Source organism: Sciurus carolinensis, chromosome 1 (genome assembly GCF_902686445.1).
Source record: "Sciurus carolinensis chromosome 1, mSciCar1.2, whole genome shotgun sequence".
Lineage (NCBI taxonomy): Eukaryota > Metazoa > Chordata > Mammalia > Rodentia > Sciuridae > Sciurus > Sciurus carolinensis.
The window spans coordinates 206,728,337-206,851,470 of NC_062213.1; the positions used below are offsets into that span (position 1 = coordinate 206,728,337).

At 57.4% G+C, this 123,134-nt stretch overlaps 6 protein-coding genes across 20 annotated transcripts; 3 read left to right on the top strand and 3 right to left on the bottom strand.

Moving 5' to 3' along the window:
* Positions 1-25,433: 25,433 nt before the first annotated feature.
* Positions 25,434-32,265, top strand: C1H1orf174 (chromosome 1 C1orf174 homolog). Of its 2 annotated transcripts, none has more exons than XM_047549724.1 (4): positions 25,434-25,568; positions 28,108-28,221; positions 29,007-29,492; positions 29,903-32,259. In XM_047549724.1, the coding sequence occupies exons 1-4, from the start codon at positions 25,554-25,556 to the stop codon at positions 30,011-30,013; spliced, it is 726 nt and encodes a 241-aa protein (XP_047405680.1). In that variant the 5' UTR covers positions 25,434-25,553; the 3' UTR covers positions 30,014-32,259. The 2 variants fall into 2 exon arrangements, with proteins under 2 accessions (XP_047405680.1, XP_047405684.1); XM_047549728.1 differs by lacking the exon at positions 25,434-25,568 and adding an exon at positions 25,610-26,411 and having other exon boundaries at positions 29,903-32,265.
* A 178-nt stretch (positions 32,266-32,443) lies between these two features.
* Dffb (DNA fragmentation factor subunit beta) lies at positions 32,444-49,742 on the bottom strand. Of its 9 annotated transcripts, XM_047549716.1 has the most exons (9): positions 49,540-49,742; positions 48,720-48,890; positions 48,301-48,316; positions 45,239-45,256; positions 42,824-43,033; positions 40,435-40,514; positions 39,066-39,236; positions 37,456-37,556; positions 32,444-33,598 (listed from the first exon to the last, which is right to left on the bottom strand). In XM_047549716.1, exons 1-9 carry the CDS (start codon positions 49,660-49,662, stop codon positions 33,364-33,366), a joined length of 1,125 nt encoding a protein of 374 aa, XP_047405672.1. In that variant the 5' UTR covers positions 49,663-49,742; the 3' UTR covers positions 32,444-33,363. The 9 variants fall into 9 exon arrangements, 6 of the variants coding, with proteins under 6 accessions (XP_047405672.1, XP_047405658.1, XP_047405656.1 ...); XM_047549702.1 differs by lacking the exons at positions 45,239-45,256; positions 48,301-48,316 and having other exon boundaries at positions 42,824-43,012; positions 48,764-48,890; XR_007108334.1 differs by lacking the exons at positions 45,239-45,256; positions 48,301-48,316; positions 49,540-49,742 and adding an exon at positions 33,865-34,095 and having other exon boundaries at positions 33,462-33,598; positions 42,824-43,012; positions 48,764-49,529.
* Positions 49,743-49,881: 139 nt separating this feature from the next.
* Cep104 (centrosomal protein 104) lies at positions 49,882-81,901 on the top strand. Of its 2 annotated transcripts, XM_047544231.1 has the most exons (22): positions 50,020-50,153; positions 53,015-53,141; positions 57,489-57,662; positions 57,986-58,124; positions 59,408-59,470; positions 59,760-59,836; positions 61,050-61,218; positions 62,063-62,221; positions 63,076-63,303; positions 64,936-65,133; positions 65,593-65,760; positions 66,347-66,520; positions 68,004-68,180; positions 70,926-71,132; positions 71,505-71,612; positions 72,696-72,732; positions 72,917-72,974; positions 73,431-73,539; positions 75,884-76,022; positions 76,164-76,231; positions 78,583-78,673; positions 79,865-81,900. In XM_047544231.1, the coding sequence occupies exons 2-22, from the start codon at positions 53,029-53,031 to the stop codon at positions 79,978-79,980; spliced, it is 2,772 nt and encodes a 923-aa protein (XP_047400187.1). In that variant the 5' UTR covers positions 50,020-50,153; positions 53,015-53,028; the 3' UTR covers positions 79,981-81,900. The 2 variants fall into 2 exon arrangements, with proteins under 2 accessions (XP_047400178.1, XP_047400187.1); XM_047544222.1 differs by lacking the exon at positions 53,015-53,141 and having other exon boundaries at positions 49,882-50,153; positions 79,865-81,901.
* A 1,805-nt stretch (positions 81,902-83,706) lies between these two features.
* On the top strand, positions 83,707-92,203 carry Lrrc47 (leucine rich repeat containing 47). Of its 2 annotated transcripts, none has more exons than XM_047544240.1 (7): positions 83,707-84,354; positions 88,210-88,680; positions 89,348-89,464; positions 90,169-90,284; positions 91,028-91,130; positions 91,304-91,393; positions 91,497-92,203. In XM_047544240.1, the coding sequence occupies exons 1-7, from the start codon at positions 83,740-83,742 to the stop codon at positions 91,743-91,745; spliced, it is 1,761 nt and encodes a 586-aa protein (XP_047400196.1). In that variant the 5' UTR covers positions 83,707-83,739; the 3' UTR covers positions 91,746-92,203. The 2 variants fall into 2 exon arrangements, with proteins under 2 accessions (XP_047400196.1, XP_047400205.1); XM_047544249.1 differs by having other exon boundaries at positions 91,480-91,652.
* A 3,247-nt stretch (positions 92,204-95,450) lies between these two features.
* Positions 95,451-98,577, bottom strand: Smim1 (small integral membrane protein 1 (Vel blood group)). Of its 4 annotated transcripts, none has more exons than XM_047516106.1 (4): positions 97,987-98,577; positions 97,622-97,722; positions 95,810-96,062; positions 95,451-95,591 (listed from the first exon to the last, which is right to left on the bottom strand). In XM_047516106.1, exons 3-4 carry the CDS (start codon positions 95,917-95,919, stop codon positions 95,465-95,467), a joined length of 237 nt encoding a protein of 78 aa, XP_047372062.1. In that variant the 5' UTR covers positions 95,920-96,062; positions 97,622-97,722; positions 97,987-98,577; the 3' UTR covers positions 95,451-95,464. The 4 variants fall into 4 exon arrangements, with proteins under 4 accessions (XP_047372062.1, XP_047372055.1, XP_047372070.1 ...); XM_047516099.1 differs by having other exon boundaries at positions 95,810-95,936; positions 97,987-98,575; XM_047516114.1 differs by having other exon boundaries at positions 95,810-95,936; positions 97,848-97,987.
* Positions 98,578-98,859: 282 nt separating this feature from the next.
* Ccdc27 (coiled-coil domain containing 27) lies at positions 98,860-113,724 on the bottom strand. The gene is made up of 14 exons (XM_047530189.1): positions 113,634-113,724; positions 112,382-113,533; positions 110,002-110,264; positions 109,652-109,778; positions 108,735-108,845; positions 107,866-108,023; positions 105,354-105,533; positions 104,648-104,737; positions 104,001-104,376; positions 103,710-103,840; positions 102,572-102,649; positions 102,141-102,353; positions 100,293-100,397; positions 98,860-98,989 (listed from the first exon to the last, which is right to left on the bottom strand). The coding sequence occupies exons 1-14, from the start codon at positions 113,722-113,724 to the stop codon at positions 98,870-98,872; spliced, it is 3,195 nt and encodes a 1,064-aa protein (XP_047386145.1). The 3' UTR covers positions 98,860-98,869.
* Positions 113,725-123,134: the final 9,410 nt, after the last annotated feature.

Below are 123,134 nucleotides of genomic sequence, written 5' to 3' on the forward strand. Positions count from 1 at the left end.
ATGATGGCCTTCTTGCTGGCAGAGTCCGAAAGAGGCAGAGGGCATCAGGTGGCAAGAGACAGGAAGCATGTGTATATGTGTCCATTCTGGTCTCTCTCTCTTCTTATAATCAATTGGGTCTCCAATTCAATGACCTTATCTCATCCTAATCATCTCCATTAGGGTTCCACTCTCTTAATACCTCACAATGGGGATAAAAGACAATGCATGGAGCCTCAGGGGAACAGATTCAAACCACACCCAAAACACGGCAGCCAGCTCTTACAAAAATGCTCCAACAAGTAACCACTAACACTCTTGAAACGAAAAGGAAAGTAAGACCTTGGCAAAGTCCAATATATAAAGAAAACCCAAATGGAAAATGTAGAATGAAAGGTACAGTAACTGAAAAAAATTCAAAGACTCATCTGATGGGCCCAAAGTAAATCATAAATGATAAATGATTGTCAGTGAACTTGAAGCTAGATCAATAAAAACCATTAAATCTTAACAGAATAATTATTGAAAAATGGGTTTGGAAGCCTCTGGGATAATAAAGAAAATAGAAAAGACTGACATTTATGCCACTGGAGCTCCAGAAGAAGAGGAGAGATCAGAGCTGAGGCGAACCCTGAGCAGCCTGCTGAGTTTGGTGGAAGACATACACCTACAGATCAAATAATCCAGAAACCAGTAGGGCAAACCCAGAGACGTGCATCTCTCAAGGGCTGGACACGGGGCTCAGTGTAGAGTGCTTGCCCAGCATGCGCAAGGCCCCGTGTTCAATCCCCCGTACAGACAGAGAGTAAAAGAGAGAGGGGCACATTCTCCTCAAAATTGGCAGTAGAATAAATTTTAAAAGGAAATGAGAGATTGCTCCAAAGAAACGCGTCTCTCTTCTGCTGTGGCCACCCCTCTGGCACTTATGAGATGGAAGACTGTGCCCTGAACATACCTGCTTTCCTACAGCGCTTTCAGACCCAGAAGCGGCAGACCAGGTGACTTCCAGCTGGGATGGGAGAGGAGGCAGAGGCTGGGTGGGCAGATGGGCAGGAGGACGCCGCAACCTGCTCAGGGTCCTCCCGCCTAGGGACAGCCTCGCTCAGGGTGAGGCACCGTGGCTTCACCCACCCTTGGAGCCAGCGTCCCGTCCTCCACAGGACCATGCAGGATGGCCACTCCCATCCTGGATGAGTATGTGCTGCATCTGGTTTCTCTTTGGTGACAGAATCACCTGACCCCACGCCTAACCTTCAAAGCAGCGAGGGCAGGTGGGGATCAGCTAACCAGGCACAGAGGAAGCATCCACCCCATCGTGGGGCACACTGACCCTAGGTCCAGCAGTCTGGAGCTGCCCACGGCTTGGCCATGGATGTCTTTGGTTCCCTGGAAGACTCCCCACTTTGGAAACCGCTTGACCCTGTCCCTCCTGAAGGGAACAGCGACAGACTGCTGAGTTTCCAGCCCCACCCCACCAGGTCCTCAGTCACCACGGGTGTGACGGGGCAGAGCAGCCGCTGTGGCTGAGAGCAACGACCCTCCACGCAGGTCACTGTGCCCACCGGGCAACCACAATCAGGATGAGGCCAGGCCTCTCGGCCTCTGCTTTGTCTGCCTCCCTTACGACCTTAAACTCTGCACAGGTCCGTGCTCAGCTCTGTCCGTAGGCACGCTGACCATTTGGAGAGTGCACCCCAACAATGGCGATGTGAAGTTTATAAGCCCTAAATTTACCTACCCTGTCTCATTCCCCTTCAAGACTGAGGCAAGATTTGCCGCACCTGTTTCGGACCCCCGGAGCGGTACACAAGTCCTTATCCTGCCCCTTCCAGGAACGGGAGAGGCAGGAACATCACCCCTCAATGACACCCAGCAGGAGCCATCAGCCCGAGAACTGGAACGCCCTCTCCCAGGACCGCAGGCCTGATAAACACCTGACCCACACCTGAAACCCGCCCCTCGAGTGGCAAAGGCTTCTCTGGAGAAGACAGCTCCCAGAACCAGAGCCGAACTCGTGACCTCGCTGTGACCACGGCCTCTTGATTATACAGACCTCCACGCTGCCCGGCTCCTTCCTCTACCTAAACCTGCAGCTCCTGTCTGAAGACCGGCTGGGTCCGCGTCCCCTGTGCCTGCCCCACACAGACATGCTGATCAGAGTCCCCTTCCTGTGTCCCACCATGACCTTCTGGGGCTGGCTTTGGGGGAGAGTGATCAGACCCGGTTGGTTGGGGCCCCTGGAATCAGGCGTCCAGCCTAGGACCTTGGAAACAGGGCTGGGGGCTTTCCTCCTGCCACTCGGGAGAGAGCAAAACCAGGCGTGTCCTCTAGCCTCTGGCCCCGACCCGTTTGCCAGGACCCAGCCTGCATCCCCCTCCCTGGCCTCCCCACCGGTTGTCAACACAGCGGAGGACACGTACCCACCGACACAGCGGCTGACACACCTGCTACCAATCCCCCTGGAATTGCTCCACATGCATTGACCAGCCCCGGGGACCCTGGATCCCCCCCAGTACAACACATGGCCAAGCAAGCCCCTCATGGTGGGAAGTGCCGAGTCTGCGCTGCCACCCCGCTCGAAAACCACAGGTGCAGCTGCTGCTGTTCCCACACGCCTAAACCACAGGTGCAGCTGCTGCTGTTCCCACACGCCTTCACACACGAAAACGCAGGGCTCCTGGCTGGACAAACAGGACACTGACCACTCGTGCAGAAATTGCCCCAGCCCGCCTGTTGCCACCAGCTCCCAGCCCGACGTGGCTTGAGCAAGCAGGTGCCCGCACGCGCAGAGGGCTGTACCACAGGGGGGCCCAGATTAGGAAACCCGGCCCTTCCGCGGGCTGCGGTGCACATTCTCACTGTCCCTTCCTGCTACACCTTCTCTTGACTCCCGAATGCCGACAGATCCTCCCCAGCCACGGAGGCCGGTCGGCTGGGTTGATCGTCCTGCAACGCTGACACCTGCCTCTGGAGGACGGGCAGGCTTGCTCTGTCAGCTCCTGGGGCCCTGCCCAGGAGGCCAGGCTGACCTGCAGAACCCAAACGCTCTGCAGAGTTGCCGTCGGCTGGCTGAAAAGCTTCCTCGTGGAAGGATTTGTCTCTCGCTGTCAGAAGTGGAAGGAGCCCAGGATGGAGTCTCACTCCTGCAGAAGCAGAGGACTTGGAGCCAGTCACGTGACCACACCATGGACAGGCGGAGACCACTGCGGGCACCTTAGACGGATGGAAGGGCTGCGGGACGGACAGGACTCTCAGGCCACCGCAGCCACTTCCCTGCAGGGAAGAACTAGCGCCTGCTCGGACACCCAGTGCAGCCTCCCTCCAGGGGCACCAGCAGCTCCTGTCCCCAGGGCTGCCCCGGAGCGGCGTGCCCTGGACCACTCTCTGGGCGAGCAGGGCCAGGGAGCCTGGGGACCATCTAGACCACTTGCCCAGCAAGTCGCCTCTGTTCCCAGAGCCATTCCCCACCCTTCCCTACAAGAGCAGGGCCCCAGAGAGGGACAGTCTGGGTGAGGATCCCAGCTCTGCTGCTGGCCACTGTGGGCAAAGGCAGCATCCCCACCAGGTTGTCTGAGCCGGCACTTCAACAGCACTGGGCACCTGAGAATGCTCGGTGCTGCTCCAGCAGCTGGCCCGGCCTCGGCTTCCGGCCCCCAGAGGTGCTGCTCGGATCCGCATGGCCCTCCACCCACCACGGTCTCCCCCTCCCCGGAAGGAGCAAAGTTAGCTCTGCAGTTAGCCGAGCTGTCACAACAGGGCACATGGCTAAGCAGCAGAAACTGACTCTGGAGGCCGCAAGTCCAAGGTGAAGACGCCGCGGCTGGACCCTGAGGCTCAGGTCTCCCGGCTCCTCCTGGTTTGCGCCATCTTCGCTGATGCTGGGCTCACAGAGGCCTCGCCCCACCCAGCCCCGACTCCACAGGGCATCCTGTGTGTGTTGGCGGGGGGCAGGCGTGTCTGTCTCCAAGCTCTCTTCCTCTAAGGACCCGGTCATTCTGGGTTAGGGCTCACCCTCAGGACCTCAGCCTAACTAACTGCCTCTGCAGGGTCTCCATTGCCCAGCATGGTCACATGCTGCAGTACTGGGCAATGGGACTCCAGCCTATGGTCTAGGGGAGACACGGGGCACCCCGGCCCACCCCTCAGGTTAGCAGGTGCAAATGCCCGTTCCCACCTGTGGGCCTGTGCAGGGACCCTCATGTCCCCACGCAGCACAAAGAGTAGAGCCTCAGGGGCAAGATGCCCTCAAGAGGCCAAGGGCCCAGGCACAAGGCCATGGCATGTCCATCGTTGGCTCCCTGTGAGGGTCAGTCCTCCATACGTGTGTTGGGACAGATGGCTCTTCCTAGTTGCAGCTTTGGGGGAGAATGTGAGGCGGAGAAGGGAGCCCGGAGAGCCAGCCACGGACGTCCCATCGCAGACACTGCCCCCAGTAGATCCAGACACACGGCAAGGGGCCCGGGCAGCTTCCCAGATGCCACACCCCACCTGGGCGCCATGGCCTCACCCACCTTGGCAGCCCTGCAGAGAGGAGCAGGGCTGGAGAGAGTGCCCAGAGTCCCTCCTCACTTCCCTGCCCGGCGGAGCTAACCATCAGGCCACACCTCCTCGTCATGACGCGGCTGGCTGTTTCCTCTGGTCCCTGGAGTCACCCACTGAGCTGGACACCGCTGGAGGTGACCAGGCTGGGCCCTAGCATGATCCCAGGAACCCGCAGGTCGGGCAGTGGGTGGTCGCAGCCCAGACCGCAGAGACGCTCAGAGGTCCGTGCCACCAGATGTACTGCTGGAGGAACTTCATAAATGGCAGCATGAAATATTTACCCTCTTACACTAGCTTAAGTAATTTAAGTTTGCTGGAAATCGACATCATGTTTTCATCTTTAATGAGCCTCTGTAAAGCAGCAGCTTCTGTCACTGGCAGGTGTTGGGGGCAGGAGCTTCCGCAGCCAGATGGGACTTTAATCTCCCTGTATGAGCCGTGCCCAATAATGCAGGGTGTTGGCAAAGCTTCGCCCCCCGGCTGCAGGGCAGGGGGGCTCTCGGCCAGGCCGATCTGCACTGCGGGGGTTCAGAGCCCGGGGTTCCCTCCCTGCTTCCCTGTTCTCTCTGAACCCTGAAGGACACTGGACATGTCTTAGGCAGAGCTCCCAGGGCCCTGGTCAGCCCAACAGTGGCCTCTAGAGACCTGCGAGTCTTAGCCACCAGAACCTGTGAATACCACAGTTGACCTGGCAAAAGGGATTTTGCAGACATGATAAGGACATTGAGATGGACAGCGTGAGGGCTTATCTCACGTGTCAACGTGACTGGACCATGGAAGGCCCAGGCAGCTGGCACGACCGTATTTTGAGGTGTTCCAGAGCAGTGTTTCTGGAAGAGAGGAGCATCCGAGTCAGTAGACAGGAGAATCTCACCCATGCAGCTGGGCATTGTCCAGTGTGCTGGTCCTCCTCCAGCAGGGGCACCAATGCAGAGTGGGTGGGCATCATCCAGGCCGTCAAGGCCCCAAAGAAAACAAGAAGTGGGGGAAGGGCCGCTATGGGCCCTCCTGCAGCAGGGCCACCTACCTGCTGCCCTGGACCTGGGGCTCCTGGCCTTGGGCCTCTGGACTCTGGGATGTACACTAGAGGCCATTGTTCTCAGGCCTTCGACCCCAACAGGAGGACACCACCGGCTCTTACAGACAGCCGTCTGTGGGACTACTTGTCTCTGCAACCGCGTGAGCCAGTCCCCATTAAACCTCCTCATTGACAGACACGCATGCACACCGTTTCAGTCAGCTTTCCTGGTGCTGCCATCAAAAGACCTCAGGAGAACAATTTTAGGGCAGAAAAGTTTATTTCAGAGGCCTCAGTCCGTAGAAGGCCAGCTCCATTCCTCAGGGCCTGAGATGAGCAGAGCATCATGGGCAAAGGTGCGGCGGAGGAAAGCGGCTGGGAGCATGGCAGCAGGAAGCAGAGAGGGGCTCCACTCACCAGGGACAAAATGCCCACTCCAAGGGCACGTCCCCAGCAACCCGCCTCCGCCAGTCACCCGCCCCCGCCTGCCGGCACCACCCAGTTAGTCCCTACCAGAGGGTTAATTCACTGGTTAGGTTACGGCTCTCACAACCCCGACGTTTCACCTCTAGACCTTTTTGCATTGCCTCACACATGAGCTTCTGGGGACACCACCTGTCTAAACCATAACACGTACAAACAGAAAGTTCTCTACATAGCCGTACACGACCCTCCATGTCCGTGGATTCTGCATGCATGGATTCAGCCAACCTCAGACCAAACACATCCGGAAAAATTGCATCTGCTCATAAGTACAATATTAAAAAGTTGATCTCATGGAAAATGAGAGTAGAATAGAAGTTAGAGACCAGGGAGAAGAGGGAGGCTGTGGCAGAGGCGGGTGGGCAGGCACTACGTCACTGAGGGTGTTACTGTCTAGGGGTGCTGGGTTCCCTGTCTCCGCTCGGCAACTTTTAGACCAGGACAGAGATAGCAGGCAAGCAGCAGGTCTGTTGCAAAAGCGACAGTAACAGAGTTCTCCTGAGAGAAGGGCCCGGAGCCAGGAGAGCGGTGGAGTTTGGGCCTGTCTCTGGAGTTTCCTCCTCTCCTCTCCTCCCTGTCCCCGAGCTCCTCAGTATTGCTGACTGGCGCCCCCTCTGTCCACGCGACCGTTTTAGTTTTTCTATTGGATCCCCACTTAGGAGCAGGAGTACAGAAGTGTCTGTCCCACTGGGTCCCTGCTGTGTCCAGGAGCGCTTTTGTCCAGCAGGAAGCCGACCTCGTCAGAAGACCGTGTCCACGCTCCTTTGTTCCGGCCCTGCCTGACCTCCTCCCTCGACATCTCGCCCTGGCGGCCTAGGCCCGCCTGCTCTCCCTCAGGGGAGAAGAAGGAAAAGTCCCGTTAGCAGCACAGCAGTGTGGGAGCGATCGGCACAGGGCAGTGCATACCTAAACCCGCTCAAGGGACCAGCGTGAACACGCTCGCCCTCGAGAAAGGACCAATGTGTGGTGATGGGTGTGTGAATTCTCCAAGTCGGTGGCTACCCAGTGTCGATGTGAATCAAAGCATCACATCGTGCTCCATAGATATGTACAAAGATCATGTGTCAATCAAAAAACAAAGAGAAGGAAACTGCGTGTCGACGAGAGACGGACTTCCTCTCCCGCCACCGTTCCTGTACAACATGGCGCAACAGCAATCGCCATCGCGTTGACATGGACCGAGTGGTACAGGTGATCTGGAGATGCTTTAAGGTCTCAAGGGAGGGCGGGGTGGAGCCCAGGCGCAGGGCCCTTGCCTGGGCCCCATTTCCAGCGCTGCAAAAAATACGTACAGGCGGTGGGGGAGTGTGCAGGCACACAGCACGGAATTTCACATGAGGAACTTGAGCATCCAGGAGCTTGGATCCATCTGGGGGGCCTGGAACCAATCCCCATGGATACCAAGGGAAGACAATGGTGGGGGGCGGTGGGGAGAGAGAGAATGACTGACACATACATCCACATCGTATTGCTTAGACTTCCTCCGGAAAACCCTAACACAGACGATCATCCTGAATTATCTGGGGAGGGGATGGCAGGACAGAATGTGAGAAAAGATTGTATGTGGCTACCTTTGAAGATGGAGAAGGGGGCCCCAGGGCTGGGGGCAGCCTCTGGGAGCTGGGAAAGGCAGGAGGACGGGGTCCTCTCAGAACCTCCAGAAGGAGCCAGCCCTGTGCACCCCTCCTGCTCTCCCGCTGTAAGAGAGCAAGCTTGGGTTGGTTTAAGCCTCTAATTCGGTGACCCCAGGACCCTGACCTCCTTTTAGCTTCTGACAACCAGCTGGCCAACACAGCTGCACAGGGTCCTGCAAGGCCTGACTTCAAACCTCCTCCCACCACATCCTGGCTCTGTGACCTTGGGCAGAAGGCTTGACCTCTCTGGGCCTGAGCATCCTCTTAAGGACAACAGTGGGCCCTGGGACCACTCAGCATTGTCTGCGAGCGGTGCCCGGGAGCTGCTGCCGTCCACCTCCCAGGCTGCTGAGAATGCAGAGCTCTGTGCATCGTGCAGGGAAGGCTGGCCAAGTGCCTGCCCGGCGGGAGTCCTGTAAAGAGGAAACGTCGCCCCATTAGTACTACCATATGTCTAAGGAAAGATGAGACAGAGACAGCAGCCCCCACCGCCCAGCTAGGAACAATTAACGCTGAGATAACGGATGTGGCACGGCGCAAAGGCAGGTTCGGCTGGCAAAGTCACATTGGGCTCACGCGATGCGCTGGCCTTGGAGGGGCAGAGGCAGGTGGCAGCGCCTCCCGCCCCCCCAACCCAGCTCCCTGAACGTTCCGATCCCTGCGTTCAGCAGGCTTGGCCCTGGCTGAGTGCCAGCCTCGGCCCCTGCTCTGGATGGAGGAAGGAGCCCCGCAGGCCAGCACGGTCACCTGCAGAGCCAGCGCTCCGGCAGCAGGCCCAGCAGGAGGGAGGGGTGCCGCGCGTGCATTAGGCTCCTTCTAGGTACACAGCACCTGGTCACAAACTGCGGGGACTTAGGAAGGGACTCCAGATGGCCCCAGCTAGCAAGGCATCTATCACCTGGTTGCAGAGAGGTGAACGTGAGTTACTGTGACTCAAGACACTGAGGACTACCAGGGAGGCGCAGGGGCAGGCTCAGGCTCAGTGCCCTGAGGACAGTTGGGACAGTGTTAGGTGAAGGCTGGGAAGCCTCGGACTTGGTTGGGGGCTGCAAACTTGAGGTCCAGGCAGAACCTCTGCCCGGAGGCTCAGGCAGGTGCAGTGTGGTGCTCGCCCAGAAGAGAACCAAAGCGACAAACCAGACAGGCTGCAGCCTCAGCCCTGCTCGGAACAAGGGGACCACATGCCCCCCACCAGCTGGGAAGTGTGTCCTCCCTCCCCGGTCCCTTGCTCTCCCTCCAGGTGCTGACAGCCAGGGGAATCACCTGTCACTCTCTTGCCCACACTGGCAGGGCCACCTCAGGCATGGAGTCGCTGCTGAGGGAACACCGGGGCATCTGGGGGGTGCCCCCTGCAGGAGGGAGTGGGCGAGGGAAGACCAGCTCCGGTGAGGAGGGCGGGCCTCAGGGCAGGAGGCGGGGCTTCCTCCAGGCTGCCCCTCACAGCGCGGAGCCCTTGGGAGGGCGACTTCAGGGGCCTTGCTGGAAGCCCTTCTGTGGCTCAGCCAGCAGCCGTCAGAGCATCTGTAATGACTTCAAACTTTTCCTAATCCTTCCAACTCTGCAAGTGTCTTACATAATCCGTCCATCCATCACCAGGGAATTGTGGCGTACAATGAGCAGGACTGTCCCCAAGTGACCCCAGGCCACGTGCCAGCTGAGACAGGGGCTCTCCTTTCTCCCAGTGAACAGGCTGCTTCCCGCAGACTCCACCCAGGCAGGAGGCTGAGGGCCCCACAAGGCAGGGTCTTGACAGGAGCAACTGTCATTTCCAGGCGTTGTCTGGTGCCAAAACACCAACAGACCTCCTTCCTCCCAAGTGCCCAATGCAAAGCTGGGATGGGAAGAGGCACTCTCCCTCCCCTGGGACAGGACAGGCCCCGCACAGCCCCCTTGGGGCTCAACCCCAGGCCTGGTCTGACTCTCAATCTTCCCGACAAGACTACCAGCCGACCCACGTGTCTCAGAATCCAGGAATGTGGCCCAGACCCTGGCATGTCACTGCGCCCCAGATAGAGCCATCTGGTGTGATACTCCCACCCCAGGAGTACGAGCCTGAGAGTGTGCAGGACAGCGTGTCATCGAGGGCGTGGATGCTGGAGCCCAAGGGCTGTGGCCTTGAACACGTGCTGAGCCCTCAGTATCCAATTTCCTTATCCACCCTGGGGACAGCAAGGGCTGACCCTTTGTGAGCAGCCACCATGAGCCAGATACCATCCTGGACTTCCTGGGCATTTCCTCATTTTCTCCTTGCGAGACCTGAGGGTGTGGGTATTAATGCCACCCTGGTCTTACTGACAAGGAAGCAAGTCCATGCTCCTCCCAGGCTCCCAGCTAGGCAGTGGCAGAAATGGAGTCAAGACATCTGGCTGCAGCTGTGACTCTGAACCCGGCTCAGAAGGGCAGCGGCTGCTCCGCAGGGTTCCTGAAACGCTGGAGTTAGACGGGGTGCAGGCTCAGCCCTGGGGCTGCGCAGAGCCAGCTCTTGTTAAAACTTGGCTGCGACTGTGTCCTGTGGGCAGGACACAGGAAGAGGGCAGTGTCTCCAGAGGTGACCACCCAGCTCGAGGGCAGATGGGAGTCACGGGTAATGAAAGCGAGGGGCAGACTGCGAGTCACCGTTCCCAGCCCTGGACCAGCCAAGGGGTCTGGGCTGCCATCTTGGTTCTCTGGGGCTGATGCAATTAGCTGGGGGCTCAAAACATCAGAAATCTCTTCTCTCACAGTTCTGGGGGCCAAGAGTGAAAGTCCAGGGTGTCGGCAGGGTCGGTTCCTTCTGGAGGCCCTGAGGGAGAATCGGCTCCTGCGCCTCTCCACCTCTGGGGTCCAGCAGCCCCACCGGGCCTCCCAGACTTGCAGATGCCTCGGTCTACCTCAGCCTCGTCTTCAGGCCAAGGCCTCCCGGCTTGCGTGTCTGTCTCCACAGGAGTTCTCCTTTCTTTGTGTCTGCATCCAAATTTCCCTCTGAGGTGACACCAGTCACTGGGTCAGGGGCCACCCAGGGAAACACCAATCCAGCTTAACCTGATTCTACCCACAAAGCCTCTGTCTTCAAACAAGGCCATCGTCACAGGGCCTGAGGGTTTGGGTTTGAACTTACCTTTTCAGGGGACACGATTATGCCCACTACAGCTGCTAACAGCAGCGAAGCGTGAGACCCCATGTTACCTGCCTCCTGGTGAAAGAACCGGCACCACTTGCAGGCTTAGCAAAAGAACCAACCAGTCTGACCGAACTCCAGCTTCAGCTGCTCCCTGCCAGGAAACGCCCAGGACAGGGGAACACAGTAAATGGCACCATGAGGATGCAATCAGCCACGTCGAGTCAGGGCCCCGCGAGAGTCAGAGAGCCCGTCGGGAGCAGAAAGAGACGGAAAGGGCTAGATGGGCAACCCGTCCACTAAAAGAGACATCAAAGATAAATAGTTTTTCCCTTTCTTGATGTGGGCGGTGGTTTTAGGGGTGTTTGCCTTATAATAACCCTTTAAGCTAAAGGGGCATTTGGTACAATTTTCTGTTATGTGTGGGTTTTGGTATCATAGAAAGGTTTCAAAAGTTAACTACTCTAATTACCATTAAAATCATCTGCATAGCTGCACATTGAATATGTCCCAAAAATTCAAGTGCTGGGAACTTAGTCTGAAAATTCAGGTGCTGATCTTATTTGGAGGCAGGACCTTTGGGAGGTGGTCAGGGCTAGAGAGGTCATGGTCTCAGCATGACCCCTGACAGGATCAGCAGCCATGGAGGAGGAGCAGGGACGGAGCCAGCGCACACACGTCTTCTCTCTGCCACCTGATGCTCTGACACTCGCACGCAGATAAGGCTCTCCCCTGATAAGGCCCCTCCACCTGACTTCCCCATCTTCAGAACTGCAAGAAATAAATGTCTTTTCTTTATGAATTATCAGTCCATGGAATTGTGTAAAGTGACACAAAAGGAATGAAGACAATCATCTTAACCATCATCCTGATATCATTTCACAAATACTTATGAAGAATTCCATGAGCCAGACATGGTGGCACATGACTGTAATCTCAGTGACTCAGGAGGCTGAGACAGGAGGATCACAAGTTCGAGGTCAGCCTCAGCAACTGAGGCCCTAAGCACCTTAGCAAGACCCTGTCTCAAAATAAAAAATACAAAGGGCTAGAATGTGGCTCATTGGCACCCCTGGGTTCAATCCCCAGTACAAAAAAAAAAAAAAAAAAAAAAAAAATTCCGTGGATCTAGCTCTGTGCTATATGCTAAGAATTCAGTAAGAAAAACAGACCGGATCCCTGTGCCCTGAAACCTACCACCTGGGGAGGTGGCTGGCGAACAGGTAATGCCACACGAATGCCCACGGCATTCCAGCATGAGCGCGCCAGGACAGAGAGGACTCTGAGGCCGAGGGTGGCCCTGGGGCCGGCTGTGGAGTGGGCGCGAGCTGTCCCCAGAAGCTCCTGCAGGAATGTTTGGAAGTGGAAGTTCTGGACGGAGAGCTGGGCCTGAGCAGAGGCCGACTCCGCCAGGTGGACTCGTGGTGGGAACGCTCTAACTGGGCGGACCCTGCCGGCCGGGGCTAGAGGAGTGAGTCCCTGGGCGCGGCCCGGAGGGTCGGGTCTCGTGCCCCAGCTGCCCCCTCTCTCGGCTTCCTGGCTCTCATGGGGTGAGTGGCTTTCCTCCCCCTGCCCCTTCTCCGAGCTCCAACTTGCTCGGGCCAGGAGCCAAGGAGCCAGCGGACTGTGGACTCAACTCTGAGCTCAAAATAGGCTTTTCCTCCTCTAAGTTGTCCTTATTGGGTGTTGTAGTCATGGCAACAAAAAGCTGCCCGACTCAGGCCTTTGGGAGTGATGGACACTGAGACGGTCTCCATTCCCAGTGAGAGGGTGGGTTTTGGTTCTGTGGGCAGGTGCGGGTTGAACAGCGGGAATCCTAACAAGGAGTAACCACACCAGTCGTGAGCGTCCACAGCCCCGTAGTGTGCCAGGTCCTCTCCTAGGAGCTCAGGAGGAGTTCAAATCCCATAGCAATCCCCATTTTAAACATGGAGAGAAGAGAAAAAGATCTACCAGTTGGTGTGAAGCTGCTCAGGTTGGTGTCTGATTTACACACCAAGAATGCACAGTTCTGAAGTGCTCCTGGAAATGAGTTTTAGCAGCTGCACACACCCATGCACAAACCACTCACAGAAGCAGCATAGCTGGCTTCCATCTCTAGAAACGTGCCAGGCCAGCCCCCCGCTGCTCAGAGGCCGTGGCTCCGACGCTGAGAAACTCCATCAAGGCAGTTTTAAGAGAACTCGTTGGCTGCAGCTTTCCCTAAAGGAGGGTCGGGTGGTTGCCATCTCCAAGGCCCTCGGAGCACCACTGCATGGGGTCACCCCAAATCTGCACAATGAAGCAGGGGACGTGCCAGCCAGCTGTCACCTGGAGGCAAGGCCCAGGGGCATGACGCACAGGGGGTATGACACACAGGCCTCTCTCACCTCAGACCTGAAGGTCACCCAGCCCAACCGCGTTCAGGGGTGAGGACCCAGAAACCAAGGCAGCCCAGCAGCAGGTTGGGAAGAGACCTCAAGCAATTTCTGGACAAGGAGGGACAAGGGAGCCACTTCCAAATGGCTAAAAGTGCCCCCGAGCTGGACAGTCTGGAGCCTTTTTCTCTCTCCCTGGGCTGACGGCGGCCCTTTCCAGTGTGTGGAGGGAAGCTCTGTTGGGACCTTCTTCCACTAGTGCCTTCTGTTGGTGAAACCATCCCTGGAATGTGAGCGGACACAGTCCCCGACAGCCACTTATCCTTGCTCCCGGGGTCCCAGCAGGCCACCTTGCCCACATTTGTCTTGTGCAACAGGTAAAGAGGTCAAGGAGGGTGTGGGGTCTCCACGTAAGCCCAGCTCCCTCACCCCACTACCCGACAATGCCCGCCCACAAGCAAGGAAGTGTCGCCATCCACCACCACGGCTCCTGAGAAAGGGAGGGTGGGGATGCAGATGGCTTCGAGTGACTGTTTGGGAAGGAAAAGTGCCCTGCAAGGGCAGCTGGTGCCGTGGGCTGAGATTAAGTGGCAGGAGTCGGCCTCTGCTGCTGGCCTTCCTCTGACCTGAGCAGGAGACCCACGTGAGCCGTGAAGCCACAAATAGCACCAGGGAGAGCGAGCCCTTTGTAGCTGGTGGACCGCTGGACGGGGTGCCGAGTGGGAGGGAGGCAATCACTGCTGGAGGACAAGGAGCCCTCAGGTGCCCTGACCTCCACGCGCACCGCTCAGAGCAGCCCTCTGCCTCCGCTTTGGCAAGCGGCAGGTGAAGACCCTGGGAATAAATCCCCAAGCCTTCTGACTGCCCTTTGGAGGGCTCTTCATCTCTCTGTCTGGCCACGACCTACGGTCACTCCACATCCTCTCTGAAGCAGGTGTTTTGGGATGACAATTCAGCCTGGAATTAGCTCAAGGGTTTCCTAGGAAATCTGCCACATGAACGTCAGCAATTGCCTGAGAGGTGGTTCTTCACCCACCATGAGCAGAAATGCATGGGCTTATCCTGAAAGAGGAGGTTCAGCGCCGACCCTGCACCCGGGCAGATGGGAAACGGCGTGCTCCAGACGTGACCCCTGTGCCCTGCCTGTGGCAGTTCTGTCAAAGGAAGGCTGCCTTAGAAGCCGCCTGAGTCTCTCTCTGGGCACAAGAGGCTCCGTGCTACTTCCATGGAGGCCCTGGGAGCCCCAGCACACGGCTTCGCCTTTGCAGCCTCTGACCTGACCTGGTTAACCCCCCACAGAGGGCGACCCTGAATGGGAAGAAGGAGGAGTCAGCCCACTGAGCCCCGCTACAGGCCACTCCCCGTGCCAAGGGCGGCACGTGCCTGCTCTGCGCAGAGCCTGCACCGGTCCCGGGACCACCCGTCTTCCACCAGCAGTGGGGCATCTCTGGGAAGGGGCAGACTCCACCTGGCTTCCTGTCAGAACCGACCAATCAGCTCCTGTGGCGCTGGTGATTGGCTCAGTGCAGTGTCCAGGACCCAGTCAGAGCACACAGATGGCAGGGGCGCTCCGGGCTGGAACTGAGGATGCGCCCTGCGCTCCTAGGGATCCTGCTCCCACCTGGGCCTGGAGACGGAAGGCCGCCCTGAGCGGACAGAACCGAAGACCCAGGCAGGCCTGGAATTGTCGGGCCTGCAATCCTTTCTTTGGCTTCAGCCAGACTGGCTTGTTTTCTCCTTTTCACCCGCAATCCAGAGCCACATCAGATATCATCTCCACCGTCAGATAAGGAAGCGGAAGCGCAGGGATCAAGCCATGCAGCCAAAGTCAGACGGCTGTTAAGTCACAGAGGTGAACTTGAAATTTCAACTCAGATCTGTCTGAACCTGTCAGAATAAATCACACATTTCATCAAGTCTAAGGCAAACCATTACGTGACAGACCACTAAGAGGGAATTTTAAACGCCACCAATTAAATCAATGCTTTCCTATCACCTGTAATTTTATTTTAGAATCCTTGAACAAAAAACTTTATGTATCATATTTCCCTTGTACACACATAGAAAAAGGAACGTGTAAGTGAAATGAATGAGTCTCTGGATCTCTGCGCCTCCTGACCCTCAGAGCCCGCCTCCTGGGCACCGCCTGAACCCACGTGGATGCCTGGTCCACAGTGTGGCCAGCGGGCTGGGCCAGGAGAGCCGGGAGGAGGCTCCCCTCCAGGAGGCCCCACGCCGCCACAGACTCGGCTTCCAAATGCTGCTGCTCATCATGTCTGGATGCTGATGGTTTCTAAAAGGAGCCAGAGGAGGGCCTTTATCCCCGCCAGGACTCCTGTCCTTCCTCAGTGGTCTTTTGTGGCTTGTAGACTGAAATGTGAAGGCAGCAGTGTCCGTGCAGCATCTGGAACAGCCACCAAGCTCACAGGTAAGCAGACTCGGCCGCCCAGCTGCCAAACTCACAGTCAGGTGCGTGCAATTCAGAGATGCGGGGCTGGAAAGAGCAGCCCGAGAGCCGGCGGCCAGCTCAGGACGCACACGGCACTCCCGAGTTCGCAGAACACTTGCCCGTGCGCCAGTTTCCCGTTAGATCGTGAAAACATCATTAAAACCCTGCTTGTCTGCACAGGGACCCGGGGATGCAGGAGTCGGTGTCCCCAGGCCACAGGGCAGGCACGAGGCAGCTCCGGATTCTAACTCAAGCTTGCCGCCTCCAGAGCCAGTGCTGTGTCTGAACAAGGGGCGCAGCCAGGTCGGGGAGAGCTGTGATCCTTTAAGGCACTGTTTTAAATAGCTCTGTCCTGCAGGGTCTTTGAGGAAACCCAAATAACACCACCCTTCTTCCCACCCAAGTTCTGCACCAAATAAGAAACGAGACAAACGAGTCAGTGAGAGTGAACCAGAGTCTCATTTGGGGGTGCAGCTTTGTTGGGGAACCAGATGGGCTTCCCACCCAAGCAGACCTGGCAAAGGCCTCCTGATGGGAGCAAAGGACCATCCAAGGCAGCGGGGAGCAAAGACTTGGTCCCTTCAGCTCACGCAGCCCAGGTTTGTCTACATCCCCGCTGCTGTGGGGAGGAGCAAGGACCCAGGGCAAGAGGCATTTCTCGCGAAGGGGCATTTCTCTCTGGAAGGACACACCAGGCGTGGGCAGCAAACACCTGACACCCGCCCTGGTCCCCTTTACTCTGGGGGCGTCTGAAGGCCTCGTCTTGGGAGAACTGCTCTCCTGTCCGTGAAGACCCCACCCATGGTCCTTAGGAGCTTGCTGCAAAGCGGGTGAGGCTGAAGCCAGGACTGCAGCATCTGTGCCAGGCAGTGCCACCTTCTCGGGGCACAGATGCGCCTGCGGAGAGACTGACCCACACGCCAGCTCAGTCCTGTCAAGAAAACAGTGACCACGGGAATTTCAGGAAAGAGGGTTCCAGGTGGGAACTACAAAAGCAGTAGGCTGAGCTGGGAAGGTCCAGGAGGGTGGGGGAGATCGCTCACCCTCCGCCAGAAGCAGGAAGTGAGGCAGAGCAGTGCTCAGTGAGCCAGGCCTGCCAGTGACCACCAGGGCCCTCCCAGGTCGCCACGGGCTGCACGGCCGGACCCTAACCACTGGGCGGCACAGTACACTATCCATGGCCACTCACAGCATGTTCTGGTCAGGATGCATGAGCACTCTGCTTTGGCCTGGGAGAGGAGGCTGCAACCAGAGCCTGGCTGGGGGAACTTCGATCCCCAGGCCAGGACCATAGGGCCCGTGGGTCAGCCTGACCCAGGCTGGGCTCCATCATGTGTCACTTCCAGGGCACTGGGCTTTGCCAGCTCAGCACCATGCCCAGCAGCCCGGCACAGCAGCTGCTGTCTGGCACAGGATGACCATGCCCACATCTGTGTTTGCATTGGCAGCCAGGCTCCAGCAGGCCCCCTGACCCCACAGCCAGCAGCCGGCTCCGGGGAGCACAGGGCCCAGACAGCTGTCCCAACCTTTGCTGTTTCTGTACTGCTCACCAACAGACGCACAGCTCTCCAGCAGTTCTTGGGTGCGGACCCTCTTCTTGGGTCCCCCTGGCATGGGGACTGCTCAGAACCACACTCTCCCGTGGGCTCGGGTCTTGGAGGAAGCCCTACCGCATGGTCTTGCTGCTCCAGAAAACAGGGGCCTGAGCTACTGGGTGGAGCCAACCGTCATCCACAAGTTTAATTCCATCTGCTTCTTTGCCCTGGTTAACTGAAGACTTGGGATCAAGGTGCTGAAGTACATACCTGGAGGCTGACTGGAAACACCGGCACCAGAGCATTTGTAGGGACCCACATTAAGATGATTGGTGTCTCCAGAGAGCGCTGAGGCCCAGCCCCCAGAAGCCCTGGAAACCCATGAGCCTGTCCCAAGTCCCCGAACATGCACCACGGCAATATGAGCTGGACTGGAGACCAGGGCTTCATGCCCCGAGAAGAGCGGAGGCTAAGAAACAGGGGCACACAGGGTAGGGGACCAAAGGAAGAGAAAAGAAAGGCAGGAGAGAAAGGGGGAGGAATTCCAGTATTTGCAGCATTGAATGGGCAGAGATCTGATGCTGAGAGAAGACAGCCCTCCCTGCAAGGAAGACGCACAGCACACACGGGGTCCCGGGGCATCGATCAGGTTTTGGGTCATCCTGGACCTGTTTCCTCATCTGTACCAACAGACCCTGACTTCTGACCATGACTCACTGGTGACCTCAGAAGAGATGAAGAGTTTTCTAGCAAAGGCCAAGGGAGTGGGGGTCAGGAGAGGACAGGAAGCGGAGGAGGCCAGGGAGCTCTGAGTCCCTGCTGTCCCCTGGGTCCCAGGGTGGAAGCCGCTGCAGTTGGAGCCACAGCATGGTCATCCACGGGAGGGACGGGCCCCTGAACACAGGAGGGGTGCCCCTGTGAGGAGAAGACCAGCCAGCCCTGGACGCGCCACCCAGGAGGCGCCTGAGCCCCAGGGAAGAGCAGCGGCAGCCCAGCCGGGCACCTTGGAAACCCACAGCACGCACCGGCCCAGAACCTGCAGGGACGGGAAGGGACTGGCCCTGCTCCAGAGCAGAGGGTGGGGGCCTGCTGGGGACTCACAGGGCGGCGTGAGCCCCTCCCGCCAGCACTGGAAGCAGCTGCCGCCCTCGCTAACCCATTCTTAATGTGCCACTTTGACTCCCTGGCACTCGCCAAGGTGTTGGGAGCCTGAGAAGCCAAAAGCTCAAGCTTTCCACAGGAAACGTTTCTGCTCACTCTGACCCAGACCTGCACAGAAGACTCTAGAGGTCACTGGAAGAGGAGCCCCTTTCTGTGTCCCTCGCCTGCCCACCACAGCCACGTCCTCCCCGAGGGCATCCTTAGATGCTGAATCCAAGACCCATAAACTGCGACCAGGAAAAGGCCAGGAAGCTGTGCAGCCCGTGACTGCAGCTGCGTGTTCTGCTGTCTCGTCCTGCCCCCTGGTGTCGGGGACCGGAGACACCCAGGTCCACGGGCCAGCCCAGGGGATGGCTTCTCTGGATGCTTAGTGCTCAGCCCTCCCCAGAACACAGCCCCATATGGAGAGGTGGGGGGGAGTCTAGGTCCAAATGCTGGCCCTAGCACCTCCTTGCTGTGTGATTTTGGGAGAGTTTCACCCCCTCTCTGTGCCTCAGTTTCCCCGGGTGTAAATGAAGGCAACAAGAGAACGTGTCTGTCCTGGGTTGTTGGGAGAATCACATGAAGTGAGCCACAGAAGAGGCTTCCCACGGTGCAGGCACAAAAGGAGGCACTCTCAAAACAGGGGGTCTTGTTATTCCACCCACGTGGAATCCAGCGGGGTTCATACCAGCAGGCATCTTCAACATCGGCCATGGTCACTAGAACTGTGGTCACTCCTGTCCCAAATGACCCCGTGCCAGCCACCCATGCAGGCGGACACCTGCTCTCTGCAAAGGTTAAGTCTCGTGAGGTCAGAAGTGGGGGCTGAGCCTGTAAAGGTGGGGCACCCTCCGCTTCTGAAGCCACCACATGCTGCTTCCCCGGCCATTCTGAGAACGCCGTGGGACCCGGCAGCCGGGCCTTGGTTCGGCACCACCAGCCGCGATCTGCAGTGTGGCCCTGCACCCTGAGCCCCTCATCAAAGCGTCCTCAGCATAAAGGTCCGGGCAGAAGGCCTGGGAGTGACTGTAGAGTCCAGTCCAGGCCAGCAGCTCTGCTCTTCGGGCTCTGGGGGCCCCAGTGCTAGGCAGTACAGCAGCAGAACTTCAAAATCATGGCTAGAAAAATCCCCCGAGAACCTCAGGGTGAAAGTACCACCATTTGGGTGCAGTGCCCGACCTGTGCGTGCCAGCGAGAACCACAGGCTTGGGGCTGGGCGTGCAGAACCCACAAGCTCCGCTGACTGCAGACGCCTGACTTTCTAAGACCCCAGGCAGAAATGAATAACCAGACGTCCACAACATCTTGGTGGGGTAGGTAACACATTTAGCCCCGTCTCTTGCTTGGACAAGTGGCCGGGGTCAGGCTGGGGCTGGTTGGGAGCGGAGCCCCAGCTGGAGGGAGGAGGGAAGGCGAGCGTCTTCAGCCAACCCCGCAGCGAGGCGCCCCTGGGCTTCCCCGGCCGGCTCGGGCGCCACGCGCTCACAAAGACACATTATCTGCAAGCCCCTCTGCGGGAAGTGACATCCCCTCAGCAACAGAGTCAGAAAACTTTTAGTAAATTAAAAAATTATTCAGAGGAACATTTCTCTCTGACTGAGAGGAAGGCAGGGTGCCTCTTTCTTCCTTAGAGGAAAATGTTTCTATAAAACCTTGCTCTTTGTCATCAGGTACGGGCAGCAGGCATTAAGTTCCAGAGAATTTCAACAGAAATCAGGGAAAAGGAGATAAGAATGTTCCAACCAACCGACGGAAAGGGGAGCCAGAGACCCCCCGGGCAACGCCTGACTTCATTTCCTCCTGGGTGTAGGAGCGGCTTCTGGGAGTGACCTCCCAGGTGTCCTGCCTGGCGGGGGTGTCACAGTTTCCCTGGGGCCATCCTGGCTAGTCCAGTGGTGTGGCAGGGTGGGCACAGCCTCACCAGATGACATTAGGGTGGGGCTGACCAAGCCAAAAGCTGAGCTGCACAACTTGGGGTGGGAGCTTTGGGTCAGGTAGAACAGTCAGCTGGGAGCCTAGCCATGTGGGCAACCCACCCGTCAGTTCCACCAAGGCGAAGGAACCCAGGTGACAAGAACTCTGGACAGGGAGGCTCCAGGGAGCTCGCTGGGTTGGTGCAGGTGGTCACACAGGGGTGCCAGGACAGTAACTCAGGAGTGGCAAGACTCTGCTCTGGACTTGGCCACTCGCCCCTTCCTCTGCTGGTCTTACCTGTGCCCTTTCCTGATGAGGGGCCACCTCTTGAGCATAGTAGCTGCTGGTGAGTTCCGCAAGTCCCTCTAGTGAATCACCGAAACTGAAGGTGGTCTTGGGGACCCTGAACTTGTGATCGGCTTCAGAAATGAGGTCTTGGGGGGCTAAGAACCTTTCCCTTGGCAGGTGGCCTGACCTGCACCTGTCTGTGAGCCAGAGGGACAGGCTCAGAGAGACAGAGACAGAGACAGACAGAATCATTCCCCAGTTTCCAGACCTGGTAAAACTCTCCCTTCTGGAACTGAAGAATCCAACAGAAAGATTTTCCCCACCTTTTCACCTCTAAATTCAACCCAATGAGTCAGCTTGAAAATGCCCAAGAATTCCAGATGGTGCCGGCAGAAAACGGAGAGGAGGCATGTACCTGTTCGCTACGGCCTGTGCGTGAGCCGACACCCAGGAACCCCGAGGGTGTGGAGACTGGTCAGGAGTCAGGCCGTGCCTTCTGCTTTCTGCCCGACTCTGAAGAGGAGGGGCAGGGCAGGAGCGGAGCTGATGCCTGAGCAACAGAAGGTGAAATGTGTCCTTGGACAGCAGCGGGGGCCGGCCAGCAGAGGCAGACCCGAGCGGCAAGGCCGCGCCACAGGGCGAGTTCACAGCTGCGAGGTGCCACCAGGGCACGGTGCCACGTGTGCATCCTTTGGTTTCCGTGAAGCCCGCTGGCTGAGCCTACTCCAGGTTCTTACAGAACAACAGGACAGGGCACCAGCCACGGGGACCTTAGCGGCCAAATGTCCTACAAGGAAATTGTGGATTCCAGCGCACAGAGGAGCGAGCCAGAGTGAGCAGAGACTGGCTGTGGCCACCCTGCTCCTGGGCCACTGGGCAGGGCTGACCCACCCTGACTAGTGAGGAGCACTGGGCCCCTCTGGCCTCCCCTGGGACCCCAGTCTACTCGGCGCTGCCTTCATGTCCACCTGCAGACTTGCCTCAGACCTGCTTCCGAGAACGCAGCGTCTCCCTCCGGAACTCCTTCCCCTCCACTGAGGCCAGCCACGTGCCGTGGGGCCAGGGGCGGCTTCCTCCTTACCAAGCTTCGAACCTGAAGCCGACGGCACTGGTGCTGAATCTCTCCAGTCGCCAGGTCAGCAAGATGACTTCTGCTGACGCTCACCGTTCAAGTGAAGGACGGCCTTAGGCCCTGCCCACTCCCCGGGTGGTACTTCTGCCTTCCTGCACCAGCTGCTGGGCTGCCTCAGAGGCCCTCATCCCCTCCGAGGACAGCAGGGGAGGACTTGGGCACCTTATCTCCGTGGCACGTCTGATTTGAAGGCCCGTGACGTTTAGCTCTGGGAGGCCGCACATGGGAATGGACCTTGAGGTTGACTGGAGGTCCATGTCCAGTACCCCGGGTCCATTCTGCCAAAGGGACCTCAGCAAGAATGGGCAGACCCCCCGCGTGCCCCCTGAGGGACATCTCCCAGCGGGGAGGGTGGGTGTCCATGCTTGTGCATCCTGAGCAGCGGTGCCTCTAGGACGGACAGTTGCCCCAGAACGTGTTCCTCCTGCACAGGACCAGCGTGCCCTTACAGAGGGGAACCACCCATCAACGGTCACATTTACAGGCAAGAGTCGCCTCCTTGACAGCTGTCCCTAACATGTCACTAATGTTTAGCCAAAGAGGCCAAAGGGCAGGGTACAGGGGGGCACCTGTGAGTGGGAGGCAGCACTGACCTACTGCAGGGGGCCAGGCCCCTCCTCCTGCTCTGCAGTTGGAGCCTCGCCTCACGTTCCAGCCATGACAAGCTGGTTCCCACCACCCCCAGGGGCCAAGGCAGCTGTCGAAACAGGATTTTCATCTTTGTGTGCTTCTTCCCGCCTGCCCAAAGGTTCTCGAAAAGTGGTATTTTTCATTGAACTGGAAATTTAGCCTTTTCCAGGCCCTGTCCTTTCATCAAGGACACTACCACTGTGATCCGCCACAGGGCTGGCAGAGAGCAGTGAGGCTGCAAGGAGGCCCAGCTTCGGTGCCTGGACGGCATCAGAGTGCATGATGTGCAGTGTCATTACACCCCGCAGGGTGTTCTCGGCATTGTCTGCAGACAGTTCCTGGTTTACCAGGTGCATTTCCTCGGGGGCTGTGTTGGTGGAATGTAGGGACCTGTGAGGCTCTTCCTTCCTCTGTACTTATTTATGCCCAGAAGATTCACCAAAATGATTTTGAGTTGCCATCAATAAGAAGAGAAGCACAAGTAGGTTTTTCAAACACACACGATGAATCGAAGATAAAAGACAGAAGCCAAGAATGAAAAGACAAGGGAACGAGAATAAGGAATGTTCCAAGTTCCTGCCAACGAACCAAGAAGAGACTGGAATGGGCTGTGAACTTGGGGAGAGCGTCACATGGGCCCACCGAGTCAGGCCACCACCCTCTGCCACACCAGGCTTGCTAGACAAGGAGCAGGTATGATCAACCCTCAGCTGCACCCTGATCCCAGGAGGCTGTGGGATATTTGAAGCAGAAAATGGTCTCTTGTACTCAAACATCTTAATGTCACAGACTATTGATCAGTCTACAAAATAAGCTGCAAAAACTCCCTGAATGTTTAGCCCAGCGAGAGCCCTGCAAGGCACGGGGGTGCCCGCTGCCGTGTCCAGGACCCCCGTTCTCCCTGCCCCGCTTCCATCTCTGCAGGAACTGTCCGCCCACAGGGAGCGTGTAGAGCAGCCTGGGCCTCCAGACACTCCTCTTGACCAACCTGACCGCAGACTGTCTCCTGCTCGACACGACGGCTCAGGAGCCCACCAGGTCCCATCCCACACATCCTCCTCCCACCTCCTCACATTTGGTGAACGTGTGGGATCCCCTTGGGAGGGACGAAGGCTTTCCCACAGCAGACAGCACCCTCCTGCCAGTTAGTATCGCCAGCAAAGCCAGGAGGAAGGGCAAAGTGGCTACCAGAAACTTCATCAGAGAACATTCTAAAGCAGGTTGAGAGCTTTTCTCTTTTCTCATTTTCTCCTCTTTAACATGGTTCTTTAACATACAAAGGGTCAGATGCAAGAGAGGATCCTTTCTCATCACAGAGACCACCACCTCTAGCAGTAATGACTGTGCGCTGGCCGGGTGGCCTTGGCTAATGGGTCTCCTGACTGCTAATCAGTTGAAAACCCTCTTCCACTTCTCGTCAGCTGCATGGTGTTTGCTGAAGGCAAACAGAGCTGTGGCGGCCATGGTGAGGAAGCAGGGAGCCCGTGGCGTGGACAGCACACGACTCCCTGGGAACCTGCAGTCCTAGATCCCACCCAGTGCAGCCAATCCACAGACGTCAGCGGGAGCCCCCCAGCAGGCTGGCACTATGCTGGGCCCATGTCTTCAGGGTGTACAGTCCATGTGGAGACCCACCCCACACAAGCACCTCACGAACATCCCGTCCCCTGCTGCTACTAAGACAATGTCCCTCACGGTGGCCCTCATCCTGGAAGGGCAGGGGCTCCAGCTGGTCAAGAACAAAGAAATGAAATGGATACGAGAAACTCAGAAGCACGTGGAAAATCTGCCTTCAGGTGGAGGGGCTTTGTGCTCCTCCCAGGACCTCCTGCAACCCAAGGTGGCAACGTAGAAGGGAGCGGGGAGGAGGGAGAGAAGGCTCTGCATACTTCAGTGCCTGTCACCGGCAGCCTGCCAGCCCAGCGCTCCCTAGACCTGTTAATAATGAAAAGCCCCACCTGTTTCTTCCTGGCAGGCCCAAAAGGGTGAAGGAGGGAAGAAGGAGGTTCTGGTCACCAAGAATCCTTATCTGCCCCACAGCAGGCCTGACTCCTCTGTCCCTGTGTGTCCTCGCCACACTGAAAATCCACCACTCTTCATGTAAATACGTCACCAACACCCATCTCCTCCACTGGGCCAAAGTTCTAAAACGACTGCTTGTGTTTGCCACCACTGTACCCAGTGCCGGGTCTGTCTGTGGCACACGATGGGCGCTCAGCGGGCATATGCTGGGTGAATGGGTGAGAACAAACGTGCCGCTCTGAAATGGGAAGAGGACACCCAACCGGCACCATGTCCTGATGCAAAAGCGAAGGAAGCTTAGGTGACAGACTTAATGTGGGGCCCGAGGGCATCTGGTCACGCCTCCCTAGCAACATGAAACTTAGCTGAGTTGAGGTGGGAAGAAGACAAGTCAGGCAAAACGGGGCAGAGAAACGTGGAAAAACCGTGGCAGCTGAGCAGGAGTTGTGTGCACAGCAAGGGCGCTGGGGCCAGGTGAGTGGAGGAGGCCAGCTGGGCAAGCTCAAGGGCCCTCCATTCAGGGCCCTCCATCCAGAGTCTACCACATACTGGGCACCAGGCTGGGCCTGAGGCAACACTCAGACTGTTGGTCTTGACCCCGGAAGCAGAAGGGGGAGCACAGAACTGCAGCAGGTTCCCACCACCAAGCCCTGAGCACCACGCCGCTGTGGTCGGTGGGGCCAGAGGAGGGAGGGCCAGCAAGGAGGCCCTGCAGTCTATAGCGGACAGGGACCTGCAGCTGACGGGCTGTGGCGAGGGAGAATGAAGTGTAAGGACAACCCTGCAGGGGCTGGAAACTCTGTGCCCGTTCTTGGCCGGGAGTGAGGACCCAACAGGGCAGAGCCGTGAAGAAGGACCAAGAGTCCTAAGTGGTGTGAACCTCGATGGCTCAGAAAGGCCAGGGCCCCCATCACACGGTACAGTGTGTTTCTGCCCCAGAAACTGGCTGCCGCCCGCCTCAAACATGGCGGCCACGGGCGCGCCGAGGAAGCGCCCGCCTCAAACATGGTGTCCACGGACGCGCAGAGGAAGTGCCCGTCTCAAACATGGCGTCCACGGACGCGCAGAGGAAGTGCCCGTCTCAAACATGGCCCGAAGGCCGCTCGACTTCCGGCTCGGCCTTCCGACCCGAGGCCCGAAACCTCCGAGCTGCGCCCCGCCCGCTTACGTACAGACACAAGTTGTTGGGTCACGTGCCTGCGGACGCCGAGCCGCGGTTGGCCAGCTCCGTGGAGACGTCAGACGCCGTCCGACGCCGGTCCAGCGCGGGGTTGGGGCTCTGCGGAGGAGCGGCTGGCGGGGCGCGGGGGCAGCGGCGCCGCTCACACTCATGAGGAGCAGGAAGGTGAGGGGCGGGCCGCGGAGGGGCGAGGGGCGGCCTCCGCCTGGCCTCGCCCCCGGGGCGGGGGCTCCCGGCCTCCTGCGTGCCCGGGAGTCCGGGGCACCTGCCGCCGAACGGGCTGGGAAACTCGGCACGTGACCGGGCGGGAGGCCGGGGACCGAGCGCCGGCGCGCTGGGCCCGCACCACTCGGCGCTCCCGGTCCGTCCGTCTCGCGCTCGCCTTGCAGGGTGGGCTTTCGGCCGCATGCCTGCTACCGACCAGCGGAGCGGGGCTGGCTGCCCCCAGCGGGACGGGTGCTGCCGCCCGCCGGCCCGGCCCTCGGCCCCGGCGCTGCGCCCCACGCCCCGCGGATTCTGCCGGGCACGCCCGGCACTGTCAGCGCCTTGCCAGCTGCAGCGTTCCCTGCCCGGTGCGGCCCCGCCCCGCCCACCTGCCGCCTGGTGATTGGTGAGCTGCGCGCTGTTGCTGCCACTTAGGGACCGTCGCCGCCTCCGGTGGCAGTTAAGACCCGAGGACTGCGCCTGGAACCCCTTCTAAGGACGTGATCGGCCCTCTCGGTTTTGTTCTGTGTGGTCCTGGGCGTTGAACCCAGGGCTGCTCTACCCCAGAGCCACATCCCCAGCCTTTTTTATTTTATAGATATTAAATACATATTTATTTTGAGGGAGGGTCTTGCTGATTTGCTGAGGCTGACCATGAACGTGTGGTCCTCTGGCCTCAGCCTCCTGAGTAACTGGGATGACAGGCATGACCTGTCACTGGGCTCCACTGATGATTTCTATCGGATTCGAATTGCTGTCTGGGGTCACGGGCGCCAACCTGAAGAACGTTCTTCAGTATTTCTTGTAAGGTGACACTGCTGGCAACAAATCTCTCAACTTTGGGTCTGGAGGAGTCTGTGCTCTGCCTTCATCTCCAAAGGGTAGCTTTGCTGGTTTAGAGTTCTTGGTGGGCAGACTCTTCTTCAAATACCTTGAGAGTGTTGGATATTCTGTGCCGTGGCCTCCATGGTTCCCTTCCCCAGGGCGCTGGTTCCCTCCAGCTGCTTTCCAGAGTTTGTACTTACCCGTGACTTTCAGGGTTTTTACATCGTCGTGCCTGGATTTACCCTGCTTACCTTGTTGGCATTTATACACTTGAAGTTCATCCAGCTCATTAACATTCCTGGAGGTGCAGGTTGTTTTTCAGTAACTATGGGAAGGTTTCAGTCCTTTCTTCTTGGAATATTTGTTTCCTTCTTTCTGTTGTCCCATCACACACGTTGGTGTACATGATGCAGTAGGCACTTTTCATTTTCTTCTCATTTTACATGATGTACCAGTCTTCAGGTTTCTTTATTCTTTCTTCTGCCAGTCCATATCTACCGCTGAGAGCCCTTCATTGTATTTCAAACTCCAGAATTTCCGTTTGGGAATTCCTCTCTCTGTCTCACTGGGCTGAGCGGCAGTTTTGTCCCTGAGAGTCACGGTGACTCTCAGCAGTGTCACATTCAGCACTGCAGGTGACACAAGCCCTGGCACCCACCCAGCAGCCCCTTCCCAGCACTGCCTGTAGCAGGGCCACCCACCCCCCTATCCAATGCACCGTCTCCAGCTAGGGCAGAGTCCTGGGCAGCAGCTACCGTAGAGTGGACGCAGCGGACTTGCTCCTCTACATGGGCTTTTCCTTTGTTTCCTCCATCTGCTGGTGGGCAGAGCGCCCTGCATCTGGCCCCTGGTGGATTTCCAGTCCTAGGGCCCCTCATGGCAATGGCTTGTGAGCTTGGGATTTCTGCCTTAATCCCTCACTTCTGTTTATTGCTTCTATTACTCACTTCTGTTCTTTTCTAATTTTAAAATGAGCTTTGAAATGTACGGTTTTCCAAGTGTAGTGTGGTATCCTGGACTGGATTCTAGAACAGAAAAAAGGAACTCATGGAAAAATGAAGTACAAATATAATCCACAGTTAACAGTATGGAATCAATGCTAAGTTTTAGTGTTGCTCTTTGTTTTTGCTACTTTTCTGAAAGCCTAAAATTTTTCTTAAATGTTATTTTAAATGTTTAGACTTCTGTTAGAAGCATTTCCTTTGCATTCAGGATAGGGTAGAAGTAGACAGTTGCCAACAGTAAGATCTGTTAGAAGCTACCTGCTTGAAGCTATAGAGTGGGACTGTCATTTATGGAAGGAGGCGTGAGGCCAGGAACTGGCTTTTGTTTTCATGGTACCTTTTGTCGAGGACTTGAGAGCCTTCTGAGGAAGGAACGTGCTGCTTTCTCTAGACACTTTGAAATGATTTTGAGTTCATTAACATACAGGTGGTCCTACAAACATACACGGTGAGGGGACAGATTGTCCCAAGCCTTCAAGATTGTGCACAGCGGACCCTCTGTCCAAACCCAGGCACAGTTGTTTGTGCACATTTGGACCAGAGCTGCCTCTATGAAGGTGATGACACGCGGGAGGCGGGGACAGCCTCGGTCTCTCCAGTTGGGAGACTACTAGCTGCATGCTGGTGTTCTTTCTGGGACTGTCCTCTGACTGAGCCTCCATCTGGTCTAGCTTACAGGCGGAGTGCGATCTTCAGCGCGCCTACGAGCCCGAAGTTGCTCTGCGGCCAGCTTGACCCCTGCCCAAGATGTCACTGGCTCCACGTCTGCCAAAACAGCATGTCTGGTGAGCTATGTGGCCATGAAGAACACCGAGGTCTTGATACAAACTTATCACTCCAAGACATTAACGTAGCTTAGATCCAGGGCCCTTCTGGAGGACAGCCTGGTGCTGCTGACTTTGCTTTCAAAGGAGGCTTGCTCTGCAGTCCAGGGTGCTTGTGTGTGTCAGAGACCTGGGCTCCAAGACCCAGGCGTTCACCTTGAAGGTGGCCTCTCCCGTGAAGAAGGGGTATGACCACACTGCCACCCCAAGGGCCACCAGAGGGGAAGGCTGAAGGGACTAGGAAGGGCCCTCTTAGGGTCTTGCAGCTGTTGTCTCCAAGGAGTCCCCGTCCTGACCCTGCACTCGTACATAAGGTGGCTCTGCTTCCTGAGCCCTGGCCAGTTGTGCACACCAGCCGCTGGTGCTGTCTCAGCTGCTTGTTAAAGTGTCGAAGTCCACTCTGCAAACTTGCTGAGCACCTGACACACCAGGCACTGTCTGGAGAATGCGAAACCCGTGCCTTCGAAAGCTTCCCTTCAGGAATGAGTGGAGGCTGGATCCTTTCATTATAACTTTATAACAAGTAAATACATACGCTTCAGAAACACACACTAGGAAAAACTGAAAGCATTGGAGCAACGTCAGGGTTTGTGTCTAGACTCGTCCTCAGCCATTCTGTCCCTTTGGTGGTAACACAGGTGACAAGAGTTATGTTGTCTCAGATGAGAAGAAACAGGAGCCTCTGGGATCAAGGCCCTTGTGTCTAGATGTGTCTGGTTTCCCCTTACATTCTTCTTTCTTGGCAGACTTCCTCATCCCACAAGGCTGCAGACAGGCGAACTTCCAAGAAGTTCAAGTGTGACAGAAGTCATCTTTTGAAGGCTGAATTACAGAAACTAGTCCCTAAAAGTGACAGTGCTTCTTTGCCAAAAGTGGCACCCAAGACCCCTTGTGAAAATGAGTTTGCAGAAGACAGGATGTTGCTCCCAGGCCGTGAGGCTGGCGTTGCTACACCGCAGGAGGCCACAGCGCCTCCCCGCAGCCCCTGCAGAGCTGCTGGTGACCCTTGCTCAGCAAAGACTGAAGATGGCCTGTCCACACCAGAGCTCAGTGCAGGGGCGGGAGCAGAGGAGTCAAATGGCGGCTCTGTGGGGCAGGACCAGTTGGCAGCGATGGAAAGAGAGGATGTGCGGAAGCCATCATTTCAGATGGACAACAGCATCTTTCTAGACGACGACAGCAACCAGCCCATGCCAGTGAGCCGGTTTTTCGGAAATGTGGAGCTCATGCAGGTAAGAGTGGCACCTCGCCCTCCGCTGCACCTGTTTCAAGCACACCTCAGCAGAGTTAAGACCCGTTAACAATCACAGTGCAGGGGAGAAAATGAGAGATCAGGTAACCAGGGCACTCCCTCAAGCTCCCACGCTGAAACTCCTGCCATCGTAAAGGCTCCGGGGGAAGGGACCTGCCCCACCCTCCAGGTGCACCAGGACCCCACACCACCGTGGTTTCCTGAACACCTTGCTGTCTCTTGCCTGAGCCAGCGTCCTCCTTACTGAGGGATGAGCGCTTGGACCTCCTCATTCCTGTGTCTAACGGGGAGGCCCACTCTGCAAGACCAGAGCTGACCAAGGTGCATTGTGGGTGCAGGCACTCATGGGGTGTCACTTGGGACTGAAGTCTGTGTTTTCTTCCCTCTAAGGACCTGCCACCGGCCTCTTCATCTTGTCCTTCAATGAGCAGACGAGAATTCAGAAAAATGCATTTCAGAGCCAAAGATGATGAGGACGACGATGACGATGCAGAAATGTAGAGAAGCACAGGATGATTTCTCAACATGTTCAGAACAGTTAACAATCTGACAGTTTAGCAGATTACGCAGTCCACGTACAGTGCGTCTCCACGAGAACATCTCCAAATCGAATCTCAAAACTCACCCATCAGTCAACTGTGCAGATACCAGGTGCCTGTGGGAGGTTTCCTTGGGACCCTGCAAGCTGCTGCTTCCGTGAGGCATCTTTTCCACATTTACATGCTCGTGGTGCTGAGTGGGTCAGCCACAGGGGCTCTGTGTTAAGTGAACCTGAGCTTGATCAGAAGACTGCCCTTGGGCTCTTGGTTTGAGGATGTGCACGTCAATTTCCGTTATCAGAATCGGTCACTTGAGATCAGCTCAGTGCCAGTGCTTACAGGCTGTCCTCGTTTCAACGTAGAGCTAGCATTTACCTTCAAAGTTTGCAAAGTACACATGGGAAAGAAATAAAGACATATTGTGAAAAATTTTAAGTACTATACCTGAAACTATTTTAAATGTTTGAGAGCCAAGGAAATAAATGAACCCTGTCCTAGGCTGGAACCACCGTTCAGGCCCATTAGCCAGCAGGAGAGGCAAGGCCTTGGGACTGGCTCCAAGAGGCAGCCCGGCCCCTACCCTGCGCCACACTCACCGACAAGCTCGCTCGCTCACCTTTGCCTCACCAGGGTTAGACAGCCTTGTTGTGTGGTGGAGGCACCGTCCAGGCTGCAGGTGTTTGCAGGCTGCCCCCAGGGCCCACACGCCTCACCCCAGCCCTGCCTGGCATCAAGATGCTCCCCAGTCCCCCCTGTATCAAGGAGTGCCTGGTGACATGTCTTCACCAGGAGACAAAGGAAAGCAGCCATGTGGGGGGCTTTCTCCTGCCTCTTCCTCTCAGCGGTGCTCTGGGGCTCAGCAGAGCACCCAGGAGGAAGCCTGGGTCCCCTGGTACGGACCCTTGGGGAGAACACAGGGCTTCGTAAGGAGGAGCTCCATGTCTGGGCTTCTGGCCAGTTCTGCCTGGGTGCAGACAGGCTGTCTTTCCGCTGCCAGCTGTCCCGGAGTGCAGGAAGTGATGACAGCAGGTCAGTCAGCAGGAGACGGGCCCCGCACGGGTCCCTCAGCTGCCCTCTCTGTAAGGAGTGCCCTGCACTGTCTTCTGCTTCTGCTGTGATTGCCATGCGTGCCCCTCACCTGCTCGGGAAGATTCTGCCATTTACTCACTGACTAAATATAATTTGAAACTTGTTTGTATGGTCATTTTCTGATGGCCAGGGAAAAATAATTTACATCTTTAGATTGCTGCATTAATGACAGTTAATAATAGCACCCTTATGAGAGGTGACAGCTGCTTCAGATTTGAGCAGTTTCTTGTTCCTGTTAAGTGAACTTTACCAAGTGGCACTGTCCTGAATCAGAGTATGCCTGCAGAAGTCATGTCCTTACAGTGCCAGCACAATGTGACTTGGGAGGCGTGACCCTTCCTGGGGCTGCCCTGTTCACTCGCCGTCTGACCTGCACTCACAGGGCTCCCAGGTGGAAGCACCCTGGTCAGCCCACACCCGTCCTGCACAGGGCCCTTTCCAACTGGCCATGCACCTTGAGCCGGCCCTGGAAGCTGAAGGTGGTGTTTCATGTGGCAACTAGAGAGGCCTCACCTCATGGCTTCTAGGGTTCAGGTGGCAGAGACGGCACACCCATGTCCCTGAAGGTCACTGTCAGTGGAAGCAGAGTTGCACAGGCATCCCATGTACAGCACATAGCACCGGGAGGCAGGCAGGGCCCCCTGGAGCAAATGGACCCAGGGCAGAGTTCCTGCCATTGTGCTCGCAGACGCAGGGCCACTGCAGGAGCATCGGAATATGCAGACTAAACCCAAGAAACAAACCTCAGAAGCCACTAGTGCACTCAGACCTCTGATGCCCTCTGCCCAGGCCGGCTGCCGGCACCTGGCACGCGGGCCTGACCAACAGTGACAGGAGGCCACGTTATTTCAAGGGGACTTCCTAGAAACCGTCTCAACACAGACATGGGGTGCAGTGCTCAGCGTGCCCAGGGGAAAGGAAGGGACCGCCTCTAAGTTCCACAGGCAGGTTGCTCCAAGACAGTGCTGGATTTCTGTGCAGATGGAGTCACCAGGGTCAGCCATCAAAAATCCTCAGCCTCTTATTTCAGCGTTACTTTCATCATTCCCAATGAGCACAAGCTGTTGACATTTTAGAGACATCTTTATTGCTTTTTCTGATGGTATGAATGTAAAAATCCAAATATTATGAAATGTATGTCTTTACAAAGTACATCATGAAATGTTATGAAACACATTTCAAAAAATTCAAGTGTTACAAAATCATGATATAAATCAGCCCTTTGTCACCCAGTCCTATCCTGTCACATCCCCAGGATCTCTGCCATGCAGCTGTTTCCTCCCAGATCATCTGTGCACATGCCTTTTTTTTTTTTTGCATCAGGGATTAAGGCAAAGGTGCTTATTAACCACTGAGACCCACCCTGCCCCCCACTTTAAAATTTTTTTATTTTGAAATCGTGCTCCCTAAGTTGCTGAGGCTGGCCTCGAACTTGCGGTTCTCCTGCCTCAGTTCCTGAGCTGCTAGGGTTACAGGCATGCACCACTGCATCCAGCTTCCTACACATATTTAAAAAACCAACAGGTCCTTCTCTACATAGCCGGCTGCCTGTACATTCAGCTGCCTCCATGTCTGCACAAGAACATTTATCTCACAAACACGTCAAGCTACTATAGTTTTGTTTGTGTACGTGTTAGGTTGAATCATGAAATTAATGATATCTGAACATTTTTTACCTAAAAAAAGCAACCTTGCATGACAACATAATGCCATGATCAGCTATCCCTGCTGAGACATCTGGAAAGTCTCCCACTTTTTGCTATTTTAAATAACACAGCAGTAAACACCCTGCAAGTTCTTCATGGAGCACAGACGTTTTACCCCAGAAACAGCACACCTCTCCCTGGGGCTTTTAGAAGGGTCAAGATGGAACTGACTGCCTTTTCCTGTGGAAATGGAGACCAGCACAAAGCTGAGGCACAGGAGCAGCCGGCCCAGCTGGCGGGGTGTGAGCGTGGAGGCTGCTACAGGGGCACGCACAGTACCAAAGCCCAGAGCTCAAGATGACTCCGTGCCAGCCAGAAGCCCACAAATGCCCACTGAGCACCCAAAGGTGTCCACCGGCAAAGGAGAGAGAGCAGAACTGCACTGAAATCAGATGGTAGGAAAAGTTCCTAGAAGTTTTTCAGAAACTGCTGTAGAGTGAGGACAAAACACAGAATCACACCCGTTACTCTTGGGCACAGTTGGGCCCTGTGGAGGGGGAAGGACTCGGCACCTGGGTCACCGGCACTTTCGGGCAGGCCGCCGCCTCTGTGTCCTCTTCTGGAACCTGTAGATCCTGCCGGGGTCGCACTCGAGCTTGTGGGTGGTCTTCTTGTGGCAGGCGATGTGCACCAGCTTCAGGTTCTCCGAGGTGAAGAGCAGGCCGTAGAAGTACTCCCAGTTCACCTCTCTCCCGCCCCGTTCCTGGACGGCCCCAGCCAGCGTGGGCACGATGGTGCGCTTCTTCTCTATTCTGCAAAGCCAGGCGAGAGGCGGTCACCCTGCTGACGGGGCGCCATGGTCCAGACCCGGTGCAGTTCCTACTCCCCTGCTGTTGCTAAACGTATGGTGCCCGGCCACTTACGGGAAGGACCAGTGTGGGATCTGATCTGTAAAGGCACCTCTAAAGGCACCACAGCTGCCACACTTGCTGAGGGTCAGCTGGGGCTGGGCCCTTCTCCCAGATGGACCTACATCCCCAAGGATGGTCCAAGAGGACAAGTCCTGACCCGTGAGCACCTGTCAGGCAATATCCGCGTCCTGTTTCAAAGGTCATGTGGTCACACCTGGACTCAGCATCAGGGGAGGGGCAGGGGCACACAGGGCAGGTGCCGGAGTGTGAACTGTACCCATCTCCCAGTCACCCAGCCTCAGGCTGTCACATGGGCACCGAGTCCAGATGAACACTCCGACGGGGCTGGGTGACGGCAGACAGGGAACAGTATGACCTTGCTCCAGGAACTGAAGACCCTGGTGTCGTGGTGAACGAGTGCACAGGCTCCAGAGGCCAACAGGCCCACGCACGGGGTGTGCCCAGGGAGGCTCCCACCAGCAGAAGCACGGGGACAAGCAGCGTCGTCCCCCACGGCTGTCTGAGCAGTCCCTGAGGGTGCGGGGCATCCTGGGACCACCCTCCAACTTGGTGATTTACTAAGACGACTCCCAGCCCCGCGGACACAGCTCTGGGACACCACGTGGCTCTGGGTCACCACGGCTGAGGCTACCACCTGGAGTCAGCAGGGAGGAGGCAGACGGGGCAGACCCGCTCCTCCAGCCGGGCGCGCCTGCAGCAGTGCCACCCGGGAACACACCCAAGCCTCAGGAGCAGTCTGCTGGGCCCTTTCACACAGCCACAGCTGACCCCAGTCCCCGGTCCCTCCAGAGGTCAGGCTGGTAACACCCCAAATCACACCATTACCCTATCTGTGGCCCATGCCCCCAGGTAAGCAAAGACAGTACCAGGCAGGACATTCCAAGGGCTCAGTGGTCACCTCCCAAGGGTCAGGTACACATGCCAGCCTTCTCTCTGAACAAGGTTGATTCTTCACCACACAACCATGAGGTAAATATGCTTGCAATGGACAGTGGGAGTGATGAAACAGAAATCATGAAAACTCTGCAGTAAAACAAGTCTATTTTTTAAAGAGTCCTAAACTTGCTTCTAAGAAGGACATGATCCACAGAGGGCAGGCAGAACAGCATGGAGCCGCAGGGCCAGACTGAAGGGCACTGCCGCAGACTGCGGGGGGTGGAGCTGACCTGCAGACTGTCCTGCCCAGCTCTAAGGGCTGGAAGCCCAAGGCCAAAGCCCCAGGTCTGGTCTTCCTGGTCAGAGGCCATTTCCTGCTGCAGACGGCCAGCTTCTCACCATGGGCAAGAGAGAGCAGGCAATCTTCTTCCTCAAAGGACACGTCCTGCTGAATGACACTCCCCACCCGTGACCCTATCTGCAGAGATGCAGGCACACGGGGACAGAGCTGCAGTGTGAACCTTCAGGGTGCTGATTCAGTCCACAGCAGGAAGCAGCCGAGCGCAGCACCGCAGGGTGGGACCGTGAAAGAGCAGTCTGCACCAGGAGGGCAAAACGAGAAGGCCCAACACTCAGCCGCTTGGTACCTAAGAAACGCACGGCAACCCCAAGACTGGAGAAGAGCCTCCTTCAGAACGAAGAACATGCGTCCCAGCCAGGGCCAAGGGGAAGACGCACACTGGACACATCATTTTTAGGAGAAAGAACTGAAACCACCAGCAAGAAGGCAGAAAGCCAGACCAGCCGAGCCAACGCCACTGAGGCAGGTGCCGGGGGACAGCAGCATCGCTCTTCAGGCACTGAAGGCGGACGCCTGTCGACAGGACTCAGTGTGTGACAGACACGTGCAAGACAGGTCCACTCCTTGCACCTTGATAGAGAAGCGTCAGGCCCACCTCCATCGGCAGGCAGCAAAGGCCAGCATGAGACACAGAGCGCAGGAGGCTGAGGAGCAGCTGGTCTCCGGGTGATGTACAGGACACTGGCCAGAACAGTGGCCCAAAGGAGAAGAGCGTGCAGAGAGCGCGGGCAGTGACGTCAACCGTGGGCGTTAAGGTACCGAGGGGCGCCACAAGAGGACAGGACTGAGCACCTGCGTGCCATGCACCCAAGGGCAGCAACGGAAAGCGCGGTGAGACCCGCAAAGCGCAGAGGGTGCGTGGGCAGGGAGCTCCGAGTAAGGCAGCTGGGACGAGCTCAAACCCACTCGTCCACGTGACAAATATTCCACAAACGCTGAGCACACAGCCACCGTGGACCAACACTGTCCTGGACTCAGGCAACGAGTGCGCCCGAGCTCGCCGTCAGCAGAGAGCGCCACTGCGGGGCCAACACAGGAGTCTCAGACTGGACAAAAACAACAGCCTCAACCTGGCTGACCTCCCAGCACGTGGGAAGGTGCAGAGGTGCCTGGGGAAGCTGGGGACCAGGGTCCAGCAAAGGCTCAGCAAGAGCGTGCCCATGAGGCATCTCGGCCAGTCACAGCAAATGGGCTGTGACGCGGGACCGTCGAGGACAGGACAAGGCTTGAAACAACCACAGAGACGTCTCTGGAAACCACAGGCTGTTGACTCATGCATCAAGAGTGACGTCGTGAAGAAAACTAAGACCTCTAGAAGCACAGATGCTCAACTCCAGGGCTGCACTACACCCATGCTAAGAAACAGCGCCTGACACCTTCCTCAGAATACGAGGTACAAAGTCGTGAACGGGGAGCCTCAGCAGGAGCTGGTGAGGGCGGGGAGGAGGGGCAGGGATGGACGCCCTGCTTCGTGGGCACCTCTGCTCCAGACCTCTGAAAAGCCCCATTCCTCTCCAACCTGCAGCGGGCCGGAGCCCGGAGAGCGTGCCTGTGGGAGGCTTGTTTCTTAGCTCTTAAACACGTATGTGTGTGCACCCGGTCCTGAGCCCCATGCATCAGGGCCGGGCATGGCTACGGTTTGGGGAGGGCAGACAGATCAGCATTCCTCCATCTTCTTAATGACCGGTCGTACATCCACACTTTTAATTAAAACGCAGCACACGTAACCGTAAGCACGTAGATTATCTCTTAACGAGAGACACTGACACTGAAACTGGAGCGGGTCCTTTGGGACCGTCACTGGCTCAAGCCAGGCCTTCTGCCACCACCATCTGCATCTGTTCTGGGCTGTGTCCCCAGAGTGGCGTTGCCACCCCAAATAGATAACCAAGAGTTCGAGAGCAGGCAGACGGCTGAGAGCCACATGTGGAAATTTGGTGTCAGAAAGAGCCCAGCAAACTGGCAGAGACGAGGAGAGTCCTGGTAACAAGCAGGGTGAGAAGGACTTCCTCCCTGAGCACACCGACAGCTGCGTCCTGCCGTGAGGAAAGAGCAGAGGACTAAAGACAAGCCGGTCACAAAGATGTCTGTCTGTAACCAGAGCAGCCACCAAGGACTCCAGGACTCGGGAAGAGCCCTTGCCAACAAGGAGCCGGAAAATGACGCTTGGTGCACCAGCTCCGGTACCGCATGTGGCACCAGGCGGAGCCCAGCACTGGGTCGCGGGGGGGGGGGGTGCAAAGGCCGCACCAGGGCCCCCACAGGTGTCAGGCACACATTCTGAAGCAGGCAGCACCTGTCTGTCCAGCAGCCTCCAGGGCACACACCAGGGCTGCTTCTCTGGAGCTGACCTGCACAGCACAGCAAGCACACACGAGGGAGCCCAAGCACCAGTGGGCCACCCACGCCCCTCGGCAGGGCAGCCCCCCAGGCTGCTCTCCTCCCCAAGCTTAGGTCTCAGCATCAGGCACTCCTGAAGGTCCCCGTGGCACAGACTCACATGTGATCCAGATTCCACGTGCTGAAGAGGACCCGGCTCTCCCGGTTGCTGTAGGGGTTGATGGAGTGCTTCGAGGCGCAACCATCCAGGTCAAAGGGGCCCTGCAGCAGCAGAACAGGCCAGGACGTGAGGCTCATCCTCCACTGCTCTCCCGCCCCTGGAGGAGCCTGCTGGTGGAGGGAGCATCTGCTGCGGGCAGAACAGTTCTGCCCTTGGAGCCACCTCCTTCCCCTCCCACTGCCCCTAACATTATCTGCTGAGTTTGCAAAGGGGTCAAGTCAGTCTTGTCAGGGCTTCCAGAGACAGCGTCTTATCCCGTGCCTCCACGTCTCCACACTGGGCAGACCCGTCTTCTCCAGCTCCTCCGTGGCACTGTGACCACACACAGCTGCCCCCACCGCCTGGGAGGAGGGGAAGGTGCTGACCTGCCAGGGTCATGGCCAGGCAGTGGTGAGCAGGAGCACACGGCCGTGGCGCTCCCTCTGCAAGGCTTCTCGGTCTTTCCCTGTGACCCCCAAGAGGCTCAGGCGCCTGGCTATAAGTACCATGACAGTAGCTCCCACCTTCCCAGGGCTGGCACTCGGGTCCTTCAGCACCGCGGGCGTCTATGGAACTCATGCTGAGCACTGGCTGTGCTGCACTCAGCCACCTCTGCCCAGCCTCTCCACACGCCTCCTACCTCCCACCTCCCACCACTCTGGGACCTGCTCGCAGGCAAGGAACAGGCACGTGGTTGCTCTGAGTCCCCAGCACGCTGCACAGTGCCTGGTACACAATGAGTTCTTGGCAAATGGTGCAGTGAGCTCCCTGGGAGTCGGCATGCTCAGCCAACTGGGAAGGAGGACATTCATACCATCGCCATCCATTGCCTACAAGGAGCTACCCAGTAGGGCACCAAGGATCTTTCCAGTGGTCAGAGGCTACCCTGGCCATCCAGCTCTGCTGACAGAATGCCAGCACCAAGGTTCCAGTGTGGGGACTCACTGGCCACACATGTACAGTTTGCAGATGGCAAGAGCAGGGCCCAGAGGTGTGTCATGCCCCAGAGGCCATTACCACTCAAGGTGCAACCATGCCTCACAGGTCCCAAGAGGGACCCCGGGACAGCAGCAGGCGGGAGGCACAGGCATGCACAGCCACGCTCACCCTCACTGCGTCACCGGCCTCCAGGCCCCTGGGAAATGATGCTTCTCAGTATGTCTGAGTGTCCAGGAGGAGGCCTGGCCAGAACCTGGGGTGTACACCTGTGCAGCCCAGAGCATTCGCAGCCGATGCCCCCACCAGGCAGGGAGGCTGACTAGGGCCTGCCAGGACCCCACCACCCAGAGAGCCGACAGCGAGGCTCCTGGCACGAACGCTGGCGCAGGCCAAGGCAGGAGCTCCTTTCTCCCACAACCGCTCCCTGCCCAGGCCCGAGGGTCTCAGACCGAGTCCTGGGGTGAGAACGTGCCTTCAGTGCTATTCACAGGCCTGCCTTCCCAGCTGAGGGTGAGGACCACACCTCCTCACAGGCTTTGCCAGGCAGGCCAAGGGTTCGACTCCTCCTCCCTCACCCTAGGAGGGCTGTGCTCAGGCCACCAGGGCTGACCCAGGAGAAGGACACCACTCACCTGGCAGGAGAACCAACCTTCCTGCGTACAAAGACGGCTCCCAGCCTCGGCTCCTCTGTCAAAGTAGCTGCCGTTGTACTGCTGGGACTTTAGCTTCTGGCACATGGAATCCAGGATCCGCAGGTACTCCTCCTGGGCCTCTGCTCCCAGCACTCGGGCACAGGAGCTCACCTGTGAGAGCCGAGGGCCTGCTGAGCCCCAGGCACCCGTCCCAAAGCCTGCATCAGGCTCCCACACCCCTCGAGGTCCTCAGAGACCTGCCCTCTGTCACACAGACCAGACCCTGCCCAAACCCAGTCCTGTGGTCAGAGGGTCTGACCACTGCTCAGTTGTCCCATGCTGGGAAAGAGCTCTGAGCCTGTGACCTGGAGGTGATGGTGATGCTGACCACCAAGCTGGATGAGAACTAAGATCACAGTGATAGCAGCACCTCCCTGTGGACAGACCAGCAGTGGTCATGATAAGGGCCAGGTCTCTCCTGCTTGGAGAGAAAGCACCAGGACCAGCCGGTGCCACTCTAGGGAAATGGGTTCCTTGGGGACACGGGGACAGTCACCAAGACCTCCGGCAGTGCAGAGCCAGGACAGGGCACACGTCAGCAACGCTGTGCCGCCCAGCAAGGCAGGCCCAGGGCACAGGGAGCCCGCCCGCCCACATGGCACGGCACTGGGGCAGGCAGGAGCCCCCACCTGTGAGTGTGAGGCAGAAGCCGCACAGACAGGAAGGCAGCTTGCAGGGCGGAGCTGGCTCCGCCTCCAGAAAGGAGGCAGGAAGGCCAGTGCTTGCAGACCAAGACTGAGCAAGGGCCAAGGGACAGACCAGGGGGTGGCCCACGCCTGTGGTCAGGCTGCTGGTCCCTCATGCCTCGACTAGACCTGTGTGCCCCCTCCACTCACAGTGGGCAAGCAATGAACTCCACTCTGGGCACCCTCTCAGCCTGCCCACCCTGGCACTAGCCCTGGCACTTCCTGGTCACCCAGGAAGAAACCCATGCTTAAGCTGGTCTACGTGAGGGTGCCCAAGGTGACTGCCCCTTTTGGGCAGGAGCAGCAGGTGGGCAGACAAGAGGATGCAGCACAGGGGCAGCGGTCTTGGAGACCCCACAGGGTCACAGCCAGACAGTTCCACACAGGCAGCACGTCCAGGTCTGCTCTTCACCAGCAGGGGACGTCCACCCAAAACCAAGGAGGAGAAGGTGGCCAACCCCAGCCATGGGCTCCATCCGGGCTCTGGCACCCTGGGCGCACAACGGCAGCCTCAGAAGTGAGGTGCAGAGACCTGGACCAGCAGAGGGGTGGCCTCCCCCAACCTGTCCACAGCCTGGGCCCAGAGCCCCTGGCACAGCTGGCCTGAACAAGGAAGCACTTGCCTCTCTCAGGTAACCCCGGATCCGGCTCTCGCAGCTGTACCGTAGGTAGCCAGACTTATTCCTAAATCGGGACTCCAAGCCTGCAAGGACAAAGAAGAGCCCCAGAGTCCAGGGCAGCCAGGGTCTCTTGGCTGTGCCCTGCTGACCTGCCTGCAGAGCAGGGCAGAACCTGGGGTCAGCTAGCCTCAGCTAGAGGACAGCTGGTGGCGGCATGCAGGGCCTCATCTGGCTTTGGCTTCCACGGCATCTCAAACACCACGAAGGGCTTCTGCTTGGGGCCCCCCGACAGCCCTCCTTTCCCAGGAGGGGAGCAGGCTCCTGAGGCCGCCTCCAGCTGGCTTCAAAGGCCAGTCCCAGAGGCAGGAGCGACCCAAGTGTGCATTAGCAGAAAGTCAAACAAATGCACCCGTGCACAACACAACACTGCTCGGCCTTAGGAAGGAACTCCTGTCACGTGCTGCCACGTGGGTGAACCCGGGACAGCGTGCTGCAGGCGGCATGCCACAGTCCCACTCACGGGAGGCCCTGGGACAGCATGCTGCAGGAGGCACGTCACTCAGTCCCACCCACAGGAGGCCCTGGGACAGCATGCTGCAGGAGGCACGCCGCACAGTCCCACTCACGGGAGGCCCTGGGACAGCATGCTGCAGGAGGCACGTCACTCAGTCCCACCCACGGGAGGCCCTGGACAGCATGCTGCAGGAGGCACGTCACTCAGTCTCACCCACGGGAGGCCCTGGACAGCATGCTGCAGGCAGCACGCCACACGATCCCACCCACAGGAGGCCCTGGGACAGCATGCTGCAGGTGGCACGCCACACGATCCCACCCACAGGAGGCCCTGGACAGCATGCTGCAGGCAGCACGCCACACGATCCCACCCACAGGAGGCCCTGGGACAGCATGCTGCAGGCAGCACGCCACACGATCCCACCCACAGGAGGCCCTGGACAGCATGCTGCAGGCAGCACGCCACACGATCCCACCCACAGGAGGCCCTGGGACAGCATGCTGCAGGAGGCACTTCACTCAGTCTCACCCACGGGAGGCCCTGGACAGCATGCTGCAGGAGGCACGTCACTCAGTCTCACCCACGGGAGGCCCTGGACAGCATGCTGCAGGAGGCACGTCACTCAGTCTCACCCACGGGAGGCCCTGGACAGCATGCTGCAGGAGGCACTTCACTCAGTCCCACCCACAGGAGGCCCTGGGACAGCATGCTGCAGGAGGCACGTCACACGATCCCACCCACAGGAGGCCTTGAGACAGCATGCTGCAGGTGACATGCCACACGGTCCCACCCACAGGAGGCCATGGGACAGCATGCTGCAGGTGACATGCCACACGGTCCCACCCACAGGAGGCCATGGGACAGCATGCTGCAGGTGGCACATCACACAGTCCCACCCACGGGAGGCCCCGGGGACAGCATGCTGCAGGTGACATGCCACACGGTCCCACCCATGGGAGGCCCTGGGGACAGCATGCTGCAGGTGACATGCCACACGGTCCCACCCACGGGAGGCCCTGGGGACAGCATGCTGCGGGCGGCACGCCACACGATCCCACCCACAGGAGGCCCTGGGGACAGCATGCTGCGGGCAGCACGCCACATGGTCCCACCCATAGGAGGCCCTGGGGACAGCATGCTGCGGGCGGCACGCCACACGATCCCACCCACAGGAGGCCCTGGGAGCCGTCAGCCAGATGCCAAGGAGGACGGAGGGTGTCAGGCTGGGGTCAGTGCTCAACAGGCACGGGATGCCAGGGCCCCAGAGCGACATGGCAGCGACCACGGAGTGAGAGCGGGGTACTCAGTGCCGCCTGACTCTGGACACCATGGCCTCCACACCTGCAGATTCGGCCAACCACAGGTCCCACGTGTTTAGAAACCACCCTGCGGGACCGTATGGACTCGTTCTCGTGGTTCTCTGACCACACCAGGGCTCTCTGCAGGGCCCGTCCCTCAGGCTCACGGCCTCGGGGAGACTGAAGAGTACGAGGCCTGGGCGGCTGAGGCACACACACCTGTCTCTGCAACAGACTTGGGCAGCCCTGGATTTGGGTCCCTTGAAGGTCCTGGAACCACACCATCCCCCACAGACACTGGGAGAGGACCATACTCACAACAGCCAAGACAGTAAACTCTACGCTACACTCAATTTCGCCTCAATTTTTTAAGGGTAATGAATTCCAAAGGCCAGCCAGAGGCTGCCCGGTCGCTGCCCGACTCTGCTGAGCCTCTGCTGGGTGCCTTCCCCGTGCACCCCAGGCTCCAGAAGAGCACACTCTGTCCCGCCTCCCTGAAGGCCACACCAACCCCGGGCAGGGGCCACTGGGGCCTAATGCAGACCCCAGTTTCTCCTGGGCCCTTCCTCAGCCCACACACCTTCAAACCAAGGTGGGTCCTGGGCCCGGGTCTCGGCTGCAATGTTCTGGCTAACGGTGTGCAGGAGGTCAACCAGCAGCTTCTGCCTCAGTGGGGCCCTCTCGTCCGAAAGCAGCTGCCGTGCAGCTTCGATGACTCTGGCATGTGGCTCGTGAAACACGCTCAGGAAGCGCCGGATGTCACTCACATCTGCCACCAGCAGGGGACAAAGAAATGCATTCAGTCCAGGGAAGGCATGTCGGGCCCTGGTCAGAGAAGAGGCTATCTGTCAGCTTTCCATCTCTGTGACAAAATACCTGAGAAAAACAACTTAAAGGAGGGAGGGTTTCTTCTGGCTCACGGTTGCAGAGGTTTCAGTGCATGGTCAGCTGGCTCCATGGCTCTGGGCCTGTGGTGAGGCAGAGCTTCGTGGTGCAGGGGGCCTGGCAGAGCAGGGCTGTCTCCTCCTCATGGCAGCCACGGAGCAGAGACCCCCAAGGACCCACTCTCTCCCACTGGTCCTGCCTCCATCAGTTCTCACCACCTCCCGGGAGCCCACTCAGTCATGAACCCAATGACCAACCCACTGAGGAGGTCAGAGCCCTCTGATCCGATCCAGAGTTCCACCTCTGGACACCACTGCACTGGGGACATTCGAACTCCAACCGTGGCAGGCTCCAGTCCCTCCGCCTGGGGACTGCTGGATTCAGACTCAAGGTGTCCCGGCCCTCCGCCCTTGGCCTGGCGGGCCGCATCCAGCAGCCACCACACACCAGCTCCCACGTGTGCCCTCCTGCCAGGACACCTGTCACAGAACGGCAGCGCCACCTGAGCACCCTGCTCTCCCTCTGGCCTCCTCTTTTCCAAACCAAACCCCTCTTCTGAGGGTCTTCCTCGGAGACCCCTCTTCAGACCTCCTGCCCTGGCATGGAAATCGCCACAACTCCCAGGGCAGTGAGCTCTCCCATAAGCTCTCAGGGTCAAGTGAAAACCGCCTACCGCGGGCCCTATCAAAACATTTCCAACAGGGTTTGGTGATTCTAAAGAGGAGCACAGCATGGCCAAGCAGGGAGCCAAGCCTAGTTCAGTACTCAAAACCAATCCACAAGACCCCTACCCACGGGAGGAAACCTGAGGCCCAGGGTTCAGTGGGGTTTCTTAGACTTAACCCCAAAGGCAGAAGCAGAGAAGCAGCAGTCATCAAATTGGACTTCATGAAAAATAAAATCTTGCTCCGCAAAAGACACAGTTCAAGAGAACAAGAAGAAAAGCTACAGAACAGAAGGAGACGTTGCAAACCAAGTGCCTGATAAAGATTCACATCCAGAATATGCCAGGGGCAACCCTCAAAACTCAGCAAGAACTCCAACCAGGAGAGGAACAGAAAACATAAACACTTCGACAAGAACCCAGAGGCAGCCGGGCACAGTGGCGCACACCTGTAATCCAGCAGCTCAGGAGGCTGAGGCAGGAGGAACACAAGTTCAATGCTAGCCTCAGCAACCGAGTGAGGCCCTAAGCAACTTAGTGAAACCTGACTCTAAAATATTTTTAAAAGGGCTGGCATGTGACTCAGTGGTAAAGCGCCCTGGGTTCAATCCCCGGGGCCCAAAAAAAAAGAACCCACAGGGAGCAAGTAAGCACATGGGGCACCTCACCTGTCAGCCAGGAAGACCGCAGTGGCCAGCAGGCCACGGAGGGAATGGTCTCTGCACGGGTGGCAAGGCACCCCACAGCCATGCCAGGGCACTGAGAGCCGCTGCACCCTTCGATAGCTTCGCTGAGATCCGATCCCCTCCTCACCACTCCCCACTTCCTAGGTACGCACCCTGGGTTCTGGAAGTGTCCAGGCTGTCCACCCAACTCCGGTCACTCTCAGAACTTTCCTCATCTCAAAAGACACCGCACGCCGTTAGCTGCCAACCTCTCTCCCTCTCACCCCCTTGGTCTTGTACCCCCAGACACCCGTTTGGGGAAGTGATGTGAAGGGAACCCTCATGTGGCCTCTGTGGCGGCTCCTTTCAGATGCCTCGTCCGAGGTCCTGCACAGGCCCCGCTGCTTACAGACCACACCTGGAGCTGCCCTTTGTGCAGAGGGAGAGCGGGGCCGTTCCCACCCTCGGCCACTGTGGGCAGTGCAGCTGAGGACTTTCACACTCGAGTTCTGAGTGGGTGTTCCTTCCTGCTGGGTCCTCCACGGGAGTGGTTTCTGAGGAGGTGCTGGGCTGCTTTCCCGGGGCTGCGCCATGCCATGGTGTGCGGGAGCTCCCGTTCCCCCCTCCCCCCAGCATCCGTCTGCAGGTCCAGGGGCACCTCGGGGCAGGTCACCGTGCGCTCCCCCGAGGATGAATGCTGCCCAGCATTTTTTCAGGGACTTCGTGACTTTTCAAGTATCTTCCTTGGAGGAATATTTTTACAGACCCACTGCCTATTGTTAAAGGAGATGTCTTTTTACTACAGTTAGCTTTTTTTAAATGTGCATTACCCCAGAGAGTTTGCAAATACCTTCTCCCACTTTGTGGGTCCCCTTTTCCCCTCTGGCTGGTGTCCTTTCAAGCACAGAAATATTTCATTTTGATGAAGTCCAATCTGATTTTCCTTTTGTGGTTCATGGTTTCGGCATCACACCTAAGAATCCTTTGCCAGATCCAAGGTCATGAAGACTTATTCCTGTTTCCTAAGAGTTTTGTGTTTTGGTTCTTACATTTAGGTTGTAAACCCATTTTGAGTTGATTTTTGCATGCACTACGTTCATTCTGCGTGAACGTCCAGATGTTCCCACACCTGTGCTGAAGAGACCTTTTCCCCCACTGACACTCTCCGTATCCCTGTCAAAATAGTGACCACATGTTTACTTCTGGGCTCTCCATTCCACGGATCTGTACATTCAGCCCGGAGTCGGTACCCTGGTCTTGGTTACACTGAGTAAGTGTGGGTCATCCTGTATTCTTCAAGATTGTTTAGGTTACTCTGGGTTCCCTGTGATTCCATATGAATTACAAATTTTTTTTTTTATTGTATACAAATGGGATACATGTTGTTTCTCTGTTTGTACATAGAGTAAGGCATACCATTTGTGTAATCATACGTTTACATAGGGCAATGATGTTTATTTTTTTTCCCTTCCCCCCCACCCCTCCCACACCTCTTTTCCCTCTATACAGTTCTTCTTTCCTTCATTCTTACCACTCTCCTTATCCCTAACCCTAAACCTAACCCTAAACCTAATGCTAACCCCTCCCACCCCCCATTATATGTCCTCATCCACTTATCAGCGAGATCATTCGTCCTTTAGTTTTTTGAGATTGGCTTATCTCACTTAGCATGATATTCTCCAGTTTCGTCCATTTGCCTACAAATGCCATAATTTTATCATTCTTCATTGCGGAGTAATATTCCATTGTATATATATATGCCAAGTTTCTTTATCCATTCATCAACTGAAGGGCATCTAGGTTGGTTCCACAATCTGGCTATGGTGAATTGAGCAGCAATGAACATTGATGTGGCTGTATCTCTGTAGTATGCTGATTTTAAGTCCTTTGGGTATAGGCCGAGGAGTGGGATAGCTGGGTCAAATGGTGTTTCCATTCCAAGCGTATCGTTCCAATTTTAGTATATGTGCTGCCGAAGCGAGCACATGAATTACAAATTAGAATCACTATGTCAACTTCTATAAAGAACCTGGCTGGAATTCTGATGGGAACTGTGCTGAATCTGAAGATCGATTTGGAAAGTACTGCCCCTTAATGATGTCAAGTTTCTCTGACCCATAAAAATATAAAATATGGGCTATTTTCCACCTACTCCGACCTCAAGTTTTTTTGTTTTTTTGGGTTTTTTTGGCGGTGCTGGGGATCGAACCCAGGGCCTTATGCTTGCAAGGCAAGCACTCTACCAACTGAGTTATCTCCCCAGCCCTCAAGTTTCTTTTGATAATGTTCTATAGTTCTCAGAGCATGCATTTCATGCTTCTTTTTTAACTTTTTTTTTTTTTTTTTTTTTTTTTAGTTGTAGATGGGTACAATTCCTGCACTTATTTTCATGTGGTGCTGAGGATTGAATCCAGTGCCTCACATGTGCTAGGCAAGTACTTCCACTGCTGAGCTACAGCTTCAGCCCCAAGTTTTATACTTCTTGTTATGTTTATCCCTAGTATTTTATTCTTTTTGATGCTACTATAAACTAGATCAATTTTGTAGTCTCATGTTCAGATCGCTCTCCATACCTGTGCAGAAACACCGTTGGTTTGGGTATCGCTCTCACACCTGCAACTTGCTGGGCCTGAGTGTTAGTCCTAGGTTTCGTAGTGGCTCCCTGAGGATCTCCGTGTACAACACTGCACATCTGCAAGCTGAGGGCTGGTGCTTCCTTTCCAATCTGAGGGCCTTTGTTCCCTCATCTGTCCTAGCGTGGCACCTCTGGCACAGTAATAAATACAAGTGGCAAAAGGGGAGAGTCCTATCTTTAAAAACAAAACACACTGACCATGTGACCTAGCACTGCACTCCTGGGCATTTTTCCCAGAGAAACGAAAATATATGTCCACACAAAAACCTGGGCATGACTACCCATAGCAGCTTTATGTCCCCCAAACAGGTGCATGGTGAAAGGGACTGTGGTAAACCAGACATGCAATGAGGCATGAGCCACGGACGCTCAACACTGAGATAATAACACCCACCCAGAAAGCCGTGCATCACATGATTCCATCCTATATTCTTGAAATGACAAACTGGAGAGACAGACCTCCAAGTGGTCACCAAGGGCAATGACTGCAATAGGTGGGGACAGGCAGGTCATAAAAGGGCAGCACCAGGGAGGACTATGACGGGTGGGAGCTACTTCCAAGTCAACAGAGTAGAACGCAAACAAGGCCCCAGCATCAGCTTCCTGGGTTAGATGCTATACTACAGTTATGCCAGATGTGACTTTGGGACAGGTGGTAAAGGGTACATGGAAGCTTCCTAGCTTTGCAACTTCCTGAGAATCATTGTTTTAAAAAAAAACTTTAACATTTCTTTACAAAAGTCTACCTAGGAAAAGGTCTTGGTGGAGGGAGGCAGATAAAGTAGAGAGAGAACAGAAAGTCAGAGACTGAGAGATGAAGACTGGGAGGTGGGTGGGCACAGAGAGTAGCCTGTTACACTCTTTGAACCAGGGAAGAAAAGATCCAGTGGTGCCCAGTGTCCGCCTCCCACAAAGGACCATCCCAAGTGGCATCACAGTGACTATCCTGATGCTTCACCCCCCATGCTGGCAGCTGAGCCCCGACCCCTGCAGCCTGGAGATATGGACAAACTCTTCAGCTTCTCTCTGCTATTCAGCAGAGGAGGTGGGACTAACTCAGCTCCTTGGAGCACCCCATCTTTCCCAGGTCACCCATCTCCTGAAGTACTGTCCCCTTTGCACAAAAGCCAGATGAACCTCCCAGAGAAATGGTACTCAACCGTGTCTTCCACTCGGGGTAAGAAACTCTCCATGCTGGGTTGTAACACAAATAGTGCAGATTCGCTGTCCACCCAGTTAAGAATCACACCCTGGGCCTTCGATACAGATACCCCTCAAGAACCACCAGTTGGAGCAAGTGTTCCAATAACACAGTCCCCAACATAAGCCCTGCAGACAATGTTTCAGCAAACACCACTAGAAAACAGGCAGGAGCAAAGGTGAGCCCCACCCTGCCCCGTAGAAAGAAGCAAGACCTGTGGCCTGCACAGCTCTCTCTCTGGCTCCACTACCCAAAAATCTGTAGCCTCCAGCCCCTGCCAGTTAGCAGTTAAAATGAAAAAATTTTTAAAATGACAACTAAACCGGGCTCCTAAGAAAGAGGACTGAGAACTTTGCATCTCAGTACCTTTGACCAAATATCCTCGCCAGGCTGATTTCCGGTTGGACTGGGCCTCGGGTTAAGCACCCAGAGTGCGGCTTCCCGCCCATCTCCAAGGTGCTTCCACTTACAGCCCTGCCATGTCTGGCCCTCGGTGAGCAGCACGAGCTCGGCGTCGTCGGGGATGCCCGGAAAGTAGTCTTCGGTCACCTCGGTGCCGTCCTCGTACAGGCACAGCCGGGAACCCTGCACGGGGAGCTGGGGGAGCAGGAGGAGCAGGACGCTTAGGGGTGCGCGCAGGCGGGGTTGCAGTTTGCTGGTCTCCCAAACCAAAGGTACAAGCTGTTCAGGACCCCAGTTCAGGACCGTCTGGGTGCACGTCCAACCTGGCATCACCGCCAGGGTGCTGAGACATGCCAACTGGGAGCTGTCTGCAGTGCGGATTCGCCGTTCTAAAACGAACTCCTCAAGGGCACGTAAAACGCGAGCCTGTTCTGAACTGGTGCCTGAGTGCGTCCCCGGAGCCGGGCACCCACTCTGCGCACAGCCTCACGCACTGCCAGTCTTCGGGACTTGGTCCCGGCACCACTCCGGCAACTTCTCTTCCGCCGCCCACGTGCACAAGGACCCGAGGTGGGTCTACACCCATCCAGGGGAAAAGCAGCATGGTGCCCCCGTGGCTGGGCTGCCTCCACGGCAGTATCCGGGGCCTTCGCTCTGCTGAAGAGGAGGCTGGAGCGGAGTGACGCGGTCGCCCCGCAGCGCCGGGCAGGACATGCCGCGCGACCCCAGGTGCAGCGGGCGGCAGGTGCGGCCTTCCTGGGCCCCATCCCCGGCTGACTAGCGCTCCCCTGGCCGCGCCTGGACCGCGCGCAGCAGCCAGCTGCCTCTGCGAGCCCCTGCTGACCTGAAAGCGCTGGCAGCCCTTGCGCAGCAGCTCCTGGCAGCTCCGGCCCGCCACGCCGAACTTCTGCGCGCTGCACAAGGCCCGCAGCCTGACGGTCTTGGGCTGGCTGAGCACAGCGCACATCCCTGTGAGGATCTCAGCAAGCCAAACACCGCTCGCTCCGCAGAGAAGCCCCGGAATTCTCGCGAGGGCTCCTGCGCAAGCGCAGGTGCGGCCCCAAAGGAGGCGCAGGCGCAGGCGCGACAGGGACCGGAGGCCAGCCCTCATGCGCAGGCGTGGGCACCGCCCAAACCGGAGGTCTGCCTCTTGCGCAGGCGCAGGAGGCTGGGGCGCAGGCGCAGGAGACAGGCGCGCAGGCGCGCGGGCGCGGCTGGCCCGGTTGTCATGAGAGCGGGGCTGCGGCCCGGGCGCTGGGCGGAGGCGGCCCGGGCTGCTCCTCGGCTGCCACCAAAGGGGCGGCGGCCTGGGGCTGGGGGCGGCCGGCGGCGGCGGCAGCGGCGCCCCCCGAGCTCCGCACGAGGGAGCTGCAGCCCGTGCAGGTCCGGAACCCGCCGGCCGTGTCCCTCCGGCCCCCGCGGCCTGGGCCGCTGCGCCGGCATCCCGCGTCTCCGCAGGTACTCGTTGGGGCTCCCGACCGCGCTGCGCTGCGCTTGCCGGCCACCGCGAGGCCGGCGGGGTCCTGCCAGGGCCTGCGGGAGCGCCGGCGCGGCGCCGCACGTGGGGCGGACGGGGGCCGGTTGCCCAGAGATGAAAGAACGTGGTTCTGGCCCTGCATAGGTTCACCTTTGGTCTTGGTGAGGGGCGGGCGCGGGAATTACTTCTTAAGTGTCAGATTTCTCTGAAACCCCTTCTGTCTTTACAGTTATTTGACCCAAAATCGTTATTTCATTGTGTGACAAAAAAGGAAACGAAAAGAAGTTGCTCAGTTGAGTTTCGGTTTAATTCATAGCTTATCCTGCCTGTTCGAGGTTAAGTATAGGGAGCAGGAGAGCAATTGGGCCCCGGGGAGAAATGTCACCTGGCACTTTGCCTGTGCTGCAGTGATCCCTCCTGCCTCTGATGAAGACCAGCGGCAGTAAGATCCAATAGAGTGTGGTTCTTTCAAAGACAGTGGTGAAACTTACAGAGCCTAGAAGCATCTCATGCACACTTGAATGTTTATGCAAAGGTCTTCAGGCTTTTCAGATGCCCGCACGGAGGCTGCAGCATTGCCTTCAAGTGGCCATGTCTTCCTCCTGCCTGCTTCTCCAGTGCCAGTGCCTTGTTTTGGATTTATTGGGGTAACACGTTATAGTGAGGCACCCTTGCATTTGGACTTAAAAGTCCAACGTGTGAGTCTTGGTGCTGCCATGGAGTGCATTGATTAAGATCAGTGACTCGGTCTGTACTGCCTAAGTACCAATGCTGTTGTCAAGTTGAATAGGGAATGGCAGGCCCTGCTCTTAAAGATGATCAAAGGATTGAGGGACCGTTCCCTTTAGTTAAGTTCAACTGGATGTTAGAATTCAAGACTACAGGTAAGAATCGTGAAAGCAAGTGAGTCGGAGCTGAGCTGGCCCTTTAATACCTATATGGGTGCCCACTGAGAGTTCTTGGGTTGGGAGATGACCACAGCCAGGTTGGTGGAATGTTTATCTGGCAGGAGCAGGAATGAACTAAAGGGGAATTGCTCCAGATGAGGAGACCAGGCAGTTTTAGCTGTCTGGAATAGGCTAGGATAGAAAAGAAAAACTCCACATTCTGTTGGGCAGGGAGTGGTAAGGGAATGTGTCATGGTCAAAGGAACCGTGAACTCCAGGCTCAGAGCTCAGTGACCTAGGATTGGTAGGTCACCCAGATCATAGAGGCGCCTCAGGCTGCACATTTCTGGCCCAGGGACCCTGGAATGCAGTAGGGTTGGCAACAGACACTGAACTGTGTGCTTTTCATTAAATAATGAAATAATGGTTAGTTTGGTTTTACTTTAATATGCTGTCTCATCCTAAAGGGAGCTTGTGTAAAGTAAAACTAGACTTTTTAATAATGGTGTGTCCTGTTTTTAATGTTTTCCCCAGAAATTCCAGCTCCGTCCTGGGAATGTCTCAGCAGTCCACTCAGTTTCCCCTCCCTGAGCCCCTCACTGTAGAGGGATAAGGAGTTCACAGACTGATGGAGGCTGGCAAAGTGCCCAGTACAGGTGGTCCCAGTAGGCAGCATCACCAGAGAAGAGTGGCCCAGGGCACTGTTCTCAACAAGGAGGTCTTCGGTTGCCATGCTGCAAAAATAGACAGCACAGTGTGCACCTTCCAGGTGGTATTGAGCCAGGGTCAAGGTCAGGCTCACTGGAAGCCATGACAGCAGTCACTGGGCTGGTGCTTTAGATGCTCTCTGAGCCAGCCAGCCAGGCATCGTGTGCACGGTGTGTCTGGGGTTCTCGCTTTCCTCCTGGTCGGGGGTTTCACATAGCAATCATTACTATGCTAGTGTTATTGAAAACTAACATCGTTCTAGTGGTTCCTAACCAAAAGAAAAGAGGAAATGTGTTCACAACCTAGCAAATAACTTCTGTTTTTTTTTTTTTTTTTTTTTTTTTTTGGCGGTGCTGGGGATTGAACCCAGGTCCTTGTGCATGCGAGGCAAGCACTCTACGAACTGAGCTATCCCCCCAGCCCATAACTTCTGTTTTTATCATGAGAACGTTTCACAAACTGGATGCCTTAAACAACAGAAATTTATTCTGGAGCTTTAGTCTAATGTTGGGGTACCTTCAGGAACATGTTCTCTGGAGACTCTGGCAGGATCTACCCTTCAGTTGCAGGGTTTCCTGCAACCCCTGGCATTCCCTGGCTGTAGACACTTACTCCCACCTCTGCCCACATCCTATCACCTGGTGTTCTTGCCGTTGTGTGTCTGTCTCTTCTCCCCTTCTGAGTGTGCCTGTGTTCTTGGTTTGTGGTGCTGGGAGTCAAACCCATGACCCCCACATGCTGGGCAAGTGCTCTACTGTTGTCTTACACTGCCAGCCCCTTCTCCCCTCTTCTAAGGACCTGTCACATTGGGACTTCATTTTAACTAGGTCACATCTATACAGACTCTATTTTCAAATAAGGTCACATTTACAGCTAGCAAAAGCAGGACTTGAACATGTCTTTGGAGAACACAGTTCAGTCCACAGTACAGGTCAAACTTTTTGAGTAAATTCAAATTTGGGGGAAGGTCAAGGCAACTTAAGTGGTACTTTAAGTAGAACCAGAAGTGTTTTTAAAAAGTGTTTGACAGGGCTGGGATGATAGCACGTTCACCTGGTATGCTTAAGGCTCTGGGTTCGATTTTCAGCACCACCCCCAAAGAAAAGCATTAGACAGAAAAACTGGACTCTTGCAAAGCAACAGAAATCTGAACGTTCTGTGAACTCTAGTGTGCACCAGCCAGGCATGAACTGACACCTCGGGTTGTGTTAGTGGATTCCTTAAAGAAGTCTTCCTGTTCTAAACAGCCCAAGCCTGCAGGATGCCCCACAAGATCGGATTTGTCGTGGTCAGCTCCTCCGGACACGAGGACGGCTTCAGTGCCCGAGAACTGATGATCCATGCACCAACCGTCAGTGGGTGGAGGTCCCCGAGGTGAGGCGGGGCTGGGCGATAGCGTGGGTTCCTCAGCAGCAGTGGATGCCTTTCAGTAACCTGGACATCATGAGCCACAAGATAGTCACATTGTACAGCAATGTGATGTATCTTGTTCTGTGATGGGATTCTTTCCTTTTTGTCTGTTTATTTGCTGGTCTGGCAGAGTACGATGCCATACACTGGTAATCCCAACAACCTGGGAGACCAGAGGAGACCATTCAAGGCCAGTCTTGGTAACTTGGTGAGACCCTGTCTTAAAATGAAATCAAAAAGGGCTGGGGGCATAACTTGGTGGTAGAGTACCCCTGGATCCAGTCCCTGGTGCCAAAGGGGAAAAAAAATATGTACTCGCCCTTTTCCTCTTTTAACATTAGCCCACACGTGGGAAGTGTGCAACTGCAAAGAGAAGGCAGAGATGCCTGTCTTGATCCAACCCCCTCCTGCCACGTGCTGGGTGATGAACCTCGGCCCTTTTTGGAGTAAGGGCTGTGTTTGCACACCTTTGGTTTTGTGGATGGGCACCTATGGTGAAAGGTTTTGCCTCTAACTAATTGCCTTTATGTGACAAGTTTCAACCAAAGTCTCTTTCAAATTTCTCTTGAACATTTGTATGTGTTTATAAAAATGTTTATTATTTTAATGTGTTTCATTGTTGTTGTGAAGCATTTGCTTGTTTGTAGATGTCTTCGTTTTCACCAGCATAGCACCAGCTGTGTGGAGCAGGCTTCATGTGCGTGCTCACCTGTATCCCTGTCTCTGTTTGAACAAACTGGAATCTAACTTAAGAACCTGTGAATATGTTGGACATTTTTAATTCAACCATATTGTTGGGCCTGCTAAAAACTGAATATAAATCACATTTAAAATTAAATTTTATTTTCCTCTTAGATTTCTTAGGGTACCCAAAAAACAGGCTCCCTTTCCCTGCCCAGGTCCTGAGGGAGTTGACATTGATCTAGAGCAAAGCAGGGAGGGATGGAACGACACCCAATTCCTGGTGGCACTGAGGGCAGAGATACAGCTGGAGGGCAGGAGAGCACCTGGCCAGCAGCCACACCCACTGCCTCCCACGGCCACCAGGGTCCCCTGGTGGGAAAGCCAGGGAGCCTCCCTTTCCCTTCCATACAGGTTCTGCTTTTGTTCAGTGATTTTATGTACTTTAAGGTTCTTAAATAAACAGGAACCCTTTGGTACTATTTTTTAACAGTAGCACTAATATGATACTTTTGTGTACTGACAGGTGTGGTTTATTTTGTTTTTTTTTTTTTGTTGGTACTGGGGATTGAACCCAGGCATGCTCTACCACTGAGCTTCATCCCCTGTCCTTTTTATTTTTTATTTTGAGACAATGTCTCCCTAAGTTGCTAAGGGTCTTGCTAGGTTACCCAGGGGCTGGCCTTGAACTTGCAATCCTCCTGTCTCAGCCTCCTGAGCTGCTAGAATTACAGGTGTGCATCACCACGCCTGCAGGCTTGTTATGCCTTTAGGGGCATGTTAGTAATGTGCTTTCAAAGGAAAGGAGACATGTTTCAAAGGAAATAACGTGTGTACCCCTGGTCATCACACAGACCCATGCGGAGCTGGCCCAGGGGTCTTCTGACTCCCCTGAGGACAAGCCTGTGGCAAGAAGGCAAAAGAAAACACCTTCCAACCAGGAGTCCTGAAGACAGGATAAGACTCCCTGTCACGGCAGCTGCAGAAAGTGTGCAGGGGCACCACTAATGGGAGATGGAGGGACGTTCCCACCTGCATTCTCTGAGGAGCAGGAAACATATACAGCTCTGTTCTCTGGGCAGCAGAATCTCTCTTGTCACTTGTGAGGACAGACCCATAGATAGAGACAGTCTATCTAAATGTGCTGTTTCTTTTTACATTTGTCGTGGACGGTTTTGTTTGGGGGTTTATTTGTTTATTTCCAGTGCTAGGGATTGAACCCAGTGGTGCTCCACCCCTCAGCTGTGTGCCCAGCCCTTTTTTATTTTGAGACGGGGTCTTGCTAAATTGCACAAACTGGCCTTGAACTTGCCATAGTTTTGCCGTAGCTTCCTGAGTTGCTGAGATCACAGGCATATGCCCAGATTCGAAGGGTATTTTTGATTCTGTAAACTGTATACTAGCTACCCTTGAGAGCAAATGATTAAGCTAAATTACAGGCCTATGTTTGAAGGATTTTTATGAGCACACAACTTCACAATTTGGTCATTTGCCTTAGTTTTCTTTAAGTTGTTTGGCGTTTTTTAACAGATCATTAGTTGTCCTGATGTTTAGAATGACATCACCATACACTACACAGGTGCCTGAATTTAATCAGTGTCTTAAATCCCCGGAGCAGTACTGGGCTAATAGGACAGACCAAACGTCTCCTTCAAAGCCAGTGTCTGAGCCGTCTCACATCCCAAAGGCATCTCTGCTACAACCTTGGCATTCTTACAAACCGATGTTAGGAAAGAGCAGCAGTCATGCCCCGCAAATCAGAGTGCCCATCCCCTTGTCCAGAGCCTGGCTTGTTTCCCCTCACTCACCCTCTTACCATGACGTTCCTCCAGCTGAAGTTTCTGTGCAGTTAGTCATAAAGATCCCCAATATGGGGCCCATTCTGACAGACAGCGTCCCTCTGCCCCTCCTGCCTTTGCACGTCACTGTCAGCCCTGAAGTGTGTGCTGCAGGCCAGGACCCTCCAGCAGTGACAAAGAGGGAGACGCTGGTAGAAGCTGTGGATGGGCCTTGGCCTCTGGGTCCAGCTGTGGGGCTGGTGGGAGCTACCACCCTCCAGACCTTTTGGATGTCTGTGGAGCTGTGGCCCTCCCACTGGCTGTGGGTCACTCACAGTGTCCAGGCAAGTCTCCCTCATGAGCAGTGCCTTTCAAAGCCGTGACTGTGAGGACCAGGGGAGGGAGCTGGGAAGTGGGAGGACCAGGAAGGGGTGCATCGGGAACACTGGGCCAAGCAGAAGGCTTGGAGCAACATGGCAACGGTGTGGCCAGGCAAGGTCACAGCCAAGGGGGAGACGTGGCCCTTGGCACTGGGAAGTACAGAGTGACCTTCATGAGGGTGACCTGTGGGTGGTGGCACAGGGAGAATGGCTCGAGAAGGCAGTGGTGGCTGCAGGCAGTGTTACATTTGAAGGAATGGGGACCCTTGGAGAGGGACGCAGTCATGGATGTGCTCTTGAGTTGGGGCTTTCTGGACTGTGTGTGTCATGTGAGTGCTGGCCAGGGGAACAGGGAGGTGGCCTCAGATGCCAGGTACTCAGAGGGCCGGCTCTGCCCGCTGCAGGGAAATGGACCTGAGGGCACACGGCAGGAAGCTGCTGCATTGGGTGGTGGAGCCTGTCTGCATGTTTCCGGGGTGAGATGTGGGGCCTCAGAGGAGGCTTCAGGGGTCGGGGCTGTGTCGATGACAGGAAGGCACACCTGCAGGACACTGGGCACTCCTGACCACCCTGTCCCTCAGCGACCTTCACTCATGGGCCTGGGGACTCCCATGGTCCTGTCTGCTGTGTGCTTGCTGGCTAATGTAGGTCCTTGCTGCCTCTAAGCATTACTTGTGGCCACGGTCCCAACCAGTCAGTGCCCTGAGAAGTCAGTGTTGGCTGATTGGCTCTCTGGTCGCTTCTCACTTACCGGCTTCGTGTGTTGTATACTTCTGAGCAAAATCAGAAGTACCGAGGCTGGGCTTCTCCCTGCATCACTGCGCACTTGTGGCAGGCCCTCAGATCCCATGACCAGGTTGATCTGTCAGCTTTCCATCACTGTGGAAAGCACCATCTCAAAGGGAGAAAGGTTTATTTTAGCTCACAATTTTGGAGGTCACTCAGCCCTATGCTTTGGGCCTGTGGTGAAGCAGGCAGAAGCGCAGGCTTCAGGAGCCTGTCCAGGTCATGGAAGCCAGGAAGCAGCAAGATGGGGCCAGGGGCTGGGCTCCAGCTTCCCCTCCAAGGGCCACACACCCAGAGACCAGCTTCCTCCACCAACTCCCTCCTGAAGTTTCCATGTCTGCACAGGTGGTGACCCAGGGGGTTTATCAAGAACTTGACTCCTGTGGAAAAGCCTTGGGCTCCACCTTGCCCACCACTGTAGCCCCTGGAGACTGGTTCGTTTGTTCCATGGTAAACCTCAGGTCCCCTTCAACCATGGGTGCAGCTGCCAGGAGTAGGGTTTCTGCCGGGCAACTGGCAGATGGACCACCCCAAGACCAGCCTTCAGCTCTGTCCCGGAAAGCTCCAAGAAGAGCCCTGTGGCCACCTGTCCACAGGGCCGTGGGTTCCCCTGCTGCGACTAGAAGCTCAGCATCTGGGGACTACGCAGTCGTGCCTCAGAAAAACAGAGGTGCGTTTGCTTTCAGATTCTGCCAGTTCCCGCAAGAGATCGTCCTTCAGATGGTGGAGAGGTGTCGAATAAGAAAGCTGCAGCTGCTTGCCCACCAGTACATGATCTCCAGCAAAATCGAGTTCTACATCAGCGAAAGCTTGCCCGAATATTTCGTACCCTATCAAGCAGAGCGGTTTCGCAGACTTGGGTAAGTATGAAATGCAAAATTTTAATGGTGACTTTTAGTCTGACCAGTTCTACCTCAGAACTCTTAAGAACTAGTGAATTTTTGGTCCCATGTAGCATTACTAACACCTGCCTGGTACTAGGTGGACAGAACTGCCGCGTGATCATGTCTACTGATGCCTGCAGCCAATTCTGCTTTGCAGGGAGAGAGCTTTTTAGAAACACTAACTAGAATCTGGGTCTTTCCTAGGCTGCTCAGCCCAAGCTTAGCTTTTTTTGAAGCCTGCCGAGCAGCAGGAGCCGGGGCAGTTTGTTTTCAAGTTAGTGCTGGGTGTTGCCTTTCAGCTATGTCTCCCTCTGCGATAACCAGAAGACTGGCTGCAAAGCCCGCGAGCTCAAGTCCGTGTACGTGGATGCAGTGGGGCAGTTTCTTAAGCTGATATTTCACCAGAACCATGTCAACAAGTACAACATCTATAACCAGGTAAGCACATGCACTGCACCTGCGGCTGTACACCCGCCTCCACACCTGCCCAGGAGTCCTGACTTGGGTGTTCAAGCCTCTCTTCTAATCTTCTAAGAAGGACCTTTATGATCATTTGACCATAGCCCTCTAGACTCAGGATGGAAAGGAATGTAAGAGAGTCCATGCAAGTTTTTACATCACTTGCATGTGGTGGGTTAATATTTTGGCAAAAATCACCCCCACCTTTCTCATTTCTTCAGTGTGCCTGCTAGAAAACAGTGGCTGTGTAGCCAGCACCGCACGCTGTCGGACAGCACTGTTCTAGATGAGCCCTCTGGACAGAGAAGAGGCAAACCCTGGTAGACACAGGGCCCACCTAGAGGCTCTCAGCCCCAGCAGCTCATTCTTAATCCTCTTCCACTGACCCTTTCTTTTGATAAATGAATTACAAATCAATTGTGTCCAAAGCAGTCTTGTTGACACAAATAATTACAACATTCCCTGCCCCCTCCAAGAATACGAGCATCCCAAGAAATCACACCTTTATACCAAGCAAGTGAGTGGAAGTGAGTTCTAGGCCACCGCGGCAGTGTGACCTGGCAGCAGACTGAGAGCGATACCTGACTGGTTGCTCCCTGTCATCTGCTGTGTTCACTGGTAACACCCTGCTTAGGCACTGAGCCCGTCATGACTTTCAGTGATGGGGATAGTGATGGGAATGTGCCTCCTCCCCCGTGGGTGAGGATCAGTGACCCAGTGACCTCAGCCAAGTTCATCTGTTTTCTTTTCATGGTCTTAATTTATCATATGGTTATGCCCTCTGAACTCAACCTTGAGTTTGATACAGGCTGTGATAACTTCAGGAGTGTTTAGCTAATAGTTTTAAACAGTTAAAATAACCACTTGATTCAGCTTTCAAATGCCAATTTACATAACTCATTTAAAAATCAATGATGTTGAGCTGCGCCTGAAACCCCAACAACTTGGGAGGCTGAGGCAGGAGGATGGATCGAAAGTTCAAAGCCAGCCTCAGCAACTTAACCCTCTTTCAAAATAAAAAATAAAAAGGCTGAGAAAGCAGCTCGGTGCTTAAGGCCCTGGGTTCAATCCCTGGTATGAATAAAACAAACAAAAAAAAAAAAAACATTCATTTTCTGTGTGATAGGGTAACCTTCACAGTTAACGCACTTTGGTATGCCTCATCTCCCCATCTGATAAGTTTTACATCAGAGTTTGTTATAAAGGATCGAGGCCCTCTCAAACATTTTATACTTATTTCTGTTGATTTAACTTTTCCTTAGGTTGCTTTGGTTGCTGTAAATATCATTGGAGACCCTGCAGATTTTGGTGATGAAAGCAATGTTGTAAGTTGGAGCTATTTAATTCCTAAGGAAGAAAATGTATTTCAAATGGGATCATTTATTTTCATCACAGAAAGTGTCATTTTTTAAATATTTATAAATAGAGTGAATCATTGTCAGATAATTATAGTGGCTGTAGTCTAATAACTTTTTTTACTTCAGAATTTTAGCTCTCTCTCCAAAAGAGTAGGATCGCCACATCTTGCTGACCTTTCTATCAAATTTTCGTGAAGTTAGAATTTCATGTTGTGCCTGTGTGCTGAGGTTCTAAGCAGATGCTTTTCTCCTGAAGACCTCTAGGGAGAAGTTGATTGACCATTATCTGGGGCACAACACGGAGGATCCAGCCCTCGAGGGGACTTACACTGGGTAAGTGCCCTGCCCACCTCTCCGCCCTGGCTCGAGGCTAGCATGATCTTCCTCTGAGTCACCGTGTCTCCTTGCTAAAGGATTCTGGGTTGGGAGGCATCTAAGTGCAGTTTAGAGCTGGACCAGCCCCTGATGTGCTCATCTTAAATACACATCAAGAGGGGTTGGGGAGATAGCTCAGTTGGTAAAGTGCTTGCCTTGCAAGCACAGGGCCTTGGGTTCAATCCCCAGCACCACAAAAAAAAAAAAAAAAAAAAAGCAAGAGCGAGGCCACTGTGTTCATTAGTGCCCTGGGCTGATGGGCACTGAAGTCAGACTGAGGTCCTGCAGTGCTCTGGGGGCCCAGCTCTGCCCTCCATCCCTTGGCATTTCACTAGCACAGGCAGATTTATAGGTGAGATTCAGAGATACTGATCGGCCCAAATTATCAAATTCAAGACTTCGTTTTGTGGCTCCTTTAAAAGCCAAAGTCAAATTCACATCAGGTACTTCTCCACAGACCCTCGCTCCCTGGTGGCTCGTTCTTCCCAGGAACGGTTGAGCACACTTCACTTCCCAGCCCCCTCTTCTTTCCCCTCACAGTGGAAGGACCTTGGTGGGTCATGGGCCGGGGATCTGAGGAGCCCCGCTGCACCTCCCGCGTCACCTGCTCTGCCCTGCTGCGTCTTGTGGGGCACAGTATTTACACAGTGTTCGTTGGAGCACAGGGCCCCATCCCAGAGGCACCCCAGTCTAAAGAAAGCAGGAGTTCAAAACAGCACCAGTTCCTCTTCTCTGGCAGCAGCTTCCCAATAAAGAAGGGGCAGACATTTTAAATTTTAATAGAAGTTTCACATTAGTCCATGATTTTGGGGGGTAATTTCACTTTCATCCCTGGAGTCTGCTAACAGGAAGTTATTAACATTCGCACCATTTGAACAAATCTGGAGTCCGTTGTTGGGGCCTGTCTGCCCCGGGCGGCCAGCCTACCTTCCAACAGAGTTCCTCCCATCTTCAAGGGCCGCAGCCAGGCCAGGCGGAGGAGGCAGCGACTGCTGAGTCAGAAAGGCCCTGGACAACTTCTCTGGGCCTCGGCTCTGGGGCACAGGAAACGCCAGGCTGGGTGGGTGGCACTTTCTCCACAGGCTGCTCTGCATGGAGCGCCGAGGGCTTGCCTACCACAGCTGCTTCCCCTGGAGAGAAGCAAGCCCTGACACATGCACTTCTCTCCTAGGAGGTCTGACTATATCTCTCCATTGGATGACTTGGCTTTTGACATGTACCAAGATCCTGAGGTTGCACAGATAATACGCAAGTTGAACGAAAGGAAGCGGGAAGCTGTCCAAAGGGAGCGTTATGATCACGCCAAGAAACTGAAGCAAGCTATTGCTGACCTGCAGAAGGTACTGCCTCTGGGAGCCCACGTCTGTGCCTGTGAAGGCCTCTTGGCTATAACAAAGCTGCAGGTTCCTACAAGCTGAGGGTTGGGGTGGGGTCTAGTTCTCCACCAGGGAGAGTTAAGGAGGGAGGAGCACCTTGGCTGCCACCGTGCAGAGCCGGACCCTTGCCCCTGCTGGCGGTGGTGAGGACGCTCTCTCAGAAGCTCTGATGGATTTCTGGCTTTATCAGGCGCCAGGACAGCAAAGCAACATTGCTGTTGCAGAAAACGTGGCCTTTCCACGTCTCTGTGCTGACCCCTCCCTGCACAGGACGTACACAGTCTCTGCCTCTGTTGAGCCCCTTCCAGGTGTCCCCTCTCCAGTTGTCCCCTCTCCAGGTGTCCCCTCTGCAGGTGTCCCAAGGTGTCCCCTCTGCAGGTGTCGCCTCTCTAGGTGTCCCCTCTGCAGGTGTCCCAAGGTGTCCCCTCTGCAGGTGTCCCCTCTCCAGTTGTCCCCTCTGCAGGTGTCACCTCTCCAGGTGTCCCCTCTGCAGGTGTCGCCTCTCTAGGTGTCCCCTCTGCAGGTGTCGCCTCTCCAGTTGTCCCCTCTGCTGGTGTCCCAAGGTGTCCCCTCTCCAGGTGTCCCCTCTGCAGGTGTCCCCTCTCCAGTTGTCCCCTCTGCTGGTGTCCCAGGGTGTCCCCTCTCCAGGTGTCCCCTCTGCAGGTGTCGCCTCCCCAGGTGTCCCCTCTCCAGGTGTCCCCTCCGCAGGTATCCCCTCTCCAGGTGTCCCCTCTCCAGCTGTCCTCTTGTGAGCGGCTGGTGAGAGCCACTCTGTTTTGAAGCCACAGACAAATGCCCTGTGCTGCAGGTGGGTGAGCGCCTGGGGCGGTACGAGGTGGAAAAGCGCTGTGCGGTAGAGAAGGAGGACTACGACCTGGCCAAGGAGAAGAAGCAGCAGATGGCAAGCTACCGCGCCCAGGTGTACGAGCAGCTGGAGCTGCACGGCCTCCTGCACAGCCAGCTGGAGGTCAGGCCCCGTGATGTGGTGGTAAATGGGCATTGGGCCTGTGGCCAAGGCAGGCAGGCCTCGCAGCCAAGGAGGTGGCGGGTGACTGGGGCCGGAGGGTGGGGCGCTACACTTGCCAGCGGGTCCCTCTCCCTGCCAGCCCAGCTCTCACGTTTGTGTGGGGCACGGGACTTTCCCACCTGCCAGGCCGTGAGGAGGAAGTGCCCCCACGGGTGGAGGCGGGTTTCACGCAGGTGCCCTGCCTCTGACTGTGACAGCTCACATGGCAGGTAGGTGCCCATCCAGCAGTCGAGGAAGCCGAACCCTGAGACACGGGGCAGTGTGAGCACAGGCTGCCCAGTTCTCACCCGGCCCTCCCTCCTGGCTGCCAAGCTCAGACCAGTGCTGGACAGCTGTTGCCTCCACATCTGGGCTGGGTGAAGGGGAGCAGTGAGACCCCCTGTCTGAGACCCCAGGCACCGTGCCCAGGTGTGGTGACCTAGGTTGGTTCTGCCCTTTATGGTTGTGCAGAATCACTTGACCCTCGGAATGGCAGTGTCTGGTTTTGAGCACAGGCCTCAGGTTCACCCCAGCGCCTCCTACCACGGGCCCACTTGTGCCGGCACAAACCCATGCTCACGGTGGGACTGGTGCGCCCCGCGGTTCTGTGTTCAGCACAGTAACAGGAGAACACAGCAGGGAAGCCACACGACTCAGGCCAGGATGGTGGCCATGTCCTCAGAGCTTTTCTTTGAACTGCATCGTGCTGAGGCCCCTCTCCCAGCACAGCCTTCCTCCAGTCACTCCTCGGGGCATGGATGGCAGCTCCAGGTGGCCATGGCACTTGAAATGCAATGTCCCTTCCTTTCCTCCAGGTGCGGAGGCCTTTGGACTTGCCCCTCCAGCCCCTGGCTCCTTTCAGCAGTCCTCACCACCCACAGCCTGTGCCCGCCCTGCCACAGCCAGAAGAAGCAGCACCCGCACACCAGCGTGCAGACCCCTTCCTGCAGGAGAAGCCCTCGTCCTGCTCCCCTGCCCCTTCTCCTCCTCGCGCTGCAGCAGACCAGCTGCTGCCCGCCGCAGGCCCGCCTCCACGGAGCAACGTGGGTAGCTCTGTTCCATGCTGGGACTTTATTCCACAGGTGTTCACCAAAGACCCGTGCTGGGTCAGGTGAGCATCCAGGGCAGGAGAAGCAGGAACGCCCCAGGTGGCCAAGCCCCTCCTGCCAAAGTTCTGGGGGGACTGAAGGCTGAGGCTAGAGCCAGCGGGAGCAGGAGCCAGGGAGCCAGGCCCCTGGGAGGAGCTATCTGCAGTCCTCTGTGGCCAGCTCCCGGCCTGCCCCTGGCCTGTGTTCTCCCACATCCTCCTGCCTCTGAGCCTCTGCTTTCTGGGTAAAGACACAAACTTTCTTATAGCATTGATCAAGGAGTAGAATGCCTGTCACACCAGTGAGCCACCTCGCACCTGGTGAAGTCTATGCCTGGCCACTGTGCCTGTGAGAACTTTCTGTGCTGTGAGTGACAGGACACCGGGGATTTTATTAGCTCTTTTAACTAGCCACTTAGGAGGTTCTGCGTGTCTCAGGGTTAGTCGGCTGAATGCTGAATTGTGTCCTTAGTACCTGGTTTCTTCTGGGCACTCGCAGCTGCTTCTCTAGGCCAGCATCACCCTAGGGCTGCAGCCTGCATGCACCTGTGCCACCTGAGGGAGAGGAGTGTCCTGCTCCAAGCACTGTCCGCACATTTACCCGATTAGATGAGCCGCAGTCACACACACCAGCCTGGAAGCAGCAGCCAGGACCAGAGGAGGGGCACGTGTGATGGGTCATCAGGGCCTTCTTGGGGCTTCTGGCACCACCCATGCCCCAGAGAGTGCCCACTGCAGAGCCTGCATGCCACGTCTCAGTGGCTTGACCCTAGGTTCTGACTACTTCGGTTTAATACTCTCAGCGATCTTCCCTTATTGCATCAGTGTTTCCTCGCTTCAGACTAGATTTCAGAATGCGAGACACATGCCCACTGCGCACGCTCACTCACTGCCTTGGTGAGCTCCAGCAGTGGACGGACAGCCTCACCCACTGCAGGGTCAGTGTGCCTGCCTCTTTCTCCCTCTCCTAGTCACTTAACTGCCTGAAACCCCGCTGTGTTCTTTCTCACTTGATCATGGGCCTGCAAGCCCATGAGGGCAGAGACTGTCTCGTTCATTGTTCTTCCTGTATCATGGCACATGCAGAACAGTGCCTGGTGCACATTAGGTGCCCATGGATATTCGTGGGAGCATTGGGTGAGTGGAATAGGCAGCTGCCTGGCCAGGGTCTTGAGCACCGCACAGAAAGCCTGTGTGAAGATTCTTTGACTTGGGCTGCCTGGGTTAGTCCAAGGCCATCGGATAGTGAGCATGTTAGTAAAGTCAGGTTGGTGCTTACTTTTCAGCAGTAAACTAAGCAAAGATCAGCAATCTTGTCAGGAACAAAAATGTAGTACCTTGCTTTACTTTCACAATCTCCACATCAGCTGAACTGAAATTGCTACTGGCCAAGTCTGTGCTGCTTTGTTATGGCGAGCTAAGAAGGGGTTCGGAGGGCTCATCCGACTTTCCCAGTTACTCTCTATCTGCTGTTCTTCTAATCTGATGATACTGGTGTTGAGCAAAATACTACCTTTCGGACCACGCACTCTCCCAGTGAGAGCAGAGGCCGTGGGAGGGTCACTGGGTGCTGTTCTCTGGCCTGCAGGTGGAGACCCTGCCCTACGATGAGCGACCTCTCCCTGCCACTCGCAAGCAGCAGGCAGACGTGTTGGCAGAACCAGAAGTGAGCGAGGCCGACCTCAGCACTGCGCGGAGAGGACGCGTGTCAGGGGAGCCGGAGCCCCTGAGTGAGAAGGCCCTGCGGGAAGCCGGCTCTGCAGTCGAAGTGCTAGGGGAGACCTTGGTGAGAAGGGCAGCAACCAGGCACCAGGAGGAGCAGGGACCCACGGCCTCCCCTGGAAAGCCTCCTGTTCATCAGTAGTCGTAGAAACTGCAGACATGGCAGAGACTTCCGATGTTATGAAAGAGGGCGATTCCTCTGGCGTGCAGAGCTCCCTCCTGGGAGCACAGCTAATCGCAGTGACGGTGGTGGCAGGGAAGGGCCCCCAGCTGCCCTCGCCTGCCCGCCCCCTCCTCAAGGGGCCTCTTGGGGTTTGTGGTGCTCTCCCTATGTTAGCACGGCCTTCCTTCCCCTCAGAAACTGTCCCTAAATGCACACATTCTGCCAAGGACTTGTTGCCAGAAAAGGTCCTTAGTTTTACACGCAGACACATGCTTCTGCATCGCGCAGTCCTGGAAGGCAGGCAGGCGATGGGACCTGTCCCTCCTGAAGCAAGACCAAGCATGGCTCTGTTCCTGGCAGGTCGCCGGGGCCTATTCCAAGACCTGGTCCTGCCGAGAGGACGCGCTGCTTGGTCTGTGTAGAAGGCTGATGGAGGTGCCTGTTGGTACCCCGAAAGAAGACGTGAAGAACACACTGAGAGCATCCGTCTTTCTTGTCAGAAAAGCCATGAAGGACATTGTGACCTCGGTGAGTCTCGGCTTACTGGAGGTCTACCCCTCCACAGTAGACCAGAGCAGCTGAGGGGCAGCCTGCCCTTTGACCTAGGTGACTGGGAGTGAAGGCTGTCTCGCAAGATGGAGGGCAGGTGAGGTCTGAGACGGTGCCTCTGCTTCGTCATCGCTCTGCCTGGCTCAGTGCCAGCTCTCCCACGGTCCCCAGCAGCCGTGGGCAGAGGCCGACTGGCCACTGCCAGCAGACCTTGGTTTGTGGTCTCATTTCTGGAGTCGTGGTCTTCTGACTCCACATGACCTTAAGAACAAGCACCACCGCGTGACCCTGGCTGCGGCTGTACAAAGCTGGCCCTGTGGACCAGGGCGTTGGACGGCTGGTGTCCAGGGAGTCCCCGAGCTCTCCCAGCACAGTAAGGGGAGCAGGGTGCTTCTAGGCTGCAGGCACAGTCCTTAGGGAGCAGGCATCGGCTTCCTTCCTCAGCACCTAAGACAACGATGGGTTTTCAGTGCGACCTGCACGTTTACTAGTAATGATAGATTTTGTGTCTGCTCTTGGCAAAATCCAGTTATAACAACTCCTCTGTTTTTATTCCATTTCTTAGGTCTTTCAGGCTTCTTTGAAATTATTGAAAATGATAATTACTCAGTATATTCCCAAGCATCAACTGAGTAAGCTTGAGACAGCTCACTGCGTGGAGAGAACCATTCCTGTTGTGCTTGCCAGAACCGGAGATTCCTCCGCCCGCCTCCGCATCATGGCTTCAAATTTTATTCAGGTCTGAACTTTGCCATAGAACTTGAAACCGTGGGTAGTGAACACATTTCTGCACCAAACACGCCTCCTCCAGGCAGGCTACTGTGGGAAACGCAGGAGACGCAGGGAGCAGGCCTGTGTGGCACACACCGAGCCTGGGAAGGGTTTCACCTAGTGTGGCCGAGAGCTTCTTGAGTCGAGGGCTTCGGAAAGTCAGTGAGCGCCTCAGCCAGCTGTGCAGGATCTTGTGAGGGTACACGTCTTTCTTTGGAAGGAATCCAGCGCTTTCTTCCTTTCTCTAAAACCTCCGGAGCTCCAGAACTAGTTTCAATTAAGAAATTTAAATTTTCAGAGAAAATGAATAAGCAAAAGTAAGCACTATAATATTAATAAGAAAGTAAAACTAAGTCACGTGGAACTGCCACCCTGCCTTCCTTGTGAACATAGCCCAGGATCCGGAAAGTTTTGTCACCTTTCAAAAACAGGTCAGAAATGAGAACATGTTGTACTTCGGTTCTTTTTTTTTTTTTTTTTTTTTTTAACTTACTTATTGTGAGTTTTTTAATTTTTTTGGTTTTTTTTGTTTCCTGTTTTCCTTGAGAGAGAGGGTCTGGCCGTGTTGCCCAGGCTGTCCTGAGCTCCTGGTCTCAAGAACTCCTCCGTCTCTTCCCCCTCCGCCTCCATGCTGCTCCCTGTCCCGTGTTGAATTTCTGTGTTGATTTCTGAGCAGTTGAGAGGTGCTAGGATCTTCCACTTGAGGTGGCCCTCTGTGCGGGGTGCTGGGACGGAGCCTGGGGTGCTCTGCGCTGGCCTGCATCCTCAGTCTTTATTCATAGTTCTTGGAGACAGGCTCTCGCTTAACTGCCCAGGCTTCCTCAGCCTCCTGAGTCTCTGGGGTTACAGGCGTGGCCACTGAGCCTGGCAGGACAACCCACAGTGGACATTGGGAGTGAAGGGCACTCCACAGGCCCCCTGGTGACTTGGGGCCTCCTTACAACTGGGCAGCTCCTGGCTGTCTGAGGAGTTTGCCGTCCATGCTTGGCTGGAGAAAGCGCTTTTGCTTTTCCTGTCTGTGCAGCCACTCGTGGGCCCAAGGACACAGACTTGTGCTGGCAAGATGAGAGCCGAGTCTAGATGCCAGGACCCAAGAGGTGACGAGCAGATCTCCTCCTCGCAGCTTAAACGCTTCAGTACTTCATGATTTGTTTTTCTGCAGTGGCTAATTAAATCACAGACACTCTGGCCGTAGAAAGCCTTGTTGGTTTCCACATTTAAATACATAATCATGATACATTTTTTTGTTTCATCATGTTAACCAGAGAATTATACATTGTTACTCCCTTGGTTGACATGAAATACCAAAACAATGGCCCCCGTACAAGACTGTAATTGTCTTAGGATTTTAGAAATCAGAGAGCCTTCTCTTGAGTTGAGGAGCACTGAGAACAGAGCCCTCGACTTTGGGCCCTTCCTGCAGGCGCCCACCACCTGTTGGCTTTCCACAGGAAGTGGCCTTGTGTGAGGAGGTGAAGCCTCTCCAGATCATCCCATCCTACTTGCTGCAGCCCTTGAAAGCCAACTGCTCGACTCATCTGGCCATGAGTCAGATGGACCTCCTGGCCCGGCTGCTGAGGGACCTGGGCACCGGGAGCACGGGCTTCACAGTGGACAACGTGATGAAGGTGAGCCACCTTGTGCCACATGCCAGCACTGTGGCCCTGAGCGTGGAGGCTTCCGCCAGTGTTTGAAGAGCGAATGCATGCGTGGTTTCATGCCAGCGTGTGAGGGCCCCGCTGTCTTCCTGCGCCAGTCCCTCACCTGTGGTGTGTGGTGTGTACAGATGCTGGTCCATGGTGGGAAGCAGTCTGAAAGGCCTTGTGGAAAGTGGACTTTGCCTCCACCTAGCCTGCAGGCTCCTCCGCACACTGCAACCACCTGTGAACACAGCAGATCACCACACCACTCCAGAGGCCCAGGCCTGCCCATGGGCCCTTGCTCAAACTGCCCATCCTGTGCTGAGCTCAGCTCTGTCTCTTGCCTTCTCGGAGGCCCCTGGTTGTAGCCCCAGTGTACCAATACTCTAATCACTCCCTTCTGTTTCTCCTGTGCTGCCCGCTCAGTAGGCCTGTATCTGCCTTCTGAGTCACAGAGGGCAAGCAGCCATTTTGCCCCGCAAGGCGTGGTGCCGCCATCTCTCCTGCCCATGGCAGCACCCCACTCCAGGTCAGCTGCAGCTGGAGGGGGCTCTGGCACAGCAACAGATGCCCACAGTTCACCAGCCCAGAGCAAGTTGACGTGGTTTGCAAGGATAGAGGAGCTCTGCTCCCTGCGGTCACTCAAGGACTCAGTGTCCTTCGAGGGTGACGCCACCTCTACTGCCACCAAGTAGAGGAAAGTTCCCAAAGCATCATGGAGAGTTCCCACTGGGATGACCAAAGCATCATGGAGAGTTCCCACTGGGTGCCCGAAGCATCGCGGGGAGCTCCCAGTGGGATGACCGAAGCATCGCGGGGAGCTCCCACTGGGTGCCCGAAGCATCGCGGGGAGCTCCCACTGGGTGCCCGAAGCATCGCGGGGAGCTCCCACTGGGTGCCCAAAGCATCGCGGGGAGCTCCCACTGGGATGACCGAAGCATCGCGGGGAGCTCCCACTGGGATGACCGAAGCATCGCGGGGAGCTCCCACTGGGATGACCGAAGCATCGCGGGGAGCTCCCACTGGGATGACCGAAGCATCGCGGGGAGCTCCCACTGGGTGTCCGAAGCATCGCGGGGAGCTCCCACTGGGATGACCGAAGCATCGCGGGGAGCTCCCTCTGGGATGATCGAAGCATCGTGGAGAGTTCCCGACTCTAGGAGACGTGCAATGGTGCGACTGTGTGCTAGGAGCAGAGCAAGCTGGTGCGGTGGGTTCTGGTTCAGGTGGAGGGAAACGACGAGAAATTCAGTAGGAGGTAAGGTGGGGCAGCAGCAGGGGAGTCCGGGAGTGGACGGGCATCAGACCGTGCGCAGGTGGCCAGCCTCAGGATCGACCACACCTTGCTCCTACAGGGAGCTCCGGAAGGTCAGAAGAGAGCCCACAGATCACCTGGAAGTCTGTTGAACTGTGGGGAGCTGCCGTGGTTCTGTGTCTGGGGCACCCTGACGTGTGCGGCCGAGTCTGAAGTGACACCAGCTGCAGGATCCTGCACCTGCTGTCACGCTGGGCTCCGTCTGCTGGTGCAAAGGAGGGAGCCCTGGGTCAGCGTGGTTGTCCACGAGTGCAGGAGCGACCGGTGGAGGAGGAACACCCCCAGCTGGAATCGGAAGTCAGCGAAGGCCTGAGGGAGAACGGGGAGGACAGTAGCAGGTGGAGGGTGGATGGAAGGTGCTGAGGGCAAAAGGGCTGGCAGAGAAGGAGCACAGACGTAGGCTGGAAAGGCAGCGGTGACGATCAGAACTCAGCACCCTTAGGCCAGTCCTTCTCGCGTGGGGTGATGGTAAATGACAAGATCTGGGGTGGAACCCAACAGTGTGTGCCTCAGGCTGAGCCTGGTGGACGTGAGGAGGCCCAGGTGCCCAAGGGACCATCAGGGAGACGCTGCTTTTCTAAACACATTAACGTCAGCCTGGGACTGGAGACATGCAGTATACTGCGTTCACATGCACAACACCAAGAGCAGTGGAAGTGAACAGGGACAGGGATAAGTGGTGTGCATGGACCTGGAAAACTGCACTGGGCGGGAAGAGAGAGTTTTGGAATAAGCACGTGTGCTATTTGTGACATTCAAGCAAAAGACCTGTGTGCACAGATGCACATTCAGCCTGAGCACCTCAGCAGCATGCACAGGAGCCAGGGGACCAGGCGCCTCCAAGGAGAAGCCGGGGACCTGAGAGGGAACACACAGCAGCCACAGCACTGCGCTTATTACAAACAGAAAAGGCCCAAAACAGGCTGCAGAATTAAAGCATTGGTTAAATCTAGATGGGAGAGCCATGCAGTTTATTTCTCTCCTCTTCAACATATTTGAAATATTTTGTGATACTTAATATGAAGGTTATGGTGCTAGGCGTAGTGGTTTGTGCCTGTAGTCCCAGCTACTCGGGAGGCTGAGGCAGGAGGATGGGAAGTTCAAGGCTAGCCTGGGCAACTCAGCAAGGTCCTATCTCAAAACTAAAAAGGGCTGGGGACATTGTTCTAATGATGAAGGATGTAACTTAAAAAGAATATCTCTTAATACATTAATACAAAACAAACAAACATGAGTTCACCTCTGTGTGCAAGATCAACTATGAGAAGGGGTCTCTGCATCTTGATATATGGCATTGTGTTTGTTTTTTCTTTATTTTTCAAATTTTTATAATGAGCCTGTATTTCTTTTATGCTGGAAAAAATTAACTTTGACCGTGAAGACCCATAACAAGAGAAGCCTCCCCTCTTTGCTTCCAGTTTGCAGTGAGCGCCCTAGAGCACAGAATATATGAGGTTCGGGAGACAGCGGTCAGAATCATTCTGGACATGTACAGACAGCACCAGGCTCTTACCCTCGAGTACCTTCCTCCAGATGACAGCAACACGCGCAGGAACATTCTCTACAAAACGCTTTTTGAGGGATTTGCCAAGATAGACGGCAGGCCCACAGATGCTGAAGTGAAGGTGAGTTAACAACCTTCGTAAAAGTATGTGTGGTCGGAGCGTGTTTTAGGAAATTGGTTAGAACATGAGTGAATAACCCACATGAGGGGCTCAGGCTGCATGCCCGGCTCGGCCTGACCCACTACTCCTGCGTGGGAGGCCTCGTTCCCTCACTGTGAACAGCGGTGGTTGGCAGTGTCTATGAATGACCATGTATTCAATCGACCTGGAGAACTTAGTTGCATCATACTAGTCTCCGTGAACCCTGTGATGTGTAAAAACGTGATTTATGTGCTGTTGGCTCCCAACATCTGAGACTGCCCCACAAAGCTATTTTCCCAAAAAGGAAAATTTTTTTTTCTTTTTTTTTTTTTTTAATTTTTTTTTAACCAGGCACAGAAGAGAGCAGCCACAGAAGAAGCAGAAAAAAAGAAGAAAGAAGAAATCAAAGTTCTGCAAGGGCAGTTGGCAGTGCTGCAGGAGATGCAGACCCAAGTCCAGGTTGGCAGAGTCAGTCTATCTTGTGCCAGAGCTTTTCAGTTGGAATCCACTACTGTATAGACGCAGGTGCTTGACCGGCTTGTGGGTTACGCAGGTGCTTGACAGGCTTGCGGGTTATGCAGGTGGTAGACAGACGCAGGTGCTTGACAGGCTTATGGGTTATGCAGGTGGTGGACAGACATAGGTGTTGACTGGCTTGCGGGTTTTGCAGGTGGTGGACAGATGCAGGTGTTTGACTGGCTTGCAGGTTATGCAGGTGAGGGACAGATGCAGGTGCTTGACTGGCTTGCGGGTTATGCAGGTGGTGGACAGATGCAGGTGCTTGACTGGCTTGTGAGTTATGCACGCGATGGGCTCTTTTTCCTTTATTGTTGTTTGTGAATTAGTTCAGGGGTCAATTTTTTTAAAAAGTCTGCTGGGTAGATGGAATTAGACATTGAATATTCTGCTCTGCTAGGAAAATGGAGGGAAGAGACAGGGAAGGGAGAAAGCCCCCTGCCTCCTCCAGAGGCAAAGTAGAAATGTGCACCTAAATCTGAAGATTGCAGAGGAAGGTTTGGAGTCACCTTCTAGGTCAGGTGGTGTCCTCTATGGGGAGCCTGGATTCTGTTTGGTTGGATAGGAATGCGTTCCTTCCAAACTACTGTGCTTATGGGATTTAAATTAGTTGTGATTAAGTTCCTGAAGCTGAAGGAGAGTTTCCTTTAAGAAGAGAGCGTCAGCGAGTCAGGAGGTTGGTGGTGATGGGGGTTCCGGTGTGTGGTGAGTGCGTCCACCAGCAGGACGCCTGCTGCAGCATGGGCCAGTGAGGAGGCATGGTCAGGAGTGGGTAAGGGAGCCCCCTGCGGGCAAGCAAGGGCCACACAGCACTTCCCAAGCTGGGGCAGGGGCAGGGGCAGGCAGGAGCATCCCTTGCCCATGCTGGACTACAGCCCTCGTGCATGTGGCTGCACCACGGGGCTCCCCTGGGCCCACAGGTTCGCGCTGGGCTTTGTTCCAAATGTGCACAAGTGAGGAGACAGTGTGGACTGTGGCCCACAGCGATCACAGACTCATCCCTGACCCTTCTGTTTTGTGTCCTAGGAGAAGGACAGTGATGCCTCGCAGCCCAAGAACCAGGGTAGGTGTCTGCGTCATGGTGCCCACTTGGAGACTCCGGGCCCCAGCAGGGCCCAAGAGCACCAGCATGCATTGCACCCCCTCACCTGTGCCCTCTTACGCAGCACATTTCCTGACAAGCTGCTACTGAACTTCAGGCATTTCTACAAATAGCTTTTAACTTGTCCTCTCTTAACTTCTTCAAGGACGGAAAGCAGCCCCACCTGAGGCTCAGGAAATTCCAGATAACCATTACCTGGACAAGTGAGTCACTGCCCTGACCTGCCAGTGGGGCACAGAGGAGCCACTGGGAGCCATGGGAAAGACACCTTCTTCCGGGCTCACTGTGACCAGTCGACTGTGGGCTCTTTTCCATGATTTATAAAGCCTGGAAAATTGCCCAGAGCTAATGAGCACCAGCTGAGCCAGCGAGACCACCGTCCCTGTCGTGGCCCCACAGAAGTCCTATGGCTGCAAGTGCTGTTCACCACTCAGCAGCCAAGACAGAGTGCAGGGGACCCAGGGGGATGTCTCTCCTGTGTGCGCAGCGACACTGACACACTTTGCTCTGAGGGCCCTGAGCTCGTGCCCTGACCACTGCAGATCAGGACGGAGGGATCGCCTCAGATGGCGGGCCCAGGCCCTTCGGGGTGGAGGTGAATCAGGAGTCTCCCTGAGCAAGGGCTGGGCCTTCACCTGCGCTTCTCCTGTGCCCTTTAGCCTGTGCATTTTTTGTGGGGAGAGGAGCGAGTCCTTCACTGAAGAAGGCCTGGACCTCCACTACTGGAAGCACTGCCTCATGCTGACCAGATGCGACCACTGCAGACAGGTCAGGCGCCGGGCCCCACAGCCACCCCTGCTCACATGGCATGCCAGGCTTTGAGAGGCCACGTCAGAGTCACCCCAGGTCTCGTAGTCCCAGGGAGAGCTGTGAGAGGAGCAGTGGAGGCCTGCGCCAGGCCTCGCCCCCAGCGCCACAGGCTGTCAGGCCCTGGGTGTTGCCACCACCCCTTGGGCCTCCCAGAGGTGGCACTGCCTGATTCACCACCCAGCCAGCTGGCGGCATAGCTGGGGACCTTAGGAGAGTGGAGACCCACAGCATGCTGCCGTGTGGCAGGTGGACGGTCCTGCTCTGCCGTGCCCTGGCTCCAGTGCCCGGGGGCGTTGAGCACTCAGCTGTAGCAGCGTGCAGGCTGCTTGGGACTCCTGTGAACAACGCTGCTCTGCGTCAGAGCACATGCACGCCTTGCTGGGCTGCTGGGCCAAGGAGTGCCGTGGGGTGGCCACGCCAGCTCATGGCCCCGGAGGCAGAGGCCACAACAGGAGAGGTCGCCTAGACACACACAGGACGGCCTCCAGCACAGTGCCCTGCGGTATGAGGCACAGTGCTGCCCAGTGCTGGGCCCTCAGCCGCCTCTTCTGGGAAGGGCCTCTGGTCTCCTGCCACCGGACAGCAGCCAGTCTGTTCTCGGTCTGAGCTGAGCCCTGTGGGCAGAGGGGCTCTTCCCGCCTCGCACGTCTGTGGCTCGTGCTTCTGCCCGTGGTCTGACGTCTTCTGTCTACAGTGGGCCCTCCTTTTCTTTTCCTGAGAGTAAAGTAACTATTTTTGAAACAGAAGCAGCAGAGCTCCCACAGAGAGGGGTCCCAGGTTGGCTGTGGCTGAGCTGCTGCCACCTAGGGGTCTGTCTGTCGTTGCTGGAGGTGATGGCTTTTAGGGAGGGGAGTGTCTACGTCCACTCAGACCGAGACACTGCCCGTCACACCCCTGTCCTGCTGGAATGTCATGTGCTTGGTCACACGCCAGGCCTTGCCCCCAGTGCTTTGCCCGGGCATCATTGGGTGTGGTCACCACCCTGTCCGCCCATCATATTTCTGGCTCCTGCACTCATTCCCTCTCTGAAGAAGTCTCTCTGACCTGCCATTCGGGACTTGGGTGATGGCTGCTCTAGCTTCTTCAGGCTGGACGGGGGCTTTGGTAGGGGAATGGCAGTCAGAGGCCTCTGTGGGCCCCTTGCAGATGGAATTCTGTTTTGGATTTTGTTGGTAGGGCTATTTGTAGCTCGGGCCTTTCTGCATCAGGGTACCCCAGAGGTCATGGTGGCCATTGGTGTGACTGGACAAGGCACACGTAGAGCAGGGGTCGTGCTAAGACAGCCGAGCACTACCATCTGTAACAGTACAAAACATTCAGTGTCACCAGCCAGTCCCTGAAAACCATGAAGACCGTGGCTCATTAACGCTCAGGGCAGGGTCCAGCATGTCGCGGATCCATGAGGCCGTTTGACACCTGAGAAACAGCAGTTTTTCGGCATTTTCACAGCATTTAGCTTTCCTTCTTAAAGACAGAGAACCAAGTAGACAGTGGACTTCTGTCCTTCGCCCTGAGACTCGCTCAGGCCCACAGGGAGGAGCTGATGGGTGGATCTGCCCCCGGAGCTATTGCTCCTCCTGCTGGAAGCTCAGACTCTGACTCCCACAGTGAGCAGCGTTCCCTCGCACAGAGTTTTAGGGCCATGTCAGTGGTGACGGCACCCTGTTTATACACATCCTTAGACATGCTGGGGAGACTGGGGCACAGCCCAGTGGCAGGGCACTGCTCGGCTTGCTCAGAGCCCTGGGGTCAGTCTCCAGCAACCCCCCTCCCCACACAAGAAAAGCTTTGCGCATTGTGGCGGCACACGCCTGCAACCCAGCTTCTGGGGACTTGGACCCCAGAACAGGAGGCTGAGGCAGGAGAGTCACAAGTTCAAGGTCAGCCTAACAACTTAGCAAGACCCTGTCTCAAAAGGGGCTGGGACTGGCCCTGGCAGATGCCCATCACGTAGAGCACCCCTGGGTCCAATCCCTAGTGCCGCAGAGAAGGAAAGATGCTGAGGAGCCAGGGTCACACTGAGCCACTGAGCTGCTCCACCCTGGAGCATCACACTCTAGCTGCAGCCTCCCATCCCTGCCCCTTAGTGTGACCTCGAACGGTACCCAGGGGACATGGCAAGGGGGACAATGTGTTCCTACAAAGTGCAGCAGACGACTAGAGTCACACTGTGGGACAAGCACCCAAGGTCAGAGGCTCCCTGGCTTGCCTTCACCTGGGGATGACACAGAAGCCACCCTGCGGGTGGCCCTGGCAGGACACTCGGCATCTCAGCCACACACCTGTGTGTCTCGGAGTCCAGGTGGTTGAGATCTCCAGCCTGACAGAGCACCTGCTGACAGAATGTGACAAAAAGGACGCGTTTGGAAAGTGCCACCGCTGCAGCGAGGCTGTGCCGAAAGAGGAGCTGCCCGGGCACATCAAGATGAAGGCATGCCACCGTGAGTGCCCTCGTCCTGGCGGCTCCCCGGCAGGGCCTGCGCGGCTAGCATCTGCGCGAGCAGGCAGCCCCTGCGTCCTATTTCTCTGCCCACGTTCAAGTGTGGCAAGGAGCCCAGTCTTTTCCATTTCAATCCTTTCAGCCGCCAAATCAGAGAAGCTGGCCAACCGGTGTCCTTTGTGCCATGAGAACTTCACACCTGGAGAAGAGGTGAGGGGTGTTCCTGGGGCGTGAGCAGCGTGGAGGTGAGCACAGCCCTGGCCGCTGCCGAGGCACCCAGGAGGCGGCGTGCAGGGCACCCTGCTCGCACGTCCCCAGCTGTCTCCTCTCTGCCCACGGACTCACCTGCCTGTCATCAGCAGATCATTCTTCAACTGAACCACACCTGTCCTCAGTCACCTGGGGTTCGACTTCGCACAAGAAAGGCAGAGTCACACCTCAGTTCCTTAAAGCAGTCAAGTCTGGCATCTTCCAGGGTAGCTCAGAGGTGTCCAAATAGGAAGTCAGGGCAGCTGCTTGGTCCAGACACGTCTGGACACTGCACTGGAGACCTCGCCTCTGCCAGCCAGCTGCTCTTCACCGGGCTCCCCAGGTTTTTGGTCTGACCCTCTAGCCTCAGGCACGTCTCCTGTCTGGTGCTCTGCCCCAGGCCTGGCTCCCTCACACCCTCCCTGCTGCTGGGCGGGTCCTTGTGCCCAGGCTGCTCGATGACTCCAGCGTCTGCTCTTCACCCTCCTGCCAGGGCCCTCTTCAGCCTCGCTGCCTCGCATCTGTCTCCTTTCCTTCCTCCTGAGAGCCCTGTTCCCAGTGCCCTGGAGACAGTCAGACCACAGCTCTGCCCGCCCTGCGTGCAGGACAGCCTCCGCAACAGCAGCCTCCTGCCCAGCACAGGGAAAGGTGCTGGGACTCAGTCTAGTCCACGAGTGACAAGAGTAGGGTCTGCTGGCCTGGGTCACTTGGCTTAGCTCCAGTTGATCATGCCTCCAGCAGTCAAGACGTATACGTAAGACACATGTCTCCCAAATCCATATAATCAGGCATGCGGCACAGAGAGCACAGAGGGGCTGAGGCTGCTGTCCTGTCCCTCACTGCCCCTCTTGGGACAAGCCTTGTGGTGGGTTCCTTCCTTTGTCTACTGTGAGCAGGTCTTGCATGCAGGTAGAAGCACTCTCTCCAGCCTGAGGAACCCAGGAACCTCTGCATTTTCGTTCTGATGGCTGCCTCACTCACCTGTTCCTGTGGTTCCCATGGTCCCTCCGGGCAATTGTCTGCAGCAGGCAGCTAACGGCCTCCTTCCTCAAGCCTCTTCCCCCAGCGTGTGCTTGGCCTCAGTGCCACCCTTGTGGTTGCAGTGGCCACGAGGCAGCCAGAAGCTACTGCTGCCTTCCACCTGCTGTCCCCGCACCAACTGCCTGTGCTGTGACGTGGCCACACACTCGGTGGCAAGAGCAGGCGATCTTACCACCCTGGCCTCCCCGAGCCAGTCGGGACAGGCTGAGCTGCCTCTCCTTGCTGTTGGCAAGGCTGCAGGCTGAGCTAGGAAGCGCCCGCTTTTCCAGTGGCTGGCAGGAATCTCTTCTTGTGGTCATCCAACCAGGCCCCGTTCTCCTGCCCACTGAGTGCCAGCGCCTCTCCCAGCTCCCAGACCCCCAGCCCTGCCCATGGGTTTGGCATGCAGCCACTCCCTCCAAGCCAGCGGGGGAGGGGTGGGCCAGGTGCCCATGCTGCTGACCAGCCAGGTGAGCATGGGAGGCACCTTCACTTTAGCCGCATGAAGGTCTGTGGGCCTGGAGAGACCAGGGCGAGGTCTAACGGAGTGGGCTGGGGCCGTCACTGCCCTGAGATGGGGTCGAGTGACCAGTGGCCATGTCTTAAGATGGTGGTCATGGGGTGCAGGGAGTAGGTCAGTGGAAGACCACTTTCCTGGCACACACAGACCCTGGATTCCTTCCTCAGCGCCACAAAAATACATATAAAATACATACAGGCACCTTAGCACAGATACTGCAGGGAGCATGAGGAGAGACTGGGACGGCCAGACCTCCTGCAGGGCTGTGTGTGTGACCCAAGAAATGCTGTGCTCTGCACCCCAGCAGCACCCCTCATGGCATCCTGAGGGAGGGAGGCAATCAGGATCCTCTGTGGAGGAAGTTTACGTAAATTTCAAAACCAGGCCCATGTGAACAGCACTTCTTTTCTATTTCCAGGGCCAAGGACCAAACTGAGGGCCTTGCACATGCTAGGCAAGCTCTCTGCCACTGAGCTAAATCCCAGCCCCAAACCGCATTCTCCAGGGGCTTGAGGAGAAGCAAGGATGAGGAGAGTGGAGCCAGCAGGACCCAGGGCTGCCCCGGGAGTGTGCCTGCCGCGCGGGGCTCCTGCAGGGCACTCTGCTTCCACTCCTGACCGCGGGCACTTGCACGCTCTCATGAAGGCCTCCCCTGTGGTAGCACAGGCAGGGCCGGGCACAGGCAGGGCACAGGGACCTTTGCAGCTCGTCAGGGACAGCGAGTCGTCCTGGTGGCCAGGTGGGCATGCTGCTGCCTCCTCTCTCACTGCAGGCATGGAAGGTGCACCTGATGGGCCCAGCTGGCTGCACGAGGAACCTACGCAAGACACACATCCTGCACAAGGCCCAGGCTCCACTCCCAGGTGAGGTTTGTGCCCCACACAGGCCTCAGAGCTCTGTTTTTTGAATTAGCATCCCTGGTTGATGTTCTGGTTCCTTAATGAGCAGCAGGCCGATCATGCAACCAAGCCCCTCTCCACCCACCATGGCTGCTTTTCCCAGAACCCAGAGACACTGCTCCGCAGTGGCCAGGCACTCGTAGGTGACATGCTGCTCCTCGGCACTTTGCACAAGACCACCTAAAGGATTCGGAAACAGAGATAGACGCGTGGAGAGCCACTGTCTGGTGTCTTAGTCGCCAGTTGAGCCCTTTGTTTCTGGGTTTGGATTCCTCATAAGAAACACACCTTTGGTTAGGGAACCGTCCAAGCTGGAGACTCCTGCACACTTACTGCAGGCGTGGCACGTAGGGTAGGTGGTGTGGTGTGCCGGCCCCTGCCGAGGCCCTCCTGTGGCAGAGGTCATCCTTGTCCGGCTCCTAGGGGTGAGCGAATGGAGCCCCAGGCGCTCTGCCAGGAGACTCTCCTCAGCTGCACGGCCACTCTGCTGTGTGCCTGGGGCAGAGCTTTTAGAACGATGGTTGGATGACTGGCCCTGTTCTGCCTCTGGCCCTGGCTGTGTCTGCTCTTCCCCAAGACGGCGCTTTCCTCTCCTGCTGCCAGTGAGCACAGCTCCTCACACTGCACCTGTCTCCATCAGCTTTTTTGCTGCTGTGACCAAAAGAGCTGACAGGAACAATTTTAGAGCAGGAAGTTTATATGGGGCTCAGTTTCAGAGGTCTCAGTCCCTAGATGGCCCACTCTGTTGCTCTGGGCCTGAGGTGAGGCAAAATCCCACGGTGGAGGAAAGCAGCCCAGGACATGACAGCTGGGGAGAGACTGAGCTCAGCTCACCAGGGACAAAGTCCACCCCCCACGACCCCTCCTCCAGCCTCGCCCGACCTGCCCACAGCGCATCCAGTTCTCCATCAAGCAGACTGGTGCCTGATGAGGCAAGGCTGCTGCAGCCCAAGGTTCCACCTCTGCCGTCTCACACCCAGACCTCTGCTCTGAGTGGCCGATGTCCACTGTGCTGGCACCACCAGGCTGGGAGACCCCATCGTCCCAGGCCTCTCAGCTGGTCTGCACAGGGGTTCCTCCTGCCACTCACGCTGCCACCACGGGCATGAACCCCTGTCCTAATGCAGTCCCATGTCTGTGTCTTTTGTGCTGCAGGTAAAAGCCCCACGGGAACCAAGTCAGGCAGCTCAGGAGCAAAGTCTGGAAGCAAGATCCCCACCCCAAAGGGAGGCCTGAGCAAAAGCTCCAGCAGGACACACACGAAGCGGTGACACGCGGGCCTTCCGTGCTCTCTCCACCTGGGACTGGGCACGTCTCCTCAAACTCTTCTGGACCTTCCAGCCCTGTCTGTCCCTGCTGCCCTAGGCCTCTCGTGCCCAGCTCTCAGCAGTCCAAGGGCAACGTCTGTGAATCTGACCAAAGAGCCCCACCGTCAGGCCCCCTGCCCTGCATGCTGAGCTCCGGTCCTGCCTTGTTAGGAGAGGAGCACGCCCCAGAAGCCACTGCTCAGGGAGGACCAGCACAGCAGAGCATCCTCTCCATGCTGCCCGGAAACTCACCTAAACCCAGGGGCCCCGGGAGGGCAGAGGTGGGTACGGACACATGACCATGCCTTTCCTGCAGCCCAGGTCATCACAGGAAAGCAAGGCCCATGTCTGCAGGACTTCTCCCCACTGGCACAGGAAGTAAAGGTCAGGCAGGAAGTCTGGAAAGTAGATCCTGAAAACGGCCCCTTGGGCTCACACCTCGCGCCACACTCCTGGGTGGTGGCCTGCCTGCCGCGGGCCAGTCATGCCTTCACCTGGGCTGCAGCTGCTCCGCACCGGCAGCGTCCTGAAGGAAGAACTGTGGAGGAACTTTCCTTGATGGGCCTGCACTCACCTGGCCACAGGACAGCCCTCTCCAAGCCTCGTTTTGTCTGTGGCATGGAGTACCTTCCACACTGCCGACCTACACGGACGGAAGTCTCCTGCGTGCTCAGGGCCCAGGTCCCCAGCTCTGCATCCATCCTTCCCTGCCACGCTGTAAACGGGACTGCAAGGCACTTGTTTCCAGCAGTTGAAGGGCTGTCTTAGGATGTCTCCTCCACAGCTCCTGCCCACCCCTCCCTGGAGGAGGCCCTGGCTTCCTTCCAGACGCGCGCTGGACCTGCTCTGTACTCACAGCTGCAAGGAGAGGCCCAGGTCCATCTGGAACCGGCCTGGGAAGCCCCAGAACATCCTCGCCTCACTGTGCTCTCTCTGCTTCTAGGTGCCCAGTCCACCTGGTGGCCGGGCTGTGCTTTCTCCTGAGGCCACAAGGCAGGCTTTCAGAATGCCACTTAGGAATGTTTGGACTGAGGAAGTTGGTATGGAACAATTAGAGCATAAGTATTCTTTAACTTGAGCCCGACTCCTGGCTCATCGGTAACCATGAATCACTTCAGCCCGTCTCCAAACCAGCACCTCCGTCAGGGTTGCCCAGGTCCTGAGCGAGAACCAGCCTGCCTGTCAGACAGCGTTCAGGTGTGGGAGAGCACAGACCGTGGGGCACGCGGCGCGGCCGGATGCCCAGGCGTCTGACATGCTCCCCACTCCAGGCAGCCGGGTGGCAGCCTTGGCTCCTAACCCCTGAAGTAGATGAGACGCTTCGTGACCAGGGAAGCATTCTTCTCTCTCTGATCAAAACTTAAGAAATAGATACACGTAACGTTTTCTGCTCTAACTTATTTATAAAAATACTTCATTTTTAGTGATTGACAAACAAAACTGGGCTCCTCCTTTGCTGGTGACATGAGAATCATGTGTTTTGCTGAAATGATCCTGGCAGTGCGTAGTGGCCACTGAAGTTCCAGTTACATGCTGTCCAGGGACCAGGAATAAAGGGAGAAAATATAAACAGAACCACAAGATCCCTCAGCCATTCATAAATAAATATCTAAATTTGGAATACTAGTTAATAACTGAATTTTCATTTATGAATAGGTTCTGGATATTTAATTATATTTATTATTTTATATTTTGAGATTTCTATTAAATAATTTAAAATAATTGTACCTATAAATTTGGCATTAGAATACAAATGTAAATACTTTTAATGAAAATTTGCACAACTTTTTAATGTTTTAACAGTTTTCTATTTGTCTTTATTTCAGGTACCAAAATTATAAAATAAGTAATATATTTTTATTGTTATTTTAGGGATTAAGAGTTAATTCACCTTGAGTATATTAATAAAAAGATCACCCAATGTTTTGTCACTCTTATTTCAAGATTATAATTGAACAGCAATCTGTAAATTACTTTGATGTTAGTAATCACACATGTAGCTCGGCCTGAAATGAGACAGCAGGTTGGAAGCCACAAAGGAGGGAGGCAGTTAAGTCCAGCTGCTGGACCAGCTGTCCAATGGGCTTGTGCTGGAGAAGCTAGAAGACTTCCAGCCACATAGACACTGAATTGTTGACCAGCTGCCTCTGCAGGAGAACCCCAGAATGCCCAGTGTGTCCACTAACTGGGCTCAATGTCCTGTGTGCTCCAGCTGCGCCCAGGGGAGGTCGCACCGCATGGCCCCCGTGTCTTCCGCCTTTTCTACTAACCAACAAGGTTATTGCTCTTCAAACAAGTACAAATGCAGTGTTTTCTCCGTAGTGGTGCAGGGTGGTTCTCAGCTAGTCAGCTTTCATAATTATTCCCATTTTAGAGTTCTGTATATGCAGGTTTGTCCTTTACACAGATGTAGATGAACTTACAACTTAAGGCATCACAGTTTAAATAGCAAATATTGCTTCAAAATGTGGACCTGCCTTTGGCTGAAGGTGTGGGTGCTCTGGAGAGCAGGAGGTGGGAGGGTGTCTGGAAAACTCACGGCTTGCTACCCAAGACAGCTGCCTGGGCTCCCTGGCTCACGCCCACCCGGGGCCTTCACAGTGCTCTGGTTGAATTAGGTCTCCATTTATTGCCTGTTTGCTCTTGGAGGTGAAATTTGTTCTGAAACAAGCCCATCCCCCGACTCTCATGACAGCATTGAGAGCTGGTGCTGTCCCTGTGGTCTCTGCCTGCCCCCACTACTGTCACCTGATCCTGATCAAGGTTCCTGATCCCCAAAGAGCCTTGATGGCCATCAGAATCCTCATTTGGAAAGCTGGAGAGGCCCAGGCTGTGGGAGGAAGGTCAGGCTGGGCTTAGGGACCCTGAGCTGCTGCTGAAGGGATGGGGCAAGTCCCAGAAGTTGTCCCATGAGCCCTTGGCCTGGCCTCATTGCAACCCTTACGGGGCTGAAGGCCAGGGGTGTGGTCCTCAGTGACAGGCCTGGGAGCTGGCTTCCAACGCCCACACTGCACAGCCAGGGTGGCAGGGGCCACCATGGGTGAATCTGAAGTCGCTGCTGCCTCCACACCTCTCCAGATGGGCTCTGGTCTGATCTTGGAGAAGAAGGTTGTGCAGAAAAACTTGGGAGGCTGTCTGGATCTCGAAACGCCTGGGAGCTTCTGACCTACACGGCTGACTGCCTCCGTTTCTGGTCAGAGAGGAGCTGGGGTCCTCCTGGGACCCACACCCTCCAGACACATCCCTCGTGCTGTAATCCCAGAGGATCACACGCTCGAGGGCAGCCTGGACAACTTAAAGAGGTCCTGCCTCAAAACAGAAACCAAACAGGGCTGGGGGTGCAGCTCCAGGGTAGAGTTCCCTGGCTCAGTTCTCGGGGCTTGCCACCCATCGCCTATTACCCATCTATCATCTACCGTCCGTGATCCGCCACCTATCGCTCCGTCTCGCTAGGATATACTCAGGCGCTAACTCCATCCCGTATTGTAATTACGACAGGGTGTCGCTGGCTAGGCACCGGAGTCCGCCTGCGGCCCGCGGCTCTCCGGGGCTCAGGCTAGCGGTCTCTGCAACGCGGAGGCCCGCTCACGCCCCACAGGCCCTCGCGCGCCGCGGCCCTCTAGCCGTCGGACGAGCTTCTCTATAGCCTCTTCCGGCGCTGGCCGGAAGTGGCGCGTCCGTTCCCCGGAAGCCCTGGCGCGCGCGGCGGCAGGCGGCGGCGCGATGGCGGCGGCTGCGGTGTCCGAACCCTGGCCGGAGCTGGAGGTTGCGGAGCGCGAGCGGCGGCGCGAGCTGCTGCTGACCGGCCCGGGGCTGGAGGAACGGGTGCGGGCGGCGGGCGGGCGACTGCCGCCGCGGCTCTTCACGCTGCCGCTGCTACACTACCTGGAGGTGAGCGGCTGTGGCAGCCTGCGCGCGCCGGGGCCGGGCCTGGCGCAGGGCCTGCCGCAGCTGCACAGCCTCGTGCTGCGGCGCAACGCGCTGGGGCCGGGCCTGAGCCCGGAGCTGGGCCCGCTGCCTGCACTGCGCGTGCTCGACCTGTCCGGCAACGCGCTGGAGTCGCTGCCGCCGGGCCAGGGCTTGGGCCCTGCGGAGCCGCCCGGCCTGCCGCAGCTGCAAAGCCTCAACCTCAGCGGCAACCGGCTGCGCGAGCTGCCCGCCGACCTGGCGCGTTGCGCCCCGCGCCTGCAGAGCCTCAACCTCACCGGCAACTGCCTGGACGCCTTCCCCGCCGCGCTCTTCCGCCCCGGCGCGCTGCCCCTGCTCAGCGAGCTGGCGGCTGCGGACAACTGTCTAAGAGAGCTCAGCCCCGACATCGCGCACCTGGCCTCGCTCAAGGTCAGCGGGGCCGCGGGGCGGGAGGGAGCCGCGGTCCTCCCGCGCAGCTAGGGCGCTGCTGCTGGGCGTCCCCAGAGGCCGCCGCGCGCTCAGGGGTCTCCGAACTTCCGTTGGCTTGCGAGTGTGGGCAAACTTGGTTCTCCCTCTGAACAGAAGCAGGTCAAGAGCAGGGACCCGTGTCTAAGATTTTAGTATTTGTGAACCTAGTGAGCCTCAAAGTGGGGGATATCCAGACAAGGCACAAACATCCGAGAGAACTGCAGTTTGCATCATGTTGCACATGGTGTCTCACAGGTCCCCCAGCAACATCCTTCTGAGGTTGTGGTGGCTGTTCAGGTTTCTCAGAAAGCCCAAGAACTTGCCTGAAGCAGACAGTTCTGTGTAGCTCCCCAGACCCCAGCATACTGCTTGGTCCACAACCAGCGCCTGTTAAATGTGTTGAGCGCCACAGGCGTTCAGAGCCACAACTGACTCCATTCTGGGGTTCTTTCTGCATTTTCCCTTTTCATTGGTCCTGAGCAAGGCAACCCTGCATTTCTTCTTCCTCCTGCTCATCCTTGAGTTTGCTGGACATGGCAGCCCTTTTGCAGATATGCCTATGTCTCTGTAGATTTATCTGCGTGCAGTGGACGGTGAAGAGAAACAGGCTCTTTGCAGAACCGCGTGGTCTTGCGGGCTTTCCTGAAAAGAGGCTGTGAGTGTGTCTCCCTGAGGTGTCTTTTTCCTCTGGAGCTATTGGTGTCCCTCTGCTGCTGAGCTGTGATGCTCGATACTTGCACTGTCGCTGTACCATGGGGGCTGAGAGGCCCTGTGTGGCTCCTAGGAGGCTGTGGAGCCAGGTGTGCCTCTCGATGCCTGAGGCTGTCGGGTGCAGTCAGTGACAGCTGTGACAGTCACCAGGGCCTGCCTGTGACTGTGTTCAGCTGGCTGAAGCCTGGGCCTTACGGCTGAGAGCAGAACTAGCATTGTGCCAGAAGAAAAGCCAGGCCCAGCTCATGGGGAGGCATCCCACAAGGACAGGACACCAGGAGACCTGCTTGATGAGGGACCAGAGTGATGGCACAGAGGCTGCTACTTGTCCACCCCTCTCCTGAATAGGGGAAGGTGCAAGTGCCTCCGCACAGTCCTCACTTAGGGCCCATGCCTGGGGCCAGGCAGCAGGAGGCCCTGCCTCTCTTCCCAGCCCAGCTGCTGAGATGAGGCAGCTGTGGAGCTGGCTGACCTCTGCTGGCTTTTACCTCCTTAGGTAGCTGCCTGCGGTGGGCCTGGCCTCCTCACCCTGGCCTTGGACCCATTGAGCTCAATTTCCTGGGGAAGACCCGAGAGAACCTGGAGTGACCTTCTTCGTCTTCTTCCCAGGATCCTGTGACCCGGGGGGTTCAGTTCCATAGTCATGGAATGAGGCATTTCCTTTCCTCTGCCTACTTCTGAAGTGGCTGCCACCCAGGCCCATGGTGCCGCCAGCTGGAACTGCTGAAGCAGGCAGGGCAGCCCTGAGCAGCAGAGGCCTCCCTGGGGAATCTCTCCTGCCCAGGATGGTTCTCTGTAGCTCACACAGGGACTCCCCGCTCAGTTCGGTACAGAGAAGTTCAACTTTGGGATTGAAGTAAACAAGTCCCTCCCAGTTTTCTCAGTGGCTGGACTCGCTTGGGGCCTGGCAAGTGCTGGTTCCTTCCCTCAGCCACCTAGTTGGGGTCCCTTCCTCAGTAGTGTGACCCAGACACAGAGGCCCATGGTGTGGCTGTCTGGGGCCAGCCTCTGTTCTGCCGGAGGAGCCAGTGCTGGGCGTCAGGCATCTAGAGCCCTGTGCTGCACACAGCCTCCGACTGTCTGCATTGTCCTTCAGGCGGGTCCAGAGGCCCCTGCTTCCCAGTGGTGCCCACTCTTGAAGCCTGTGGCTTCGTTGCCTCCATGGTGAGCCTTCTTGGTGCCCAGGGCTGGGTCAGGTGTAGTTTGGGAGTGGGACCAGTCGTGCCCTCCTCAGCAGCCCTAGTGACTGACTAGGGCTCTTCAGCATCCGGGCCTCTGCCCCCAGGACCCCAGGCTGCTGTCTCCCTCTCGCTCTCCTTCTCCCTTCATAGGGCCTCCAGGTAGATCCTGGGTTGCCATTCAGCCCCTGCTTCCTGCTCAGACGTGCTGTGGTGTGGTGTGCAGTGGTGGTTGTCTGGAAGATTCCAGTTCCTGAGGAACCCTCAGGGACCCAGCCTGACCACAGCCCCATTGCCTTCTGCTTGGCTTGCGTTTCTCATCGGCTGCTAAGTAACTTGCTTTCCATCAGTGGAAAGGGAAGCATTCCCATTCAGCTGGGGTTTCTTGGCATGATGAGGTTTTACCCTAGTGGAGTTCTCTGGTGCTTCCACCAAAGCCCCTTTGAACAGCAGAAGCCTCCATGGCTAGCATGTGCCTGGCAGGATGGTTACCGACTGCTGCAAGCTGACCTGCAAACACCACCCCTTGCCAATGTGCACAGACTCCTGGACTGACCCCGTCCTGCTGAGGACTAGCCCCAGCTGCTCGTTCTGGAGTGAGGAGGGCGGGGGCTGCGAGCTCTAGAACCCTGGCTAAGAACCAGTGCCTGCTTCTTGGGGGTCCTGCTTCCAGTGGAAATGATTGCCAGGGTGGGTGCCCCACCCAGGCCTGCCAGCAGAGAGGAAGAGGCCTGTGTGCACAAGGTGCAGGTCAGGTGCTTAATCTAGGTGTTCCGTACTGGAGGGGAGAGCGCCACACCCCTGTGGGCTGCCGCCAGAACAGGTAACCGTACACTGCACAGGTCTCTTGGGGGCCACATGGAGAAGGCATATGTGAAACTCCAGTGGGTTTGCGTTTAGACAAAGAAGACCTCATTACGTCTGTGCAGAGGTTCCAAAACCTTAAAGAATTCGAAATCCTAAACACTTCTAGTTCCATATACTTGGGACAAGGACCACCTCACCTGCAGTGACAGTTTCATTAAGTGGGCTAACCCACTTCAGTGACTGTTCTGTGGCCCCCGGTTGGGGCCTTGGTGGCACACCAGTCCCCCCAGGGTTCATCGTGTGTCAAGGCTCAGATCCTAGCATCTGTGAGCAAACAAGGCTTCCCACCAGCCCTGGAGGAAACTGAAGGACATGCTGGTCGTGGTGCCCAGGGCCACTGCTGGGCCAGGGTGCCTGTCAGGAGGAAGCACAGGGCAGGGTGGGTCTCTTCACCACCTGCCGCAGGGGAGAAGGGAGGCTCATTCCACACGCACGTCCTCCTGTGCCCCCAACCAGCACCATGGAGGAGCCACGAAGGTGGGAGGTGCCACGTGCTCCTTCAGGGTGTCAGTGAGGTGACAGGTGCAATGGCCTCCACACCTTTCCTGGGTCCTCCACAGCATCAGTCCTCCTCCCACAGGAGGCAGGGAGTGGTGGTGACAGGGAGCCACCCTGCGAGGGAGAGCAAGGCAGTCAGGTTTCATGACTTTCACTGTTGCCCAATTAAAAAAAAAAAAAAAAAATAGCACCATGCAGGGGAAAGTTTCCTGTGGGAAGAATTACTGATTTGTTCCTGGGGCCAGTTTGCATCCCCATTCAAATGCCCTCTTCCTGTTTCCTTTTCCTCCCACCTAAGGGTAGAGCCTAGACCTCTGTGCAGTTTTCATAACCTTAATGAAGCAGGGTTCTCAGAGGTGCCATCCTTGCCAGCCGCTCCCTGCTAGGGAAGTGCCTTGGATTGGTGGCATCCTTGTAGGGTGCAGGGGTTGGGTGGTCATTGCCAAGGGGTAGCTCAGCAGGAAGGTGGGTGGTTAACCCAGCTAGCCAGGTGCCTGTCCTGAGAGCTGCTGCGCAGGCTTCTCTCCAGCTCTGCTGACCTGCTCTGCCTCGCTCTCCGCAGACCCTGGACCTCTCCAACAACCAGCTGAGCGAGATTCCTGCTGAGCTGGCCGACTGCCCCAAGCTCAAGGAGGTCAACTTCCGAGGGAACAAGCTTCGAGACAAACGCCTAGAGAAGATGGTCACCGGCTGCCAGACCAAGTCCATCCTGGAGTACCTGCGTGTCGGCGGCCGGGGCTGCGGCCGGGGCAGTGGCCGGGGCAAGGGCAGGGCAGAGGTCACTGAGAAGGAGGACAGCGGGAAGAAGAGGAGAGAGCGGAAGCAGAGGCGGGAGAGCGGCGAGGGGGAGGAGGAGGCAGCAGATGCAGCCAGGCTGCTGCTTAGGGTCCTGCACGTCTCTGAAAACCCCTCGCCCCTGACGGTCAGAGTCAGCCCCGAGGTCAGGGACGTGCGGCCATACATCGTGGGGGCAGTCGTGCGGGGCATGGACCTGCGGCCTGGAAACGCACTCAAGCGCTTCCTCACCTCCCAGGTGGGGCACAGGCTCATGGTGGGGGTGGGGGCATGGGGCAGGAGGGTGGCTCCCCTCTGCCCGCCTCCCGACACAGCCTTACAGTTCCTTTACTCTGTGCTGGAGGCAGCGGGCTTTCTGACTCCATGGTGCCTCGCGTGTTAGGTTCGTGTAGGGGAGTGCTGAAGTCCACAGCACACTCTCACGTGAGCCATTCGGGGCCGGTGGCCAACTTCCTGGGTTGGTGTTTTGCTGTGAGTCTGCCCAGCCTTTAAAATGAAGAGCCCATCCTTGCCTGCAGGCCAGCCTCCAGGAACACCCAGTGCAGGCCAATGGGAGGGCCCCTGACTGGCCCAGAACCTGCCCAGCTGCACCAGGGGAGGGGGCGGGGGGGGCAGGCCGGGACTGGATCAGCCTCACCCAGGGAAACCTGCTGGGCGGTAGTTGTTCAGTATGCTTTCGGTTTTTCAGCCACAAATTATAGTTCAAGGTGGCTTCCTCAAAATCTCAGGTACATGTTCTAGAATTAGAGAAAGAGCGGCCACTGTAAGTAGATAAATTGGCTTTGCTGGACTTGCTCCCCAGAGGAATGTTTGGAGGCTGAGGCACAGATAGGCGTAGGGGGCGTGTGTGTGGACACTGCAGCTCCAGAGACCCACTGAGGCCTCCAGTCTCTCCTGTGTTGCAGACCAGACTCCACGAAGAACTCTGTGGGAAGAGGACGGCAGCCACCATTGCCACCCATGACCTGCGTGCCCTGCGGGGACCCTTGCTGTATGCTGCCCGGCCGCCCCAGGACCTCAAGGTGCCTTGTGCCGCCCGCTCGGTCTGCATCTGCAGGCTCCCCTGGTGTCCTTCCACCTGACAGCGCAATGGCTTGATGCCGGCATTCCAAAGTAGCCAGCAGCGCTCCCGGCAAACGGGGAGCAGAGTGAGGAGCGCCGCTGCTTCCGCCACTCCCGGGAGCAGCCGCACAGCGGTCCAGACACACCTCAGGGGCCAGGGTCTAAAAGGTCTTAATTTCTTCATTTTACCTTCATTTCTTCAAATGTTTTGGTTCACATCTCAACTGCAAAGTGCCACCTTGGGCCAACTTCAGTGTGAGTTGTCCCGTCAGGTGCTGCACCTATGTCCCCAGCAGGTAGAGGCCTCCTGCCCAGACTGCGAGTCTGACCTCACCCACTCTGGCTAGAGAGCGTCAGCTCTCCGTTGGCCTTCTGAGGCCCTGCGTACGTGGAAACGGCTGTGCTATTGCTGGGTTCAAGGAGAAGCTCAGCTTCAGAGGAACTGAGTGTTGGGCACTCAGGCCCCAGAGGGGTGGATGGAGAGGCACCCTGCACGCAGGTCCTCACAGTGACCACACAGGGCGTTGCGGGCAGGCTCCAACCTGGTCAGCGTGATTTCTACTCTGGCTGCCCGCCTGTCTGGAGGTCATCAGGATGGAGAAGGACTGCTGATGCATATCTGCCGTGGGCCATGGCCTAGCCTCGTCTGCGCTTCTCCCGACAGATTGTCCCCCTGGGGCGGAAAGAAGCCAAGGCCAAGGAGCTGGTGCGGCAGCTACAGCTGGAGGCCGAGGAGCAGCGGAAGCAGAAGAAGAGGCAGAGTGTCTCCGGGCTGCACAGGTGGGTCCACCAGTACCCCGCGGGTACTGCGATCCTCCGCTGGGCTAGCTTGTTCCCCAGCAAGCTCCTGAAGCTGCAGAACTGGAAACTTCTCAGAGGTGTAGAACAGAGGGAAGAAAGAAATCTCCCCAAACTTCCTTCAAAAGAAAATGCTAAACCAGTCTCATCTGTGTGGACCCAGGCCCCATGTGGGGAAGTGGAGCATGCTCCAGAGGGAGCCGGCAGGGGCTGGCTGCGGAGGTTTGTGCCCTTTCACAGAAGCAAGTGGCCCTGGGGACCAGAGAGGATGTAAGCTGCCAGTCAGACCAGCGGCTCTCCAGCTCGGGCGCCACTGGGGGTTGCAGGGGTTGTTGGCAAGCACAGGTGTGGTGTTGGTTGCAGCCGCCTGGGAGTTACTTCTGTGTGAGCTCATCATCGGAAGCAAGCTGAACTTGTGCCTTGGTGTTGCACTTGGTGTGTCTAAATGACTTTTCCATTTGTCCAATTTAGCCTTTTTGCTTTTTCCGGTGGTTCTTGGAATTGAAGCCAGGGCTTCGCTTATGCTAGGCGGAACCTGCACCTGACACTCCCAGTCCTTTCTATTTTGTTTTGAGACAGGGCCTCACTCAGTTTCCCAACCTGGCCTCTCAACTTGCTATCCTTCTGCCTCAGCCTCCCAAGTTGCTAGGATTAGGCCATGTGGTCAGCTTCGCTTCTAGGTGCGTTTTAACCACCTGCCTGTAATATGTCTTCCTTCCATGCAGGTATCTTCACTTACTGGATGGGAAGGAAAGTTACCCTTGTCTCATGGACGCAGACGGAGATGTGATTTCTTTCCCACCGATAACAAACAGTGAGAAGACCAAGGTAGGACGGTGGCCCAGAACGCAGGGTGTCTTCCAGGCCACTCCTGCGCACGGTAGAGCTGCAGACCACCAGGTTGCTCCGCCTTACAGCCCTCTCCTCAGAGTGCACGTGTGGCAGTGGCTGACATCTGCTCTTGTAACTTTATTCTTTTCTGGAATCTGACCTCTTTTAAGATTAAGAAGACAACCAGTGATCTGTTCTTGGAAGTAACCAGTGCCACTAGTCTGCAGATCTGCAAAGATGTCATGGACACCCTCATACTGGTGAGTGAGCCCTGCCCCACCTTGGGAGGGCGTAATTTCCCATCTTTGCAGGACAGCCTGGGTCACCTCATCACTTGGTTAGAAAGATCTTTTACATTTGCAGAAAATGGCAGAAATGAACAAACACACTTTAGAAAATAAAGAGGAAGGATCGTTCTCCGATACGGACAGTGATGCAGTTTCTGGACAACTTTCCGATCCTCAAGTGAACCCTGGTGCTGGGAAGGATGGACAGTGCCCCCTCGTGGTGGAGCAGGTCCGCGTGCTGGACCTGGAGGGGAGCTTGAAGGTGGTGTACCCGTCCAAGGCCGACCTGGCCACAGCTCCTCCCCATGTCACAGTCCTTCGCTGACAGACCCGGTGGGCTCAGGCAGCAGGCCACCCGTCACATGCGCCTGTTGGTGGCTTTGCGAGGTCTGTGAGTGCTGAGTTGTTCAGTGTGTCCCCACCGCTGCGTTGTTAGGTGCGCATCTTTGTTCGCTGTGCCCGGTGATTCTGCTGTGAGTGATGGCTGTGTTGTTTTCGCAACACTAAACTGATGTTACTGTTCTTCGTGGAGTTATTCAAATACCAGAAGTAGCTATTCAACATGTTCTGAATCGCACAGGCCCACAACAGACCTGGGAGTGGTTTGGGTGTGCCCAAGTCAGTTGGACAGCTGATCAACATGCATCTTCCTGAACTGCAGATATTTTTCTATAATGTAGTCTTTCTAAGTCCTTATGTGCCAGTAGCCAGAACATCATGTTTTTCAGCTTATAATGATCTTAATCTTTTTATTTTAAAAAAAAAAAAAAAAAAGTTTTTTAAACACAAGTTAAAACAGTTTGTTTCTTCAGTGTGCTGCTGTTGGGGCACTTGACAGGTGTGAGATGTTCCAGACCTTCCAGATCCGCAGCCCCAGGTCAGCCTCGCAGGGCTGGGAAAGGGAGGGTGGGGACGCACGGTGGCTGGTTGTCACTGTGCGGAGCACCAGGGACAGCTGTTTATACCCAGTTCCAGATGCAGGAGTGGGTTTAGATGGGCTGTCAGTGGTCATCAGTCTGCCGAAGGGATATGGGTAGTGACTAGAGAAGGCATCAGGTTTTTGAACCAAAAATTAGAAAGTGCTAGTGCCAGATTTTTGGTTTCCAGTGTTGAATGCTGAGAAGTGTCCCGTGGTGAAGGCTGTCTGGGTTGTGTGACCAGCACACATGCACCCTCCCTGGAGCCAGAGCACTTGTCCCAGGGGGTCCTGTGACCTAACTGCCCTCAGTTCTGGCTGAAGAAGAGCACCTGTCACACCCGCATTTTATTTATGATTTTTCTTTTGGTGGCCTTTGACCTAAGGGACAGGTTTTTTTTTTTTTTTTCTCATGTAGAAGACTGGCGATTTGAGGGGTATTTGCAGGAAGCCCAAGGTCTCTCCAGATGGGTGTACTAACAGCTGGGTGGTTCTGGAACTTCAGAGGCATGGGCTGGCTGCCTTGTAGCTCCAGCCCAGCTGACCCAGTGGCCAGGCTGGTCTACAGTGGGTTTGCAGACCACAGCTTTCCCTTCTGGTTTGTTCTCCCAAAACCTGCACCCTGTCTGCGTGTGTCAGCAGCCCTGCGTGTGGTTTTGTGACTTGCGTCAGATGACTGAGGCTGCTGGTGCTGTGTCTGGCAAGGTTCTGTCCTGACGGGAGGCCCAGGAGGGCTGCCCAGCCAGGACCTGCTCAGGCTCCAGGCGGGCCATGAGCAGTGGCTGTGGCAGAGGACCACCCTCTCTGGCTCAGTCCAGGACCGAGCTGCCTCGGCTCCCCAGGCTGCGACGGATGCAGCCCGAGCACTGAGGTGTGGGAGTGTTCGTAGCAGGAAGCCTCGTTGATGCTAGCTTGGCCTGGCCACCTCTAATACAACGTCTCCTGAGAAGTGCCTCCGCTCCTCGCTGTGATCGTCTCCTGCTGCTTCCAGAGGCCATTTGTGGAGGTGCCAGAAACCCACACTAGCCTACAGTGGCTCACACATAGGGAAGGCGGAACCGGGCCTGCGCAGTCCCTGCTGGCTGCCCCCACCAGGGCTCACCCAGCAGAGCCTCTTGTTCCCGAGTCCTCTCCAGGAGAGGCAGGGTGGCTGCTCAGCGGCATCCTGTCCATCTTCTCCCAACCCTCCTAGAGTGGTAAAGCCCCAGAGCTCAAGTACATGACCATGAGGGTCATGGGGCTGGAGCCTGGGTCACTGTGGAGGTGGCCAGCGAGGCTGCATGCTGCCCCAGTGAGCACCCTCAGGACTGCCTACAGCTCCCCACAGGGGTGCGGGCTAGAGTCTCTAGGCTGTGTCAGAGGGCTGCCAGAGGGTCGGCCAGGGCCACCTGACTGGCTTTGGAGTGCAGGACATGGCTGACCATTTGGGGCAGACCCCAGTGGGAGTGCTGGGCCCGCTGGAGAAGCTCCCAGGTGGCTCCCTTCCTTTGGTTCCCAGCTGGTCCCCTTGTGCATGGAAGGCACCTGCCTGTAGGCTGTCCCTCCTGGCCCATCTGCACACCTGCTCCTGCCCCAGGGCTGCCAAACTGGGGTGCCCCACTCCTGATCAGGGCCATGCGAACCTCAGCCCGCCCCCAGACCTGTGGGGCAGAGTACTGACCCATCAGTCTCTGCCACCTCCCCATAGACCGCCACAGCAGTGCCCATCCTGCAGGGACTCCAGCTGGCTGTCTCCTCCCCAGTGTGCAGCCAGGCAAGAGTGGGTAGGGCTGGGGTTCTCTTGGAGCCGAGGTCCAGGGCCACTGGAGTGGACTCTACCTGACCTGCTACAGGCTCCACTAGGAGGGTCACTGCCTGGACAGGCATATAAAACAGCCTCACCACTCCTCAGGGCATGGAAGAGCCAGGAAGCCAGCTCTGCCTGTCCTCCCCAAGGTTGGGTCTCCCTCCTGCCCAGCTTGGCCAGGCCCCTCTGGCTTTAGGATGCGGTGAGACCCTGGCAGGGAGGGGCTCCCACCCTGGAAGTGGGCAGGGCCGCAGCCTTCTGATACCCTGACCATGAGGACAGTAGCTGCCCCATCTCCCGTTCTCAGCCCAGGGAAGGGGCAGGCAGCACTCTTGGTGGGACACACTGGCAGAGCTTGTGAGCCAGGAAGCAGGAAGAGGCACCAGAACAAGGACTAAAGCCCTCGCAGTGGCTGCAGCAGCCATCAGGTGAGGAGGGACAGGACCAGCCCTGCCCTGGGCTTAGGCCTACCCTGTCCCTGCAAGAGGGCTCAGTCAGGAGGGGGCACATTCCAAGGCCAAGAGCCAAACAGGAGGGCAGCCAAGAAGGTGCAGGAAGAGAAGCAGGCCCTCCACACAGGCCTGGCCACTAGTCATGCCTGACAGGTGACCAGGGTGGCATCAAGAGGGCTGCCGTCCACCGTTGATCCAACAGACCTGTGGTGATTCCTCTGCACAGGCTGCCGGCCAGCACAGCACTGGAGGCAGGCAGGCCCTGCTGGCGTGGGGGCACACCCACCCCATCCTCCTGCAGTGCCCTGTGAGACGAGTGGCCAGCAAGGACCACGTCCACTTTGCCGAGGGTCCCTCCCCACTCTGCACAGGGTCTCCATCCCCGAGGAGAGGTGCGCAGGCGGCCAGTCCTTGTCGGGGCCCTTCCTGCAAACCAGGAGCAGAAAGGCCCAGAGCGCAGCACCCTGCATCTCTACTTAGGCCCAGGGAGCCCCCACCCTAGGGCTGGCAGCAGGGTGGTCTGTAGAAAGCACCCTCACCCTGGCCTTGACAAGGGAAGCCCGAGCCAGGGAGGGCGGCTGCCCGGTGTGCCCAGGGGACCCTGGGGACCTTGGGCTGTAGGACGGGGCCACAGAACCCAGACTGGAAGTGTCCTGCACCCAAGGCAGGGCTCAGGTCTCCCTGGGGGCTGCCTGTGAGGACTTGGGATGTGGGGCCTGTGCCTCCTTATCCATTTGCCTGGGCCCTCTTGTGAGGCATGTGGCAACCATGCACACTAGTGTCTTCACGTGCCAGGGTGCTTATGGCCTAGCTGTGTCCATGGAGAGGGCTCTGTCCCTCCAAGCCCAGGATCCCAGCACTGGTCAGCCCGACTGTGAGGTGGGCAGCGTTTATTTGCACTTGTGCACATAGTAGCCCGTGACGTAGCCCAGGATGAAGATGACCCAGAAGAGGGCCACTCCGCCCAGCACCTTCATGGCCTTCCCCAGCTTGCCCGTGCACAGCTTCCGGGCGATCCTAGGGCGAGAACCACTGGGAAGTGAGCCCAGGCCGGGGCCAGGGAGGGGCTCCTAGGCGGGCTGGGGGAGTCGGGAGGGCCCGGCTGAAGGCAGGCCTGGTGCTGCACTACAGGGGGAGGTGGCCCATCACCGCAGGGCCCACCCAAGGGAAGGCCCAGGGCTGTGTGCGCGTTGCTGGGCGGGCAGAGGGCTGGCCCTCCTCCCAGGGCCTCTCACCTCCTGCTGCAGGAGGCCTCCTCTGTGCTGGACACAGCAGCCATGCTGACCTCGTCCCTGCTGCTGTCATCCCACTTGCTGTAATGGACGCTGCTCTCCGGGGGCTGCATGCTGTGGCACCTAGGGGCTGGGGACCAGGCTCCTTCACAGGCCAGCGGCCAGAGGCAGGCGGCAGGGCTCTGATGTCACCCAGAAGCACAGCCCCATGGAGGGCAGTGGCCAGGCTCGTCTGGGGCTGCGGTTAGGGGAGGGTCTTCCCACAGGGAGGAGGGACACTAAGACGGCTGTCCCACCTGACATTGCCAGGGTAGTTAAGTAACTTGCCCAGCGTCACATGGGGGAGGGCGAGGCCGAGCGTGAATTCCAACCCCGGAGGCTGAGAGGCGCCCAGCCCTGCCCTCAGGAATGTGGGCCCCAGTTCCACTGAACGGCCCCTGGGGCCCTGGGCCTGGCCTCCAGAGTGCATTTATCAGGGAGACCAGCACAGCTGCTGCGGCCCTCAGGGATGAGCACAGGCCAGCTGCTGTGGCCGTAGCTCCTCCCAGCTCCAGATAAGGCTGCTCAGGGGGCGGCTGGTACAGCCAGGCCCTGGGGGGGCCTCCGGCCCAGGCGGGAAGCAGCTGTGTCCTCGCCCCTCCCCCACTCTGCCGGGCTGGGGGCCCAGGGGCCCTGGCAGGTGTGAGGGTGGTGGGCGGCCGGTGCTGCAGCGGGCCGCAGGACTGCGCTCACGCACTTAGCACCGGCCCTGGGGCACCAAAAGCAGGAAGGTGGACTGGGCCTGAAGTGGAGGGCCACACAGTGACATGGCTGCCGCAGACCCTGCTGGGCACTTCACTGAGCGCCCCATTTGGCCTCTGGTGGCTTGGACCTCCTGTTCACCTAAGGGGGCACACTGGCAACCCGGGTGCACAGCACCATGGGCTCCCGGCAGTGGGAACGCTGTGTTCTCTGGACTGCCCTGCTGCGTCCTTAGGCTGCTGACCCGTAAGGAGTCAACCCGAGCCTCAGGACACAAGGCCTCCAGTACCTTCCCAGCAGGGAGGAGGCAGAGAGCATCTCAAAGCCACCAAGCCTTCAGGTGGGAACTCTTGCTGGGGCCCAGATGTCACCAGAGTGCCAGTTCTGCTTTCTGAGATGTGTTAGGTGCAGGGAGGGGCCATGGGCCAGTGCTCATTCCCTAGTCCTAATGGGTAGAATCAGTCTTGTTTCAGGCAGCCATGTCCTGGCTCCAGAGGTCACAACCACCACTGGGCTAATAAGTTTAACCGCCCAGGTCACCAGGGGCAGGCAAAGTGCTAATTGCACCAGGGGGGTGGTGGAGCTTTTGCTTTTGTGAAATTAACAGCAGCCATCTCCTTCCTGCCTTGATGTGATGGCTGGAGCTGCAGCAGCCACCCTGCAACACTAGCAGGGAAAGTGCTACCTCCATGCCCACACCATCTGCCCACTGGGGCGTCTCTGGGTGCCAGAGGAGTGTGCACACACCCCCAACCATCTGGGGTAGTATTCCAGCCTGGGATAGTAGGATCCTGTTATTTGTTGACCGATGCAGGACATGTGGCTCCCAGGTCATCCAGGCTGGGCACAGCAACCAGCTGCCAGTAGGTGGGGTTCTGGAGGGCTTCCCTCCTTCAGTGGCTGCCCCAACAGTCACAGGTGTAGCTGGAGAAGCCTATCAGGGACCTCTTTCAAACTCTGGGACCTCAGGGGTCCGGCTTCAGAAGGGGGTGTGAGCACAGGAAGTCCTCTACGCAGCGGCTCCGAAAGTAGACGGGTTCCCCCAAAGCACCTCCTAAGACCCTCCACACTTACAAAGGGCGAGTCTTGGTGGGGCTGAAGCCTCTAGGGTGCAGAGAGCTGGTCAGGGCCTGGCCAGTGGTTCCCACCTCTGGGTGCGAGTTGATGCGTCCACCCTTAAAGAAAGAAAGTGAAGATAAGAGGGACCCTGAAGGTGTCCCCAAGAGCCACCAGGAGCTGGGCAGGGGTTGGGGCCTGGCAGACCGCCCGCTGTTAGGCCCGGTTGGTCCGGGACACCCACGGCGATCCTCAGGCCAGGGAGGCCGCGGTCTCGGAGGTCTCGGAGGTCTCGGAGGTCTCGGAGGGCGGGGGGCACGCAGTCGGGCATGCCTCCTCCCTCGGCAGCACAGGGGTCTGCAATTTAAGTCCCCGCGTCTCACCTGCAGCGCCACGCCTGGGCAGCTGCGCGCGGCGGACGCGTCTCGGGCCGGGGTGGGGCGGAGCCTGGGCGGACCGGGGCGGAGCCTGGGCGGACTGGGGCGGAGCCTGGGGAGGGGCGGGAGCCCAGGCTGGCCCTGGTCCGGCGGGGCGAGGGGCGCGCGGAGCCCCGGCCCAGGGTCCCGCGACACCGCCGCCCGGAGATGCGGGCTGCCGGCGGGGGTCAGCAGAGGCGCCCGGTCCTCCCCCGGCCCTCTGCTTGGAGCGCGGCGTCGCGGCTGCCTCCCGAGACCTAGGCGCCGAGCCGCCGCTCATCCTGCGCTGGGGCCCCAGGCCGGACGGCGGCGCCTCCTCACGACCCGCGCTCCGTGCCGGTTGCTGCGGGGCGACGGGATGCGTGGACAGGTGTGGGTGGAGAGAAGCGAGTGGATTCCTTCCTTCAGCACGTGCGCAGGAGCCCCGAGCCCCCTACGTCAGAGTGTCGTGGCCGCAGACGGCCAGCAGCAGAGGGATGGGAGGAGTGCCAAAGCGCCCCTGCCGGGCAAAGAAGTGGCCCCGACGTCTGCCCTGGAGACGGCAGGCCCTTGCGGACTGAGCGGGGTGTGGCGGCCGAGGGAGGTGTCAGCTGCGGGCCGGAGGCCCCCGGTGTCCCGCCTCCTTCAACCTGGGACTTCCCAGTGGACCTCCCTTAGTGTGAGCCTCCCCAGGAAGAACCGAGGGGTGCTGGTGCGCTGCCCCCCCCGCCCCCCGTGAGTGACTTTAGGAATGGGGCGTGGACGTGTGGCTCCGGGTGGAGGAGACTCCGCCCACTTGCTGGTAGCAGAGAAGAGAGAGGAGACCAGGGCCAGCAACAGGGTTTAATTCTGAACCGGAGGAGGTCTGGGCTTATTTGGAGGTGGTCTTCTTGGGCTTGGTGAGCATGATCTCTGACTGCTGCAGGGGGGGCACTTTGACCCCTTTCTGCTTCAGCTGGTTGTAGTAGTCGCTCCTCTCTGAGATGACCCTCTGGACAGGAAGTACGTCCACAAGTGGTCTTCCCTGCTTCCCACCGGACCTTACAGCCTCGCCCAGGCCCTGCGGGCTGCTGGAACCCCACCCTGCCTCCCCTGGAGGCCGGCTATAGCAGTGGTGTGCAGGTAGATATTTACAACAAAAAACAAAGCCCGCTTGCAGTGCCCCTGCCAATTCCTGTGGTGCAGATTCCCCAGAGGCTGGTCTCCAGCTTCAGGGGTGAGGTCACAGGGGACAGGCAGGAGTCAGTGCTCACGTAGCTCACCCTGAGGCCCATGTTCATTCGCCTTCCACTCCCCACCCCGTGTGAGGAGCCCCAGCCTCCCGGAGACATCTGTCCCTCAGCTCCTTTCAGTCTTGTGTAGCCACTGGTCAAGGGAAAGTCCCTGTCCCTCTCCCAGCCCCTCCTCTGCCCGCACAGGCAGCACCTCAGGCAGTGTTGAGTGTTGAGAGAGCACAGGCCCCGGTTGCTCCCTTCCCTACCAGCAGGAGCCAGGCCACCAACCTCTCCCCTCTGTGCCTGCATCCCTGACCAGACCACCCCAGACTGCAGGGGCAGAAGACCTGGCCACTGGGAAAGGTGGGCCATGCTGGGCTCAGAGGGCAACGCTGTTGGAGGTGATACGGTCACTGGGAACAGAAGCAGCTGCTAGTGGGAAGTGACCCCCCACATCACAGCAGCAGGTGCTCAGAGAGCCCAGCGCTCTGGGTCCCTCCACACCCTGAGAGTGGGTGTGCCTTTCCCTGTTACCAAGCTCAGAGGAGCCAGAGTGGCCCACAGCTCTGCCACCGCACCAGAGCTGTGTGATTTCTGCCACAGCCCCTGCCCCTCCGCGGCCTCTGCTCAGGGGCCTCAAGTCAGTGAGCTGGCCAGGCTGAGGCTGAGAGGAGGGGTCTGAGCCAGGGCCCTGGTGGGGGTGCTGACTGTAGCATCCAGCAAAAGGGAGCCCCCCACCAGGGGGCGAGCTGAGCAAAAAACCTGTGACACAGCAGCTGGCCCTGCCTTGGTAGTCAGGAGGGGCCATGGCTGCTGCTGCCCCCAGGCTCTCCTGCCCTGCCCCTTTTGACTAACAGCAGCCTTGACTCACCAGCTCTGTGGCGGCCCCCCTAGGGAGGGTCTGCACCCTCTGCCTGAGCAGAAGGGAAGCATGGTCCTGGGGCCACGGTGATGGGTGCACAGCCAAGACGACAGAGCCCCCAAATCCAACCCAGGTTCCTCCTCCCCCTGCCCCAGTTCCAGATCTTGGGCTCTGGAGATACAGCCCAGGAAGCAGGGGCAGAGAATGCTAGAGAGTACCTGCAGAGCTTCCAGGATCTGGTTGTCAGTGATCTCAGTGGCCAAGGACTTGATCCCGCTGACATTGAAGGTGGCTTGGATGATCTTATTCCTCAGTCTCTCAAGCTGCCATCAGAGGGGGGACACCATCACTCTTTGCCCCAGAAAGACGCTTCATGCATTGGCTACGGCATGCCCTGAGTCCCACAGGCCAGGAAGGCATGTCCTGCCCTCCCTTCGCACGGTGCTAGAGCTGGAAATGGGTCTGAGGTCACATGCCTGCTCCAGGGCCAGAGGTACCAGATCAAATCCAAGATCCTGGGTGGCTAAGCATCAAAACCAAAGGCTTCTGCCATGCCAACTTTTTGTCTGTCTTTAAACTAGAAAAAGTAAAACCTGCACATAGTTTTAAAAAAAAGACTTCAAAGTTGCTATGCCCCCAAGGCCACCATCTCCGCTCCCCAGGGGAGCTCTGTCAGCCTACTCCTGGCCCTTGGGGACACACTCCAGGAATCCAGCAGGCCTCCCCTGAGCACTGTTGACACACAGATTGTGGCATTTAACAACTGACGTGGCCTGGGACCCCTCCCCACCAGCACACGTGGCCCTTCCTCCTCCTCTTCTGTGGACCCCAGCGCTCAGCCAGGCCCTGCCGATGAGGTTTCTGAGTCTTTGCTGCCATAACCATCCTGTGCATTGGCAGTGCCCCATGCCTCCCACCAGACGAGAGTGAACTCGTCTGCATCCTGCAAGCCCTCAGGCAGGGTCCCCCAGTTGCAGCTTCAATAGCAGCTCCGTGCACCCCGTGTCCAGAATCCCTGACGGTGCAGGAATGCCACCCAGCCAGAGGCCTGGCGTGCCGGGGAGTGCCATCCATGTCTGCTTTGCCTGTTGGGCGGTTGAAGTGATGGCAGGAACACTGGAACCCTGGGCCTCGGGGGCTGGGGGTCCTTCTCCTCTTTCCAATATTTATGCAGCCCGTTCTATCCCAAGCACCATGCTAGGTGCTGGAGGACTGAGGGGACGAGAGGCTTCTCTGCCGGGGGTACTTCCCCTTGAACAGCGGTGGGCGGTCATCTGGGGTGAGCCTCACCCATCTGCCACGGCAGGATGGTGTCCTGTGGACCCCAGTCTCAGTCGCAGAATGTTTACCTACGCAGCATTCCACGCTCTACCAAGGCCATGTGGTCGTCACACAATAGAGCACACTTTGCCAGTCCAACACCTTCCCTGGGGCGAGCGAGGGACTGAATTTCTGACAGGGGCAGTGTGAGAGCCTCAGCAGAGATGTCCAAGCCAGCGGGAGAGGCTGGCCCAGACAGGAAGGGGACAGAGTTGGATTAAGTGGGCTTCCCTCATGGGTGGGTGGGTGGGTGGGGAAGGAAACTGTCACTTCAAAGGCCTGTATGTGAGACTTTGCCTGTTGCTGCAATTCCGATCCTAAACCAAGATGGGCTCTGGGGCCCGGGTCCCTCTCCAGCAGGTGTGCCCCTCCCGGTGCCTGTGCTTATGACCTCCAGGCCGAGAGCAGCCCTCAGGTGAGGCAGCAGGTGTGGGTCCCCGCCCTCCCGGCTCCGGCCGCCCCTCTGTGAAGCAAGGATCGAGACCATTCTCCCTCACAGCTCGGCTGACAGCGCCGCAGGACTCGACCCGGCAGTGCTGGCTGGGCGGCACCTCCGGCCCTCCCCCAGAGGCCCTTCTTCCCGGCTGGCTTTCCCAGTCCTCCTGAGGCAGGCGGGCCCTGCAGGGTGTGCCAGGCACGCTTTCTCCCTCCTGCTCCACGTCCTGAGCATCAGCTCTAACTGGGGCTGGGCTCCGAGCAGAACACGTCCACCCAGGCGGGCCAGGCCTGGCAGGACGGCAGCATACCCTGGACTGGGCACTCTCCAGCGCCACGCGGGCGGCCTGCTCCGCCTGCTGGACCATCTCGCTCCTGCCCTGTAGATCCTCGTACAGCTGTTTCCACCGCTGCAGGTGGTTCTGGTCCTGGTCAGTCTGCGCCTGCAGCTCGCCCACCTTGGTGTTCAACTCTGTGATGGCCAGGTCACGTTTGGCAAGCTCTGTCTCCAGCTCTGACACCCGCTGGAAAGAGCCAGGGAGGACAGGGTCACCTTCTGGCCCACAGTGCTCCCACGTGGTCCCCACAGGAGATGACCGGCGGGGTTCTTCCCATGTAACCCAGGGCCCCTTGTGCGGGTCCATGTATGCAGTGGTGCTGCCTGAATAAAGAGGCCCAGGCTCGGCTGCCGAGGACAAGGACCAGAGGCCCGGCCCGCCCCTCCACACTACCCAGGCGTCACCTGGCGGAGGACAAGGTTGTCCTTCTCAATGAGCCCCATCATCTCCTGGTGCTTCCTGTCTTCTCGGAGATTGGAGAACTGGAAGGCAGACAGAGGGGTTGGCCTGGGATGCTCATGCCGCGAGGACAGATCGAGCCCAGGCACCTGCCACCTTCTTCCTACACCTCCCGAAAGCGAAGGCCGCAGGGTTTCTGTCAAAGAGACCGGAGAAGAGGAGAAAGAGCCCTGAGACCACATGGGAGTTAGAGGCCGAGGCCTGCACGGTGTCCCACTTGCCGAACCAAGAAAGCCGACCCTAGGGAGAGCTGCAAAGTACCCCACGCACACTTGAGTTCCTGTGCCTCAGAAAGGCGGAGATACACGGCCTGCGGTGGCTAGTTACTTCAGAAACTGGGAGCCCCACACTGTCCCCTGCCTCGAGGTGCCAGGAGTCTGCCTTCCTCTGCCCTGCAGGGACCAGACACCCACCCACGGGCCTCAGCTACAGACACCGCCCTGCCTCGGGGGCACCGGGGCTCTTTCCCAGCTTTCAGGGAATCTGACTAAGCCCAAAGGACAGATCCGAAAAGACTGCCCTTCAAAGGTCCCCGAGGGACACCGCTCTGCCAGGGAGCAGCCCCACAAGGTCACTGAGCAGAGGCCTGCCAGACAGTGGGAAGGAGCAGGTAGGCAGCGCAGGCTGTGAGGAGCAGCAGCCCTGACTCCCACCTCTGGGGTCCCACCGCTCACGGAGCAGTGCAAGTCACAAGAGGAGGACATGAGAGCCACTGCGCGCGTTCAAATATGCTATCAGAACCAAAACTAAGAGGGGGGAAGCGGATGGAACGGAGGAGGAGGCACAAGGTAGGAGGAAGAGACCGAGCAGAAAGTGCAAGCCCAGGGTTGGGGTGCCAGAGAAGCCCCGAGAGAACAGGAAGCAAACAGCAGCATGACCGCAGAAAGACCCCGGAACAGAGGCGCGAGGGCTGCCGCTGGACTGTGGGCTCAGGCCTCCCGCAGGCCCTGGCTGGAATCCCAGCCCCGCCGCCATCCGCCGCGTGACCCTGGGCCAGCGCCCAGACGCCCTGGGCTGGGAGCCTCCGTGGGCAGGCCAGGTGGGTCCCCCCAGAGAGGACGCGCCTCCTGAGCCCACAGCCACCTTGTCAGACATGGCCTGTAGCTGCTGCTTCCGCTCCCGGAGCTCCTTCCGCAGGACCTCGTTGTCCGTCTCGGCCTTCCGAAGCTGGGACTCCTGGCTCTCCACTTGCCGCTGTAAGGACGTGATGGCTCCTGCGTGCACGGGGACGGAGGCAGAGCAAGAGGGGGCCCGGGTCCGGCTGGGCAGGGGGTGCCCTGTGACCCAGGCCACCTCCCTGCACCACCCTGACCCTTAGGCCCAAGCAGAACGGGCAGAGCCTGGCTCCCTGGCCGGCGGGGCTGTGCCACCCACCTGTGGCGAGGGAGTACCGGGTCCTGGTGGCCTCCAGCTCCGTCTGGAACTCCATGAGCATGCGCTCGTACTCCTCCAGCTGGGCCATCAGCTCCTCCTCGAAGGACTCCGTCAGGGAGTAGGCCTTCCTGCGGGGCTCCCCGTCTTCCTCCTGCAGCTCCCAGTCCTCCTCCTCCTCTTCCTCCTCCTCCTCCTCCGCCTCCGCTTCCTCCTCGTCTCCTTCCTCGGCCTCTTCCTCGGCCTCAGTGCCCTCCTCCTGCATGGCCCCCATCCTGCTCCTGGCTCTGGTGCTCCTGCCCCCCTGGGGCTCCCCCTCTTGCCCTTCCTCCTCCTCCTCGCCCTCCTGCATCAGCGGCAGCTCCGTGGCGTGCTCCTCCTGCAGCGGGGAGGAGAGGAAGGGGCTGGGCAGGCAGGCCAGTGTCCCAGGGGCCCTGGGAGAGCAGCACAGCAGCAGGCAGGTACCAGCAGCCCTGCCCAGGCACCACCGGGCTCAGTCTTGGTGACCTGCTACCAGGAGATTGCAAGACCTGTGCCCCCAGGGACTGGGCTGACCCACCCCTCACTTGCACTGGGGACAGCCAGGCCAGGCCAGGGCTGCGTGTCTGGGTCCACCAGCACTGACCCAGGCTGCCCAGTCAGCTCCGCACCTGCGCCCAGGGCTGCAGCTCCTCCTCGTCCCGGTAGAGGGTCTTCAGGATGTCCAGCACCCCCAGCCTCTGAGCCTCCGAGGGCCGCTCCTGCAAAAACAGTGGGTTCCTCTGACTTTGCAGTTGCTCCCACACCTGTCCTGGGAGGGTGCAGCAGCCTCTCCAGGTCCAGGAGGGGGACTGCAGAAGAGGGTGGGGAACTGGGTCAGCAGAGCAGGGCAGTGACCTGCAGAGGGACCTCTCAGTGACAGGCATGCTCACTTGGAGGGCAAGCACAGCTGACCACCTGAAGCTTGCCTGGGTGCTCTATCGCTCACCAGCGGCGCTGAAGGGTGGGACCACAGACCCTCTGTGTCTGGCAGCTCTCTCTGAAGTGTCTGGGTATTTGTCCATGGTCCAGGCCACCTCCCTGCCCGCCACTGCCCACCCCAGCATTAGTTCAGGCTGGGTCAAGTCTGAGGAAGATCAGAGGACCACCCTGGGCACTGTGCACACCCACCTCATCCAGTCCTCTGCCCAGACCTGGCAGCGTCTTGATTCCCATCCCACAGTCAAGGACCCTGAGGCCAGGTCGGAGCGGCCCAAAGCCAGACCCACTGCCCGTGTCTCCCACAGCTTGGGTGAGACCCTGGCCACACTGCACGGAGGCCTGCAGCTCATGGGGAACGTCTTAGAGCCCCCTGCTCCTTGCCGGGAACTGGCTCACCTTCCTGGCTGCAGACACGGGTATCTCTTGGCCTTTGCTTCTGAGGAGGCATTTCAGCTGCTTCTTCAGGACCTCCTTGTCCTTCTGGAGCGCCAGGATCTCCTGGTCTTTCTTCTGGACCTGTGCCTCCAGCTCAGACAGGCGCTGAATTTCCTCTCCCAGCAGGAGCAGGGAGTGTTCCTGGGCAGGAAAGCGGCCAACTCGTGGGCGTTCAGCCCCCGGACTCCTCCCACCCGCCCTACCCAGCTGCAGAAGCAGCTCCTGGCCCAGGAGCAGCAGAGCGGCCACCCCGGAATCCCAGTTCTGAGACGGAGGGGTGCAGCACTTGACTGGAGCTGCCTCTGTGCCTGTCATCTCACCCTCGCCCAGTGTCCCCCACAACACCCTCCAAGAACCACTTCCTGGGGGACCCTCAGCCTTCCATTCTCAGAATCCTGATTCCTTCAGTTCTTCAGAATTGAAGACAAGAATAAAGATGTCTCCAAGCAAACAGGAGCTGCGAGGGTTTGTCATCAGCACATCTGAACTTAGATAAATGATAGGAAAGTCTTCAGTCAGGAAGAAAATGACCCCAGATGGAATATCCTGGAAGGAAAAATAAATTGACACCCCTCTAATGTTTGGAAGTAAAGTGGTAGGTTTCAGTGTAGCCCATGGGTCCAGAAGAAATCACCCAGGAAGTGATCAGACATTTCCAATGAGTGGCTCTGAATGTTTGCACATAAACCTCATGGCAGGCTGCCGAAGCTGTGACCAGGCCGACTGGTAGCCTTCAGATGCAAGTCTTAGGGGGGCGCAGGGGGTCAGTGACCCCAGTATCCACCCAATAACTCAGAAAATGAAATGCAAATTAGACCTCGGGAGGAAGGGAACAATCAAGTCAGATGCCAGGATCAAGGCCGCAGGGAGAAGAGGGAAGGGTACAGTGGATATGTTTGGGAAATTGAACAGGCGTGCGACAATCATCTGTACTCTCCTATAACCTTCCTTTATAGACATTAGAGGGGAAAATAATAATGCAGATTCACATTTTATTGTTCTGGCTCTGATGACTTTAGACACATGCGCATGTGAAATTAGCCCAGTGAGAGCTGGTCTCGCTGGTGTAGGTGGCTCCCACCAGCAAATGAGAGGAAGAGAGAACCGCAGCCCCCATGCTACCACGCGTGCTCCTGGAGGCAGCCAGGCCTGCAGCCCTTCCCCTGGGCGGTTCACATGCATGATCTGGTAAATCCCACTGTTGGGATCCATGATATCAGGACGACAAGTGTTCTCTACATGTGTCTGTGTGACTCTAGATAAGCCTATCATCAGGCCATTTCTCAGCAGTGGAATTGCTTTGTCAAAGGGTAGAAACACCTTTTAAATCATGAAAGCTATCATCATTTACAGTTTCAGGAGTAAATGTCACCTGAACATCCTGGACCTGGACCTTCTGGGACTTGTAAGTCCCATCATGCCTCCATCCAATTCATCTCCCTTATGCTCCCACAAACTGCTCATCATCTTATCACTCATGTCTATACCTTTCCTTAAAGTTTCACCAACTCAAAAAAAAATGAATGATATAAAAATTAAACACAGCCAGGAGCAGTGGACATGTCAACAATCCCATCATCTGGGGAGGCTGAGGTAGGAGGATCACAAATTCGAGGCCAGCCTCAGCAATTTAGCAAGACCTTGTCTCAAAAAGGACTGGGGATGTGGTACAGCACCCCTGGGTTCAGGCTTGAAAAAGAGGCCATCCCTGAAGGCTCAGGCAGAGGATTGCAAGTTTGAAGAGAACCAGGCAACTTAGCAAGACCCTGTGTCAAAATTAAAAAAAAAAAAAAATTAAAGGCTGGTGAATGGCTCGGTGGGTAGAACTCTTGCCCAATATGCATGAGGCCCTGGTGCCATCCCCAGCCACACCAGAAAAATAGAAAGAAAATGCTATCCCTGCAGAATCCACAGGGAAGATGATGATCATCCTTGCATTCTAGCGCTAAAGTCCAAGACCTACTTGAGATAGGCACATTTCTCAGACACACACCAAACCAAAGCAAGAGGAAAAGGAGAGGTGTCTTATAAAGAAACTGAATTTGCAATTTAAAAGCCTCTCCTGTAAGACAGCTCCAGGCAACTCCAGAGCCTGGGAGGGTAAAGGGGAACGAGGCCCCAGTCACTTTGACAGCGAACTCCAACCCCGAGTTCCAAGACAAGCAGATGGTAAGCCAGTCTCTCCCACGGGTTAGATGTCAAGAGGAGGATGTCACGGGGAACGGCCCTGGTTGGATCTTTGCAGGTCGAGCTGCTGCCCTTACTTGGAAGGCATGCTCCAGGGGAACTTCTGAGCAAGATGGCGGAGGTTGAACCCCGGGCAGTTCCCCTGGATGAGGACTGACAGTGGCCAGGAGACCTGGCAGCGTCTGATCACCACAAGCGAAGTCGGGGTCTGGAGGTGACCTGGGGCCTGCCTGCCCTGGCTAAGCAGGCCCTGGAAGGAGAGCCTCGTGGGGCGTGCGGCCAGTACCTTCTCATGGATGACCGAGAGGTACCAGGGCACCCTCTTCCTCCGGAAGCTCTGGCCTGTGAGTAGGCCGCTGGCGACGGGACTCGGGGCCCGGGCTTCGTACTCCTTTCGCGGGTAGTTGAGCTCACAGGCGCTCTTACTAAAGGGAACGAGGCGCCCTGCAGGAGGCAGAGGAGGACCGTGCTGGTGCCTGCTGAGGCAGCGCCCACCCTGCCACCTCCCAGTGACCTGCTCTTGCCTGGTGGGCTCCTGTCTCCTGGTTCTGCAGCCTTGGTAAAGCCTAAGGATCTCCCCATCTGTTCAGCGTCCACCCTCCCTAAGAAGCCGACCTGGAGAAGGCAGTGGTGCCCCATGGACGCTCTCAGGCCCACGCCCATCCCTGCAGGGCCCTCAGGCAGTAGAGAGACCAGAGCCTGGGGACCAGGCCAGGTGGCCCTCCTGTTGTGACCCAGACCTGCCCCTCCTTGGACCCAGACTGTCCACTAGGAGCCCAAGGGGAGCTGGTCACTTAGACCGTTTCCTCAGCGAAGGCCAAGAGGGGAGCACCTTAGTGTGGCTTTCATCTTTCGGCAGATGAGAGCCTGTTCGGTTTGTACAAATGTGCTTTATGGGTCTCCCAACTCAAGGATGGTGCGTCCGTGGGCCCCTCAGTAAGGGACATGGGGCCAGGTTGGGGACACAATCTTTCAACTGCAGTTTTGCCAAGACAAGGCACTGCTGTCGGGGGAACTGCAGCGTCCACTCTTGGTGAAAGCAGAGCCTGTCCTGGGAGGCCCGTCTCCCAGAGCCCGAGCGGCAGGCAGTCCCGGGGAGGCGCCACGTCCTCCTGCTCAGGCCCGGAGGGAAGGCGGGGGCTCTCGGCTCCTTACTGTCCACTCCCATGTTGGAGCCCCGCCTGTCCAGGAGTGGGTCCTCCGCCATCCTCCAGGTCTCAGGGCTGACGCACGCCTCCCTGGGCAGGCCGAGCACGGTGGCCGAACCTGCAGAGGGAAGGTGCCAGGCGGCAACTGAGAGGGTGGCGGCTCCCGAGATCTCCAGGCAGAGGCGCCGTGGAGCCAGGCACAGGGGGCCCTGCGGGTGGGCCAGGGGGCCAGAACAGGGGGCCGAGCAAAGCCGGGGTTCTGGCTTCCTGCCCACCCACCGCCGACTGAAAGGCCAGCAGCGGCGCCCAGTGAGCAGAGTGTGGGCAGACCACGCCCAGGCCCCCGTGTGCCTCAGCCCCGGGAGACCGGCTGCCACTCAAGCTTCCTCTCACCAGAGTGGAGAATGGACCCAGAGGTGGGGCTGCTCCTTGTACCCGGCTGCAGCTGAGACCCATGGACAGTCCCCCAGGGCTGGTCCCAGTCCACCATCCTAAAGGATAGCCCTGCAGGGGGCTGGAGCGAAGCTGGCCGTGACCACCGAGCAGCAGCTGCTTCTCTGAGCCTCGGGTCCCCCTCAGGGCCGGCAGACTTGACTGGGAGGGCTGCTGAGGTTCTACCACCACGACTGTCCCTAACGTGCTAGCTTTGGTCCCGTGGGCCACTCTCGTGATGGCCCCACAAGCTCCAGCCCCTCCCTCTCCCCTGCCCACGGCTGGGGCACAAGGCAAGAGTGAAGCCGGAGGGTGGGGGCACAGCCCAGAAGAGCCGCCGTCCCTCCTTCCCGCCCCTCAGCCTCCCCTGGCTCCAGCGCAGGCACCCCGTGCCAGAGGGGACTTTGAAAGCGGCCACCACGGCCCCACGCAGGCTGTGAGGCACCCGGGGATGGGCAGGTTTCACCAGGGGCCCTGGGCAGTGGCTCTTACCCAGGTGGGATACAGATGTGGCCCTGGTGCTAAACTGGGGGCAGCCAGGTCGCCTGAAAAACACCCTCCTCATTTCCTCCATTTCCGACACAAAGCCAGCAGGGCCGGCCATGTCCTCGAGCTCACTCTGGCAAAGCAGGGAAAGTGAGACCGTCACTGAGAGAAGACCCAGGAGGCGCTCCCTGTTGCTGAGCGAGGGGCCCAGGGCCCGAATCTGCCTGTGGTCGCCCACCACCGACACATGTGCAGAGTGCCGTCAGTGGATGGCCACACGCAGCCTTCTGGCAAGGTGGGTCAGTCCCAGGTGGCCAAGCTCCTCCAGCCCTGGTGCTCCTGCCAGGACCCCGTACCATCTTCCTGGAGTAGCGGCTGATGGCCTGAGCTGACTTGCTGAGGCTGCGCTGGTCTCGGCGGCGCCGTCTCTGTTCTGGGTTCTGGGAGTCGCGGCCGGCCATACTCTGGAGGATCGAGAGACCCCTGGCCATTGAGTGAGGCATCAAACTACACCTCTCCATCACGCCGCCTTTCTTAGGTAACGTCAGGAAGGCGGGGCGCAACTCCCACAGTTCCCCCGAGTCAGAACGTAGGCCTGCTGCTCCTGTGGGCTCTCGGTCTGCTCAGAGTGGCAAGGGGACCTTGAACGAGCACCTGCTGCCTGGAACAGTCAGAGAAGACCAGCTTCCAAAGTTCCCGTCCCATGGGACCCTGGGAGCCATGTGTGGCATCACAGATGTCTCCATAGAAACAGGGCAGGTCACATTTGCCTCCATTAGGAAAAGGAACAGAGAAGGGGACCTGGGAGCGGTTGCCATGAAATCTCAGGGTGTCACAGTGCAGGACACGTGGCCTCAGGCTCACCTCCTGCCCCACCCCGGTTTGTTTTGTAAAACATTCATGGTTTTTTGGATTTTTTTTTTTTTTTTTTTTTTGTGGTGCTGGGGATGGAACCCAGGGCTCTACTGACTGAGCTACCTCCCCAGCCCTGGAATTTGTTTTTAATTGGAGTGTTATGGTTACAATTAAAGTGATCTGTGCACATAACAGGGGTTGGTCCTCTCCTTCCCATCTCCCTCCCACTCCATCATCAGTTTTCACCTTGTTCAAATCTGTTTCTGCATCAGTGGCTTTGGTATGAAAAGGTACTATCCTTGGTTAAAATCCACAATAGAGAGGCATTTCTAACACCCGGGGCTTAATCATTCTTTTTAATGGAGTTGGGTGGAGGGAAAGGCCTCTTCCAGATAAAGGCTTCCAGTTCTGTGTGTGTGGTAAAATACAAGGCAGAACATTTGCCATCCGCACCACGTTTAGGGTTGGAGGTCCCAGCGGTCAGCCCCGCCTCCTGACCCATCCCCCTCCCGTGCTGAGGCTCATCCTGAAGGGGTGAGGAGCCCGGTGCCTCACTGGCTCTTGATTTGCAGTGCCCCATAGTGGTGTGGAGAGTCGGTCCGTGTGTTGGTTGGCCAACAGTACATCGGTAGAGAAATGTCTCTTTGAGTTCTTTGCCTATTTTTTAATTGTTTTTTTAGTGGAATTTTTTTCGTTTTAGGAGTTTTGAATATATTTTTGATACTAATCCTTTGTCAGATACGATTAGCAAATACTCTCATTCTGTGGGTTTCCTTTTTACTCTGCTGATATTATCCTTTGATGGAGACAAACTTTTAATTTAGACGAAGTCTGGGTATCTGTTTTTAATTTGTCACCTGGTGTCCTATCTGGGAAATCATTGCTAGACCCGAGGTCATGAACCTTTTGCCCTGTGTGTTCTTCTAAGATTGAGTTCCTTGATCTCAGGAAGGACTCCGACTTCCTTCTTTGGAATGTGGGATCCAGCCTCATTTATCCAGAGGACTCTCCTGTAACCCAGTGAAGGGACCTGGCAACACCTGACCACCCAGGCGCAGACTGCTTCTGGGCTCTCTGAGGCTGGGCCTGGGCCATGCCAGTGTCACTCTGTTTTGAAATCAGGAGGAGAGATTCTTCCAGCTTTTTCCTTTTGCGGTGCTGGGGATAGAACTCAGGGACTAGTAGCTTGCAACGTAAGCACTCTACCGACTGAGCTATCTCCCCACCCCTAGCTTTTTTCTTTTCAAGGCTACTTTGGTGTGGTGGTGCACACCCGTAATCCCAGTGACTGGGGAGCTGAGGCAGCAGGATGGTGAGTTCAAAGCCCGCCTCAGCAACTTAGCAGGGCCCTAAGCAACTCAGTGAAACCCTGTTTCTAAATCAAGTATAAAAAAGGGCTGGGGATGTGGCTCAGTGGTTAAGTGCCCCTGGTAAAAATCCCCACTACCAGAAAAAAAAAAAAAAAAAAAAAGACTGCTTTGGCTGTTTGGCACCCCTGAGATTTGGGTGAGCTATGGATTTTATGGTGGACTACTGTCATTGTTTAAAACACCTAGCCAGATGCAGGGGCACACCTGTCATCCCAGAGACTCGGGCGGCAAGAGGATCACAAGTTCAAGGCCAGCCTCAGCAACTTAGTGAGACCCTGTACCAAAATAAAAAATAATAATAATAAAGAACTGGGGGTGTAGCTTAGTGGTAGAACGCCCCTGGGTTCAATCCCCAGGGGGGCAGAAAAGCCCTCACAAGCCCAGGCTCTTGGACACACAGACTCTGGGATTGCAAAAATCAGTAAATTATGTTAGAGCGTCTCTAAGTCCAGGAAAGGTACCAGGAAAAGTTCCCAGAACTACTCTCCCAATTGAGAGAGGAGCTCCCCACCTGCAGTTCCACCCGAGCACACCAGGCTCGGCGAGAAGGGCCAAGCGCGCATGGTCCACTCCAGTTCGTGGAACGTGTGGAATAAGTAAGTCCACCGAGAAGGGAGGCAGGCTGCGGGCGCCGGGAAGAGCCACTGGCAAGGGGCAGCGGCCAGGCCGGTGGGGCCGGGCTGTGAGCGCTGGGACGCGGGGGGGCGTAAGGGCGCCTGCGTCGCGTTGGCCTCGCGCCGCCCAGTCGGCTCCTTTTGCTCGGGAAAGAGCAGCCTTCGTGCCTTCGCCGAGTGGAAAGTCCGATCGCCGAAGGGACTGTCTTTCTTAATTATCCCACAGATGGACAGGAGCAGGAGAAGCCCCGTCGTGAAATCAGGAGACCCGCCCGCAGGAGCCGCCCCGGGGCGGAGCCAGGGGCGCTCGGCTGGACCGCGAGACCGGCCATCAGGACCCAACCAGATTTGCCTCTGCGCGGTGCCGGCCGCGACCGCAGCCCCCCTCTGAGACCAGGGTCCCGTGGGACGAGCAGGACCCCGCCGCCCCTTGTGCTTCCTGACCGGGTCGCACCTGTTTCCTCGGGTGCCCCGCGCGTGCCTGCGAGCCAGGATGGCCAGGCCGCGGGAGCCCAGGCGGATCAGGCACCCACTGGCCTGGCCATCCCAGGGGAGACGCCATGTCCCGCAGTTCCGCAGGAGGGGTCGCTGTTTGCTGCCGCAGGTCCCCCGGGCCCTGGCCCTGGGACCCGCTGCGCCCAGGAAGCGCGCCCTTTCTCGCGCCTGCCCCGAGCCTCCCTCTCGGCCTGTGGGTCCCACTGCGGCCGGAAAGGGACTCGGGGCTCTGCAGCGGAGCTCACGGGCTCCACACCGGTGGCACGGCGGCCCGGCCCCCGCCCAGCAGGCCGCGGGTTCAGGACGCGGAGGGCGCCGCCTCTCCGAGCGCCTCCCCTGTGCGCAGGCTCCGCTCGGCGCGCCCTGGCGGCCCAGCGCACGGCATGGTCTGGAGAGGCGAGTGCCCTCACTCTGGGATCCTTTGCCCTGCGGGGCACTGCCCAGCACAAGGAGGTGCCGCCCAGTCCGCGTTAGTGCTGGGCGTCCGCTCGGGAGCCAGCCCTTGGAGTCCTCAGGGGTGCGCGCTCGCTCCTGCCGGCTCCCCAGACGCTTTCCTGTCGGTGCCGGAGACCCCCGGCTAGTCCCCCGTCAATCGTCTGGTCAGACGGAATGGTACCTGCCGGTGCTGCGAGTCTCCCGCTCTGTTAAAACCACTTGGCTTCGTCCTGTTCTGCCGCCCGGCGCCGCTGCCTTGTGCGCTGGCTTCCCAGGCTTTGCCGCCTCCTCGGCGGATGCCCTCAGCCATCCCGGCAGCACCAGCCTGCTCCATCCTGCGTGGGCTCCGAGCCCCCCTCAAGCCATCAGCTCCACCACCAGTGACGTTTGCCCCTGAGGGCCACGCTCCGTCTGTCACACTGGCCACCTCCCTGTTCCTGCTCTGTAAATGCAGAGGCCACCAGTGCCCTCCGTGCAGACCAACCAAAGACATTCCAGAAGCCTCCGACAGTGGTGTCCAGAGGTAGCAAGACAGGATTTAATGATGGCAGAGCCAGGGCACCTGGCTGCAGTGGCTTGGCAGATCTGGGGTGGGGTGGCACAGCACCGTTCCAGACTAGAACGGGCACCAACTGCTGCCTCTTGCTCTGCACGGTGGAGGACGTGCTGTGTGACATGGAGGGAGCCTCGGAGCCAAGCCACACGAGGGGTGACTCAGAGCAGGATGCGGATGTCACCGTGGACCACCCACAGTGCAGTTTCAGTCCTCCACAAAGGTTTACTGGACAGCCATGTGCCAGGCACCATCCTGGGGGCTGGGGACACAGCTGCGAGTGTGGCAGAGGCCCCATCCTGGTGCTGGGGAGTCGGTCGGACCCAGATCAGGGGTTTCGTGCAGGAAACTGCATGGGCTGGTGGTGCAGCTTTCTGGGGGCGGGCACTCTGGACAGAGAGGACAGCGAGTCCTGTCTAGGCTCATGCTGCTCGCTCGGGGAGCAGTGGCCTGGGTCTGCTGGCAGGATTGCAGTGGACTCGGGGTGGAGGCTAGACAGCGAGGTCCAGGCTTCTGTCCAGTGTGTTAGGCGCCATGGAGGACCTGAGAGGGTGGAAGTGTCCTTCAGTGTCAGCCTGCACTGCAGCAGTTAGTGCAGCAAGACGCATCTGGACCAGGATTTTGTGCAGGTACAGCCTTTGAGTTCAGGGTTCAGCTGTCTCCCTCTTCCTCCTTTCCTCTCTTCCTTCCTAAGCTCACTCAGCCAAGTGGGTCATGGACCACCAGCAGGTGGCAGTAACTCCACGGCTAAGTGTGCATCCTGGACTTGGTGCCAGCGCCAACTGGGGCAGTGGCCGCAGACTTCCGCACCAGGCAGCTGACGGGCCGTGGGATCAGCTGCAGCCACCTCGGCATATCCAGGTGTTTCCTGTCGCAGAGCTGGCCTGGCCCACCTCTGGGTCTGCACTTGCTCGGGTGTTTTGGGCCTCCCATCCTGTCCAGCAGGGGGTTCGTCCCCGCCCGCTGAGGCACACAGCGTGTCCTGCACATCCTGGGCTGAAAGGCCACGTGTGGCAGCAGAGCCTCACGGTCTGCCCTGGGGCTCAGGAACGTCTCGGGTTTGGGTGGTTTTGGAAAGTTGGCAGGTTTCAGCTTTCAGTTCTGTATGACATCTTCCCCAGGCCTCCAGGCCCCACTTAGGAACGTTTCCACGCCTTACCTGAAGCATCACAGTCGTAGAATTACGTTTAGATAACACACCAAGACACACGTGTGGCCGATACCCACGTCAGGGTGCTTTGCAAACCCAGCACACGTGTGCCCGGCCAGAACACCATCCGCACCTGGAAGCCTCTGGATCCTTCCCGCCCATAGCCAGACCAACAGCTGCGGCCCAGTAGGGGTTTCAAGTGAGGACCGACCATCCCACCCCGAGGGCCAGGCAGTCTGACTCTGTGCTGGGGGGCTTGCTCCTCGAGGCTCAGGAGTGCGAGTCGGGAACGAGTCCTGTTTGCTGCAGTGCTTCTGGCATTTGCTCTGGGCCACCTGCTTGTCACACGATTTTCCTGTGCCTGAGATGGTGTGCAGAGGGGAGCTGCAGCCTGGACCCAGGAGCATCCGGCTCTCAGGTTGCCACGCCGTCTGCAGAGGCCTCATCTGAAGTGGTGCACGCTCTCCGAGCAGGCAAGGCCGGCGGTTCTGCCCTCCCTGTGGCCACACGCTCGGGGGTCCAGTGGGCAGTCCCTGTCCACTGACAGGAGGCAGGGTTCCATGAAAACAAAAACACCTACCAATCCAGGGTCCGGGAGGCCCCATAAGCTTCCCCAGGTTGCTCGGCAAGACCCTTCCCCGAACGTGGTGGAGTCCTATCGGGAGTCTGGTTCTCAGCACACAAGGTGAGGGGACACGGCCTCTGGGGGACAGCTGTGGAGCCGTTGTGCAGAGCCTGGCGTCTCCCGTCTCTTCACGTCGTCACGCCTTGCTCATACACGTGAGTAAAGTGACTTGTTTATGAATAGCATTTGCCGTTCTGAACATTTTAAGTGGACATTTCAGGGTGTGGTTTGGCCACCATTACCGCCATCCACCTTCCAAACTGAAACTCTGTACCCACGAAACGCCAGCCCTCCCCCGCGCCCACAGTGGCACCTGCTTCCCATTTAGGTGCCCCGTGCGAGTGGGGTCATTCGGGGCTCGTCCCATGTGTCCGGCTTCTTGCGCGTAGCCCCATGTCCTCCAGGTCCGTCCCTTCTGCACCACGTGCCACAGTGTCCTTCCACCAGGCCAGTGCTGCCCGTTGCAGGGACTGTCCTATCCTGTGAACGCACTTGTGTGGGCAGCCACCAGATCAGTCCCTCCGCTCTGCTCCTGCTGCCGAGCACACAGCTGTGCAGGGCTGACGTGGAGACCCCAGTCTTGACTGGCCAGAGCGTGGAGAGTGGGAAGCGCCGAGCAGGACGCCGAGCCTCCAAGGCCCAGGAGGCTGTCCACCCAGGCCAGGGGCATGACCACACCACTGCCCTCCAGCAGGCTAGTGACAGCGTCCCAGGGCTGGGACCTTCAGAGAAACTGAGGCAGCACCAAGACCCCCACTTCAAACCCTGGTTCTTACGATCGAGGCAGAAAGATTTCAGACATGTCACTCAGAGTAACAAGTTAATTGAAGGAATAGGAAAAAGGAAAGGGGACACTCTCAAGGGAGAGAGTGGGTCTTCTCCGAGAGGAGAGGGACAGTGTGCCTCTCCTGCCCTCCAGTTGTGTTGGGGGGGGTCCCAGAAAAGCTCCCAGAGAGTCCCGTTCAGGTCCGCCTCTTGACTTTTGTCTGGCAGCAGGATGACATCAGACTTTCAAGTCCCCACTGCCATGGCAACTCTAGGCCACCTTGGCCCCTGCTGACCGGTTCTAGTTGGATGCTTGACCATGCATTCTTAAAGGCTTTATGCTCACGAGGAATTATTCTGATCTCCCGGAGTTTCAGCATCTGGTCTGAGGGTGGTCACCCTGCAGGGTGACTTGGGTTCCTCTGATGGACATTATCTTGGGCCTGCATTTCTCCCGCAGTGAACGGGTCGTTTGCTGAGGCATGTGACAGCCTGTCCGCTTCGGCCTGGCAGGGCTGCGGTCAACTGCTTCCTGGAGAAGAAAGCATGTGGGGTCAGCATGGTGGCCAGTCCTTGGATCATCCCCTTAACTCACGTCCCCACACTCGCGCCTCTCTGTGCCCTTTCGGGGGACACTGGGTACTCGCGAGGCGACTCCTTTCTCCAGCGAGTTGCCTCTGCACTTTGGTCTAGACCAGTCTCCTCCGGGCTCTCGCCAGGCCATTTCCCCTGAGTCATGTGGGCCTGACCCGCCAACCTGTTCAGAGCTGAGCTGGCCCTTCTAGACCCCTGGCCTTTCGCTGTGGGTAGGACAGTCACATGTCACTCCCCACAGCACATGCCTGCTGGCTCGGGGGCCTGCAGCTGTGGCCGGCAGCCTCCTGGTGCTGCCCACCTGTGCTGCCCAAGGTCGGCTCTGCTGCCTGCCGTCTGCCCTTATGGCTTCTGCACCCAGGGGCTGCGCACACGTGGGACAGTGCAGCCGCTCGTCGTGGCTGTGTGACACAGGGCTGTTTGTGCCCGTGCGTCTGGACCCTTGCTGAGCACGGTTGCTAGTTCTGCCATCGTGTCTGCCAGCGTGATCCCGATTTTCTGCGTCAGTGGTCACGTTGGCCATGAGTGGAGACAGCTGCTCTCTTTCACTTGCTTGTTCCTCTTTCCTCTTTTTCCTCCCTGTCTCTCTCTCTGGCCTCTTCTCTCTTCCCTCCTCCTTTTCTTTCTTTTGCCTGCTTGCACTGGCCAGGGCCCGTCATATGGTACCGAGGAGGCAGGGAGGCTGTACCTTGCCGGGCTCTCAGGGAGGCCTGCAGCCTCCACTGTGCAGTGTGTCGTTGGTGTCAGGTTGAGAAGCTCATCGTTTTGGATTTCGTCGTGTTCTCTGCACTGAGCTGCTGAATGGTTGCCCAGCGCTGGCCTGAGCCCTGACGGAATATGCTGTCTTTGGATTCGTTTCCCTAAACTTTTGTTAAGGATCTTCGGGTCTCTGTGCTTGGGGATCCTGGACTGCAGGTTTCTTTCTCTGCACTGTCTCGCTCTCTCGTTTCCTCTCCTGTGGTGCTGGCGATGGAACCAGGCCCTGCCCGCTAGGCAAGCTGTCCACTCTCAGCTCCATCCCTAGCTCTTTCCACTTTATTTCAAGGCGACTCTGGTTAAAAGCTGTTTTGGTGAGCTTTCTTTACTGCTGTGATCAAAAGACCTGACAAGAATAATTACAGGAGGAAACGTTTACGTGGGGCCCACGGTTTCTGCGGTCTCAGTTTACAGCTGACTGGCCCTGCTGCTCCGGGCCTGAGATGAGGCAGAAGATCATGGTGGAGGAACGTAGCAGAGGATAGCAGCTCAGGGCTTCGTACCAGGAAGTAGAGAGAGCGCCCTCCACCACCCACAGAGGCCCAGCCTCGAGGACCCCCCTGCTCCAGCCACACCCTACCTGCCTGCAGTCACCAGCCGTTTCATCCATTCAAGTGGGTCAACGCACTGACTAGGTGAAGGCTCTCATAAACCAGTCACTCCCCTCTAACCCTCTGACTTTGCCTCACACATGAGCTTTTGAGGGACACCTCATACCTAAGCCACTACAGTTGCTGAGGCTGATGGAGAACTTGCGATCCTCCTGCCTCGGCCTCTCCAGTAGCAGGAACTTAGGTGGCGCCTCCAGGTTTTTAAAGAAAACAGACACTCTTCATTAGGGTGTCCCAAGTTTATGATTTGCCCAAATGAACTTTGTCATCGACTGTTTCCTCCCTCCTGGATGTGGCCTCCTTGAAAGACGCAGATATTCCTGTGATCAGGTGTCCTGGAGGCACCCCTCCTGGGCCAAGAGCCTCGGGAAAGGGGGTGCAGTTCTTATGGGTCGGGGGAAACCATGATCCAGCACAGCGTCGGTGCAGTAGCATTTCTAGAATGATCTCTTGTGGAGCAAGAGCCCCATGAGTATTTGTGTTAATTAGTAAAGGACCTTAGCCAGACACACTGACCACACCTGCCATCCCAGGGACTCAGGGGTCAAGACAGGAGTGTGACCCAGAGCAACCGAAAGGTTCTGGCACCACTATCCGGGGAGCAGACTTCATGGGTCAGCCAGGCCTTTTGTTCAGCGGCAGAGTCAGGCTTCGGAGGGCGGAAAATGGCCCAGGTCACAGGAGGGGACGGGTTTATGTAAGTCACACTGGGAGGTGACTCAGCCCCTGAGGACTTTAGCAGGACGTGGGCAAAAGGTTGCAGATATCTGGACCGTGTTTTTACTGGGCAGGGATGGAGCGTTCAGAGCTCCATGTTCAGGACTTGTCTTGTCCTCCAGGGGTCATTGGGTTGCCATGGGGACGGGACTAATGTGCAGTTTCACTGTCGTTGGGAGAGAACCTACTTGGGAAAGCATCAATACTTGTCCTCTTCCCAGCGACTCCGTTTTAGGATTTATGTGTCTCCTTCCCAGGGACTGTCTGGTCATGGGCAAAGGACTGACTGGGGAAGGATCCATGTTTTGACTTCTCCCTCTCGCCCTCCTCCTGGGTCACACACTGTCCTGGAGAGGTGTCATTTCGGGCTGTGACTTCCATATCCTTCACAGAGGATGGCAAGTTGGAGCAGCCTCAGCAACTTAGCAAGACCCTATATCAAAATAAAAAATAAAAAGAACCGGGGTGTAGCTCAGAGGTAAAGCACCCACAGGTTCAGTCCCCAGTACAGAGAAAGCAGAGGAACAAGCTTGACTAGCGAGAGCCAGTTGGCAGTTTGGGGTGGAGGGTGTGCTCCTGGGCCTCGGCACGTGGAGTCTCGGTGAAGGTGACGTTCCTGGTGTGCTCCTTGCGGCCACCTGCAGGCTGTGTTGTGGCAGTGTGCCCAAGCGTGAGGTCAAAGCAGTCCTGGAAGACAGCGGCCTCCTGCCCCGCCCTCCCCACAGAGGCCCTGGGCTGACCAGCTGCAGACCGGTTGTAGGTGGTCTAGGGCGCCAGCCACCCTTCCCGACCATCCACACACTCGACTCTGGACTCGCGAGGGTCTGCAGGCACATGTTCCCGAGGCAGCTGCCGGATGAACAGAGGCCCTGGGGCACCCCTGGACAGGCCCTCGGGCACCCCTGGACAGGCCCTCAGGCACCCCTGCACAGGCCCTCGGGCATCCCTAGACAGGCCCTCGGGCACCCCTGCACAGGCCCTCGGGTACCCCTGGACAGGCCCTCGGGTACCCCTGAACAGGCCCTCAGGCACCCCTGCACAGGCCCTCGGGCACCCCTGCACAGGCCCTCGGGCACCCCTGCACAGGCCCTCGGGCACCCCTGGACAGGCCCCTCCCTGTCCCTCTGCTCCCACTCCCAGGCCAGCCACCACCGGGCTCTGTGTTGAGAGCCCCTCAGGTGCTCTGGGAACCCTGGGGGTCCTCAGAAGGGACTCAGGGGTGTCTGCCAGCTCCCCAGCCAGGTGCCCCTCTCCAGTGAGTCGGGTTGACACCAGCACCCCCAGGCAGGAACCCGACCCAGGTGCCACCTGCTGACTCACGGCCTGCTCATCTGGAGAGCATCTGACAGGTGCCCTCTTGGGCTTGTGACTGCCACATTGGCTGACCCCTGTGGGAATGTTCTGGAGTTCCCAGGTACACAGGTATCCTCCTCAGACTCCTCATGGAGTTCCCAGGTACAACAGGTGTCCTCCTCAGACTCCTCATGGAGTTCCCAGGTACAACAGGTGTCCTCCTCAGACTCCTCATGGAGTTCCCAGGTGTACAACAGGTGGCCTCTTCAGACTCCTCATGGAGTTCCCAGGTACAACAGGTGGCCTCTTCAGACTCCTCATGGAGTTCCCAGATATTCAACAGGTGGCTTCTTCCAGACTCCTGGGTCTGGCAAGTGTTGCGCATTCTGAGTGAGACACCTTCCTCTGACTGTTGGTCCTGGGAACAGACTGGGTGCCAGAAGGCAGAGCAGGAGTCCCGGGGCGGGGGGTGGGGGTGTCAGAGGGGGTGGGCAGACCTCCCTGGGGCCAGGTCCCCTTATTAAAGCCCCCCCAGGGCTGACCCCAGAAGTCTGGAACCGCCTCACGTCCCCCAAGAGGAGCAACCTCAGGCTCCCAGGTGCTTGGTTCACCCTGGACCTGTGCGCAGGAGCCTCTGCTAAGGAAGGAGCCTCCTAAGTCTCCAGAGAGCAGTTCCTCGGGGCCACGTCTGTGGAGGCCACACCAGCAGTCTGGGGCCCTGGCAGTGATGGCCTGTGGGCAAGACCAGCCCTGGTGCCAGCCCAAGCCCTGCTGACCCCGGCCTGTTCTACTTCCACCTGTGACTGAGAGAGTCGTGGAACCTCCCCACGACGTGGTTGCTGGAAACAAGCAGGGAGGCGTTTGGAAATGGTGTTTCCCTGCTGGTGGAACCGGGCTGTCACATGACCTCAGGCCCAGGCCCGAGCCTCTCTGGCTGGTTTTCACGGTAGGCCTGGAGACCTGCTGCTCGGCTCTCCGGAAGAGCGCGGGCCGGGCACCGGATGGCGTGAACCAGGGGCCACCTGTGCTTGCGCTCCTGGGCTGAGCGGAGCAGAGGGCTGGCCCAGCACCTGGGAAGCAGCCTTTTTGGGGCGATTACAGCAGTGAGCAGTTTCCCTGAAGAGTGTGGGATTTGGTGCACAACACGTGGCATGGCTCCAGGTCACACGGAACGTTCTCAGCCTGAAGTTATCCATCACTCGCCATTCCTGCTTGAAAATGGGCTCCCTTCTGACGTCAGTGGAAATGGACCGGAGCCCACCTGCGCGGGCACGGGAGTCATTTCCGGAACGGGTCTTCTCTTCCTTCTTGCAGTCTCACAGTGGAAGCACTCCTAGAGGGACAGGGCCTTACCCAGGGCAGCTCTGCTTAGAGTCCAGCTCATCTTTTTAAACTACACGTCAGACCCATCTGAGATGTTTCTGTGCATTTGAAATTGATGGCCTTTCTCGCCCCGTGTGTGTGGTTTGGGACGAGGTGTCCCCAGAGCTCCTGTGCTACCGCAGGAGCCTGCAGAGGTGAGGCGCGTGGGCTGTGAGGCCTGAGGCCTGATCAGTCCATCACTCGGAGGGATGATTGGCTGGTAACTGGGGCAGGTGGGGCCTGGCCGGAGAAGGAGGGCCCCTGGGCTGCCCTGAAGGGTGGTCTTCCCTGAGCCCCTCCCCTCTCCCCGTTTCCTGGCGCCTTGAGCAGAGCAGAGCTCCGCCACGCCCTTCCCCCTGGTGTCCTGCCTCGCCCCAGAGGGCAGTGCAGTCCGCCCGCCTGGGACTGAGCCTGGAATCCGTGAGCCCCGTGAGAGCTCTGTGGGCCTCTCCCCACCTCGCCTCGGGCCAGTCTCCTCCGACTCTGCTTCCGTCCAGTTTCTAAAAGACTCAGTCTCCCTCGAGGCTGAACAGATCTCTACAGCCTCATTTCTGCTGAGGTGACAGGTTCCTGACACCTTATTCACAATTCTGAGATTGAGAAATCAGAACCAGGAGACCCAAGTGAAGCCCAGGTGCCCGAAAGCCTGCCCGGAGCTCCCCGGGCTCTGTCCTTTGGCCCCTAGTTCTGCGTGCACGTGCCCCACCAAAGTGGGCATCTGCGATGTGCCTGAGGCCGGGGACCCGGCAGGGACGAGGGGTCAGGGGCCTGCACTTGGGGCCTGAGGTGGCCAGGCCCCTGGGAGGCTGCTGCCTTGCTCACAGGACCTCCCCTGAAGTGAGAGCAGGGGACCCCCCCGCCCCAGGCCCATCAGACAGGGGAGCCCAGAGAGACGGCCGTGCTGCCCGGCCAGCGGGGACTTGCACACTTCCTGCCTGTGCCCGGTCTCTCTGGGTTTGCTGCTGCGTGACAGGGACAGTGAGCACCTGGCGATGATTCCTCTGGAGCCCGGGAGAGGGTGGAGTCTTGAGAGCCAGTCCTCTGAACACGTGCTTTATTATGTTACAAACAGAAGCTCCCGCCAAAACGCAGCTAAAAAATAGCACATTTTCCCAAGATTGCATCTCCGACAACAGGCCACGCTGGAGAGCGTCTGCTAAGACTGCTGTAGGACGTGCGGTCTCCAGGACGCGCTGGCCTTTGCTCCAGCCCCGCTCCGTGCCAGATCCCTGCACGTGGCCCTGGCTCCAATGGTGCACACTGAGCACAGTGACCGCTCCCGAAGCCCGGGCCT

Excerpts from the sequence above, each read along its gene's own strand:
- C1H1orf174 (XM_047549728.1), top strand. The coding sequence starts at position 26,262 with ATGAACGTGTGGTCCTCTGGCCTCAGCCTCCTGAGTAACTGGGATGAC. Across the intron at positions 26,412-28,107 it reads AACGTTCTTCAGTATTTCTT|CTTACAGGCGGAGTGCGATC; the intron begins GTAAGGTGACAC and ends CATCTGGTCTAG. Across the intron at positions 29,493-29,902 it reads GAAATGTGGAGCTCATGCAG|GACCTGCCACCGGCCTCTTC; the intron begins GTAAGAGTGGCA and ends CTTCCCTCTAAG.
- Dffb (XM_047549693.1), bottom strand. The coding sequence starts at position 49,025 with ATGCCAGGTTGGACGTGCACCCAGACGGTCCTGAACTGGGGTCCTGAA. Across the intron at positions 39,237-40,434 it reads TCCGGGGTTACCTGAGAGAG|GTGAGCTCCTGTGCCCGAGT; the intron begins GCAAGTGCTTCC and ends CGGCTCTCACAG. Across the intron at positions 37,557-39,065 it reads AAGGTTGGTTCTCCTGCCAG|GGCCCCTTTGACCTGGATGG; the intron begins GTGAGTGGTGTC and ends CTGCTGCTGCAG.
- Cep104 (XM_047544222.1), top strand. The coding sequence starts at position 49,924 with ATGAGAGCGGGGCTGCGGCCCGGGCGCTGGGCGGAGGCGGCCCGGGCT. Across the intron at positions 66,521-68,003 it reads TGGCTTCAAATTTTATTCAG|GAAGTGGCCTTGTGTGAGGA; the intron begins GTCTGAACTTTG and ends GGCTTTCCACAG. Across the intron at positions 72,733-72,916 it reads CTCGCAGCCCAAGAACCAGG|GACGGAAAGCAGCCCCACCT; the intron begins GTAGGTGTCTGC and ends AACTTCTTCAAG.
- Lrrc47 (XM_047544240.1), top strand. The coding sequence starts at position 83,740 with ATGGCGGCGGCTGCGGTGTCCGAACCCTGGCCGGAGCTGGAGGTTGCG. Across the intron at positions 89,465-90,168 it reads GGCCGCCCCAGGACCTCAAG|ATTGTCCCCCTGGGGCGGAA; the intron begins GTGCCTTGTGCC and ends TTCTCCCGACAG. Across the intron at positions 91,131-91,303 it reads CAAACAGTGAGAAGACCAAG|ATTAAGAAGACAACCAGTGA; the intron begins GTAGGACGGTGG and ends ACCTCTTTTAAG.
- Smim1 (XM_047516090.1), bottom strand. The coding sequence starts at position 97,934 with ATGCCCGACTGCGTGCCCCCCGCCCTCCGAGACCTCCGAGACCTCCGA. Across the intron at positions 97,723-97,847 it reads TCCCTGGCCTGAGGATCGCC|GGTGGACGCATCAACTCGCA; the intron begins GTGGGTGTCCCG and ends TCTTTCTTTAAG. Across the intron at positions 96,063-97,621 it reads CCCACCAAGACTCGCCCTTT|ACCCTCCCCTAACCGCAGCC; the intron begins GTAAGTGTGGAG and ends CCCTGTGGGAAG.
- Ccdc27 (XM_047530189.1), bottom strand. The coding sequence starts at position 113,724 with ATGGCTGAGGGCATCCGCCGAGGAGGCGGCAAAGCCTGGGAAGCCAGC. Across the intron at positions 108,024-108,734 it reads CTCCAACATGGGAGTGGACA|GGCGCCTCGTTCCCTTTAGT; the intron begins GTAAGGAGCCGA and ends TGCCTCCTGCAG. Across the intron at positions 103,841-104,000 it reads CCGGTACTCCCTCGCCACAG|GAGCCATCACGTCCTTACAG; the intron begins GTGGGTGGCACA and ends CCGTGCACGCAG.